At 45.5% G+C, this 144,179-nt stretch overlaps 2 protein-coding genes across 2 annotated transcripts; both read left to right on the forward strand.

Moving 5' to 3' along the window:
- Window positions 1–512: 512 nt before the first annotated feature.
- Window positions 513–75,956, forward strand: Trpm8 (transient receptor potential cation channel subfamily M member 8). Its single transcript, XM_036173395.1, has 26 exons — window positions 513–576; window positions 674–795; window positions 3,461–3,534; window positions 7,772–7,928; window positions 8,750–8,927; window positions 11,948–12,120; window positions 14,122–14,296; window positions 15,794–15,861; window positions 20,357–20,554; window positions 26,703–26,805; window positions 28,160–28,278; window positions 32,200–32,490; window positions 34,093–34,188; window positions 35,068–35,197; window positions 35,608–35,753; window positions 39,166–39,278; window positions 39,849–40,065; window positions 44,631–44,722; window positions 45,466–45,607; window positions 46,788–46,959; window positions 48,785–48,962; window positions 59,825–60,015; window positions 65,267–65,366; window positions 66,676–66,709; window positions 70,693–70,784; window positions 73,816–75,956. The coding sequence occupies exons 2-25, from the start codon at window positions 679–681 to the stop codon at window positions 70,741–70,743; spliced, it is 3,315 nt and encodes a 1,104-aa protein (XP_036029288.1). The 5' UTR covers window positions 513–576; window positions 674–678; the 3' UTR covers window positions 70,744–70,784; window positions 73,816–75,956.
- Window positions 75,957–92,642: 16,686 nt separating this feature from the next.
- Spp2 (secreted phosphoprotein 2) lies at window positions 92,643–113,948 on the forward strand. The gene is made up of 8 exons (XM_036172735.1): window positions 92,643–92,840; window positions 92,933–93,057; window positions 99,065–99,184; window positions 100,274–100,381; window positions 103,776–103,830; window positions 104,949–104,999; window positions 107,283–107,378; window positions 113,840–113,948. The coding sequence occupies exons 1-7, from the start codon at window positions 92,774–92,776 to the stop codon at window positions 107,366–107,368; spliced, it is 612 nt and encodes a 203-aa protein (XP_036028628.1). The 5' UTR covers window positions 92,643–92,773; the 3' UTR covers window positions 107,369–107,378; window positions 113,840–113,948.
- Window positions 113,949–144,179: the final 30,231 nt, after the last annotated feature.

The following is a 144,179-nucleotide window of genomic DNA, read 5'->3' on the forward strand; positions in this document are numbered from 1 at the left end:
AGTTTCAGGGAGACCTGGGGCGTGTGACCTACAGGCCTTGCTTGATTTGGATCAGACCCAAGATCCTGTCTCCACAGTGGCAATGAGCTGACTGATACATGATGCCAGCCAGAGGCCAGCGAGCTGGTTCAGCAAGTGAAATACTTGCCACACAAGCCTGAGGTCCCGAGTTCAGTTCTTGGAATGCATTGTGGAAGGGAAGAACCTACCTCCTTAAGTTGGCCTCTGACCTCCACATGTGCCCTGGAATGTGAATGCTTACGGGGCGGGGGGGGGGGGGGAGATATTTTTATACATTTTTTTAATGTTAGGCATTCCACATTCATCAACCAAGTAGACAATTAGTGCAAACGCAGTGGATGGTACTGTGGGGCGGGTCACCCAAGTTTGTCTCAGGAATGCTGTAGTCATAAAATGCCGTGCCTGTTGCTACCATGAGGTGGCAGCACTGAGGCATGAGGAATGGGAGAGGACACAGCGCTGAAGGGCAGAAATGCCTGCTGAGTCCCAGAGGATGAAATAGGTGCAGGGTAGACAATGCAGGTGAGCCAGATGGAACATAGACCACTGCCCACGGTAAGGAAAGGAGAGTGGCAGGAAGGGGCAGCAGGACACATGCTTCCAGGGAAGTCCTTTTACTGTGTGTAACCTGCTCGTTCTCCAATTTCCACAGGCAAGATGTCCTTCGAGGGAGCCAGGCTCAGCATGAGGAGCCGCAGGAACGGGACCCTGGGCAGCACCCGGACCCTGTACTCCAGTGTGTCTCGGAGCACCGACGTGTCCTACAGTGACAGTGTAAGTCCGCACTGAGGCCACTTGACGACGTTAGGGTTATTTAGTGACTGATTGGCCGTCTTTAAAAAGATAATCTCTTGTGTCCTAATTAGTATTTGTTTTATGAGTTATATTTTTGTAGAATGTAGAAGCATGTTCATTGCTGTATTGTATTTCAAGCATTTCTCTTTTAAGATGGCAATCATTTTAATAAGCCATTAGGAAAAATTTTAAACACCGTGTTTCTTAAATAATTTTTTATGGTAAAATTTGAGGATTTTATACAAGTTTATACATATTTATATCATCTCTGTTTGTTCCCTTTTCCCCTCCAACCTCTCCTGTGTACCCCCCCACAACACCTTATTGAATCCCTGACCTCTTCTTCTATATTGATGTGTGTGTGTGTGTGTCTGTGTGTGTGTGTGTGTGTGACACCTATTGAGTCTAATTAGTGTTGATACTTTATTTGCATGGATTGCCCTCCCCCCAGCAGCCATTGATGCCTGTAGCTCTTCATCTAGGGGTGAGGCTTTATGAAATTTTCCTTCATCTGTGGTGGCATGTTTATTAGTGTGGACTTTTCAGGTCTTGTGCAGGCAGCCACATTGTTGAGTTCATGGGAGCAACATCTCTGTCCTGTTCAGAAGACATCATCATGCAGATGACATCCTGGACTTCTGGTTCCTACAGAAAGTGTGTCTTCAGAGGGAGTTTTCTTTTAGCAATCAATTATTTTAAAAATTATTACCCTCTCTTCCAGGATCATTCCTTATTTCCTACAGCTATTGAGTTTCTGCCCTCTATGTTAGGAACACTCAAAATCATCTAAGTGGATAAATATTCTGTTGAGGAAAACTGGGCAGCACAGAGTTTCCAGTGCTTTTTATGCGGAGAAGCATAGGAACTGTGTGTATCCTAAGTTTTGTTGAGGAGTACACATAGAAGAAATGTAGCTTCCAAGCTTCCAGAAACCATCACCATGACTACCTGGGAGCCACCTCCAGCCTGAGAAGCAAAATGCTTCAAAGTGCCCATGTGACATCCCTCAATGCCCCTGCCAGGGGTGTCTTCTCTCCTGTCACAGGCCTGTCCTGAGTTGTGTGTTACCTGGTCCTTGTGTCATGTGTTGCTGGCTTTGTCCCTGTTTGAAACAAGTGTGCTTGTGCTCCACAAGTGTTCTTCTGTGAGCTTTTTAGTTTCTCACTAACACTACTCTTTAGGGGACAGCAGCTGTATCTGCTATGTGGAACTCCACTACAGGATTCTATTTACACAGTCTCAAATAGACTCATATTTGGGTTTCTGGCTTTGGATGTTGGAAGCTACGTTACCCAGTGCTCTTGGATGTGTATACTGGGTCTATCTGGGGGAAAAATGTCCTTTGTGTTGAGGACTGGTAGTTGAAGGTGGAATGTCTCCTTTAATAGGTCTGCGTTTAAACAAGGAGATTTATGGAGCCACTCATGTTCAAAGCATGAGAAAGGAGGCAAGGGTCCCCAGTGGCTGATACCAGAGAACTTGTCAGTGCAGGAGTTGGGGGTACATGGTGAACTCCATCCAGGAGAGGAACCCCAATTTTGTAGTACTTACCTGGTGCTGGCTGTGCTGTAGGAGACAAGAAGTTAGGACTGGCTTCAGAGCTAGCCTGTCTTGTGAGGCCACCAATGGGGGATGTGGTCTGAGGACTTCAGCTGCCAGCCCCTGATGACTTGCAATTGACTGGGGTTTCTGGGGAAGGGAACCCCCTAACAGCCCTGCTTCATCAGGGCTAGACATCTCTGAGGATGGAGCTCCATGAATTGAGAGAGTACAGGTGGCTCATGGGAAACCCTTCTCTCCACGGGTCTTCAGAGAAATGGCTTCATGTGCAATTGTCCTGAGTAGTACCACCTTCACCTTCCTCCTCATCTGCAGTGGCTGTCAATGGTCATTTTAAGTTTTGTTGATCTGGTGGATGTAAAGTGGCCTCTCCACATGGGTGAGCTTTTCATGTGTTTATGGCTTTCCTGTGGGCTCCTTTTTTTCATATCTGCTCTGTCTCTAGCTGTTTTCCCATTGGACCATCTGCTGTGCTTTTGTTGACTGACAGCCCTTTTGTATCTTGGTCACTATTTATCATACCTAACTATTGCCAGTTCTCTCATTGTGAGGAATGTGTTTTCAAATGTCTTGCTCTGCCAGTATAAGAGGCATCTTTGGCTTATAAAGGCTTGGGCTGGTTCTTAGGACTAGATCCCAGTTATGCTTAACCACCTTACCCACAGTAGAATAAAGACAAACGTAGGACATTTTGGAAAACATCTCCTTTTTAAAAACTAGCAGAAGAGGAATGGAAATATGCATCGATAGTTTTTTCTAATTCCAAACTATCATCCAACACTTCTGTTCCCTGGTAACTGTGAAGAGAGAAAAACATTGTGTGTGTGTTTGTGTGTGTGTGTGTGTGTGTGTTGCCATTTATACACAAGACAACTCTAAGTAACTACTTTTGGAAACATTTTCATTTAGTTAAACAGTTTAAATGTATGTGTCACTAAAAATAAACCCAGAGTACACTAAGGGAAACAAAAAGGATGCCATGATGACCTTTGAAGGCAGGCTAGGACATAGATAGTGTTCATTAATGCCAGCAGATAAGAGAACAGATAAGTAATATACTACTCCATATTGTTTTTCTTCACAGGATTTGGTGGATTTTATTCAGGCAAACTTTAAAAAACGAGAATGTGTCTTCTTTACCAGAGACTCCAAGGCCATGTAAGCTACAGATTTCTTCCAGATTTGCTTCTGTGTTTCAGAGTCCACTGTCGCTGACTGTTAGTACAGTGAGCAGACACCTAGGAGTTCATTACGGGAGGTGGTTGCATCTCAAATGTCCCCGATGGCGTGTGATTGAGATGGATTTGACATGCCTGTGGGATTTCCTGGTTTGGTCCTTCCCTGTCGTCCTTTAGCTTGGGCAATACTGCAGTTGGTGAAGTCACTGAGAGGGACTGTCACCCCCTCCAGTACTCCCATGAGCCTGGGGGTCCACCCCGGTTGTTGCTCAACACATTACAGGCAGTTCCACACACCTGCTCCTACACTATCTGAATGTCCCTTCTTCCCAACGGTGTCCTTGGGGCATCTCTTCTAAATGAGTGCTCCCCTGCTCTAATTCCCCTGTGTTTGGGGGATCAGCTGGCTACAAAAGAGGCCCACAAGCCCAACACAAAGAGGGTCTTTCATAACGTTAATGAGCAGGTGAGAAAATGAATGGGTTCTATCCTGTATGATATAAAATGAGAGACTCAAATGAAGTGGCAAGAAATCCTGATACCCCCATTTTGTTGTTACTTGATAAACTAGAGGACACAGGTCATAGATAACTGCTGTGACCCTGGGGTTGGCATGCATGCGCTAAGCCCAGGTGGATGTCTGTCTGAGTGGTCCCTGGAGGAGGAGGATGGAACTTCTCCTCTGCTGGGCATCTTTGAGACATTGTGTAGCCTAGCAGCTACTTACTAACACTCTTAAAGTGGGATTCCCACAGATCTGGTTTGTTCTCTTCGGCTCTTGCTTCCTTGTCCATGTTGAGTCCTGGTACTCTGTCTACAATCATAGCTCTGTGCAACAATACTGTCTTGGTATCAGTGCTGTCAACATGGCAGCGCCACATGACTACTGATCCTTTGAAATGTGGCTAGTGTCACGAAGGAATTCATTTACAAGCCTTAATTATTCTTAGTTAAACTACAAAATCAAATAACCACACATGGCTCATGGCCACAATAGAGATGAGTGTAACTCTGTGGGATTCAGAACTTTGGTTCTGAGGTTTAGAATTAGGACGCCAGAGTCCCCCCCAATCCTTTCCAGCTCTCCTCTCTGCTATCCCTACCCCTCCTCCACATGTCTATACTCCCAGTTCTTTTCTGGCAAGCCCTTTTCCCTGTTTCTAAACAATTCATGCATATTGGTTCTGGGAGGGCTCCAGCCCATAAAGGAGCCAGACAACTTTTTTTTTTTTTTTTTTTTTTTTTTTTTTTTTTTTTTGTCAAAAGGTCATTTAAGATGTACCCCTATCCCTAGCAGGGAAAAGGGCTCAGGAGTCTATCTTCAGCTGTAACAAGGACAAGTGGGACATATGCTATCCTACTGTGAGCTTGGGAGGCTGGAGACTTGTGCCAAAGGAGGCGGCAGTGACAGAGCAGAGACAGGAACATGGGAAGCAGCCTTGTCCCAGGAAGTCCCCCGGGACTTGGTAAGAGAAAGGCTTGCAGAAGTGGCTCAGCCCCAGCAGACGCCTTTTTCCTTGGCTAAGCTGGGTGAAGCTCCCTGGGGGCTGTGCAAACAGAGGCAAGATCCTGCCAGAGGGATGCAACAGGATCTAGTCTGTAGCTCCATCTTTATAATTAAAAAATATTTAATATTTTCACAGATACTTTGAATCAGGACAGTTCTCACACTCTGCAGTCATTAGGGGTTTCTGTTAAAGAATTCAATGAGTTGAACTGAAAAGAGGGGACTTGCTGTGAGGAGTCAGGAATGCCACCTAACAGTAGGCTGTGGCTGGGTCCCTCAAGCAGTTTGAAGCTGTGACTAGGTTTATGGGGACTCAGAAAGTCCTATCTGCCCCTTTTATCTCTACTCCTTCCTGCACCCACTTCCTCCTTCTTTCTTAGCACCCACAGGACTTCTGTGTGACCTGGGGAAGAGGAGGACAGATCTTCTGGTCCTAATTCTGATTTTGTTCCCAAATTTCCAAGAAAGTGACCCCAATGTCAAAAGTGTCCCTGGGCCTGTTGATTGTGAGCAGATGCTCAGGATTTTGGTGCATAAACAAGGTCACCTTGATGCAACTGTGCAGATGTGTTGGGGAGCAATAACAGTCTCTTCAGGACCTACATCAAGTGTGTGCTCCCCAGCAGGGGCCTGCAAGAGGAAGCAACAGCCATAGTTTCTGGATGACAGCAGGTGCTTGTGAGGATTCCCAATGAGATGCCTTTGCTCCTCATGATAGTCTCTCCCTTGGATGGCTTTGGTGGCTAGTCTGGCCTCAATACTTCACATGAAGTGATAATAACAGAGAAGCGCTGGGCCCCTGGAATGCAGCTGAGGTCACTGCTTCCTGGCAGTAGAAACAGGCGGTTTGGTTTGGCCACAGGTCATCTACTTCTGGAGTGGTCATGATGCTTGCCTACTGAGCTGTGAACTTCTGTTGACTGTTTAGGAGTCACAGAAACATATCTCAACCTCATCACCTCATAAATGAAAATATGACCGATCTACTGCCAGACAGCATTCTTGCCCTACATTTTGCTATATGCCAGACAAACTCAACAGTGATGAAGACCTTGAAACATAGAGCTTCCTCTGGTATATGACAGTTGTGTGTATGCATCCTTGTATCTTGGAAGGAAAACCAAAATATCTACTTTACACAAATCATTGAGAATGGTTGCAGACATAAATTATTTACAGTGAGACCAATCAATGTCATTCCTATTTGCTCATCCATTCACACAGTACTTGCTAGATGTCATTATATTTTTGGATAGAGAATATAAAGTATAGAATCCAGCCAGAAACAAGACATTCTCAATTGACTTATCTTTATCTGGCTCAGCCTGTTGTGGGAATCTTTGCTCCAGGATCACCTTGTATGGTGGACTGAGTGTGTAGGGCAAAAGGATGCTAGAAGTGTCCCCATACCCTGGAAATGGTCCACATTTGGGTCATATGCTCTATTGTGAGAGTGGAGACACTGGTGACATTGATCCTCTTAGCCTTGGGCAAAGGATCTAAAATAGGACATTGGACTTTTGGTCATCCATGATGATGCTGGATGACATTGTCCGGCTCCGTTGTTTCTTTGCTCTGCCCTGGACTGTTGGACTGGTCAAACATGGACTGTATTTGCAGCTGTTTTTGCCGCACCTTCCCTTCTTTTTGGTTGTCAGTCCTTCGTTGTTCCTTGACGTGCATGCACGCACCACCCTGAGCTGCAGGGCTCCTTGGCAGAGCATGTGCTGTGCACCAGGCTCACTTGATGCTTTGCACTGTTCTAGGCAGGAGAGGGAGTTCCTGGGTGAGGAGTTCCCCCAAAAGGAGGCATTTGGTTGGATCCTCCATGTTCTTTGCCAGATTTGTACTTAACCACTCCAGAGGACACAGAGCATCTTAAGGGCAGGGAATCACATCAGTTTCAGCTTGGGATGTTGCAGATGTTATTTTGCATAAGCAGTGCTTTCAGATGCTTGTTGAATGATTACGGAGTATTGTAGAAGGAGAAGATAGGCTTTACTACTTACTGTGTGTCTTTTTCTCCTCTTTCAGTTTCCTGTCATCCATATGTGTCACCTAGTAGACAGTTAATATTGAATTCTGTTGCGCTCCCAACGGGAAGAGCTAATGCTCACTGTGACAGTTTTCCTTGTCTAGGCCAAACTATTATTAGCCCAGAGTCATCTAAGCACTTCTTATCTGGTAGAGAAAGGTGGTTTCTAAGCTCTGGAGAACTTTGGGCCTGTGCCAGGAGACAATGTCTTCCCCATGAGTGCAGCTCATGGAAAGAAGTTACCTCTCCTCAGAAGAGCATGACTTGCTGGGCATCTGGTGAGGTTGGCACTAAAGCACTAATGCCTGCGTGTTCCTGGGCTCCACGTGAGAAGCAGAGTAAAGGGTTCCCAGATTCCTGAGTTCCACCTCTTACCAACTTCGTGGCTTCTCGCATGCCTAATGTGCTCCATGAGGGCAGGACTCTGCTTTCTGCGTCTCTGCTCCCAGCGCAGGGCAAGCCCATTGGCAAACAGATACTTAGCAATGGGAACAAAACACCAAACTAGTTTCTAGACAATCAACCGAGATGAGGGAACTGGTCTGGGAATATGAGACGGTGATAGAATTTCCTCTTGTGTTGGTTTAAGTTTATAGTGCATAGTTTATCCTAAGATGTGACAAGCCATTTAAGTAGATGGAAATCTGTTGCTTTCTCCAAACATGGCCGACTCAGGGAGAGCATATGCAAGTGTGGCTATGCCCAGAGCCAGCACATTGAAGGCACCCAGATCAACCAAAATGAGAAATGGAACTACAAGAAACATACCAAGGAGTTTCCGACAGACGCCTTTGGTGACATTCAGTTTGAGTCTCTGGGGAAGAAAGGCAAGGTAAGCAAGCACCTGCGTCCTGCTTTACTATATGTGCTAAGAGCTTGGGCTGCCTTAATTTCCTTGAGTTGTCCAGGAGCATGGGGGTGGGGGGATGGGTAATTACCAACAATCGTTGTAGGAGAAGGACAAGTTGTGAAAGTCAAAGGACAGTGACTAGATTGTGCTTGGTCAGAAAACTCAGTAGTTAACGATGATGTCCTGACTGGAGCTATAGTCTAGTCATGTCATGGGTCCCTGTGACATCTGCTGAGCCTAACTGTTAGAGGATCGGAGAATACTTTGGTGAGTAGTCCCTTTAGTTTGGGACATCGTTCCTGAGGGTATTCTGTAGCTCCAACTAAGGTGACAATTCTTCATATCCATGAGTTTTACAAGGATCTTTCCATTAGAAACTCATCTTCCCCAAGTGTTCCCATGCTGTTTCAGTGATAGCTTAGTCCATGGGCTGGATGACTGGACCTTGACCCATGAGTCCCCAAGCTATGTCCTCATGGTCCCTGGGCACACCTAGTTCCACCCACTGTCTGGGGCTCTGATTCATGCTGGTTCAGTGACTCTCCCCCACAGGCTGCCCATCTCTTTGGCTCATCCAGGTGTGCCAAGATGGCAGTTTGAGGACCCCTTCATTGTCTCTTGCTTACCCTACTTCCAATACCTCAAAGACCAGGTGGAGTTTCAGGATCTCCATCTGGTTTGTGGAAGAGGCCCTGGTAGCAGCCTTGCCTAGGACACCCTGTCCCATGCCCCAGGAGCAGGCAGCCACCCAACACCCCAGGGCAGAGCACACAGACCTGGTGCTTTTTATCTTGCCCCCACAGTATATCCGCTTATCCTGTGACACGGACTCCGAAACCCTGTATGAACTGCTGACCCAGCACTGGCACCTCAAAACACCCAACCTGGTCATTTCGGTGACTGGTGGTGCCAAAAACTTCGCTTTGAAGCCACGCATGCGCAAGATCTTCAGCCGGCTGATTTACATCGCACAATCTAAAGGTACGCAGGCACCGAGAGAATGTCCAGGGATCATTATTCCTAGTCTGCACTTCATCTTGGGTGCAAAGGACAAAGTTGTCACTTTCCTGCAGAATCCAGGTGCTCCTAGAACTATGTGCATCTCTGTGGGTATATGCACATGGGTGCAAGTACCTGCAGAGTCCAGAAGAGGGCGTTGGAGCTGTAGATACAGGCAGTTGTGAACTTCCCTTTGGGTACTGGGTATTGAACCCTGGTCCTCAATAAGAGCAATATGTATTCATAATGGCTGAGCCATCTCTCCAGCCTGGAGAAATATAGTTATTTTATTATTATAAATAAAATTCTCAGGTAGGTGGAAAGATAAGATGTTCTGGTTGGCAGATTTACAGAGTAACTCTCAGTTGGCGTTAAGGAGGTTACCTTGATTACAAAAAGAATATCTCCCAGTAGTTTTATTTCATTATTTACACATATAAAATTTTAGCCAGAATATTCTAGTAAATCAAAAAGGGCATTTTGATAAGATTTCTCTTTAATCTTGGAGACCACTGATGTACTTTTGGAGCAGAGGCTGCAGGATAGGTTGTAAGGATTGTGTAGTTGTATGACCCAGATAATAGTCGCTTTGACTTCATATATTCAACTTAGTATATTCTCTCTTTTTACTTTTTGTATTTTAAAAACTTTCAAGCATTACAGAAACGTTTCAAGAGTAATATGATAAACATAGGTGCATGCTTCTAGATTTACTGATGGCTGGAATTTTTACATTTGTCTTCTAATGTTTTATGAATATTCATGAACTAGGGTTTGGGGCAAAATGATTTGAGTAGACTGAGACATCATGGCTCTTAGCCCCAAATTCACTGCATGCATCTCCTAAGAGGAGGGACGTGCCCTTATGTAGACTCCAGTGCAATTTTCCAGCCTAGGGCAGGGACAGTTCACACTGACGGAGACTAATAGTCATTGTGCCCCTTAATGACCTTTCTGAGGAAGAAACTTTTTCTCCTTTTGGGTTCCAAAGTCCCGTAACCTTTCACCTTCCTGGGTTCTTGCATCAGCAATAGTTCTCAGCCTTTCGTCCGACACCATATGCTGATGAGCACACATCAATAGCTCTGCAGATCTCAGCTTAGGTTTGGCTGATGTCTTTCTCATTAAGTGAGTTCAGTTTGCCTGAACTTAGCATTTCTGAAACTTCTTTTGCAAATGGGGCATTGACGGACAGAACTGGGGAAACACACTTCATCTTAGATCTGAATTTCCCAGTGTACATCCAAGGTTGTTGTAGGCCCTGGGAATAACGTAGAAGAAAACACACGAAGGTCCCCGGCATTGGGACCAGCAAGATGGCTAAGCAGGTAAAGGTGCTTCCCATCAAGGCTGACAACCTGAGTCGATGCCTGGAACCCACAAGATGGGAGAGAACTGACTGAAAGCTGTACTCTGACCTACACACATGCTGTAGCAGATACTCAAGCACATGTGTACACACACATATGCATACACACATACATACACACATGTACACACATATACACACATAAACATATGTACACACACATACGCATACACATGTACATGCATGTTGACACACACATACACACACAGGTACACACATACATACATACCCCCTCCACACACACACACGTACACACAATGTGAACAGAATAAATGTCCTTGGCCTGGAAGACAGCTGATTTCTAACTAGCTTAGCAAGGTAGACTATCAGTCTAGCCAGAGCAAAGAAATGATACTCCAGAGTTCTTGGTGTTGGTCATGTCCAGTTACCTTGTTTTAAGAAGGAATGCTGAGAACTGGCTTAAGGAATCAGGTTTGAACCTTCTAAGGGCCACACTGTAAGTACTGTCAGGTCTTCGATGTGAGAGGTGACCGATGACCTAGGTCAAAGACGGCAAGGAAATCAGACAACGAGACAGGCAGCAAAGAAAGGTCTTCCTAACAACTAGAGAGGAGGGCTGCCTCGGGATTCGCTAGAGTCGGTAAAGAGTGACTTCTCAGGGTGGGGACTGCCCTAAGGATGGAGAGTGTCCTCCAAGTGTGGACTGCCCTAAGGATGGAGAGTGTCCTCCAAGTGGGGAGTGCCCTAAGGATGGAGAGTGTCCTCCAAGTGGGGAGTGCCCTAAGGATGGAGAGTGTCCTCCAAGTGGGGAGTACCCTAAGGATGGAGAGTGTCCTCCAAGTGGGGAGTGCCCTAAGGATGGAGAGTGTCCTCCAAGTGGGGAGTGCCCTAAGGATGGAGAGTGTCCTCCAAGTGGGGAGTGCCCTAAGGATGGAGAGTGTCCTCCAAGTGTGGACTGCCCTAAGGATGGAGAGTGTCCTCCAAGTGGGGACTGCCCTAAGGATGGAGAGTGTCTTCAAGATGGAGAGTGGGGGAGTCACACTATTGTCGTTTCCATTGTACCAAATATTCGTGTTGTTGTTTGGTGCTAGGGATTGAACCCATGGTCTGACATGTGCTCGTAAAACACTCTATCTCTGAGCTACAGCCCAAGCCTGTAGATCTTTTGTTTCTTTTATTTTGCACTCTGCAACATGCTTGGCATTGAGAAGATCATCGGATATATAAACCTTTAATAAAAATATGCAAAGTTGTGGGAAGCAGAGTTGCTGGGGCTAGGAAGGGCTGCTCTGTTCTGAGCAGCTTGAGGTCTGGAGAGAGAGCACATGGCCATCTTTGGATGCTCTGCCCAGCTCACTTACAGGCTCGGGCCAGGCATTCACTGTTCATGAAAGCATTCCCCTGGAGACTCATGAGTCCACCTTCTATACCGGTTAAGAATGCGTATCTAGAACGGGGCCCAGAACTTGTGCTTTCTGGTACGTGCCTCTCAGGAGCCCTTGATGAACTGGGACCCTCTTCTTGTTTGCCACGTGGTCCCATCCCATAGTCCAGCTCTCAGTGCAGACAGAATCTTAGAGTCATGGCAGGAAGGTTTCCTTAGGAGTCTGGAAACAGGAGGAAACCTTACTCAGTATCAGGTGATGTTCAGCTTCCCCGCCTTCATCCACAGGAGCCTGGATTCTCACAGGAGGCACTCATTACGGTCTGATGAAGTACATAGGAGAAGTGGTGAGAGACAACACCATCAGCAGGAATTCAGAAGAGAACATCGTGGCCATTGGCATAGCGGCATGGGGCATGGTCTCCAACAGGGACACCCTCATCAGAAACTGCAATGATGAGGTACTGGTGGGGCAGGAGGTCTGCAAGGTTCTGTGGGAGAGAGACCAGGGCAATGGCTATGGCCTGAGTGCTGGGGCTCTGTGATGGAGCCAGATCGTGGGAAAGCCTGTCTTAGAACAGCCTATGGACCTCAGCAGTCAAAAAAACAAGGGGGAGGGGGCATACTTAAAGGACTCAAGTGGAGGTATTTTGTCATTAACATCCATCCCCAGAAAGCTCATGTTAGATTTGGGCCTATTGTTTTTATAATTTATGATCCAAATCCATCTCAAAGGGGCTCACTTGTGGGTGCAATCCTGCACTGCTGTGCTAGATTCTTGAGAGTTCAAATCCACTATTGTTCTCTATCCTTAAGCCAGTAAGAAGAAGGTTGTGAGACCCACACCACCAAATGTTTCTTGAGAACTGATTGAGAAGGTAGCAGACCCCCTCCAATCATGTCCAGAATGCACTGTAGACATATGATATCATATGTGTCAAGCGTGATGATTTGGAAACAGTGAGAAACTCTCCAAGTCCTACTCAGATTTGGGCTAGATGTTCAGAAATTTAAATTTAATGCACACCTTATTCTATCTGTGGCTCACATACATTTAGATGGTAAATGTTAAGGGATATGGTTTTAAGAAAACATGTTTCACTTTCTTGTCTCTGTCACCATTTTTGAGGCTAAGAAGAGACACAGGAACCTAAGAGTCATATCTGTGTTCTTCCCAGAACACTGTTTAGACATGTACCAGGAGTATAAAAACGATTTATAGCAAAGTCCAACAATTACCTTAATAAATTTGTCCCTAGAGTACTTAATATTGGGGCAAAGATGTTCGTTAAAGTATTTCTATAATAATCAAGAATTGATATAAGTCTAGATATCTAGCAATATTTGTGACTAGATATTTATTATTAGATATTATAATCTAGTAATATTTATTGCTAAAGAGGGAAGTCCAGACAAATTACCACCCAAGTGAAGAATAACCCTAGAAGTAGGAAAATACTACTTCTGAAGATGTTTTGACAGCATGGAAATGCTTATAAGTATGAAATTATGAACCACACAGATATATGCATAGAAAATAACTAACTGCACATAAAATCTTGATGACAACAACCCGTGGCTCTTAGAATTAAGTATAATTTACATTTTCATTTATGTGCTACAGTCTTCATTTCTGTAGAAGACATAGTTTTTAGAGGCTTAAATTATACTGCTAGGGCTAGAGAGATGGCTCAGAGGTTAAGAGCACTGACTGCTCTTCCAGAGGTCCTGAGTTCAATTCTCAGCAACCACATTGTGGCTCACAACCATCTGTAATGAGATCTGGTGCCCTCCTCTGACCTGCAGACATACATGTAGGCAGAACACTGTATACATAATAAATAAATCTTTTTAAAAAATTATAATGCTAGTTTTTATTTGTTTTTTATTTGTGATGACAATTTTCAGTGACATCATGGTTTTGCCATAAACTCTTGTAATATTGTGGTTGGCTTCCTGGTTTCTCTATTATTTTCCTGGGTGCCAGTGTTTGGTCTTCTGTATGAAACAACGTGTTCATAATAATCGTGTTGGCCACATCTTCTGATACAGGCTCACAGGGTTCTCTATAGCTCTCATTGCTATGGGGTGGAACAGGATGGAGGCTCAGCCAACCTGAAAAGACAAGGCGACTGTTTGAAACACTTATTGCACTACATTTTAGATCTGCTTCAGAGAATGTTCTTAGCTTTCATCATCTGTTTTTTTTTTTAAATCTTTGATCAGTATTTTATTTTTGAGTCATGAGAGCATTATATGCGTATGAAAAAGATGCACAGCTCTCCTTCTCCGTTTTCAGTCCACCCTAAGCTGTTCATCACCATGTTTTCCCACTTAAACTAGTGTTCCTTGTCAGAACAGTTGCAAGAGGACACACATAATAAACACAAGTTCTCTAACTTTGGTAGGGTCGTGATAGTGTCACCCTGCATCTCAAAATCAAGTGTCCCTGTGCTTTGCAGGGCTATTTCTCGGCTCAATACATCATGGATGACTTCAAGAGAGACCCTCTATACATCCTAGACAACAACCACACTCACTTGCTGTTGGTGGACAATGGATGTCACGGACACCCCACGGTGGAAGCCAAGCTGCGGAATCAGCTGGAGAAGTACATCTCTGAGCGGACCAGTCAAGGTCAGCAGTTAGGAACCGGGAGGCCAGCCATGCATGGCTGTTGTGGTGACTGCTGGGGCTAGCCATCTTGATTCAGTGTCTTCTCTGCTAAAGAGGAGCTTATATTTCTCCTCTTTCTTCAGCAACCCTGGAGTGCCTCTCCCAGGGTCACTGACATGTCCTTCAGTGTGCTGAAGGCAGTGACAGATACCTTCTTGCATTCATTCATTTAGGAAGCCTGCTGGCTTTTTTCTATAGGCATCTGGAACAAGTGAAGCCCCTAATGGACAAATATGTGTTTAAGAAGCAATGCAGTTGTAGATGATTGAAAAACAAACAAACAAACAAACAAACAAACAAACAAACAAATAAATAAAAGGGAAGGAAACAGACATGACTGCTCCTAGGTATGGTGGAGGGGAAGTTTAGTATAGATATGTGGGAGAGTGTAGCCAGAGGCAGAGACATCTGGGAGAGTCCAAAGTGGACATGACCGACTGAGCTGGGCCCTGTGGGTAGAAGGGGAGGGGGGAGACAGAGGGAGAGAGAGAGGAACAGAGTGTAGCCATCAAGAGGGCAGAAGTACAAAGCGTGGAAGGTAACCAAATGTCTGGGTTATTTAGGGAGGAGCCTCTGGGGGAAGGGTAGCCCAGCACAGCCCCTGGGCTGGAGAGTTCAGGGTAAAGATCTGGGTATGCCAGCCATTCTCTGAAACAGGTAGGGACTGAGAGATGCTGGGAGAACATGGCAGCCAGTGTCAGTGTTGATATGTTAAATAGGCAGCTCAGCCATTTGACCTGGGTTTGAGACTCAACAGTAGGGTTGTTAAGAAGCCACCTAGTGTCACAACTGGATGGCTAGTTAATGTTTTAAGTTTGGCTCCTCCTATGCACTACCAGAATAGAATCACCTAAAACATTGGTTTTGCAGAAACTGGCTGTAAGACCTTATCTGCTAAGCTGCACAAGTCTTCCTTTCCTGTGGGCAGGATGCTGAGAGGTGTCCTGCTTTGGAGCAAGGTTGTCCTGTGGTGTAGTGATAGACTGCTTCCCAGGACATTGTTTTCTCAATTGTTTTCCCTTCAACTAAGATATAGCTTGGGAAGCTATTTATAGATGCACTAAGCTCCATTGAGAGAATGCCTCATTATGCAAATTTACCACCCGTTTAAGAAAACCTGGGATTATACAAATGAGGGAGAGAATAAGAGCCAACTTCAACCCAGTCTAATCAGACCCACAAATGTTGCTGAAGCACCGACTTTAGCATTTCAAAAAGCAGTGACAAATGGCAGTACTACCCATGCCACACTGCTGATGGTCTGGTGCATAGGGATTCCTTCCTTGTGATCTGTCAGCTCAGGGTCAGGGTCACACTGACCTGTTATTACCAAGCAGTTATTACCCATTCCTTGAGCTCTCCTATCAGATGCTCCTCCCATCTCCTGCCCCATCCCACTTCCTGCCACACCCACTCCTCAAGGCGGAATCCGGAACAGACTTTGCTCTTGTTTTACAGATTCCAACTATGGTGGTAAGATCCCCATCGTGTGTTTTGCTCAAGGAGGTGGAAGAGAGACTTTGAAAGTGAGTTCTGGCTTGGTTTTCTGAAAGGCTGGTCTACAGGCTTACCCAATAACTGCATTTCCCCCCACTCCCTGACACCTCCCCACCCCAATCTTTTGGGTTTGTCTAATCATTGGAAGCTACATTTCCAGTTAGTGTATAAAATGGGTCTCACGTGACCTGTTCACACATGGTTATCCTTGTACTTTCCTCATGTTTAGTAAACTGCCCCCTCCCCATTTCTTCAGTCTCTTCTTTGCTTCCCCACACAGTCCGCTCTCCCTTCGTGTGTGTGTGTGTGTGTGTGTGTGTGTGTGTGTGTGTGTGTGTGTGTGTGTGAAGTCTAGATTCTGCATACAAGAGGAAATACTATTTGTCTTTTCTTATTCAACACTATTATACACAGTTCCACCAATTTCTCTACAAATGATAAGGCTTCATTTTTTTTTTTTAAATGGATAACACTCCCCTGTGTACACATCCAATACTTTATCCCTCCATCTCTTGGGTGGCTTGTCTGGTTATATATCTTAGCTGTTGTGAACAGTACCCTAGAGATCATGGGCATGCTGATGTCTCTAGTGCCTGCTGACTTAGGTCTGTCCCTTTGGGTGTGTACTCATGAGAGCTACGCTAGATCATATGGTTGTCTGCTTTTGATTGTATTTTGAGGTCCTTCTGTATTTATTCCTGTAGTGACTTCACTAATTTAAATTCCTGTAGTGATTGCACTAATTTAAATTCCCACCGGAAGTGTGTAAGGATTGCTTTCCCTGGCACCTTCACTGGTGTTTGGTCGCTTCATTTCTTGATGCTGGTCAGTCTGATAGCACTGAGATGGACTCTCAAGGTGGTTCTCATTTGTGTTTTCCTAATGGCTAAGGATGTTAAACATACTTCCTTTCTTTTTTTTTTTTTGCCATTTGTATTTTTTCTTTTGAGGACCATCTGTTGAATTTGTTATGCCTAGGTGGCAAGACCCCCAAGCAAGACCACCACAGAGCTATTATCCAATGCAAGCACACAGAGGTTTTTATTAACAAAACAAGCAAGCTTGGTCCCCCACCCTACATCCAACACAGCCAGTGGAGGAGGATGATCCCGAGCACTCACTTTAAGGGGTTTATATAGGAAAAGTTTACATGCAGCTCAGGATTGCGAGGAGACTAGGGGTGAGGCAGTTCTTTGAAGTTACTGGTTGAACTACAAACATGAAGTCTAGATGGCTAACAGGATTCAGGGGATCTATAGAGACGTAAGTTTTTCACTCCCTATGTCTTGCTTTTGTTGAATACAGGATATACACATTCAGAGTTATTGTTCCAGTCCTACTCTCCTATAAGTTCAATTTGTTTTGACAAGTCCAGGATACATAGATTTATGGTCCCAGCCTTAAGTTCAACTTCTGGTCACTTCTAAAACTGCTGGTTAACAAATAACTTTGGAGGAGGGGAGGGGGAAGCATCTCTCAAGATGGCTACTGATTTTTCCCCTTCAGAATCCAGTTGCTCATTTGCTGATTGTACAATTTGGGGTTTTGGAGCTTAACTATTTGAGTTTATAGGTTCTAGATATTGCCTGGGTCTCAGAAAAGCACAGTTCTTTTGTTCTGAGCATGTCAGTTGTATAGATAGCAAGATTTTTCTCCCATTCAGTGAGCTGTCTCTTCACTTTGTTAACTTTCCTTTGCTATGGAGGAGTTGGTTAATTTCATGCAATTCTATTTCTCAACCCTTGCTGCTGTTTCCTGACCCACTGGAGTCCTTTCCAGCAGGGACTTGCCTATGTATATATCTCAAAGTGTTCTGCCCATGTTCTCCTGTGTCAGTTCAAAGTTCCAGGTCGGGTATTGAGGTCTTCGATCCATTTTGTTCTGATTTTGGTACCAGGGGAGAGAGAAACATCTCTCTAGCCCCCTTCTTCAGCTTTAAAAAGGTAACTTTTCCATGCATGCTAATCTTTTTGGCAGGTATTTTTTTTTAAACTTCCAGGGATTGAAGTTTGCCATTCCCAACTTTCCTGACTTGGGGTTTCTCCCAAGTCATTTGGTATCTCTCATGGGATTGCATTCGTGAGTTGGTGTCTTTCCCCATAACTTTAGATTCGCTTCTTCATGGCCTTTGCATTTCAGCTGTAATTTGTTGTGGCAAGATTTTTCCTGACAATATATATTTAGGGTTTAAAACACTTTTTGTGTTTGGATGTTCCTTCTTTTCCCTAGTTGGACTTTTTTGCTATTATTTCCTTGGATGGCTCTTCTGTGTTTTGAGTTTTAATCATAGATCCTTCTTCTCTCCCACAGAGTCATGGATTTGGTTCTTTTTGATGTCCCAAATTCTTGAAAGATATGTTCATGAGCTTTCTTGACTTTGTCCTCTATATATCCTAAGTTCTTTCCTGAAGTAAGTAGGAAATGTTTTCTCACCATGTGTTAGTGCTTTATGAGATACAGGATGTTCCTCAGCTGAGAAAGTTAGGGAGATGCATTCAGAAAGGCAAAGATAACTTCCGGGACCCTGGACTCCATGTTCAGGAATCTCGTGTCTAAGTGATGCTGCTGATGTGAGCTCCTGGATGACTCTGCACCTGTGACACTCACTATCTTGGCAGACTCCACTTTCCCACCCAGGTCATGGGTTCTGATGTTACTGTTGTACCTGCCCAATCCAGGCCTCTGGCTCTCTAGAAATGAACATCAGCGTGACTGCACTGTAGTTAGTGTTTAGATACGTGGCCTTCCAGAGGGCTTTGTTGTTGTTGTTGTTATAGGAATAAGATCTTTAAGAAAATAATGTCCAACTTCTCTCTTAATTATTTCCATGCCCCTTTCCTGGTTTTATTTTAAAACTGGGGTTAGAATAAGCAGACCTACACACAGTTACTGGCTCTAGCCCAGTGACCAGAGCACACTGGAGTTCCCAGTCCTTGATGGCAAAAATGTCCTGGGATTGTAGAGGAACACTCACTGTCTTTTTTCTTTTTAATGGTGTGGCTTTCAGTTTATTCATTCAACAGGTATTTATGAGATATTATGAGAGCTGCTGTTGAGATTGCTGTTGGAAAAAAAAAAAAAGCTATTCAAGAGTCTTTCCAAGAAAAAGGTTTTAAAAGAAATTTCAGGGAACAAGTAAAATTGGCCTTTTTTTTTTTTTCAGTGTGAAATGATCACCAGATAAATGTTGAAAAGCAGCCAAAGAAAGAGGAGGTGGAGAGAGGGGGTGTGAAAGAGATGTCCCCCTTAAGGCCAAGCATTCTGCAGTCTCTCATTCTCTGCACTTTGCCCAGGTGTGGGTGGGTCTCCGTGGGACTCATCATCCATCACAAAAAGAAGCTTCTTCAATAAAGGTTGATGGATCACTAACCTATGGGTATAGCAATATACCCATATATAGTCAAGGTTCTCCAATCCCAATGTTAGGATTCTGCTGCACTTCCGCACATGCGCAACTCATAGCCAGTCCTGGGAAGCAGGGCCAGGAGCCAGGCGGCTAACTAACATCGAACTAATGTTTCTTGGGTTCCTCAGTCCCACATCTTTTAGCTGTCACCCAGCACTTGCACTTACATCTTGAGTGTAGACTCTGAGGCACGCGGATGGACACCCAGCCTGCTACCTCAGAGTCATCATAGCTCCATGCTCTTGGCCCCATGGATTGTGTCTTCGCTAGGGAGAGCATTCAGCCTTAAAGAACGGGAGGTGTCCTTGTTGTGGACTATTTGTTTAACTATGTAGAGATATGTTGCATTTGCATTAATTAATAAAGGCGGGCTTAGCAACTGGTTGACAGGAAGTAGCAGGGAGGAGAGAGCACATAGATTGGGTGTGTTTTTTTTTTTTTTTAGTTGGGGCACTGTGGAAGGAGAGAGGCTTCTGGAGTCACCAACTGAGAAAGTTAGCCAGGTGTGATTGTAACTCTCTTCGCTCACAGGTTTTCACCCTAGCCTTTGCATCTCAAGTTCTTTTTTTATTTTTGTTTTTTCGAGACAGGGTTTCTCCGTAGCTTTGGTGCCTGTGCTGGAACTCACTTGGTAGCCCAGACTGGCCTTGAACTCACAGAGAGATCCACCTGCCTCTGCCTCCCGAGTGCTGGGATTACAGGCGTGCGATACTACCGCCTGGCTACATCTCGAGTTTTATTAGAACAATAGAGATTTAGTTAAAGCTTCCTATAGTGGCAGCAAGAGCCACTCATTGTCTTGGGGGAACAGAATTCCCCCCAGGCTCTGGCTGAGCAGCCAGTTAGTAGTTGAAAGCATCTGTGTTGGAGGTGCACTAGCATGCCCTTTGGGGAATTTGTCCTTTTCTCAGGATGTCAAACAACTGGCTCACTTACGCCATTCATGAAGCCACTGTGGTTGGTTTGATTTTGATTTGAAATAAAAGCCGCAGAGGGAAGGGCGGTAAGAGGCATCAAAGCATCTTATGGACTCCCTTGATTCAGAACCTTGGCCCTGAGCTGGATTGTGTTGCTCACTGCAGCCCCTTCCATGTGTCCAACTCTTTATCCCTCCCTAGGCCATCAACACCTCCATCAAAAGCAAGATCCCCTGTGTGGTGGTGGAAGGCTCAGGGCAGATTGCCGATGTGATTGCCAGCCTGGTGGAGGAGGAGGATGTTCTGACCTCTTCCATGGTCAAAGAGAAGCTGGTGCGATTTTTACCACGCACTGTGTCCCGGCTGCCTGAAGAAGAGATTGAGAGCTGGATCAGATGGGTGAGTCTGGGGAAGGTGATGGAGGCTGGGTGTGGGGAAGGCAGGATCCTGGGATGGGAGAATGTCTCACGTTCTCGAGTCAGCAACGGCGAGTGTTTGGTTTTTCTTCACAACTTTGAGGACATCTATTCTCTAGTCCCTACCAGGTGTCACTGGAAATTGAAATTCAGATAAGTTCTGTGACTCTCCAATTACCTGTTCTTAAGAGATTTGGCATGGGGTTTAAGTTCAAGCCCTTCACAAAGCTTGTCTTTCTCCTGTGCCACAGTGCCAACACATGTGCGTCTGGTTTGGTATGCATCACCAACAGGCAGGGAGGAAGTCCCTGGCAGTGATAGCTGAGAAATGCAGACTCTATCCAGAGTCTACACCTACTGATGTCATCAGTGTGGAAAAAGTGCGCTGCTACACTCTGACTATGGTTGTTTTGGAATTTCTCATCTTTCCTAGCAGTCTTGTGAGAAAAGCTGACATACAGTAACACTCAAGCTTCTGGTTGATAGTCTTATGAAAGCATTTGGGCATATTAATTTTGTGCATTCTTCCTTTTCTTTATTTCATGATTGCTGTTCCTTTGTAACAACTCTTTTTCCAGGCTGCTCAACACACGAGAAAGCTTCCATTCTTGTCAGCAGGTTTATGCCCACCAGTTCATTCAGAAATGGCCATATGTGTTTGGATATTTTTAGGCGCATATTCTGCCACTTAATTTTTTTTTTTCCTAGAGGAAATAACAGGCTTAGAGCACAAGGGTTATTTTCATCATGGAGTCAGTGGAAGGCTAGATTTAGTATAAAGAATAATAATAGGATTTTTAAAAATTAGATTACAGTTCTGGCAGTGTTTAGTATTTGTAGAGGCCCTCAAGATATCACATGCAGCAAACTTAGGTCTTCAGCATAAAAGACCATTTTTCTTTTTTGCTTACAATATTACTTACTGCAATCCTGGACAGGCCAAATACTGACTGTGAGCTGACACAAGTTAGCCCTGCTACCTGCGTTGCTGGGCACTCTTTACTAATTCCCACAGAGTGGGGCCTTAATGGCCTCCTTTCATTTTACCTGAGAGGGTGGCTGGCTCATAAGCCTGATGGAATGGTAGGATCCCAAATGGTCAGAAATCAAGTCGTTTCTAGATTAAGTCCCAGTGTCTAAAATTTGGAACCTAGAAATGTGGTTGACTTTCACCTCCACAGCTGAGAGACAGCACCTGTGTAGGCCAGGCCTTGACTAGTGATGGCTTGTGTGATCTCCCTACTGAGATACTGGAAATTTTAGATTTTTTACTCCAAAAGGTAAAACTGGTGGCTTTGTAGGCCCTTGCAGCATTTTTGTCTACATCATGTCCAAGTCTAGCTCAAGAATCAAGAGAATAGAAGTGAAGGTGGAAACATGTGGGAGGCGAAGGCAAAGTTGAACAAAGAGGCTGAGAGGCGTGCTGCCATTGGCATCCTTCCTTGGGCTGAATCCCAGAGTGCACTGGTTGAACCTACACATTACAGTCAGTATGTGACAAACTCTGGCCTCCTTACACTAGAGTATCACATTCTGTGAGCACCAGACACCAGTGAGAATAACCATCAATGGTCCGGCTAGGGAAGGTCAGACTCATTGACTACTGGGAGAAAGGGAAGTGGTAGAGAGTGACCAGGTGACTCAGCCCTTGGTATTATTTCCACATGGAAATGCACAGTGGAGGGTACTCACTCTCCAAAGTGGAAATATTGCATACCTGGATGGTTTTAGTTAATTCTAACAAGAACCAGACCAACCTTAGTCACAGGTGTTGCATACTTATCGACTCTTCATTTCCTGTGGAGGGTGGAAATAATTCAGTGGCCAATGCAAGGATACTCAGAGAGGAAGGAGTAGAGAACTATTAGTTTGTCTACCTAACACAGACCTGGGTCCATTCCAATGGATTTCCTTTTTTCTACTTCAAGAAAACTATCAGAGACAATTCATCTTAAGCTAAATGTCAGGCTAATTTTGCTGCCTTTGATTATATTATCATTTCTGTGATTCATATCTAATTCACATTCACATCTGATTAAATATATTTATTTCTAATCATGTCAACCAGAAGACATACATAAAAATAGAAATTACTCTGGCATTTTAGCTATGTATTCATATGGAGCTGTGAAATTGGTGCAGATTTCCCAAAGGAACAAAATTGAGGGTAGGATTATTAATTAATAAATATGTAAATCGCTGAAATATATAAGTAGCCTCCCAGTGTAGTCTTGAGTGACCTCGCTGGTCATGCAGATGGCTGACCACCAAAGCTAAACTCATCCTCTCTGCATCTCTCCAAAAAATCCCTCTCCTTCTGCCCTTGGGAGCTTGCCTTCTCCCCCAACAGCTCCCACACAGTGATGCCACACAGCTACTCCGAGCCCATCAAGATTCTGACTTTCCATAGTATCTGAATATTAGCCTTGCCATATACCATTCATTCAAACATCTAAAGCTACTCCATCTTCTGTTCATCAGGTTGGTTCTTATTATGTGTATGTCAAGTGCTAGATTTAGTTTGGTCACACCCAGAATTGTGTGTACATCAGAGATGGTCTATGGCCTCACATAGGGAACATAAGCTAAAAAATACTTCATGTGAAGTTATTATAGAAATCGCTCTATTATTTCAAACTGAAGCAGGTGTGCATTAGTTACTGTTCTTAGTGCTGTGCACAAATGCCTGGCAAGGAGTAACTTAAAAGAAGGAAGAGTCTAGTTTAGCTCATGGTTCTAGGGGCTGCAGTCCATCATGGTGGCAAGAGCATGGGGCAGCTGGTCGTTGTTGCCTCTTATGGATTGCCCAGAGTCCAGGGAATACACTATATCCCGTGTGGATATGTGAGGGGAAAAAAATCTACATACACTATGCTCTTATGTCTGTTAACTTTATTCCACTAAAACAAAATTCTATCTTTACAGCTATAGCTCTGTCAGGCATTCAGGGCAGGAATAAATCTAGATACACCAAGCTCTTTGTCCATCTACTTTTTCCTCTGGGATAGAATCCTATCTACACAGAATCCTATCTATCTGTACTCAAACCTAGCTCCTTTCTTGCCTGATTTGTCTCTACCTTTATCTGCTGTCCCCTCTAAGTTCTATCTTAATTCTCTCATAGTTCTGCCTCATCTAGGTCCTTATCATTTCATTCTTACCCTGCAGCCCGAATCTTAACAGGTCTTATTAATAAAATCAAACCTGATGCCAGTTATTGGGGTGAATGCTGGAAGATCAGAGAAGCAGAACGGTCTCCAGCTTCCTCACCTCCCAATTCCTCAACTAATCCTGTTTCCTCAGACTGGAAACTTCTGAGTCCTCATCCAAATGGATCTCAGCTGAACTGCTGCTCAAAAGCCTAAAATCTTAACGAAGGCTCTAGTTCCTGGTTTTCACATCTTATACACCTTTCTGCTCCTGCCATCACTTCCTGGGATTAAAGGCGTGAGTCACCATGCCTGGCTGTTTCCAGTGTAGCTTTGAACTCACAAAGATCTAGGGAGATTCTGCCTCTGGAATGCTAGGATTAAAGGCATGTGCTACCACTGCCTAACCTCTATGTTTAATATTGTGGCTGTTCTGTTCTCTGACCCCAGATATGTTTATTAGGGTATACAGTACTTTGGGGAACACAATATCACCACATTACCCATCTAGTACTTTTCCATCTGGCTCTTCCTCATCTTCCATCCTGACCTCCAGTTCTCTAGTCAAAAATCCTCTCCAGCCCAAATCCTCAATATCCTCTCTTCGTTCTCCTTAGACCTCAGTTCCCCCCAGTCTCTGAGGTGTTCAGTTATAAACCCAAGGCATAGCTATCCTCTGGCAGAGCAAGGTCACCAGGTTTGAATTCCTACCAAGGTCATAAAGGCGGATAAGAATTTCCCTTAGGCAGTGGCTGTCAGGCTTTCTTTTACAGCCCAAAATGGGAGTGGTAAAAGAGGAAGTCAACTGAGTGCTAATGATGGTTACTATATCAAAAAGGGATCTATGTGCTCAGTCTACATTCCTAGAAGTGGTTAGGTAAGAAATTAGGGGTCTATTAGTAAGGTTGTATGAGAAAGGAGGGTCTCACCCTAAACTTCAAAAGAAATAAAGCCATCTGCCTGACCTAGGAGACAGGTGTTGTTTGTTTGGCCTTGAATGTTTGATAGGTAATTTAGATAAATAGACTGTTAGGAGTTCTAGGAAGTGTGCATAGCATTACAAGAAAATCATTATAGAAACCAGCTTATATATATATATATATATATATATATACACACACAAAGCTAAAATATCATCAAGACTTCTTAAGCCATGGCTTGACCTTTGGAGAAGTCCTTGACTTTTCCAAGTAGTAGCTTTGTGATAGTAGCTGGATTCCATTACATTTTCCCCGCAGCTTGCTACAGCCTTGGTAATCAAAAGCAGAGAGAGAGATGAATGCCGATACTCAGCTCTATTCTCCTTTTTATCCAGCCCTGAACCTCAAGGAATGGTACCACCCACATTTAGGCTGGGTCTTCTCACCTCAACCCAGTCTAAACAGTTCCTTATAGACATGCCTGGAGTTTTGTTTTCTAGGTGGTTCCAGATTCATTCAAGCAGACAACCGTTATTAACCATCACAGGGTATTCTGGAGAAAGGCAGCATGTGTAGAGACAGGTGTGTTATGGTGTGGGGCTTTGTGGAAGGCTCACAGATGAAGTGATGTGGGAAGCAGTATCTGAATGATGGAGAGTGAAGGAGGTGAGGATGGGCATCGTGATGGCGGGAACAGCATGTACCAGGGTCCTGAGGTGAGAAGCTAATACAGTTGAAGAACTGAGTGATGGCAGAGGAGACACATTTGTGAGTGGAAGCTGAAGTGCTTCCGAGAGCCCATAACAGGTGGCTCTCTGAGCATTGTTTTCACGTTTGGGTCCTGATCAACTGTCATGGGATATCATTGAAAGCCCAGAAGCAGGGAGAAAATGAGGTCTGGTTTACATTCAGAAACTCTCACACTGGTTGTGGCCAGGCTCAGGATAGGAGGAGATAAGGTGTGTGGGAGGGAATACAGTTAGGAAGTCTTTGGAACCCTCTCTAGGTCTGTTGCTGTGCTCTGTATCCATGCTTTTCTTTTCTTCCCTTTTCATTACAAAACCAACGATGTCTTACCCCCATGGAGCTGCCCATAACCCTGGGCCCTAGAGCTGCCTCCTCACTGATCATTTCCCTCTGGACTCCTTTCCTTTGGCTTGAACAAAGTCTGCATGCATGGTGAAGGGTCTTTCCTGCTGTGCTCATCTGTTCCTCTCCCCCAAATTCTCATGGTTTATATTTTGTTGAAGCTCCTGTTCATCTCTCCCATCACCACTGGGTACATCTTCAGAACCCAGATCTACATCATCACTCTTCCCAAGGAACAGAGGCCTTAAAAGTTTTCCTCCTAATAGCCAGGCGCAAGAACTTTCTCCGTTCACATCTTTCGACCTTCCTGTAGCAAGGCCCCGAGACTCCTGGCTCTTTCCCAGCAGAGACACAGAAGGTCCAGGTCTAAATTTTGCTGGGGAAATCACTATCATCTAAAACTGAAGCTAACCAAAGCAGGCCTGATCCTCCCTTAGAAGGAGTTCTTTTGGGTAAAGGTTCATTCTTTCTAGTACCTGGAGCCTTGGAATTAGATACTTTTTCAAAGAACCTGTTTCACATTTGAACACAGAAAATCATAATGGATAACGTATTTGCCTCTCAAAAGGGATTAATGTAAGTTATTAATCTCTCTAGCACCAAGTCCTCCTGCTTCTTGTTTGTCATTAAACTATTCCTTTCTCCTGTTTCAGACTTTATGGCCAACCACACTTAGATTTCCACAGTCATCTGCTGCCTCTTCTTCATTCACCTACTTATAAGACAAGAGAAAGAGAGAGGCGGGGAAGGGAGATTTCAAAGTAGGAGAAGGGAGGCCTGTTGGGAAGAAGGAAGGGTTTAGAGGGAGGAGGAGAGAATAAGAGAGGGAGAGAAGGTAATAGGGGGATAGGATCAAAGTGTATTGTTTATACATGCATATATGAAATTGTGAAATAATACATACATTAAAGAGTTCATATTCATCATGCTCAAGATCAGTTGGCTGACAATATTCTTCCTGACATATCACCAGCTCAAAGAAATTCTTGAGTGTTCCCACCTACTCACAGTTATTAAGATGGAAGAGGCTGGAGACGAGATTGTGAGCAATGCCATTTCCTATGCGCTGTACAAAGGTGAGTGGAGTCAGTTTCCTAAGAGTACATCCTTGGAGGCTAGAATGACTGCTATAGAAGGTGAACTTCCTTAGATGGATGTATTTCATAGAATAAAAAATTTTAAGTCACTAAAATTCTGGTCAAGTGTAACCAAGGTACTCTGTAAAGCTGTTTCTAGCAGTGATTTAAAGTACTTTTGGAATCTCAGACCCCTTTAAAAATATTATAAAGACTTTGTACCTCCAGAAGTGTGTGCACACATGTTTCACATGCATGCATGCTCATGTACCACATACACACACCACACAAATAACTTAGCATTCAACTTCAGGGGTTCACACATCTCCTGAAGCTTATGACTGACCTCTAGGAAAAACAATTCTCTTTAGTCTTTGCTGTCTCTTAGAATTCCATCAAAGTGAGAGGGGCATGATGGCACATGCCTTTAATCCCAGCATCTGGAATGCAGAGGCAGGTAGATTTCTGTGAGTTTGTGGCCAGCATGGTCTACATAGGACCATAGGTCTGGCTTTCAGGAAAGCCAGAGCTACATAGTGAGATCCTATCTCAAAAAAGAATTCTACCAAAGTAGGATTACCTGTAGTAAATAGCAAAGCCTTGCCTTCTGGATTGAAATACCTAACCAACAAATGCAAAGTATACAGAGAGGATAGATAGATAGATAGATAGATAGATAGATAGATAGATAGACAGACAGACAGCAGACAGATAGATAGATAGATAGAGATAGAACATAGATAGGTAGATAGATAGATAGATAGATAGATAGATAGATAGATAGATAGATAGATAGGAAGAAAAAGAGTAGGGAGAGAAGGGGAAGAAAGAGATTGGGTTGGAAGTTGGGCCTCTAAGATATGCCTTCCTTGGACCCACTTCCTCAAGCTAAGCCCTGACTCCTAGAGGATCCACAGCCTCTCAGCACAGTTCCAGTAGCTAGAGACTAGACATTCAAGCACAGGAGCCAATGGGGGAATATTTTACACTCAAACCATAACAAATACATTGTTTTAACATGACTAATTATGTTGTAGATTTAGATATAGGATAAGTCAGATACAACTTTTGGAATATAATACTTATGGAGCCTCAATCTACAGAGAAATGTCAATATATCCTAGTTACACTGTATTTATATGTAACAGGAAGATATTATGATCTGGGTTGATCATTATAGACTTCAGGACATATGCAATGCATAAGAGTGAGTGACAACAGAGGGAGATGATAGTGTCCTCTGATTCCAAGAGACCTGCTTTGACAAGTGGCTCTGATATTTGGAGGATATTAATAGCCTGGCTTCCTTATGTGTGGCCTGTTGATCTATGGTTTTCTTCCTGCCCACTTCCAGCCTTCAGCACTAATGAGCAAGATAAGGACAATTGGAATGGGCAACTGAAACTTTTGCTGGAGTGGAACCAACTGGACCTTGCCAGTGATGAGATCTTCACCAATGACCGCCGATGGGAGGTAACAGAAGCCTCTGAGATTATTCCTGGGTTAGCCTGGACAATGGTCTCAACAGTAGGTGGTCGTATCCAACAACGTCATCAGTCTAGAATCTCGTGACTGATAGTTTAGTTCTAGCATGTTAGTGGTGTCCAGCCTCCTCCCTTTCCTTGATTGTAGGATGGGATAATGATGTTGACTTAGTAGGTTTCTTGCAAACAGATAATATAGCCAAAGACTCTGATGTAAGCTATCCTAAACATGAGAGATCATCTGGTATGGAGCTATGAGTCTGCTCTCAGGAGTGGATGGGTGGAGGTATGGGGAGTAGAGATGTGGGATTATTAATCTGGCTTGACTAAAAAGTTCAAAACAGCAGCATTATTTTGCCACCTCCCCACCCAGCCAAATTCTGCTAAAAGATTTGTCAGGGATGGGAGGTATGAGGGGAAGGTGGAATACTTTGCTGAAGACACCCCCACCAGTGTCTTAGAGTGAGGTACTATGGACTCCCTGGGCCAAATGATTGCCTCCAATATGGAAGTTGCATGTATAGTTAAAATCTTTATTTCCCAGCAGATCGTTTTTCTATATATTTTCAGTTTGGTAAATGTTTAAAGCCCCATTTATGGGAGACCACTTGCATGCATCTAAAGTTCAATCAGCCTTGTAGTCTCTGTTCAGAAGGAAGAATTAAACCATCAAACAGAGATTTACATGGGTGCATCCTTGTGGCCAGCTATTCTCCATTAATTGGAGTCGTTATGGGCAGTGAAGTTATATTTGATTTTATGTGTGTATGGATGTATTTGAAGGCTTATATAACTCAACTTCCATCTTCAGCAGCCAGCTTCAGAAAACACCGTCATACATACCACTGTATCATCAAAGACCAAGATTTGATTTACATTAACATATGATCAATTTTAATGAGAGTAGTGTATTGGCTCATGAATTTTTGAGTTATGCATCCCTTTAGCAAACAGTGCCTGTGTTTGGTCTTTGCACCATAATGAACCTATTACACATCACAAAGCTTTAGTGAATGGAAAGTGAGTAGAGCTGTAAGTGCGTTAATGAATTGACTCATAAGTGAATCCCTCTGTGTACATTGTTTAAATAAGGTCAGGTGGTAAACAAACAAACTCAGACGTGTATTCATGGTATACATTTAATTTTGTTAACTCAGCTGAAGGTGGTTAGGATGAAGTATATAGTGCTTAAGTCTGAGTGCTGGAGTAGCTGTCGGTGCGTCCTCGGCGAGTTTCTCAACTATGTGCTGGGTCAGTTCCCTTTTAGAGTGCCATGCTGGAGCCAACTCATCCTGGCTCACAAAAACTAGCTGCTAAATTTTTCAGAGATGGAGGGGGGTGTTGGTTGTTGAATATAGTCATTATTTAAAAATAAATCAAATTATGTAAATTTATAATTTCAATAAATCTTATGAAAATCAAAGGCAAGAAATAAAGTGAATGACTTTGTGGAGATAGCTCAGTGGGTCAGAACATTCACTCTGCGAGCATGAAGCCCTGAGTTCGAATCTCCAGCGGTCACATAAAAATCTGGGCATGGCTGTGTGTCTGTAATGCCTGCATGGAGGGATGGAGACTGGTGGATCACAAGAGCTCTCTGGCTAGGCAAACTAGCTGAAGAGACAGCTTCATGTTTAGAAAGAGGTCAAGACTCAGGACAATAAGGAAGCGAGGAATAGATGAAGAGATGTGATGTCTTGCTCTGATCCTTGCATGAGTACGAACAGGCACACATCTGCACACGTGCGCACGTATGCATGCGCGTACCCACATCCCACACGTGTACAACGCTCCCTCCCCATGACTTCCTAGTCACTTTACTGCACTTGGGAATTGGTTTTCTGGTTGCTTCTGTTGCTGCCATGTACTGTTATCTGGTGGTGTGACCCTCCTTGTCTGTTCCCAGTTCTGCATTCAGCAGTGTCGCAGTAGGAGCTGAAAAGTCACCATGGCAGAAGTATGTGCGTCGTGAAGATCAGCAGACACTATGTCAGGGTCTGTGTTCTCTCAGACAGCTATTGTTAAATTTCTGTCGGGCCCTCCCCAAAATGCAGGGAATTACTGGAGTACCTTCCTCGTGTGTTACACTGATTAAATCAGATGATGTTTCTAACAGACCCAGAACACTGGCTCCTTCTAAGCTCTAGACTAGTATCCACTTAAAATCTTGTCCCAATGCTTTGAACTAGAGAATGGTAGGATCAAGATTTGGAAACAGATGTGTGTCTGTCTGCAAAGCCTTTCTTTTCCCATATGCAAGTGGTTCTCAGTATGGTCCTAGGACTAGTGACAATATAACCCAGAAACTTGCTAGTGGTGTAAACTGCTGGAGTGTTTCTCTCTCTCTCTTCCTTCCTTCCTTCCTTCCTTCCTTCCTTCCTTCCTTCCTTTCTTCCTTCCTTCCTTCTTTCCTTTCTTTCTTTTCTTGAGACAGGGTTTCTTTGTATAACAGCCCTGGCTGTCCTGGAACTCACTTTGTAGCCCAGGCTGGCCTCGAACTCACAGAGATCTGCTTGCCTCTGCCTCCCAAGTGCTGGGATTAAAGGCATGCTGGAGTGTTTCTAACTCAAGCTTGCTGAGTTGGAAACAAGGTTGATGGCCAGCAGTCTGCAGTTTGTTATAGCAGGTCCCCATGTTTGAGAACCACTGCCCCGTGCTGTCCTGTGTGGGGCCAGTGGGAAGACACACACATGCTTAGAATGAAATGCAAGGTAGTAGGTCTGATGGACACATGCTTTGAGGACAGCAGAGAAGATGCCGTGCTCCCCAGGTGAGCTCTGCCCTGCTGATCCCAAAGAGATCTAAAGAGTTGGGGACCCAAGGAACCCTTAACAATTTCCCCTAGGCAAAATGTGAGTCCCCAAAAACAACATCAGGCAGACACAAAACCACCAACCAATGCTGCCATTAAAATGAGGGCCAGATAAGGAACTGAGGAGTGAAGTAGGCTGCTGTCAGGGTGGAGTCATGGAGTCTGGTCACCAGGGGACCTGGATTCCTGAGAATAGATGCCATAGGCTTCTGCTGGAGGTTTCCATGTTGTCAGACTCTGTACCTTCCCCTTTTAATGCTAGACATAGAATCTTGATGAGCCTTTGGATCTGTGAATGTTGGCAATGAAACTGACTTATAATAAATATCATGGCAATCCTATAAAACACCTAAGAGCTGACACAGTGTGCACCTACTGGATTGTGGCTGAAATGAGCATTGATCTTTCTTTAGACTTTTAGGAAGGCTAGGCATCATGGCTCCTGCCTGTCATCTCAGCATTTGGGAGGCTGATGCAGGAGGATTGCTATGAACCAAAGCCATCATGGATTATGTAGTGAGTTTTGGGTCAGCCTGGGCTGCCAAGTTAAGACCCTGTCTAAAAATAAATACGGGAGGGGGGAGGGGGGAGGGGGGAAGGGAGATTCTTGGAAAAGCTCTGTAGGATATTTTTTACCAGATGCTCAGAAAGTATTGACACAGACTCCAGTGACTCACTGCTGTGTCACACCCCAGACAGTTACTAGACAGAATGTGACTTGATGGGTTCCATTTTGGCAATAGCGTTTGAGAACTCTGGCACTGTAGAGAAGGTCAGAGTTCACCTAGAGAGGGCAGCAGGATCCACAGAGTGGGCGGGCAGCACTGGCACATGTTCACAGTCAGTGTCCACTGTAGACTCCTGATGTTGTCTTCTGCTCCCTGATGCTTTTAATGCCAAGTGCCAGTGTCAGCTCCTGGCCCATGTCATGCTAAGTGGGCATGCTCTCTCCGCATTCAAAGGCTCCGCCTTGCTGTTTTCCCACCAGGATGCTGAAAAGATGAATTTTATTGTCAAAGCAGGATGGAGAGGGAAGCTGGAGCCATTAGGACTTTATTGGTCTTATGGTACGCGCTCTCTCCCGCTCTTTCTCTTTAGTCGGCTGACCTTCAGGAAGTCATGTTCACGGCCCTCATAAAGGACAGGCCCAAGTTCGTCCGCCTCTTCCTGGAAAATGGCCTGAACCTGAAGAAGTTTCTCACCAACGATGTCCTCACGGAGCTCTTCTCCACCCACTTCAGTACCCTGGTGTACCGCAACCTGCAGATCGCCAAGAACTCCTACAACGACGCACTCCTCACCTTTGTCTGGAAGCTGGTGGCAAACTTCCGTAGAAGCTTCTGGAAGGCAGATAGAAGCAGCAGGGAGGACTTGGATGTAGAACTCCATGTACGTAACGGTGGAGCTGTCTGTCTGAATTCAGTTCCCTGCTCTCATATTTCTGTTCCCAGAATTCAGTTCTCTGCCTCCACCTTCCCTGTTCTCTTCCTGATTGCCATAAAGCAGCTAGAAGGGTGATATGCATTTTCTCTACCATCTTTCCTAAAGAATAAAGTCACTGGTAAGTTTTCTGATGTCTCGCTCTTGCCCCTGGTTCTGTTTAGTTACATCATTTCTAGATCACAAGACGCGTGTGACACACTTTCTAAGACTATTTGATGGAGAACAGGGACAAACAGATGGCTTCCTGCTTGTGTTTCAGCCTGTTTACAAAAATAGCTCACTGCTGCCCAGGTGAAAGAATGAAGGACTTCCAGTAGTTCTATGCATAAATGGAGTAGCGGATTATTTCCATCAGAGCAGATGTGAATGCCCTGCGGTTCCTTTTGAGTACAGGCAGGTCCAGTTCCACACAACAGCACCAGCAGCTATGACCAGCATTTGCTCTGATCAGAGTCCAGGGCTACTGAATACCCCAATGGCCCCTCATCTAAAGGAGATGATTCAGGGGCACAGTGAAGTGAGCTTCATGGCAGCCTGCTTGGTCATGTGCCTTCTATTGGTCTCTTTTCTGACTTCATTTCTTCAGTCTCTGAAACACCTTCCTTAAATTCTTATCTCAGGATTGCTGCTGGGGAAACCCCAATTAGATCATTATCATTTGTAACTCGGAGATTTTTAAGTGTGTGTGTGTGTGTGTGTGTGTGTGTGTGTGTGTGTGTGTGTTCAGTGTGTGTGAGTTCAGTGTGTGTGTGTTCTGTGTGTGTGTGTGTGAGTTCAGTGTGTGTGTGTGTGAGTTCAGTGTGTGTGTGTGTGTGTGTGTGTGTGAGAGAGAGAGAGAGAGAGAGAGAGAGAGAGAGAGAGAGAGAGAGAGAAAGAGTTCAGTGTGTGGTTGAATTGAAAGTGTAGATCTTCTGATTGACATTGACATTATGTTAAAATTTTTGGAACACAGCACATAACTGGGCCTCATATGTACAGTTTAGAGTTTAGTCAAGTCAACAGGGAAGCTGAAGGGGGACACATAGCCACTTTCCACCTGAAAACATTCCTTGGAAGATACAGAATCTTAAATATGAGCCAGACCTCCAATCTTCGAATGACAATCTGAAGAAATAAGCACATTTTATGCGGTGACAATTGGATGTAAGCCACAGGAAAGTTAGATTTAATCTGACCACGTTTTCCCTCTAGGTAAGGAACTGATCTATAGAATGGAGACGAATTGCTTTCTCCATGGCGTATCCAAAGTCATTTAGTCTTTAAATTGCTCTCAGCACATTTTCCCCTTCATACCTTCTCATACAGTTGCACTTTGTCTTTTCTGCTCCATGAAAGATTTTGTGTCCAGTCACACCACCTGCTGAGCTGCAGTGAACACTGAGAAGCACAGCACTGGGCTGCCAAAACAGCCTCAGCCCTAAGCCCCGGAGCCCTCCAAACAGAGGGCCTGTTTCTCATCTTTCTGACCATCCCATTTCATTGTTAGAATAGTGTACCTAAAGTGGGTTACATTTGCATGTGGTGACCCGATGTTCTGATCCCTCTCAGGATGCATCTCTCACCACCCGGCACCCCCTGCAAGCTCTCTTCATCTGGGCCATCCTTCAGAACAAAAAGGAACTCTCCAAGGTCATTTGGGAGCAGGTAAATGTCCAGGCCCACACTAAATCGGTGCCAAATTCATGCTGTATTATAGGGGGTCTGGTCTAACCTACACTCACATGCCTACTTTAGAATTTGGGGGTTCTGGGCACAGGTCCATGGCTATGCCTCTGGTTGCATGTCCTTGGAGGTGTGCCTAGGATGGGTGGTCCTCAAAAAGGAGTCAGGTGGGGGTCCTCCAGTACACTCCTGCTCCCCAGGTGACTGCATTTTTTCCAAGTATAAGAAACTTTGAAATTTAACTTAAGAAATTAATTTCTAAGCCCTTACCTCACGTGCACAAGGTTTGATCCTCAGTACTAAGTAATAATAAGATTAAAATAAAAACAATGATCTCTAGCTATATTCTGTTATGAACCAGGAGGTAGGACCTATAAAAATTGTGCTTTGAAGTAGTTATTGAGAATTTTTTTATGGTTTGGTACATCACTATTTCTATAAATATGGACACCTGTGCTTCTGTCTCTACTTCAGCCCTTGACTGCTGAATTCAGACACAGCCTTTGGTTACATGGCTCAGGTCTTCAATGTCCTCATTCCCTCTCTCTGTATCCTGGCTGTTACAGCAGGATAACATGGAGATGATGGGTTAACCAGGCTTCCTGCCATCAGAGACAATGCCTGTCAATATTTATCCAGGGATTTTCTTTTTATATGCTGATTCCACCTACAAGACTAGGAATAGTTTGCTGAGGTCCGAGTCTGTCCCAAGCACATTACAGACATGACTTTGAATCACAATGAGTAGTTGACTTTGCCATTTCCTGCTTGCCTGTACTTTTCAAAAATTAATGTCGATGTTACTGCTTCAAGAGATTATGAATGAACTAACATTTCCCCATCTCTGCCCCCCTCCAAAAGACCAAAGGCTGTACTCTGGCAGCCTTGGGGGCCAGCAAGCTTCTGAAGACCCTGGCTAAAGTCAAGAATGATATCAACGCTGCCGGAGAATCAGAGGAACTGGCCAATGAGTATGAGACCCGAGCAGTGGGTGAGTGTCCCATAGCGTTTGCCAAGAGATCTCCCTCAGAAGGCTTGGGAAGGGGAGGGGCTGTTTTAGATAAGGAGGGGTAGAGGGTCCTGAGTCCTTTCCCAGAGAGAAGGTCCTTCTGCCTGTGTCCAGACAGAATCCCATGAGAGAGGGCACTCTCTAGGTGTTGAAGGCATCTCAATTCCATAAGCATGTATCAATACCCTCTGCATTAAAGAGCCCTGACAACTATGTTGTGTCTAAGAAAGCATCTCTGTAGTAAAGGTCACATTTGGACAGCTTTCTCTATGCCTGGATCCTCAAGCCCCATCTGCTCAGGTTTTGACGGGGGTGGGGGTGGGGAGGGACAGTAGGCAGGCTAGGTTCCATGTCTACCAGCTGAGCCAGCCCTCCCCTCCATGATGATGCAGAGTTGTTCACTGAGTGTTACAGCAATGACGAAGACTTGGCAGAGCAGCTACTGGTCTACTCCTGTGAAGCCTGGGGTGGGAGCAACTGTCTGGAGCTGGCGGTGGAGGCTACAGACCAGCATTTCATCGCTCAGCCTGGGGTCCAGGTAAGCAAGACCCAGACCCTGAAAAGTGTACCCAGGAGTGGGACTGATGTCACACGCTACTAGTAGCATTAAGAAAATGACTTTGAAGCCGGGTGATGGCGGCATACGTTTTTTTAATCCTAGCACTTGGGAGGCAGAGGCAGGAGGATCTCTGTGAGTTCGAGGCCAGCCTGGGCTACAGAGTGAGTTCCAGGAAAGGTGCAAAGCTACACAGAGAAACCCTGTTTAGGAAAAAAAAAAAGAAAAGAAAAGAAAAGGAAATGACATTGATAGTCTGCTTTTTCTCAACCTGTGTAAAACCCATTGAGGGAGTGCCTGGATGACAATGAAGGATGATGACACATTTGCATTTGTGAAAAGCCTCACCTCAAAGATGGTACAGGCGTGTGTCAGTCAACTTTCCACCACTGTAGCAAAATGCCTGAGGTACTCGTCTTAAAAAGAGGAGAGGTTTGTTTTGGCTTACAGTGTCTAGAGGTTTTAGCTCATCGATGGTTGTGTCCATTGCTTCTCGGTGCATGATGAGGCAGGGCGTTATGGCCAGAGCACCTCATGACAGCTAGGAAGCAAAGGAGGGTGGGGGAGAGGAAGAACCAAAGTCCCTTTGAGGGTCCCCCAATGGCCTAAGATCTTCCCCTAGTCCCATCCTCTTAAAGACTGTACCACCTTCGCAAATGTCACACTGGAAACTATGCCTTTAGGGACGGACCTTCGGAGATATCTAAGACCCAAGCCACAGTGTGATGCCTAGATTTAACTGTCAACTTGACATACTGGAGAATCACCCAGAAAGAGTCTCAGGAAGGGATTGTCTAGATCAGGTTGGCCAGCCGTTGCCTTGATTGCTGGGCTGATGTGGGAAGACCTGGCCCACTATGGGTGGTACTATTCCCTAGGTTTGGATCCTGGACTGTAGAAGAGTAGAGAAGGCTAGCTGAATATGAAGTACACATTACTTTCTCTCTGCTTTTGATTGTGGATGTGATTGTGCCTCAAGCTCTTGCCTTAATATCCCTCAAATGATGGACTGTGAGCTAAGATAAAGCCTGTCTCTAAGATAAAAATGGTGGTTTTTGTTGTTGTTATTTTCAAGACAGGGTTTCTCTGTGTAGTTTTGGTGCCTGTCCTGAATCTTGTTTTGTAGACCAGGCTGACCTTGAACTCACAGAGATCCACCTGGCTCTGCCTCCTGAGTGCTGGGATTAAAGGTGTGTGCCACCACTGCCCGGCTTAAAAACAGTGGTTTTTTTTATTGTCAGGTGATTTCTATCACAGCCACAGAAATGAGACACATGGCAAGGAGAAAGAATTCTTCAGGCTTCCACAAAGCAAAATTACAATGATGAGCTGTCTCTGGGTCCCCCACCTAGGCCTTGGTCCGTTAAAGCAGATGTGAGATGATGGGCCTCAGTTTTTAATCTGTGAAATGGGCAGAGTTGTGTATATTAGGTATTTTTCTGTGACAAAGTAAATGGCAGAGGAGACTTAAACAAGAAGAGACCTGTCTGGCTCATAGTTTCAACCAATGCAGCAGAGTTCACGGTGGTGGCACTTTAGTCCCAGTGGACTGGAAAGCAAAGAGTGGGACTGGGACCCGGCTTAGGCTATAACTCTGCAAGGCCCACCCTCATTGGTCCACTTCCACCAGCCAGACCCAAGAATCTCCCCCAAACAGCATCACCAGCTGGGGACGAGGTGTTCAAGCCCATGAGCCTGTGGGGGATTTTCTTATTCAAAGAGCAGCGCTGTGGTTGCCAGAGAGTTACTATGGTGATGCCATGAAGTTCTGTGTGAAAGGAGAGGTCAGCTGTGTCGGCCGCTACCACCACCCTCACGATGAGTGATGGAGAAATCATGAGACGGACGAAGCTGGTCCTGAAGCGAGTTAATCAGGCGGCCGCTTAACTGTGCCCACAGTTGCACTAGGCTGTTGTAGATCTCATCAGATAGGGAGAGAGGGAAGGGCCATTGCTTGTTACATGTTTCATCTACGCCTTGCTTGCAGAGGTGGATGTAATTCGTTTTATTTTGATGATTCAGGGCTTGGAGAGGTTCTGGAATATTTCCCATGCTTGCTTGCTAGGAGGTAGTAGTGCTGGGATTTAATCCTCTGTGGATTGCCTCCTGCTTGCATTATACCAGGTGGTTGGCAAACAGACAGACCCCAGACAAGGCTTTTAGTGTAATCGGTTCACTCTGGAGGTGAGCTGGAAGTGATTAGCAGGCAGTGAGTTGGGGGAGGAAGAAGCAGACATGATGTGTTAAGAAGGAAGGTGGCCCTTGGAGCTCATGGGAGCCTCTGGGTCCCCTGTAGAGCCTGCTGCAGGTCCCAGGGTGTTTACAACTGCAATATGCTGCTTGCTGGGTGCTTTTTCTGGGGTCTAGCTTGCCCCTCCTCAGTCAAGCACATATCTATGGAGTAGCCCCAAGAGGACATGCAGGGCACACAAGAGAAGCACTTGTCCCCCACCCAATAGAAGAGCAGATGTGTGGCTAAGTCCACAGCTCACCAGTTCCAGCCCTCTTGGTGGCAATGAGTGGTTCCTGCTTTCCTTGTCCTGCCCTCTTACATGCCAAGCCTGGCCTGGCTCGCTTGCTTTGCTTTACAGCTGTGGGTTTCTTTGATGTGGTCAGGTCCCCTGTCCCTGTTTAGCTTTTGGTGGCAAAATGATGTTTCCAGTTTCCACCGTCAGGGAAGCCCTTCCTGCCCCCACCTTCCGGGGCTGGCACAGTGAATAAGGGGAGGGTCTCCATGCATTCCATCTCGACTTTATCAGCCACTCCTTTCCTGACTTCCTTTTAGCTTCAGAATGAAAACATCTGTCTGCTTCCACCCAGGAACCAACCCCTGGGGGCTGCACAGACTGCATTGGCCCTGCCTTTGAACTTAGCATCACTGAAGACCCATACTTGTTTAAGCTTACACAAATAAGAATTATTGTAGTTAAAAATGCATAGTTTAGTGAATTTTCGGTCATGTAACACCCCCCCACCCTTCTTTTAAGGTTTTTTTTTTTTTTTTTTTTTTGGTTTTTCGAGACAGGGTTTCTCTGTGTAGCTTTGCACCTTTCCTGGAACTCACTTGGTAGCCCAGGCTGGCCTCGAACTCACAAAGATCCTCCTGCCTCTGCCTCCCGAGTGCTGGGATTAAAGGCGTGTGCCACCACCGCCTGACGCAACTCCCCTTTGTAAAGATCGTTGAATTGAACTTAGAAAAAAGAGTTGAAAATCAAACAGGATTTCAAGTTGTTTTATCACGCCTTAGAATCCAGACAACATCTGAGAAATTAAAGACATTAATGCAGAGGTTAACTATTTCGGGAGTGTGCAGGGCTGGGAAGAACCACTGTGTCCTGTTCCTCATATACTTATATCAACAAGGACTGTGTTCTCTGTCTCTGTTTCCTTCTAGAATTTTCTTTCTAAGCAATGGTATGGAGAGATTTCCCGAGACACAAAGAACTGGAAGATCATCCTGTGTCTATTTGTCATCCCCCTGGTGGGCTGTGGCCTTGTATCATTTAGGTGTGGACTGGGGCATCTAATCATGTGTGTGAGCATCCGTGTGGTGTGTGTGTTTGAGCATCTATGTAATTGGTGGTAAGCCTAGAACTTAGAACATCCATTGTGGCGTCTGTGTGCTTGGTCCGGCATCTTCCTGGCTTTCTCTGGGTTGGATTTCAAGCAGGTGGGCCTGAGGCTGTCTTCAGTGCCTGAGGCTGAATTTGGATTCTCTGATTACAAAAAACAAAAACAAAAAACAAGGGTCGTGTCTTGGCTGGACCAGCCTTAGGATCTAGTTTTGCCCTGTCTATTCCTTGTCTGTGGTGGGAAGTAAGCCATAGCCCTTCCTGTATGTATGTGTGTGTGTGTGTGTGTGTGTGTGTGTGTGTGTGTGTGTGTGTGTCTGAGTTCGTGTGAGTGTGCATGTGTATCTGTGTATGTAAGTATGTGTGTTTGTGCATGTGTGAGTGATTGTGTGTGACAGTATCAGTGTGTATGAATGTATGAGTGTGTGTGTGATTGTGCTGGTGTGTATCAGTGTGTGTGAGTGTGTGTGGCTGGTGACTCTGGCTTGCCTCTGGCTTGCTCCAGGAAGAAGCCCATTGACAAGCACAAGAAGCTGCTCTGGTACTACGTGGCCTTCTTCACGTCGCCCTTCGTGGTCTTCTCCTGGAACGTGGTCTTCTACATCGCCTTCCTCCTGCTGTTTGCCTATGTGCTGCTCATGGACTTCCACTCGGTGCCGCACACCCCCGAGCTCATCCTCTATGCCCTGGTCTTCGTCCTCTTTTGTGATGAAGTGAGGCAGGTAGGCAAGAGACGCATTGCTCTTCCCCAGGAGAGTGAATAAATGTCTGTTCGCGCCAGACAGGACACTGACGACACACCAGAGAGATGACTCCACATGAGTCTAATATACGGAACCAGTGACCTTATGGGGGGGGGGGTAACTGACAAGAGAGTGGGGGACTTGAAGGCAGCTACATCATCAAAAGTCTACCCAGACATGTGACAGCTGCATCTCAGGAACTCAAAGCCTAATCTGGGGACAAATGGTTCCGCCAGAATCTCCTGCCCCAGCAACTGTAACTGTTTACATGTAACCTTGGGGAGGTGCCTGTGAGTCCTGTAACTTTCTGAGTCCTCTGAGCCTTGTTGCCACAGCCAAGAGAGAATGTTTCAATTTGGAGGAGAGGGTGTTTCCATTTGGAGGAAACAGTTACAACGCTGGGCACTTCCCCAAGGTGCCGGCAGTGGGTAGCAGCTTCCCGGCACCAAGAGCAATTGGAGCTGTTTCTGGAGTACAAACGCAGTCATTATGCCGCAAGTAGATTCCTGCCGGGTCTATGGACCTGAAGGTGATTTTCAAATTCTCAGCACCCCAGTGAGATCTCTTAGCATTAAATTCATGCCACGTTCCCTAACGAATGTTAACTGACAGGCATGGCTCAGCCAAGGAAGATGCTTTTCTTAGCTTTAATTGCCAGCTTGACACAGCCTGCAGGCATCAGAAGAGAACCTCAACTGAGGAGTCAGCTAGATAAGCTTGGCATGGGAATATGTCTGTGGGGGATTGTCTTGATAGCTAATTGATGGAGAGGACCCAGCCCACTGTGGGCAGCACCATCCCTAGGCAGGTGGTCCTGGGCTATATAAGAAAGCCAATTGGGCATGAGCTTGTGAGCAAGTGATGTTCCCCTGTGTTCCTGCTCCAGTTTCGCTCACCAATTCAGTGTGACCTGGAAGAAGTCAAACAAATCCTTTCTTCCCCAAGTTGCTTTTGGTTAGTGTTTGTATCAGAGCAACAGAAATCACCTAGGACAGAGGAAGAGTGTGGTTGAAAGACCTTGGACTGAACTCCTCCATCATCTGGAGCCTTCTGTATACCCACCTTCACCACCATCACTAGGGACAGCTTGCCACACGACGGGACCTGGGGGGCCTGTCCATCTAAAGCCCCCTAACTCCCAGCACATCAAGTCTTATAATAATCCCCATGGGTTCTTTCTGGTCCTTGTGTGCAGTTTCTTGGAATATGCAGGTTTGGGGATCCTTGCTCTGCCATTGAATGCACACTCTACCCCAGGCCTCATGGAGCAGGTACTTAGTGAGGTAGTAGATGTTGAAGAAATTCATGTGGATAGTGAAGATGGCACTGTCCTGACCCATGATGAAAATTGGTCTCAGGAAGTTCTTTCAGATTCTGCTGTCATCCTGTTTGTCTCTTCTGGACCTGAACCATAAAATACAGTTTACAAAGGCCTGGTGGTGGAAGAGATTGGAAAGGGCAGCAATGCTGCTCACACCCTTGTGGGCCCTGACTAGTCTAAGAACACTAAGTTGGCTTATGTTGTCATGACAGCTCTCGGATAGATCTTCATGTGCAGTCTTCAGGACTCCTGGGTCGCGAGGGATTCTGAGGACTTGTCTGTTCTCAGCACGGGCATGTCTTGATTGATTAGTGATTATGGATGTGGGGGATAGGGGGGTCCTGACACCGGTGCTCATATGTACCTGTCTTCTTGACTAGTAGGTAAGCGGTGTGGAAGGTGGTGGGGTGTCAGTAGAGGTGGAGGAAGAAAGCCCCAAGACAAAGGAGATGGCTTAATAATAGTAATAGTGGACTGCCTCTAGTTCTGGAGGGCTAAAGACCAAGATGAGGGTGTAGGTTGGGCTGGCCCCATTTAGTTCTATGAAGGAAACTATTTGGTTCTATCCCCTGGCTCCTGGAAGTTTTCTGGCCATCTTTGCCATTCTGTGCCCTGTAGATGCGACTTTGACCCCTGGCTTCAGATCCATATGGTGCCCTCCCTATGTGCAGGTGTGTCCTAATTTCTCCACTTCCTGGGGACAACAGTCATGTTGGATCAGGACTCCATCTTGACCTGTCCAGTTCCATCTGCAGTGACCTGATTTCCAAACAAGGTCACGTTCCCAGGTAGAGGGTTGAGGACTTCAGTCTGGAGGTATAACTCAGCCCACAGCACTTCCGTATAGCCTCTGTCTCTGCGGCCAGTCTTTACTCCCCAATTCTCTTTCTGGCTTATGATGAGTCACTAGCAGAGTGGGGCTGACATATTCTGTGTGATAATCAGAGTGAGGGGACACTCAGCATTCAGAGGAGAACCGCTTGGGTTCGAGGGTCAGTGGACTCAGAGCTGATAGGGGATTAAGTCATGAGGACTGGGTGGGGAGGGGAGGGAAGAGAGGAAAAACCCAGCTGGAGTTGCTAATAGGCAGTAAGTGATGTGTAGTAATTTGGTTTCTTCCCTTCCTTTGGGTGTATTTCCTACTGAAGAAACTCCTGAGAGAAGCAGAAACATAGATCGGGTTGTCTTCTCTTATACTGACCCCATCTGGGAGTTCTCTGAGCTCCCAGGTCCAGACACATGCTCTGGTGGTCCGCAGAACAGCATCACGCGAGGGAGATCTACTTCAGAGTTCCATTTGCTGTACATTATCTGAAGCTGAGAATGTTGTGTTAATACAGGAAGGGACAAGCTGGGTGCTCATAAGTCGCTCCTGAGGGTCACCATAGTCATGGCTACTGAAGCCAGAGATGAGAAGATAGACAGAGGGAACCTGTCCTCACTCCCTTTTGAGCAGAGAACCCAACCCTGGTGGCCTTTTCTTGGAATGAGCAAGTCTGCAGACTGCTGCTGTAAAGTTTTATCTTTCAGGAATCTGTCACTAGAGAGCGCCGTTTCCCTTCATTTCTGCGGAACCATCTCTAGATTACTAAACTGGGTTTAGTTTCTTTCAACGAAATGCTCAGCAGGCCTGTGCATTTTTACCAGACAAGATTCACAGTTGTTAGGGAAAAACTCCTAAACAGGACATTATCTGTTTTAAATTGTACCTGGGGCTCAGAAACCCAATGCTCTCTGGTGACAGGTGATGTCCCTTGCCCAGGGAAGGATCCTCACAGCTAATCGGGATTTCTAACCTAGACAGTCAACAATGCAAACCCATGTAACTCACTCCTAGCAGAGCTAAGCAGATTCAGTGAATGTCTGTTTAAAATGTGGTATGTTCCACCCTGCCTTCTCCAAAAGTTTCTTTAGTTCTGAGGCCATCACGGTGAAAGAAGATGATGAACACATCCTGGCATTTCATGAACACAGCTTAGCCTTGCACTTTCCCCCTTAGACAAGAGGCTTCTTTTCATTTAAGAACCGAAATCTTTTCCCCCTGTAGTGGTGTTCTAGTGGCCCAGGGATCATCTATTATTCCTGTAATAAGGTCGGGCGAGTCCTTCAGGTGAGAACAGCTGGGATAGTAATGATCGGTATGTATCAGACTCTCAGCAGGGAGGAAAGGAGAACAGGTGGGCAGGGCCTGTGCCAACCACTCTCATCTTAGCAGGCATGGAGTAGCAAATGGCTGTTGGTGCCCTGGGGATCAGCACTGCACAGATATATGGATGCGCCTGTGTCCTTCCCAGGGTCCTAACCTTTGAACCAGTGGGGAGCCACGGTGGAACATGGTCTGACCCAGGCTACCCAGACCTGGGGTGGGGCTTCACCATTCCATCATGATCTGGCAAAGGATGCTCTCCTCCTTTGCCCACTCACGCTTGATGCCCTACCTCCCTCTGCATTCCAGAGTGCAGAATATTGATGGACCTGAGAAGCCCACTACTCCCAGGACAGGCACCTTAGCCACCTTGTCTAGGCCTTGGGATCTGAAATAAAGTAGGAGAATAGGATATCCAAGTTCCAGATAGACTTGGGTGGGTGAGTTCATGGGAAGTCACAAAAATCCGTTTTTTATGGGAATCAGTACCACCCCTGTTTTGAGCTGTCCCAGGATCTGGCCCTCGGGCTCCCAGTAGCCAGATTCTGAACAGGTAGGCAAATGGAAGGACTGCACAGCTAGGCTGGAGTTCTTCAAACCTAGTTTGTGGAGTCCGGTTAATAATCTTTCCTCCCTGTACATACTTTAAAAGGGTTTCACTAATCAAGTTGTCCTACTGTGTGCACAAGCTCTCTCTCTCTATTTTTACAGTAGATACACAAATCTGTGGCGATGGCAGTCGGGACGACAGTTGGAAATTGTGCAGTGCACAGTCTACACTGCTGTCCATAGTTACCCGGCTGTTTCATGTTTTCTCACACAGATCACTCTCGTTCTCTGTGGCTTCATTTCGAGAGAACGGGAGAACACAACCCCTTCTCTCGACTCTGATAGTTGCACATGTGTAAGAGAGTGGCTCTCTTTCCGGTGCCCTTGGAACAATGGGATTCTGGTAGGGTTTGTGTCTCATGTGACACCAACAGTCTCGAAAGTGCCCTGGGAGGAGCTGAGTGGACATTTCCAAGTCTGCAGGACTGGTGTCCAAGCTGCCCATTCTTTGCCCCTTTCTTGTCACAGTGGTACATGAGTGGAGTGAATTATTTTACCGACCTGTGGAACGTTATGGACACACTGGGCATCTTCTACTTCATAGCGGGTATCGTTTTCCGGTAAGCAGCTCCTTCTACCTTCCTACCTTTGGGCATTTGGGCACAAAAAATGGAAAAAAAATCTTGAACATCTCAGGTCCATGGATGGGCCAATCACTTCATGCCCCACCAGAGGTGACCACAAGAGGCCATTGCCCCAGCCCTGTGCAGACACAACTTGGCCAATATAAATTACTCCTTCCTCCCCACCCTGGGTTCTTCACAATTTCCCTTTTTGTTTTTCAAATAGGCTTTGAGGGGCACAATTAGAATCCAAGGAGAAGGTTCTGGGGATGTTGAGTGTCTTCCAATGTTGATCCATTTTGGCCCACTTAATTTAAGGCGCATGTGACTTTGGCCAGCATCCTTCCCACCTCACAGCCAGAGTGTGTGAAAAGACAACCAAATTTCAAGTGATGACCAAAGGCCCAAAACTGAGCTGGGGAGATGGCTCAGTCAGAAAAGTGCCCACCATTCAAGTGTGAGGACTGTGTTCAGACCCACAGAACCCGTGTCAAAGCTGAGGATGACAGGACCCGTCTGAAACCTGAACCCAGGCTGGGGCAAGATAGGCAGGTGTGGGAGCTCATTGGCTGAATCGGTGAGCTCCGGGTTCAGTGTGACACCCCCCTGTCTCAAAAGTCGAGACAGAAAGCAATGGAGTGAGACACGGGGTGTGCACACCAGGATGCGCGCACACATACACACCATGGTAAACTGAAATGCTGTGTCGTGTCCCACACATCCTCTTTTCCTCTCCACAGGCTCCACTCTTCAAATACCAGCTCTCTGTACTCCGGGCGAGTCATTTTCTGTCTGGATTACATTATATTCATCCTAAGGCTCATCCACATTTTCACTGTTAGCCGCAACTTAGGACCCAAGATTATAATGCTACAGCGAATGGTAGGAGCCAGCAACACCAGCATGTGTCCTCTTCTTGCTCTGCTCAGAGTCCATGGCTGACGGGAGGATTTTGTTCATGGCATAGCTTGTGGGGTTTTTGTTTGTTTGGTTGTTTGGTTGGTTTGGTTTTACTGTTTTTACCAGAGGCCACTTCCAGGGGAGATTTTAGGAAAGGGGACTGTAAAGAACCAACAGTGCCAGCAAGTCACTGGGGTTTCCTGAGAGTTCACACTTTACAGCATCTCCCATTCCATTCGAGTCTGAAGAGCTCTCTCAGAGTATATGCAGGGAGGGGCTTTTGTGCCATTTTGAATAGATGGGCTTGCTCTAGTTCCAGGAGATGAACACGTTTCTCTCGAGACAAATGGTAAGCCAGATGCCTACAGATGATAGGATCCTAAATCCCACACCCTGTGATGCCAATGTGGGAGAAAGGCCCCACCAGGCTTGTGCTACATACACACCATGAGAACATGGCAGGCTGGGGCTGTTGCTCTCCGGGGCTGGTTCTGTCTGGAAATCAGATGGGTCACTGGATGAGCTCATGTGGACACCCCTTCCCAATGCTGAGGCAGAGTGTGTGGTTTTAACTCCAAGCACCTCTCAGGCATCCAGTCACCATGATGTCAAGCTGTGTGTGCAAAACACAGCAGAAAAAAAAAAATTGTTCTTGTCTCATAAGGGCTGCTTTGTTTTCCGAAAAAGTAATTCTGTAAAAATAATTTGGGGGTTGAAAAAAATGCAAGCGTTGCCGGGTGTGGCTGGAGCCAGCTCATCCCAGGCAGAGGCCCTCTGGTTTTTGAGCTGGGCCCTCACTCACAAAGCTGCTGTGTATGAGCTTTTGGGGCTCAGAAAGCAATAGTGCAGGGTTTGGGTTTCATTCAGGAGACATCTGCAAACCTAAAGGTGATATTCTATTTTTAAATTAGTGGCTGAGGGTTGGGAATGTAGCTCAGTGGTAGAGTACTTGCCTGGCATGCGCCAGGGTCTTAACCCTCACAGTTAAGTCAATCAATTGGTATGAGATAAATAAAGAAGTGGCCAGGCAGCTTGATGGCTTAAACTCTCCAGGTCCTTGAACTTCTCTCTGCCCGTCTCTGTGGCTGGCTGGGAATGGCCAGGCTTCGTAACCAGCCTCCTCAGGCATAGTTGTAACTGTTCTGATCTCCTCCCTCCACAGCTGATCGACGTGTTCTTCTTCCTGTTTCTCTTTGCTGTGTGGATGGTGGCCTTCGGTGTGGCCAGGCAGGGGATCCTTAGGCAGAACGAACAGCGCTGGAGGTGGATCTTCCGCTCTGTCATCTATGAGCCCTACCTAGCCATGTTTGGCCAGGTGCCCAGTGACGTGGATGGTAAGCCCGGCTCTGTGTGGGCAAAGGTAGAGCTGGCGGTGATGGTGCTGACATCCTGGACCCATCCCTGATCCTATCCCCTCTTTTCTTTGCTCCTTCTCAGTTCAGTCTTTACGTCTTTTTATTTCTTTATCAGTATTTTTGAGACAAGGTCTCTAGCCCAGGCTGGCCTTGAATTTCTTATGTAGTCAAGGATGACCTTGAATTCCTGATCCTCCCACTCCTGCTGAAAATATAGACATGTGTGCCACCATGCCTGGTTATTGTCATGCTGAGGGTTGAACCCAGGGCTTCATGCATGCTAGGCAAGCCACATGCTCAAGTTTTTAAAAATCATCACATTTCTCAGTTAGCAGGGTAGAGTGGGATAGTCTTTGCTGGTTCAGACAGGAATGTTGTCGACTGTACCTCCCTATACGTCACAATATCCAGGTTCCCATTTATCCCTCACAAGCATGTAGAAGATGGACGTTAGTGTCTTTGGTTGAAGTTTCTTCCATCATTTGCCAACTCTCCAGCAGGTTGTGGAGTAAGGCTGAGAGAGAGAGAGAGAACGAACTGCTGATGCTCAGCTCTTTGCCCTCCTTTTTATTCAGCCCAGGACCCCAGCCCATGGGAAGGAACTGCCCATACTGAGGGTTGAAATCTCTGGAAACACCTTCGTGGACATGCCCAGAGTCACATCTCCTAGGTGACTCCAAATCCCATCAAACTGTCAATCAAGATTAACTCCCAACACCTGCCTGACACTGCTCCTAGATGCTGGCTCAGTTGATTTTCACAACCCCACAGCAACCCCATGTAGAGAGTTCTTATTGCCAGTGCTCAGGCATCTACTCAAGCTCTCCTTGGGTCCTCTGGGTCTTTTAGCTGTGTGCTGCAGCCTTTGGTAAAGAATTGCTCTCTGTTATAGTCCTCTAACAGCGCCCATGGCTTCTGTTATGAGCACAGCGATCTGGCAATGCTGCGCTGCTCAGTTTCCTCTCCTAACCTCTGTCTTATGACCACAGGGCCTTGTAGTGTGCTGCCCCCACTGGTTTGGGTACCTGTCCCCTCCCATTTGCTCACGCAGCTGTCACTTATCCTTCTGTCCTTTCTGAGATGGTTTCTCTGTGGGAAGCTGTTTCTGGGTGATCCAATTCAAATTCTGGCCTCCTTGCATCTTGCCTACCTCCTTTTGGGGCTTTGTGCAGGCTGAACCTTCAGACTGACTGAGGATGCTTCTTGGAGCTCAGAACAAGGCCACACTCCCTTTTTTAGTTTCTGTTGCTATGGTAAGACATGCTGACCAAAGGCAACACTTTCAGCTCATAATTCATCACCGAGGGAAGTCAGGACAGTAGCTTGAGGCAGGAACCTGGAGGTAGGACCCACAGAGGAGTGCTGATTGCTAGCTGTTTGGCTGGATAATGCTTAGCTCGCCTTCTAATACATCCTATGTTGTACCTCTACCCTCCTTCCAGCTGCTTAGAGATGGCACTTCCCACAGTGGGCTGGGTCCTCCCACATCAATCATCAATTAAGACAATCTCATATAGACCTGGTCATACTGATCTAGGCAACCCCTCTATTGAGACTCCCTCAGATGACTCTAGGCCGTGCCAAGTTGACCACTGAGGCTAACTAGGACACCCTCTTCCTTTGATCTGGGTCTTAATGAAGTCTAGATTTTCCAGTGGCTGCTCAGTAAGCTTTCTGGTGGGCATGGGGTTCTGACGATTGTACCCAAGGCATCAAGTGATTCTCTGATCTCACATCCCCTGGCCTGCCATGGTCCTTGCTTCTCTACAGAGGCCTCACTGGCCTCCTGGTTTTGTGTCCACAGGTACTACATATGACTTTTCCCACTGCACCTTTTCGGGCAATGAGTCCAAGCCTCTGTGTGTGGAGCTGGATGAGAACAACCTGCCCCGCTTCCCTGAGTGGATCACCATCCCTCTGGTGTGCATCTACATGCTCTCCACCAACATCCTACTGGTCAACCTCCTGGTCGCCATGTTTGGGTATGTCTGTGTCACACATTCATGGGCTTCCACTCTGAGCTGTGCCTGCTTCAGGCAGGCAGGAAGAGTGTGAGCAGAGGTAACATCTACCTTGAGGAGCTGTGATTAGAGGCTGTTGGGAGCCCGATAGTCTTTGGTGGTTGGGGGCCTTAAAGGGACCATATTAAAAAAAAACAAAACAAAAAACAGGTGCTCTATAGGCCATTCTTTGGGTGATTTGACACCACAGACAAGCAATGTGACCAGTTCCATTAAATCCGGGCTATGCTTAACGTGGAGTCATAGTTCCCCAGAGAGCAACTGAACTGACTGTTTTTCTTATTGTTGTGGCAAAACACCTAACAAAGGCAGCAAGAGGAAGGATGGGTTTGTTTTGGCTCCTGGTTTGAGGGTACAGTCTATCATGGTGGGAAGTCGTGGGGGTGGAAGGCAGGTGGTCACAATGTGTCTGGGTTCAGGAAGCAGAGAGGTGAATGTTGCTGCTCATCTTCCTTTTTTCTCTTTCCCTTTTTTATTCAGCCAAATACCCCAACCCATGAAGAACTAGTGCTGCCCATGTTCAGAGTGGGTCTTCTTTCCCTGTTACATCTCTCACAGACACCCCAAGAGGTGTAGTGTAGGTGATTCCAAATCCAGGCACATTGCCTGTGTTAGCACAAAGACTGTAGTGCAAGTCACCTCCAAGGTTCCTTGTGTGTGTGTGTGTTTTTTTTTAATAAGACGAACTACAAAAACAACAACAACAAAACTATAAGCCAGGCGGTAGTCGCGCACACCTTTAATTTTAGCACTCAGAAGGCAGAGGCAGATGAATCTCTGTGAGTTTGAGGCCAGCCTGGGGTACAGAGTGAGTTCCAGGAAAGCCACAAAGCTATACAGAGAAACCCTGTTTTGAAAAACCAATAAATAAATAAGATAAACTTATATAAGACAATGCATAACATACACAACAACCCGTAATATCTCAGATGTATAATCCAAAAGTTAAAGGTCCCAGGGGTGTCATTCATCCTGAACTTGGAAGGCATAGATATCAGAGATTGTTTCTGGCACAGTTTGGTCTTGGCTTCTACTGGGAAACACTTGCCAAGCTGCTTATGAGGCCGCTCACACAGGCTTGCTTCCATGGGTTTGTGGAGCTTCATCGGGTCTAAGCCCCACATTGTTTATGTGTGGTAAGTTTCCCAGAAGTGAGAAAGTCCCTTGAAGTGGCATCTAGATCAAACAGAACTATCTTAGCTGTGAGGCGCCTCCTTGATGGTACCATTGTGCCTCAAGGATTAGTACATCATCTGCCTAACTGGTTCACAACTTACAGATTTGGTCACAACCCATATAGCTGTTGTAATTTAAAGTTTGCCTTAGAATGTTGATGAATGATGGGACAAATCCATAACATGCAAATTGCTGATCTGGTTCTGATGGCCAGTTATGGTGGAGTTTCCTTCTGAATGTTAGTTCTGAGGCTAGCTAGTTTTCAAGGGACACCAAGTATTCCTTGGCCACAACCTGAGTCAATTCATCTGTTTCAAGAATAACGTTCCTGATGGCTCTTTAGTGTAAGGACACCAGAGGTAGAATATTCAGAAGCTTCTAGAAGAGGCAGAGCTGTTTTCATGACCATTTTAATGCATGCCTTTGGATCATCTGAAAAGTGAGAAATGGCCAAGTAGCTATCTGCCAATGCTCCCAAATCATTGTGATATAGGAGACAGATAAATTAGGAACACTTAGCCCTACAGCATGTAACATAGTCGCAAATTTCTTGTGAAAAGTAAATCAGAGGTTAGAAGATGTTGAGGTAGTGTTGCCTAAGCAACCACATGCTAAAAATGACATCCGGAGCCAAGGAGCCAACAGTGAGTAAATGGCACCGCACTTGATAGTCAGTCTCAGAAACTAGCCTGTCCCCTGCAATGTTTCCAAGATTACACACACTGTGAGCATGGGCAGATGCCAGCAGAATACCAGACAGCTCAGGGGAAACTGACCAAGTAAATCTGCAGAAACTGTGGTTTAAATGTGAACTGTCCTCCACAAGCGCACGTTTGAACGCTCAGTCTCCAGATGGGGGTGCTGTTTTGGGAACCTGCGGAACGTTTAGTAAGGCCTGGCTAAAAGAAGCGAGTCCTTGGGGGCAGGTCTCAGCTCTGTTTCTGGTTCCAGTTCTTACTCTTCCTCCCTTTTATACTCATTCCCACCTTCCTCTTTTTGGTCCTCTGAGACGTGAGCAAGCCACCCGGCAGTTCCAGCTACTGGCTGCTCACACTGTCATGCCTTCCCTACCATGATGACCGGAACTGTGTTCCTTCAAACCACAAGTCAGAGTGAATCTTCCCTCCCTGAACTTGCTTCCTGTCCGATCACCGTGATTAGAACAGGGGCCACCAGCAGCCATTGCCACTGCGTGGGGTTGTCCGAGGTCTCAGAATCTTTGTGCTGTGAGCCGTCATAGCAGCTGCCTGCATGGAAGGACCTCATCCGAACCACCTGTCATCTGCCCTGTGGTTAGGAACCGAGGGAATCAGGGCTGTGCTGGAGCTTTCCTGTTAAAGAGATACAGGTAACGAAGAGCTGCACCTGTGTTGATGGAGGTGTGCAGTTCAGCTTATGTCAGTGTCTTCTGGAGGAGTCATTACACCCCCCCCCCACCTGTCACCTTTCTCAGGGCTTCAGTGTGATGGTTCTTATCACCTTCTCCTGAGGCACCCCTTCCAACATCCCTGGCTTAACCTCCTTTCAGTGATCCCTGGCTAGGAGTCTAAGAGCAGGGAGGCCCTATTGTGTTCTGTCCCTCACACCCCGTTTCTAATGAGTGCTAAGCTGTCTGGAGATTGATCCCTGAGCAGATGGCCTCAGGATGTCACTCCTGTGTGAGACCAGCCACATATTTAGTGAAAAGCTTATGCACCCACAATGGTGGCTTCATTAGCTGCATCGCAAATGTGTCCAGGGATGGTCTTAGAATACTGGGGACTGACTAGATGGGATTCCACAGAAAAGCAAGAGACACTAACCAATCCGTGATGAGTCTGCACTGAACTCAGCCCTCCGAGAGGCAGGAAGGGAATGACTCAGACATGTGCAGGTATCAGGCTCCAAGGATGGCAGGCAGCTCCGACAAGCACTCACTGACCATACCAATTTGTGTAGAGCCATCTTCTTACATCCTAGGAAAAAAATGCACATTTATTACCATATGTAGGAAAGTAGACAGAAAAGAGTAGCCCCATGGCACAAGATAAACGTTTGGTGTGATATCAGTGGTATGAGGGAAGCTATTGAAATGGAGTTTAAATTTAAAAAAATAATAGTTAACTGAACGATAATAACAAATATTTATGGAGTTTTCCCATTCAAGTGCCTTGTGGGGCCGTTGTGGGGGCCCAAGCTCCTGGTGACTTCACAATGAAGAGGCAAAGACAGATCAAATTCCTGCTGTGATTGTAAGAAATGACATGCCAATGTTTAGTATGGCAGCACATATTATAATAAAATAGTAAGTAACCACCAGACCTGGTGGTACAGTCCAGTGAGCCAGCCCATCTACTTGGGAGGCTGAGGCAGGACGATTTCAAGTTCAAGTCTTGTGTTTGGCTCAGTCTAGGCTGCATTACTCTATAGCAGCACCACATACTAAACTGAATTATTGATTCAAAGGCTGGTGAATGAAATCGCTGGCGCCTCTTCCATTGGTTGTTGGAGGTTCTATGCTTGCTCCTGCCCTCATCTCCCACAATCATGATAGTTGCATCATTATGTCATCAGTGGCATCCTTTGAGATCTTCTCTGATCTGTTTCAGAGCCCCATTCATTCTTTCCTGTCCCCCTTACAACACCTCTTCGTGTTGAAAACAGTGCAAATAGCTATCATTACTTTGTTTTCAGCTTACCATTCAGTTGCTTAATGGATGTTATTCTGGTCTGAACTGACACATAGCACTATGCCTGTTCATGCTTATGGTGTAATGTTGCAATGCACACATACATCGCATAATGATTGAACTGTAGGCTGCGTCTCCATCTCCTCAGATCATCATCTATTTGTGTTGGATGCTTTGGGCTCCTCTAGTTACTTTATTTTAAACAATGTGTATGTGTATATGTCTGGTGTGTGCGCGCGCGTGCGTGCGTGCGTGCGTGCGTGCGTGCGTGCGTGTGTGTGTGTGTGTGTGTGTGTGTGTGTGTGTGATTAGAGCTGGAGTTACAAGCAGTGTTATGGGCTACCCAATGTAGACAATGAGAAGCCATCGTTGACCTTCTCTAAAAGCAGTTTATGCTCCGAAGACTGAGCCCTCTCTTCATCCACATCTTCTAGTTGATTTGAAGCATATTGATGCTGTGATGAAAGGGGACTAGGAGACAGCAAATATGTCAAATGTACATGCTGGGCAGACACAGCTCAAGAGCCAAGGCTATCCCTAGGAACAGAAGCAGTTCTGGTTGGACATTACCAGTGCGCTTGGGAAGGAGGGGCCTTAGTCCTCTGTGACACGCTGAAGGGGCTACTTGTTGGGTAAAAACCTAGCTGAGGGACAGAGAGATGGCTCAGCACCAAAGTGTGCTTACTGCTCTTGCAAAGAACTAGGGTTCAGTTGCCATCTCCCACATGGTGCCTAGCACCCTCTTCTGGCCACTGTGGGCTTCTGCATACACATGTTTGCCATAAACTCATGTAGGCTCACACACATCCACTAGAAACAAAATAAATAAATCTTTGAGAAATCTATTTGGATTTTAACTTATTCTAAAACCTGCTGCTGTTTTCACATCTATTTTTTCTTTATAATTTTTTTTCAGACTGTGCATTCTGATTTGCTCACTCTTTCTATTTTGGTTTTTTACTACCAAATGGTTTTCATTGCTGAAGTTTGGTTTTGAAGTCTCTAGACGTCTGTTGTACAAGTCCCTCATTGCTCTTACTCAATACTCTCCTCGCTTTTCATGCTCTGATTGTACAAAGGAGCCCAGCACTCATCTTGGGAGTTTTTCCTTCTTTCTCCTTTTGGAAAAAAAAATCTTGTGACTCTTTGTGGAATTATTTAGGAGAAACTGGATTCCCGGGCTCCAGAAAGAGTGGCATGTTCACAGTGTTCAAGCATCTGTAGTTGTCAGTAAACTCCTGTGGTTCTTTTTGCATGGGGCTCATGCTCTTTTGTTTTGTTTTGTTTTTTATTTCTAGCTGTTTAGGGATGTGAGAAAATGTTGTGTTTTTTTTTTTTCTGTGATTTTTTTTTTTTTGATGACTACTTTTTTGCTGTACGGGAAGGCTTTGGAAGGTTCCCTCATTCACTGTGTGACAGGTCTCCTTTGTGAATTGGCTCCCTTCTTTTTATTACCCTGTGGAATGGTATCCTCTCTGCAATTTCTTCTCTGTCTTGCTTTCTAATCACAAGAAGACATTCTGTGTTCCAGAAGACTCTCCTGTAACTATTGAAGTATTTCCCTTTTGATCTAGAGTTGCGATGCATCACACAAACGATGGATTACAGCAATGTCATAAACATTCCACCATCCTTCTACTCTGTGGTCATGGCATGTTATCCCTTTAATGTACGTCTGGATTTCATCTGTGCACAAGGCTATCTGAATGCCAAACATCTGCTGAAGTCTAGCAACATCTCCGATCTCAGCAAGTTTCTCCCTCCAAGGGGCTTCTGCTTCTCTTCTCTCCTGTCATGCTCCACAGAGGGTACTCAGTTGGTCCTATGAGATGACCTTCACTGCCACTACCCACCTCCAGCCCATTGAGATATTGACAAGGACAATACCTTCCTAACAGGGACTTGCAGAGGTGGTGTGGAGGGGGCAGGTTTTAGGGTTTCTTGAGGAAGATGCAGATGGCCAGTGATCACCTGGAAGACATTGAACATTGTCTTGAGTTGGTGCGGGTGAGGCTAACCCCACGCCACTCTGATGCCTGTGTCACTGAGAGGCATTTTCACATATCAGTCATAGAAGGCCTTTCTTTGCAGAATCTAGCCTCTTCTCTACAGAAGTTAAAACCAACTTCTAAAGACTATAAAAAAAAATCAGAGAGCTGTGGTGGTTTGTCAAATGGTAAAGTGCCTGCTTTGCAAGCCTGAAGACCTGAGTTCAAGCTCCATAGCCTACATTAAAAGCCAGGCATGACAGCACACTTGTCAATCCCATGCAGGTCCTTGGGCTTGCTACTCAGTCAACCTTGTGAGCTGCAGGTCAGTCAAAGTAACTGTCTTAACAAAAGAAAAGGTTGACAGTACCCAAGGAACAACACCTGAGCGTGATCTATGTTTTACATACACACACACACACACACACACACACACACACACACACACACACACACTGATGAATACATCAATTATTTTGTAAATAATACAAAAATTATCTTGGAAAGCAATTTGATGCTTTATTATCAGCCTCCAAAGGAGGACTCCCATGTCTATTTGACTGACCCCGGAGCTGATGTAAAAGAAAAGGAAAAATCTGGAAACTGCTGTCATGGACCTTGGCCTTTAGGTGCTCCTGCAAGCCTCAGGGGGGGGGTGAACCCAGGTTTTCACCATTTCTCAGTGCGGATCCCAGGGGTCATCTTGCCCATGAGGTGCAGAGGAAATTGCTGTGCTGACAGGAAGGGCCTGGAAGTTTGGTTCTCCAGGAAGAAGTAAGACAGTGACCCATGGGCTCTTTTGAGGTGGAGAATGATAGCACAAAGGCAAGGCGGTGACTGGCAGGCCCTGCCTGTGTACCTCATGGGGAGGGATTGCAGGCTGTCTTCACAAGGGCCTCTGGCCGAATGGACACAAAAAGTGATGCTCCATGGCCTTGTCCTGGTCTGGCCTTCTCTGCTTTTCCTAGTCTTTCTCAGGGCTGTGCAGAAGCAAATGAAGGCTTGCAAATGTCCTCTGTCTGCCAGGTCCTGCCCTACATGATCTGGAAAACACAGAATGTGTCTTGTTGAGTCTGAATGGCCAGTTCAGCCAAGGCACAGACCTCATCCCCCATGGGGCTTTCATCAGAGTTCCCCTCTGAACTCCCAGGGTGAGGACAGGAGGGAGGCGCTCGTGCTACCTTACTAGCTGCAAGCATTGGATGTAACACTCCTCCCTCCATCCAGACAGCAATGACTCTTGTATAAAACATCCGGGAAACCACATTTGACACATCAAAGTGGATGCAGTTGCTTTTGTTTGGGGTTTGGAGTTTTGAGCAATCAGTGTCCATTTTGGAATAGGTGTGTGAAATTGTAAGACGCTCTTAGAATTAATGACTAGAGTGAAGATAGTTGTTCTGGCAGAAGGCAGAGAGCTGTGACTTCTGGAAGGTTCTTAGCCCGAGCGTCACTAAGCTGGGGTGTTTCTGTAGTTCTGAGCCGCTGCTGTGGCAGATGAGGTCCGTGTTCCTTGTAAATGGCAAACCCAGCTGAGGACAGGGAAGATGGTAATAATGCCAGGCGGAGCATTAGCCCCCCAGCAACCTGACCTATACCGGGAAGAAGTGCCAGACGAGCTATGAGATCCATTTTCTGGATCCACAGTCCTGTTTGCATTGTACCTAACAGTTGTACTGTGAAAAGTAGATGAAAGGATCAGTCGGGCAGCCACTGGCCTGCCTCACTGGAGCTTATGCGTGTGGGCCTTCAATAAGCTTGGGTTTCTCACCTTTAAAGACTTCAGTGTATTCCAAATGCACACTGCCCAAATTGCCAGATACTTTGTAGTTAACCCAAAATGATAAGTCATCTAGTTAAACTCCTTGGAAATGGAGTGGAACTCTCATAACACCACACATTTTACTCTACTAATGTGGGACGACCCAGGATAGATTGCTAGACCAAATCCCAGCTTTAACACTTCAATTTGCCTATCCTTTCTGTGCCTCAGTTTCCCAATCTGTTTATCATAGATGATAACAGGACTTATAGAGTTATTTGCATATTAAATTAATCAACATAAATAGGCTGCCTAGAATAGCATCCTGTAGGGACTAGGGATGCAGCCCAGATGGTCGAGTGTTTGTCTAGAATGTATGAAGCTCCATGTTGGATCTGAAGCACCACATAAGCCAGGTGTTTGTGGCTTCTGCCAGCAATCCATTCCTGAGAGATGGAGGCAGGAGAGTGAATAGTTTAAGGTCATCCTCAGCTACGTAGTGAGCTGGAGGTGCTTGGACTATAGAGGAGCCCAGATGAATGAAAAAATCAGTGCCTTGCATATTGAAAGTGTTTTCTATTTTATAGCTTCAGTGTTTTGGTAACTCAAAAGTCATTACCATAAAGAGTTATGGATATAACATAAAATAGACATTTTAGTAATTATGTGCAACACTCAGACCTCTTACGTGGTGCTTGGAAATTGGAAGGGCAGGAGAAGCAAGCCCAGCTGTAATGTTGGAGATGCCACTGCCAGTGACAGACCCACTTCTCCCTGGAGTCATGACTTATGTGGTGAGGCTGAGCTCAAAGTACGAGTTGGAGCTTCGTTATTTCCATTTAACATATCAATTTTTCCCAAAGTACAAAAATTATTTATAAACCTGATTTCAGTGGCTACATAATGAAATCACACTTATCATCCATTACAGAGGCCTGTTCTGTGTTGAATGTATAGATGGTTCATTTCACTTAGGTAAGGGACACAGATGTCTCTCATCTGCAGCATGTGAGGAGCCACGTGTGTACATCCATGTCTGTATAGTTTTATCACTCTCTCCTTATCCCTAGCTTGAACTCCCAGGAAAGAAGTCAGTGGATCAAAATGATGAACCTTTTTAAGGCTCCCTAAAAAAAACAAAAACAAACAGACAAAATGAAAAGTTGAGCTAAACATGTTCTAGGCAATTAATCAGTCGCCACATCCTCCCCGCCACCACTATACTGTTATTGCTGAATTCAATATGGGAAAAGAAGCAGAGATCAAAGGGAGTTTCTTGGGGCTCATCAAAATTCAAAGAAATGGCAAAATGTACTTCTGGCTAGAAAATTGAGAGCCCATGTCTCCATTAAGAGACAATTTTTCCTTGGAAATGTTTTCTTTTGCCTTTTAGAAACTATGCCTTTCAGATTCTTCCGGGCTGTGGTGTTGTATATTTCATGGTGCTCACAGTTCCTATAACTCTGTGGTGTCTGGCAGAGACTTCCATTCGGCTTATCAAGAGTTTGAAGAGGGGTGTGAGTTCTTGCCTGGTTAGTTTCCACAATGCAGCTGTTGAACACTGCCTCACCCAAAGTAATACATACTTACCCAAATGAAACATGATCTCTAGTTGGCTTGCTCAGATGAAACACTTGCATGAAATTTCTAAACTGTGGATGAACTCAAAAGCCGCCACCTCGTTCTCAGCTCCATTAACTCCAACTGTGGGGGAGAGAGCTGAGTGCCGCCAATAGAGTGGCTTGGCATCTTCACAGTCAATGAGACAGCGCTGTTCCTTGGGTGGAGAGAGACAGCTCTTTTTCATCTTGGTTTCCAGAAATTGTGCATCTGTTAATCTCCACATGTTTACTGAAAGGAAGTGTATCAGCTCAGGGCCCTCCAGACCAAATTCTCAGCACAAAGGAGATTTATTTGCCCCAGAGGGACAGAGGACAGGAGATGGAGGACAAGGGAGAAGGGGAAGGGAACAAGGGAAAGGGGGCAGGGGTATTTGTCCCAGGAGGACAAAGAGCTGATTCTGGATAGAGGGGGACAGATGTGACACACAGGCAAATGGTGGTTTATAAAGGTAATGGGGAAACTCTGTGTTAAGATGAGGTGTTTAATTTTTATTGGGCATGTTAAGTGAGCCAAAGGGGGATTTTGATTGCTGGACTTTGGTAGTGAGCCTCAGGAAGAGGGATTGGCCTAATAAGGGAATAGACCTTGCAGACTATAGTTTAGAAATTACTAGGAAAAATTGGGGGGGGGGACTGTATTTAGGAATATAAAGGCAGCAGGAATTGGGGAGAAGGGTGAGGCCTGCCAGAGTCATATGCTTGAGTGTCCTAGAGTCCCTTGAGTGTCCTAGAGTCCCTTGAGTATCCTAGGGTCCCTTGAGTGTCCTAGAGTCCCTTGAGTGTCCTAGGGTCCCTTGAGTATCCTAGGGTCCCTTGAGTGTCCTAGGGTCCCTTGAGTGTCCTAGGGTCCCTTGAGTGTCCTAGGGTCCCTTGAGTATCCTAGGGTCCCTTGAGTGTCCTAGGGTCCCTTGAGTGTTCTAGGGTCCCTTCATTTGCAGTTCACAAAAAGTCATATCTGCTCATCTTGACACACCATAGGACAATCCTCAACATTTCTTTCCAAATATAATTGTGTATGTCTGTAACTGGAATCAGTATAGCTCACAGATGACAGTCCTTTCCTAGAGTCCCTCTCCCCTTCTCCTGCTGAAGCTTGCTCCCCAGCCTTCCCTAACCATGAGGGGAAGGCATCCTAGGGGCAGCCATTTTGGCTTTTTGTCTGAGGCTCCTGAGAAATGCTAACCAACTGTCTCCAGACTGTTTCAATTAGACACACAAGGGGGATAAAATATTCCCGAGGGAGTCAGCATCCCTGGCACAGTAACAGATTGATGAGCAAAGGGGATCATTAAAAGGTTTGTAAATCAAGACCGTTTTGAAGTTCACTGGACATTTTTCTTGTGCAATCAGAAACAAAAAAAAAAAAGAAAGAAAGAAAGAAAAAAAAAAAGAAAGAAAGAAAGAAAAGAAAAGAGAACCAGATCGACACTGAGGCCAGCAGGTGGCTTGTGCCTCCTTGTCCTGGCTGTGGTATCAGCATGAATCCCTCTGATCTGCCTGGCCTAGGCCACCACATGGATGGCTGCCCAGCAGTGTTACCACCATGGGCAAATGGAGTGATGGAAAGTGCACGTCTCTAAGCCATGTCTCCCCTCTCCCCTGCCAGCTACACAGTGGGCACCGTGCAGGAGAACAACGATCAGGTCTGGAAGTTCCAGAGGTACTTCCTGGTCCAGGAGTACTGCAACCGCCTCAACATCCCCTTCCCCTTTGTCGTCTTTGCTTACTTCTACATGGTGGTGAAGAAGGGCTTCAAATGCTGCTGTAAGGAGAAGAACATGGAGTCTTCCGCCTGCTGTGAGTGGGGTGCCTGCCTGGGGCTCGGGTTCTGGAGCTGTGGTTCATGTCAAGGGATGTGTGGTCTGAGCCACTACAATCGGTTCACTGTGTGTCTCTGAAGACTGGGGTCAGGCCAGCCAGTGCACACCTCAGGAGACAGGGTAGGCTGGGGAGCACTCCAGGGCTGCTGGGCCTGCTTTGGGACAAACATAATAATAACAACATAAATAAGGTATTTCCCTAGTAGGATTCATGGATAGCGTGAAACCAGGACTTGGGTTTTAGGATTTTATTTTTGTCCCTACTACTTCTGTGAAGTTATTTTTTGGGGAGGTTTAGCCAGACTTTTAACAGGGTAAAAGACTCTTGGGTTGCTTTTATTAGTCAACTTTCTATCACTATAATGAAACACCTCAGGTAATTAACTTATAAAGAAGAGTGGTTCACTTGGCTCAGTGCTGGGGATCCCAGTTCAAGACTGGGTGGCTCCACTGCCTTGGGCCTGACAGAGAATGTGTGCCAGAGCAGATCACTTATATCACTAGCCAGGAATCAAGGGGTGACTCAGAAGTGGGTTTCAATATCACCTTTAAGGGCATGCTGGGCCCTTCCTCTTGAAGGTGCCACCACCCCACAGTGCCATCTTGGAGGGCAACCCTTTAACACATGGGGATTTGGGGGGAAACTGGTGTCGTCCTCCTTCTGGGCCCCAGATCCTCATGTCTGTCTCATAGTGCGAAACGCATCTATCTCATTTTTATGGTCCCTGGAGTCTTAGCCATTACTCCAGTATTGTGCAAGCATCAAGTCAAGGGCTCATCTAATAAGACTTCATGAAAACTCACACGTGAGCCTTTGCCAGTGTTAAAGTTACACACTTCTAAGGTCCAGTGATGGAGGCAGACCTAGATAAATATTTCTACCCCAGAAAGGATTTCAAATTTCAAATCCTAAAGCTCCATGCCTAGCATCTGGGGAACACCAAAGCAGAGAGTGACCCCCCAAAGGGCTGCCCTGCCCCTGTCATTTCACTGGTTACATACAGTCCATGGCGCAACTCCCCAGAGAAGGTTTCATTTGCTGCCTGTTGTCTACAGCACACTTTTGGCACCTCTGTATTCCTGGATCTCCATTACAGCACCTCTCTTCATGGCTCCATAACATCCTTTGACAATGGTCGACTGTGTGTGGTATTCTGGTCATTTGCCCCACGGTATGTGATGAAATGGATGTGAACTTCCACAACCAGATTTACATATCATGTTGGGCTGACCACTTCTCTTTGGTGTGATTCCAAACATTATGATTCAGGAGATTAAAATATCACTTTCCTAGATATGAAAATTGGTGGCAATATGACAAATTTTAAGGAGAATTAGCCATCATTTTTGTGGGATCCTTCACATCAAACTGGGGCAAAATCTTCATGGCTGACCTTCAGTCCCATTCCAAGACTTGACCTACAGCCTGGCTTTCAGAATATAAATGCACCCCCAGTTTTCAATCAGCCTGCAACAGGAAGGACCTTCATACTCAACTTTAACAGTGTCATCCCAAGACATTAAATGCCACTTCGGGGGTGTCATTAACCAGTACACATGTGTAATTGTCTCTATTGATGAAAATATTTTGACAACTTAGATAACTGGCTGTCTTTCTCCCCACTATTTTGCCTTGGAAAACAAATTGAGCCATTTCTGATAAAAGAGTGGAAGTCTTCATGTTCAGGATGGGAAATGCAAGAGCAGACCTAGAAATCTGAACGTCCTCAAAATCCACATCCAAAAAGCAGAGACATTTAGTGGCGTGCCCAGAGCTATATTTGATTCCTTCTTGATATCGTGGAGATGAGTGTCTCCAGGATCTGGGAGAAGACTGAGGGGCAAATCAATGCCTTAGGAAGGCTTACACATTTCCTTGTTTTTTGAACAATGAATAAAAGTCATAATCAGGAAGAGAACCTGGAGAGATGGCTCCATTGACAAAAACCTCACCTCTCAAGTACGAACACGTGGGTTCAAATCTCTGGCACACATGTAAAAGGCTAGACATGGTGGTGCATGCCTGTAATTCCAGCTTGCTTTCCAGCCACTCTAACCCATCAGTGGGGCCCGGGTTTACTGAGGGGCACAGCCCCAAAGAAAATGATAGACGGTGGTTGAGGAAAACACCCAATGCTTGCCCTTTGGTCTCTACACACATGTATACACAGGCTATGTACACATGAACATGTATACACACACACACACACACACACACATAACTTTTTTAGTGAGGATGGTTTTGACTCAGTATAAAGACAAAAGCAGAGTCTAACTAACAGTCAGTATTTTCTGGAACTGGAACGAATGTTCTAGAGAACCACCCATCACACTGACTCAGGCTGGGTATGGACTGATGGGGACTGGATGAGATAAAGGTCCATCCTCTCAGGATCTAATACATTCAGCCTGGCATCAGCAGAACCAGGGAACTGAGAGTCAGGAAGGCAGATCAGCTCCTGGCTTCAGGCTTGGCTTAAGGAAGAGGACAAAATGCATGTCATGGAGGCAAGATAAGAACATTAACTGGAAACAGAACCCTCTTGCCTAGCCAGCCAGGAGGAAGCAAACAGGTGTGTCAGAAATGTCTGTTAGTTATCCGGAGACACTGGGAGAGAGACGCTGTATGGACAGTTAGAAGAGGCAATGGCACCTGCCTTCTCCTAACAGATCTTACCCTCAGGAGGACACAAAGAAACAGAAGGCCAGGTCCTCTCTCCCCAGTGGTGGTGGTTGATAAAGAGGGAGCCAGAACCCAGTTCCCTCATAGGACACTCTCCAGCCAGCCCAGTCACTTCCTGCTCACTTGCCGCCTCTTGGAGCAGGCTCATTCTAGAAACCACAGCACTCTGCCTGGCCCAGGAACTCCAGCAGGAAGCTCATTCCCTAAGTGCATTTTGTGTTTGCCTCCAAATGGTGGGGAGGTTATTAACTTTGAAATTGCCCTTCTTTGGAGGAAAAACTACAAGATTTTTATTTTTATTTCAAATAATGCTCAGAAAGTCAGACTCCAAACTTCCTTCCTTCCTCCCCCACCTTATTTGGCAATATCTTCAAGTCAGAAGAAAGTATGCTACTTGGTAATTGAACTTTTAGAAACTGTGTTGTTTCTTTTCTGATTTGGAAGGCAATATATAGTCTTTATAGGACATTTGAAAAACACAAGTAAGGATACGCCCACTATCCAGAGGTAAATATCAACAACTGTCATTGACTTCTGTGGGAATATGTATTGCCTGGACTGTCGTATGCATATACATTTGAGAATAATTGGTTCATTTATATAGCTGATGATATACCGTAAACATGATTAATATCTATAAACAAATAATATGTATGCTAAGAATTTTAACTAGGAAATAGTCTAGTGTATGGGTGTACCATGACTAATTTAACCAAGCCCTTATTGTTAAACGTGTAGTTTGGCTAGGCTCTTATTTCTGACTTTTGATTATGTGTATGTGTGTGTGTCTCCATGTGCGCTTGTGTAGGTAAGTGCAGGTGCCTGCAGAAGGCAAGGCACTGGAATCCCCCTGGAGCTGGAGTGATAGGTGGTTGTGAGCTGCCCAACGTGGGTACTTGGAACTGAATTCAGGTCCTTTGGAAGAGAAGCTAACATTCACAACCACCAAGCCATCTCTTCAGCACCTGGTTTGATTCTTAGTAATATATGACATCATGATAAAAAGTGATATATGTGCATTTGAGCACATGAATCATCTTATTGTTAATTCTAGAAGAGAAATGTCTAGACAAAGAATATGCACTATCTCCAATTCTTTGGGTAATGTCTTCCACAACCTTCTCATCCTCTATTAAGTTGTAACAATGGATGGATTTTTCCTATAAGATGGGTGGGTGCTTCTACATATTTTTGCTGGCACATATATGTACTTTAGAGCCTGCTAATTTCTCAGCATAGTTGGTGAAAAGGCTAGGCTGCCATTTCAGCTAGCCTCTCCCTGGCTGTTAAGGAAGCAGGCCATTTTTCTTGGCTGTTTGTTGTTCTTGTTCTGGCTGCCTGTGTCCAGGAGTTTCAATCTTGTATTGTTGAGTTCTAAGATTTAGTCTGAAGGAAAGATATTGGAAACTACTCCAAAGTTCACTTGAAAGGAAATTGATTAGGAACTCTTTTGAAAAGTAATAACATCCATTTAAAGATAAAGGCATGTTTGCTGTATGGAATTTTCTCGAATCTGGTCACTCACATATTACTTTAATCCCAAATTAACTTTTTTCAGTCCAGTAAGGCATTAGAGTTTATAGACTCTAACATAAGAATGCACACATTTAAATGATAAAAGTAAAACCCACACAAATCACCAGGTATGGTGGCACATGCCTTTAATCCCAGCACTCAGGAGGCAGAGGCAGGTGGATCTCTGTGAGTTTGAGGCCAGCCTGGTCTACAAAGTGAGTTCCAGGGCAGTCAGGACTGTTATACTGAGAAACCCTGTCTTGAAAAAATAAAACAACAATCAAACAAACAAACAAACAAACAAACAAACCACAAATCCATTCCAAGTGGCCACCTACACAAACATCTCTTTCTTGTCCCTGTGAATTTCTGGGGTTTGTTGCCCATTGCAAACATCGATCATCTTAACGATGTGGTTTTTTGTTTGGCCTCCATCTGAAAGGCCAGACAGTGTAAGAAATTGAAGAGAGAATCTCCTGGAACAGGTCCTGGGCCAGTTTGTATAGTTTGCCCTGGCTTAGACGAAAGGGGAAGAATAACGGTAAGGCTTTCTTCATGACCCACTCCCAGACTGCCTGCTGCAGAGTAGAACCAATGTCGTCAGATTACTCTCCTCTAAAGACCTCCTGATTTTAGATTGAGAGCTGGAAACTGTAGTAAGTATCCAACTGAGTGGTTTAGTGTTTCCATGTCATCAGAACAGAGGGGTAGGACTCACCAAACCTGGGCACCCAAATGATTAGTGGAGTGATCGAAGTCTCAAAAGACAGACGAGGTTCAAATGGCTCTCTATTTAGAATAAAGATCACATTCTTAGTTCACACAGGCAGCTCCCACCCTCATTCTTACTGAGAAATCGGTATCCCATCTCTCTGCTTCTGTCCCTAGTAAGAAACAGTAGTTAGATCTGCTGCTGCAGACAAATATAATTGTCTCGATTCCAGAGTCTCTTGGATGCCTGGAAGGCATTGGTTTGAAAAATGGAGGCAGACGAGGCAACCTGAATAGTTTCCTTTTCTCATTACTTCAGGTTTCCGAAACGAGGACAACGAGACTTTGGCGTGGGAGGGCGTCATGAAGGAGAATTACCTTGTCAAGATCAACACGAAAGCCAACGACAGCTCAGAGGAGTATGTCAGTCACTCACTTCTGTGGCAGAGGCGCCCTTTGTATATGTAAACTGGAAGGACAGAGGCAGCTTATCTGAGCATGCTCAGTAACACATATTTTCATTGGAGAGCGAGGGTGCTTCAAAAATACTACTGAGGCAATTGTAGATGACAAATACTTAGACATATGAAACTCCCTCAACACAGGGAGAGGTCAGACCTCAGTTAATCTGATTGTTCCCCTGAAGAGCATGCGACAGAAAGGGGTGCTTGGAGGCTACATCTTTCTCTTGGGACAGTGAGGTGTCCTGTGTTCAAGGTGCTGAGATCTTGAATGTAGAAGGATAGACCTTTTTGGTTGTGAACCCAGCATTTAACAGCTGAGCAGGGTGGTGGTACATGCCTTTAATGACAGCACTCAGGAGGCAGAGGCAGGCAGATCTCTGAGTTCAAAGCTAGCCTGGTATACAGAGCGAGTTCTAAGACAGCCAAGGCTACACAGAGAAACCCTGTCTTCCAAACAAACAAAAAGATGATGAGGAGGAAGGGGGATAGATATTGGTATCCACAGAACCCAGAAACAGGAGCCACAGCTTCAGAAATGAGCCCAGAAAGACTCGGAGGTCATGGGTACCTGCATTATCTTGCAGGAGCCATTGGCATGTTTACCGTGCTGAACGACAGAGGCAGAGGAGGCTTGTTGCAAACCATCTCCAGGAAGCGCTGACTATCATTTTTAACTTGTGGGGGGCTTTTTATAAATTCCCATATGACCCCCAAGTCATTAAATTTCTTGAAGAAGTAGGGATGTCAGCCAAGTCTGCAGATGGTATATAAGTAGTGTATTAGGGAGTCTTTGAAAGCCTGCTCCTTCTATTGTGAAGGTTGACCTTCCTCAGTGACAGCTGTCCCTTTTCCTAAGTGCTTAAACCCACCTCAAAATGTACTCTAACCAGTAGGAGTAAATACGAGTACAACTAATTTCTTTGTTAAAATCAACCCAGTGACCGAGGGGTACAGGATGCTCTTTCTCTAGAGACAGCATGAATGTAGTTTGGATGTGGAGGAAGGTAGATCTTCTGAGTCAACTTTTACCACCATGTCATCAGACATAGCATGACTTTTCTGTCTTTCTAATTGGGGTGAGAAAGGAATTCTGCTTTGCTTGGGGATGAGGAAGAAAATCAGAGAGATCGATGCAGCTGACCCTGGCCTGGGCCCAAACTGAAGGCTGTACATAATCTGTCTTCTGTCCTTTGAAAGATGAAAACATGGCTGAAGAGCCTCACTCAGACTCTTTCTCTTAGTTTATTTTCTAATTTCCTTGCAGGATGAGGCATCGGTTTAGACAACTGGATACAAAGGTATGGTTTGGAGTTCCAGAATGATTTATCTGTGATGTCTTGGAGTGTTCAGCCACAGGCTGGTATATAGAGTCAGACAAGAAAAGAAGACATGCATTGTTAAAAAATTAGACATGGTTCTGTTCAGCTGTCTGCATGGTTCACCTAAGAGCTGGAGCCTGGAGCAGAATTACTTCTTAAACTCTCAGCCCTCGTGTAGAATAGCTCAGAAATGCCACTTCCAGTAGATTTAACTGTCAGCTTGACACAATCTAAAATCACCTTGGAATTGGGTCTCAATGACTATCTAGACCAGTTTGTCCTAGGGGCATGTCTGTAAGGGATTGTCTTAATTACATTAGTGGATGAAGGAAGCCCCTGCCCACTGTGGGTGGCACCATTCCCCTGGTTTGGGTTCTGGACTGTGTAAGAATAGAGAAAATGAGCTGAGTTTACATACTCAGGCACTCATTTCCCCCCTGCTCTTACTGTGGGTGTGATGTAATGAGCTCCGCCAAGCTTCTGCCACTGTGGATATATTTAAAGTATACAGTTGGACATCTTGACACATGTATACATCACAAAATGATTACCACAACCCAGTGTTGGAAGCCCTAGCCACACAGTGCAGGACCTCCCACATCCCATGAGCTGCCTCCACCTCCCTTTTTGTCTCCTTCTCTGTCCTCTTTCTTCCCATTCTGAACAACCCAAATTCCCTCCTTTCCATTCATAGAATTTTGGGGTTCGTGTTCTGAGCTTTTGTTTCTAGAGCAAGCATTTAGCATATTTTTGTTTTCCTTTTCAATTGACTTTATTTCTAAACAGCTCCATTGAGCTATCATTGACATAAATTCAATATATTTGAGGTATACAGGTGGATATTTTGATTCATGCATACATTGCAAAATTATCACCACATACTATTTACATACTTATTTAGTTACTATATGTATGTGTCCTAGGATTCAATTTGAGACCTGTGATCTCAGCACATCTCATGTATATAGACAAGATTAATATCTAGGTGGATATTAACACATGAACACAGTGTAATAGTAATCATTCTCACCTCAGTGTACAGTAGATCCATTGACATTCCTCCCTTCCCTAAACCTTTTGCCTCTTTTAGACTGTACATGTGAGTGAGATCAAATGGGAGGGGGTTACCTGTCTGTGCCTTGCTTATTTTACTCAACCCAGTGTCATCTTGACCATCTGTGTTCCTGCAGATGGTAGAATTTCCTTCCTTTTTTCAAGGTGAAATCGTTCTCCACTGTGTCCATGAACCACATTTTACGTGGGTTATTTCTGGGTCTGTGACTAGTGCTGCAGTGAACAGGACAGCATAGGATGAATGCCTCACCCTTCTGACATCAGCTCTTTAGCTGTGTACCAGGAGTGGGGTAGCTAGGTTCTTTTTAATGTTTTGAGGAACTTCTGTATTGTTTTCTGTAACAGAAATACCACTTTAACCAAATTCATTCCATTTTTTTTCCAGGAAAAGTTTTTGGTGGAGTCTTTGTTTTACAAGATACTATTTAATACCCTATGCAAACAGATCTAGATAGTTTTTATTTCCTTTTCTTACCTGATCACGTGGCTAGGGCTCCCAACATCATTTAGAGTAACAGTGGCGAGAGTGGGCGGTTTTGTCTTAGGATATTAGAGATGATGGAGTATTGAGCATGGTGATAGTATTCTTCCTTCATAGTCTTTACTGTGTCTACGTAAGTCCTTATTTTCTTGAGTTTCTATTGTGAAAGAAATCTGGAGTTTTATGCTGATTTTCTGCATCTGGTATATGGATCATGCTGCCTCTGTTTTCCATTTTATTCATTTAGTTTACTGCACCCATTGGTTTTCATATGCTCAACCATTCCTTCTGTTTGTTTGTATGTTTTTCAAGACAGGGTTTCTGTCTTGTGTAGCCCAGGCTGTCTGGGACTTACTCTGTAGACTAGACTGGCTTTGAACTCCTAGAGAGCCACCTGCCTTTGCCTCCTGAGTGCTGGGATTAAAGGCATATGCCACCACTGCCTGGCATGCAGAACCATCCTTATATCCCGGGATAAATCACACGTAGTTGTGGTATATGGTCATTTTCATGTTCTTGAATTGAGTTCCCTATTATTGATGTTTTTGCATCTTTATTCACTGGGATGTTGGTCTGTAGTCCTCTTTGCTGTCTTTATCAGTCTTTGGGACCAGGGTAATCTTGGCCTCATGCATGGAGCCTGGAAGCAGTCCCTCTTCTATTTTGTGGAAGGGTCTAAATAGGATGGGTGTTTGCTCACCCTTAAATGTTGGATGGTGTTCACTCATGAAGCCACCTCTCTGTTCCTGAGCTTTTCTCCATTAGGAACATTTGATGCTGATTCTTCTTATTTGCTACTAGTTTGTTTGAGCTTTGTATTCTTTAAAAATAGTTATTACATTTTCATTTTGTGTGTATGTGTGTGTATGAGTGTGTATGTATGTGTGTGTGCATGCCACACTATGGGTACAGAGGTCATAGAACAACTCTTACGATTTGGTTTGGTTCTTTCCTTCAACTGTGTAGGCCTGGGGGATCGAACTCAGGTCACCAGGCTTAGTGGCAGGTGCCTTTATCTGCTGAGCCATCTTGGAGGCCCTGGGCTTTGTATTCTCAATCAGTCTCCTTAGGCTGTATGTATTTAGAGAAGCCCTGGCTAAGTGAGTTTCCAGTACCATAGTGGCTAGCAACTTGCCCTCATGGGAAATGAGGAGAACTGGATGGAGGTGCTTATTTCATGGGACATCTGTTTTATCTGGCATGTGGTCTGTGACCTGTGACCAGCCTGTCCCTCGGGCCGGAGTTTTGTATGGACTTGCAGGTGCCTTTGTGGCCCTTGGCTAGCCAGGTACAGTTTATACCTGTCTGCCCATCACTCTAGTCACTGAAGTTCCGTGACTGAGTTCTGGAGAACTGTGTTCTTCTCACATCCGAGGAAAATCCAGGCCCAAGCAGCCCCTGGTTCTTTAAGTCGGCACACAGCTACAACAGAAACAGCTTTGATTGCAGTCTAGCTGAGGTTTGTTGGTTTTGTTTATCTTTTCACAGAACTAACTCTTGGTTTTGCTTATTTTCTTTCTGTTTCTCTGTGTCACTTACTTTACTGTGAGAGTCTTGTGCTCTCCTCGAAGTGGCTTATTAATACCATCTTACTAGTGACAAGATCCCCTGGGGGGAGCAAAAGCCTTTCCATCTCATTATAACTAAAAACAAAGTTAGTCACAGCTGACCTGAAGCCTAGAAGTGGCTTCTCCCTGTGCCGTTTTCACTGAGACCATCACGTGTTAGCCATCAGGGATTCTCTTGTTCTTTTATTTTAAATGAAAGGAAGAGGCTCTCACTGAAAACAGGCCCAACTTCAACACACATATCTGTCCCCACCTCCCACTCCAAGTAAGTCACCCAGCAAGCTAGCTGTTGGCTATACAGAAATCAGAACCTGTCCATTCACTTACATAAAGTATACCAAGCTGGCCTGTGACTTAAAATGAAGCCACAGACCTCATATGATATGCAGAATAATCTTATGAATCATTTAGGTAAATTATATTTTGTTATATTTTGGAGTTTACTGTGTGTGTGTGTGTGTGTGTGTGTGTGTGTGTGTGTGTGTGTTAGGAGGCATACAATCATATCTTACTAGTATCTTCATAATTTTTATTAGTGTTATACTTTTTGTATAGCAAAACTTTGTTAGTATCTTAATAGTAACATCTTGCATACATTTGCATACATTACTTCTGTGCTGTCATGATTTGCTGGGTCTAGGAGGAAAGAAACCCTTTTTGACTTGGATTTCATGGAGCCGATGTTGGTATTTTTGCTAACTGCTGACCATAAGTAAGCAGTAAGCAGGGCCTGCCCTGTCTTCCCTGTGTCACATTTCCTGGTTAGTGTGCTTGTCATTTAAAATAGAGTGTTGGAAATTCGTCCTAAGACCGAGTTCTGTTTCTCCCCTCTTGCCAAGCTTAATGATCTCAAAGGTCTTCTGAAAGAGATTGCTAATAAAATCAAATAAGGCGGGTGAACCCTCATGGAGAGAAACCTGATTACAGCAAGGTGAGTCTGCTAATGTCTTTTTCCTTTGCTCTGAAAATTCCAGTGTTTTAAGGATATTTTAAACCTGTAGTAGTCTTCCCACTTTATTTTCGTATGTTATCAGCTTTGACGATAAAACATCGTACAAACAAACCAAATAAGTAGCAGTCTAGAGGAAGGAGTGGCAGTTCCTTTCACGTCCCTCCCTGATGCGGCTCCAGAGCACAGTTACCTACGGGTCTGTGTAACATTACCAGCCTTACAGCCATTTTCACATATTGAAATGAGGGCATACTGACCTAATGTTTGCTATTTTTTCTTCCTTAATAATTTAGCATAGATGCTTTTGTGGAAACATGCCTAAAATGTCCCTTATTCTTATGGTTTCTTCTGTCTATTGCTGTGGGGTAGGTAGATGCATGCTGATCATCTGTTGACTGAAAAGGTTCCCGGAGGCACAGGGGAGTTTTAACAACAGCTCATTTGCACAATAATGTGTAATTCAATTAATTGGCAACATTGGACTCAAGGCTTGGCTCCAGATCTTGCCATTTGTTTCAGTCATGTTTTCCCAGAACCTGTCCAAATCCTGAGACCAAATGTTGAAAATTTTGGGAGCATGGGGGGTGGGGGGTGGGGAGAGGGGGGCACAGTTATGGGCATTCTATTGGTCCACAAGTAAACTGTAAGGAATAGAAACACAGTGAAGAATTTCCTTCTCCATTGGTCTTAGCAGTGTGGCAGAAGAGTTAGGACTGTGGGTGCTGGCCTCTTGCACTGATCTCTTCCCCTGGTCCCTATTGCTGACCCCTCACATCGATGTCAAGCACTGACCCCCTCATACTGACCCCTTGCACTGTCTCCCACTGGCACCTTGAGCGAATTCCTTGTGCTGTTCTTTGGCACTGGACTCCTGTGCTGCCCTTTGTGCTGATCCTTAACTGCAGGAAGTACCTGGACTGTAGAGTTTCCCTCTGCAGAGTGGTCATGCTGTAGGGAAACGCTGGGGTCTTTGGCCATTAGTCCATGTTCTCTGAGACTTGGCAGTCCCAGCTCGCATCTACAGACCTCCATGGAAGACTTACACCCGATAGAATCTGAAGCTGAGTGGCATCTCCTGAATGTGCTGAAGAATTCAGCTGTGAGCACTCAGGAGGAGCCCACTTCAACACCTTCACAATGATGCTTAATTTTAAAAATTAAAGTTTAAAATAAACCACACTTTGGATTTTGAAACAGTTTTTCTTAATGTATGAACTGGAAAAATAGGAAGGAACAGACAAAACAATTAAATGATAAAAATAAATCTACATGTGACTAAAGAGTTGAAATCATCCCAAAGGATTCAAATCCATACTAGTTCACCTGTCCAGAAAGCTCTGATCTCTTCCTTTCAGGTGTTTGACTGTGAGATGGACAAACAGCCTGGCCTCTGACCCACCCACCCTGCACTTAGCTTTGGCCTTTATTAATATGTGCAGAGTTAATGAAAGACTGAATAAAAATGACTTTCAGGGGTGTGACATTTACTCTTGCATGTGTGCACCATGTACTGTGTGTACACAGTGTGTGCACCATGTGTGTGCATGTGAAAAAGAAAGACAGCATGGAAAGACAATCTAGGAAAACAAGTATCAAAGCCAGGTGTGGCCGTGGCACTGGTGGAGGCATCTCCATCACCAGGGAGGCCGAGACAGGTGAATCTCTGTGTTTGCTGGCCGACCAAATCAGGGAGCTGTAGTGGGTGAGCTGTGAGAGACATTGTCTCCAAAGGTGGGCAGCGTCTGAGGAACTACACCGGAGGCTGGCCTCTAAGTTCCACATGCATAGGCACACACACACTAACACACACTAACATATACACTAACATACCTAACACATAGACTGGTACGCTAACATATATTAACACATACTAATACAGTAACATTCACTGACACATACACAGACATATACGCTGATACACCTACTGAGACACACCAACATACATGAACACACACACTAACACATACACTGATACACTAACATATACTAACACACAATAGCACACTAACATACACTGTGAAGCATACTAACACACAGACACATGTTAACATGCATTAACATGCACACTTACACAGAATAAAAACGCTAACACATACACTGACACACACACACAAGAAAACCTATGTCCCATGAATTTCACCCAGCAACATCTTTAGAGACAATGAGTTTTTCAAATGCAATCTTTGCATTCTTTTTGCTTCCGGGTAAGTTCTTTCTTGATGTTCATGCCCTTAAGAAAAAGCTTTGCTGGCCGCCAGCCCTAAGTGTCCCAGACTCTCGTCTCTCTTGTGCCGCTTTCCCAAGAGGACTGGGGTCATGACCTTTCCCGGGGATGGTATGACAGGCAGAGAAAGTCAGCCTGAGGACTGAGAGCTGGTACAGGGTTGGGCAGGCAGACGGGTGTCTAACACTTCTCCCATCTCCATCCCGGTGTCAGTCTTTGGTCCAATTCCTTGTGCCTGTTTTTTCTTTCTCCTACACTATGGCTGGAAGTCAGACTCCAGAGCAAGACTCGCCATTTGCTTTCTCTACTCTGCACCTCGGGAGTAGGCAGCCTCTCCCAGCACCACGGGCCAGGGAGGGGCGTGGGCATCCTTGGAGATGGCCTGTTTTCCAGAGAATGGGCTCCTGGCTGCATCGTTTCATTTTCTTTCTGACAAAGGAAGCTTTTGATGACCCTTCGAGAGTCGTTTGAAAACTGCATTTTGATCCATGTTTTGGTTTTCAACTTGGTTATTCTATATTTTTTATTTTATGGAGCAACCACTGAGCAAATAGAGTCCTTATAGGTTCCCTGAGACTTCACTTGGATGAGTTGGGGCTTGTTCAGTGAACCTCACAGGGCTCACACAGGCAGACTCCCCCACAGCCTCAGTTAGTGTAACAAGCTAACCTCTTGGTGGTGGGGGCATACTCAGACCTCTTCCCAGCATATTTTGAAACAAGCCTGGCTATCTGTGAGTGGAGGTGTGGAACTTACTCTGAGTTCGCCATTTTCTTCTTTTCACAGGTAAAATCAGCCATCTGGATTGCAAGGCTCATAGGACACTGATGGACAGTACACTCTTGACTTCTGAAGGAGAGTTTTCAGGTTCCTAAGCACAGAGCCAATGATTCGTAGTCACCCTCAAGGGCAGAAGTCAGGGAGCAAAGGATCTGGAGGACTTGGTCCATGAAGAGGGCTGTAAAGGATCCCATGTTCCTCCACAAGGGTCCCTGCGCTTTCTGCATCTTGGAGCCCTGTGCTGACGTTGAGTGTTCAAGTATTTGCACACCTTCTTTGTCCCTTGGACTTGGCTGCCTTTGTCCTGTGCATCTCCCGTGACAATGATCCTGACCCTCATTTTATACCTGTACTGTTATTTCCTATTTCACCCTTTTCTGCATTGTGTGATGAACTCATTGACGTACTGTTAAAAAGTTCTACCCCTGCCCCCTGTCAGGCCAGATTCTAAAACATCCTAGGACAACTTCTTTCTCACATGTCAAAGGAGGACCACCGAGGCAGTGCCTTTCTCTTGGGCTCCCAGGACTCCTGCTGAAGGGGGTCACCGTTCTTACCAGTGTGAAAAGTCACCCAAGAGGACCCTTGAGAGGCGTCCTCGCTCATTTTGTTTTCTCTGGGTGTGCCCCTTCTCTGCTCCCATTATCCCCCATTAAAAAGAGCAAATGGATATGGCGGGGAATTAGATAGTGTAAATGTACATAAACAATGCCCCGCCCCCTCATGTTATCATTGCTCACACTTCTATGTGTTTGCTCAAGTCTAGCTTTTTCTATGTATGATATGCTTCACTTTTAAAAATCTTACATAACGTCATCATCTTCATATATGGCTTTGTATAGCCCTTGGCACCAACTATTTTATCCAAGTTATTTTCTTCACAGTCTTCACAAACATTATCAGTAATTCAGTAGTATACAAGCCTGTAGCAATCTCCATAATGTAGGTCATTGATAGCTGACTCCACCTGGCCATCAAAATGAACATCTTTGAGCATGAGTTTTCTTTCTGCATTAAAAGCATCAAGAAACCTCTCTAGGATACTAGATTCTTTGGGATATCTCTTGATTACCAAACCACTTACAAGACCTTTCTCATCAGTGTATAGAAAAATAGGAATTACTGACATGGCATATGGCATAAGATATGTGGAGCTCTCTTTATTAAGACATGGTATTAGATTTAGCCTTTCCATTAGGAAGAAGCCAGTGTTCTTGTTTGGGCATTGCAGAGTGTGCAGGCATTGGTACAGACTTCCAGTGGTCATCTCTGCAAGCACTCCATTCCTTGAACGAGCAGCATCTCTGCTCGGAGGAGATGTGCTAGGGAAGCAGAAGGCACTTCAGCACTTGTAATTAGCTTTCAGCTTTTTCATCGACCGTACACTTAGCACTGAAGGAGGGACCCTCGGCGGGAGGCCGGTGAATGAATATTTAGAAGAATGACCAAAGCATTAAGCCAGATGTATTTCTTTTCATTTGGTCTGGCTGGCTATTACACCCTGCACAATGTTAGTTAGCGGAGACCAGAGGAATAAAGAATGCCTGTTACTTAGACCCACCCTGACCTCACAGGGCTCTCATCAGAGTTTCCACGAAGCAGAGAGTAGATGAGATGAATTTGCATAATGAAAATGGCCAATGGATGGAAAGTTGAGCATTTCTCTGTTAGCAAGAACATTCCACTTCCATTTCACCCTGATGACCAAGGTGCTTGCCATGGCTGAAACCACCAGGAGGAAGGGTCTGTCCTCTCCTTAGGGATTTGCAAAAACTAAAATCTATGACAGCACACAGACTGTGTGGACATTAAGTCCCAGGCCCCTTCCTTCAACTGAAGTAAGGAACCCGAATAAAAGAAGTAAATGAAATTTAAAATTCCCTGTAAGACCAAGTTAGTCTAGTCTGTCTGCCAGTCCACACTTAATGAATGTGTCCACGTGTTCATAGTTCCACTCTGTGTCTCAACTGGCTTAAGAAAACAGTCTTTGCACACATTATGCTCCTGTTGACCCTAAAGAATTAGACAATGCTCAGAGTTTTCTCTAGTTCAGTGTGGAACTATCAAGCTTTCCAAGTGCGATCTCCACGTGCTCACTCTGCAGGATGTGTGCTCATATGACATTATTTCTCCTGTATCTCATGAAAATATCACATATGTTTGGCTGTTTGTCTAATCAAAGGTGCTAGCTACATCCTTCAGTCTGGTACTAACCATCTGTAGACTTGTGCACAACTCCATAGAATCCTGCAACATGTCTTCAACCAGTGTGTGAGAGCATTAAACTATGAAGGAATTGTCCTGGTTATGTGTGTCATTCTAGTGAGAGTGGAGAATAAAAGTCACTCACCAAGTTACAGTTGCTCCTAAAGGGATTTGGTTCAGAGTTTCAGGGCGGATAACTGGACCACTCTGGGTGCGGGAGAAGCATCAAGAGATTTCGATCCTGTGGTGCATGTTCGGTAAATGTATTAACCACTTTTCCCTTTTCCATTGCTGTGCTGAAGCACCATGATCAACAGTAACTTGCTGTGGGCATGGTGACAGGAGCAGAAAGCCAAGAGCTCACATCTTAAACCTTACACACACACACACACACACACACACACACACACACACACACACACACACACAAACCAGAGAAGAGCAAGCTAGAAGTGGTAGAAGTGGCAAGGGCATTTTAATCTCAAAGCCGCCTGTAATTTCTCCGGCAGGACCACACCTCCTGAACCTCCCCAAACAACATCACCAGCTGCGAATCAACTGTTCAAAACCACCACAGCGGGTTTTGCTTAGGCACCTATCTGCAACCTAAGGGTCTCCAGCTACTGACCCAGAGGTACCCCATTGTGTTCCCTGTGCTTTGTGAGATTACAGGGGTCTAGATACAGGCTTCTCAGCAGGCTGGCAGATTACCCTGGCCTAACACAGAGTCTTTCATCTACAACCTCACTCCACAATAGAGCCACCTGTGCCCAGTGTGGGACGAGGGTTGCTTGGTATAGTTAAGTCCCTGCTAGTGTTCCTGAGTCCTTCCTCTCCAAAGGTACAAGTTTTTTATTTTCCACGAGGAATCAGGGAATTGCATCTTCCCCACCTGCTTCTTTGTGGTCTGCAGGAGACTGAGCATGTGGTTGTCATGGAGACCGGTTGCTGCCTACAGCCTCTGTCTTAAAAACAAGCTGCTCAGAAGTCAGGCCCTCGGTCTGTGCTGGAACTGGGCATCTTTCTTTACCCTTCTGCTCCAAGCATGAGGATATGGGACATTATTCTCCTGAAGACAAAAATTTCAGTGTTTGGCAGCCTACCCCATTTTTCTGATCAGACACCTCTGAAATTCAGGTAGTTGGGGTCCAGCTGGGCTATGTGAAAACATCCACACCAACTGTCAACACCAGTGCATTTGATCAGTTTGCATTTTTTCCTCCAGAAGTCTTGTCTGTCAAGTCCCCCTCGCTCAGCATACATGGATGTGTTTTAAGTCTCTCCCGTGAACACTTCATTGGGAAGAGAACAGCTTCAAATAATGGGAGGAATTGGCAGGCTCTGCTTTCTACTGTTTTATACAGCTTTGGGGTAGAAGAAGTGAGTCTGAGACAGAGTCAACACCAAAAGGTGGAATATTAACTAAATGCAGGGTGGGTTCGAACACAGAGAGACTGAGGCAAGGATGGGAGGATGGGTCTCTCAGGATGCAGCCTTGCTGTAGCAATGAGATTGGCTTCCTCTGAGCTCCCCTCAGGGAGACCATCTGGTCTTTGCACTTTGGAGTTTGCCTCAAGAAACAGGATGAGGTGGGGACAGGACATGCATGATGGATGATGGGTAGTCACTGCTAGGTATCAGGCAGTGGTGGGGCATTTGAATTCGTTGGGGAATCTTGTTTGTGAGTGCAGTGAGAAGAGAGAGCAGCTAAAAAGGAATGAGTTAGAGGAATGAGTTGAGGGGAGTATGTTTAGGACCCCTCAAATTTGTGCAACAGTACAAATCTTTTGTAGAAGATGTATACAGATCTGGGCTGACCTAAAACTCAAGATAGAGCATTTGTCCGATATGCATGAGGTCCTGGGTTTGACTCCTAGCATTGTGTTTATACATACATACATGTATGACACACACAATGTAGTCAATCAGTCACAGAGAATCTTCTAGAATATGGAGCACATTTTGTCTGGCTGTGAGGTCCCGTATCTCCATCATGGTGAGAGACGTATTCCTAGGATTCAGAGTGCAGCCTCCCTTCTCCTCTCTCAAGCAATCAGTGACTCCCCACTGACTGATCTGCCGAGTCCTAATACAGGGTGTTGGGGGACTCGGTAGCCCTGCCTTATCTCTGTAGGCTCATTGTGTGACATCCCACGGCTATCTCATGTCAAGGCAGCTCTCTGGGCATAAATGTCATGGTAGTTGCCCAAGAGCCCTCTTCCCTTGTGCTTAGCCTCATGTCTCCCCAGCAGGAGCTGAGCACTGGTCACTCAAGTATTCCATCCCCCAGGAAGGAGATCAAACTGCTAGTGTTGAGCTTACTACTCATGGATTTTTCCTCCTATGCTTCACACCTCAGTAGATCTTCTAGAAGAAACTGTAGAGACTCACCCAGTGATGGGACAAGGTGCCTTCACTGGAAGCTTCTGTGCCTGAGGAGATCATGCAAGCGCTATGTCTTGATAGAATGGCCTCCTTTCCTCAGAGGGGTGAGAGGATTTGATGAGGTAGCCGGGAGGTTCTGGGGTCTCGGCATGGCACTTTAACTCATGTTAGCATTCCTTACCTCTGCCATTCTCTACTGTTCCTCTTGCCCAAAGTCTCTTCACCATCTTGCCCTCCGGCAAACTCTTAGGCTTCTGTCAGAGCCCAACTTGAAGGTCGCAGCCTCCAGACAGCCTGCCTTGAGAGCCTCTGCTCACTGAGCAGCCTCTGGCATTTCTGTCCTGTGGAGCCCCTGCCCCCCAACTCCTCCACTCAGGTACCCACAGGTCATCATGTTAGATGAAAACTTTAGGGCCTTGGCAGACCTATAACCCATTCCTCATCTGCCATCCTTGTTGAGATTCTGTGGTTATTGGTCTCCAACATAGTCTCTTTAGAAGGCCCCCAGGTTGGGCTGTGAAGTGTTTGAGGGAGAGGCCTTGTCCCAGCTGGTTTGTCTGATTCATTCTGTATGGACACTGCAGGTGCCCAGAGGGCAGTGTGGTTGAATGGCACCGCTCCTCAGCATGCCCTGAGATGCCCTCCAGGCTCTTGTTCCTTCTCTTTTCTTGTCTGGTTGAAATATTTCCAGCCCTAGCTAAGCACCCCTATTTCCCCATGTTCCCAGCCCACCAGTTCTTCCTCACAGAAGGATGGAAGCCAGTCTATAGATTTAATGACAACCCTGGCAGCCTGTCTTGTGGTATTGTGGTTACTATGGCAAGGTTCTCTATAACCAATGGAAGGTGTCTTCAGAATGGGGTTTATCAGGATGCTAAGAAGTCCCACAATCCACCTTCTGTGGTGATTTACAGTTCCACTCCATGTCCTGTCTTATGAACCAGGACTAAGAGGGTTCAAGTCCAAGTCCAGGTGCCAGGAAAGGTGGGTGACACAGCTCACTAGTCAGGAAGTGCAACCTCTTCCCATTCCTGCTATGTCCAGGTCTTCTGGGGATGGATGATACCTTCCAACCCAGGGAAGGAAATCTCTCTACTGATTACAGCAATGCACACACTAATCCTATTCTGCAGTACACTCTAAGACACTCCCAAATACACCAATCAACTGGAAACAGAAAACTCACCATCCCAGGTCTCTTTCTCCACTGGATCAGGAGCTTTTACAAGATAAAGACCTGGACTTTTTCATTTATATATTAATCCATGCATTTGGTACATGAGTTGTTTGCATTATTGTGGTTGGATACAGCCCTGAATCCATAGTGAACGGCTGTCCATCACAGCTGTCATTCAGTCTTGAGCCATGGTGGGGGCTTTAGTAAAAGGGATGTGGAAGCAGAGAGGAGGCTCCCAACCAGCCCTGAGGAAGAAGGCAGGGAGACATCCAGGACCCTTGATGGGCAAAATGGAATTTACTGAAAAGGAAGGGTTGAAGAACACAGAACACAGTGTGGCCAGTGGTTGAGAAGTCAAGCTCTTATTGTCTCCCCTGGGCTCAAATGCCACCTCTGGCATGCTGTGTAGTCCACCCGTGTGCTGTACTGGCTATTGGGGCTTACAAGTCACTGGTAGCCTTTGCACTTTCTTGTTCAGGGCAAATGTTTCATGATGTGAGCCTGGGCAGTCAGCCTTTGCATGTCGAGTGGTTTTTCCAGGGGTAATAAAAGCAACTGCTCAAGGAACTGTATAGGGCATGAGGGTCCTACAGGACACAGAAAGAAGACTGTCCAATTGTGAGGTTATTGAAGCCCATCTTATAAGCCTCAGCCCGGAATACATTCTTCATGCAGCAGAAGGCTTCATTAGCATATTAGAAATAACAAAACTTCAGGCCTCTACATTAAGAAAGAGCCCAATAGCACTTTTAACTCAGGAGACCAGGAGTAGTGTGTGTAATGATTTTAGGTAAATAAAAGTAAAATTCCATGTGCTCTGGGTCTGCATTAGGTCCTCTGCATACATGCTGTGATTGTTTAGCTTGAGTTTTTGTGGGACCCCTAGAGGTGAGAGTCGGGGTGTCTGTGACTCCTTTGCCTGCTTTTGGGACCCTTTTCCTCCCACTGGGTTGCCTATCCGAGCCTTGACAGCAGGGTTTGTGTTTAGCTTATTGCATCTTGTTATCTTGTGTTTAGTTGGTGCTCCTGGTAGGCCTGTTCCTTTCTCAAGGGAAATGGAAGAGCAGTGGATCTGGGGTAGAGAGAAGGTGTGGGGAGAAATGGGGAGTGGAGGGAGGAGAGGCTGTAGTCCTAATGTACTGTATAAGAGAATAAAAAAGAGATTAAGAAGTTCCACATGCTCATTTGGCCACCTGCTTTCAAGTAAAATCTACCACTACTAATAACAACTACAACAATAATATTAATCAGTGTTTCCCAATCTCTTGTTCCTCAGGGATGAGATGTTCCTGTCCCTGTTGGCTGTGGTCCTCTCCCAGCCTTCCCTTTTCTCCTCCTCTCCTTTTACTTCAGTGCTGACCAATGCCTGTAATGCCTCACTAGTTTTTCTTACATGAGTGAAGAATAAAAGAGCAAACACCCTTTTTAGATGGATAGAGAAGGCTCATGTCTTCAGCCTTACTGCTTCCGCCCCTGAGATGTCTCCTTATAGAGACAAAACCACTGCCAAGTGCAATATCCCTGGGGCTTTCTTGATTTTGCTCTGTATGATGGCTGTTCTTGGTTGTCAACTTGACTATATCTGGAACTAACTAAAACCCAACACTGGCTGAGCACGCCTGTGAGGGATTTTCGCTTAATCATTTGAAGTGAGAAGACCCACTTCTAATGCAGGTCTTTGAGATGGGAAGACATACATTTAATTCAGATCATTTGAGCTGGGAAAACCCATCTCTAATGTGGGCCACACCTTCTGCTGAAAGCCTATATAAAGACACGAAAGAAGGAAGCTTTCTCTCTTTGCCTGCTTGCCCTTGCCTCACTAGCAAGTCCATTCCTTCACTGGCATTAAAGTCCACTTCTTCAGGATTCTGGTGTATACTAAAAACTAGCTGAGACATCCAAACTTGTGGCCTGAACAACTACTGGATTCTTGGTTTCTACTCATAGGCAGCCATTGTTGGATTAGCTGGACCACAGCTTGTAAATAATTGTGTTATTCTAATAAATCATATATATTCATTCTATAAGTTGTTACTCTAGAGAACCCTGACTCTGAGTCTGCAGTTCTCCAGTATCCTTTTGGAAATAGGAAATGCACATCACAGGCAGTCAGCTGTCAGCTTTCAGATGCATTAGGCAATGTCTACATGCTTTATTCTGAGATGAGCACCCTTGTTGACCTGGAAATGATGAGATTCTGGAGTTTGTGGCATGGGGAAAAGAGGGGAAGGGGACTTCAGTGTTCCCAGAAAGCCTACCCTAATGGAGAACCCTCAGGGCAGCAGTCCACAACAACAGCCCATGTTCTCTGCAGAGCCCTGCCCTTCACACACACACACACACACACACACACACACACACACACACACACACTGCCCAGGTCAAAGCCCAGATGAGCTCCTGGCTCTGACCCTTGCTGTTCTTTGGCATCTCTAGAGGCTGCAAAGCTCCAAGTGTGGACCATTTCCAGGTCAGGAAACAATTTCTCTCCTGCTCCTGAGAGTCTCTGCCTTGCAGCTCTGAAATCCTGGATTCATTCTTTTTTAGGTTTGTTCTTCTGATCCTTCTGTAATTAAGTGGCACAATTCCTCAGCCTATTAGAAGCCAGGAGGCTTTCATTACCAGAGCTGAAGTACACATGGCTTGAACTTGGAGAGGGAGGTGAGTTCATTTCCATCAGTTTGATCCAGCACCCACTGTGTGCCTGGGGCTTAGAAAGGTCCAGATTAATTCCCTGATATTTCATGGTCTCTGGGATGCAAGGTCCCTTCTGGTGGGTTGGATTGTGACACCTCCTGGGGTTTGAGCTGCCTCATTAGAAAAAGGAGGCCTTGAATGAAATAATCACTCAGGCTGTCCCTTCTCTGGGACACTAGTGTTTTATCTCTGGATAGAGGAAAAGGAGAAAGCCTTTGGTGAGAACATCCATCCTTTCTTCCTTCTTGGTTGTGAGTTTCTCTGAGTTATTTTTGTAAAGGAGGCAGACGTTAGATGAGAGAGACCAGGAATCCTCTTCCTACCTGTCCCCTGCTATGTGAGAGCAGGGGTCCTTGCTCTGCTATTCAGCCCTCTTTGGGGGTGGGGATGAAGGTGCTGCTGGTGGGAAAATGAGGGGATGTATAGATGTTGGAGGTCAGGTGGGCAGGGGGAAGGAGGCCTGGCTAGCTAGATCTGGAGTAGAATATGTGTTTGAGATGGGAGGAGGCATGGAAGGACCTGACCCCACTCTCTGTGTGTGCATGTGTTCTCAAATCCTGAACTCCAGCCTAGATTTCCACATGAACTCTGGGTGAGCTTACCCAGATGGTTGTCTGAACTATGTTTAGATTGTAATGCTTTGACCAACTGGCTAGCTTATGGAGACATCTTCACTGTTCTCTCTCTCTCTCTCTCTCTCTCTCTCTCTCTCTCTCTCTCTGTCTGTGTGTGTGTGTGTGTGTGTGTGTGTGTGTGTGTACCCCAGCCTGTACCTGACAATACTTTTAAAATCTAAGTGTGTTCACCTTGGATTGTTGCCTTGGCTTGAAGTGAGCAGCAGCACCTTCATCCCCACCCCAAAAGATGGATGAATAGCAGAACAAGGACCCCTGCTCTCACACAGCAGGGAGGAGAAGGGGTCCCAGTCCCTCTCATCAGATGCCTGCCTTGTTTACAAAAGTAACACAGAGTCTCAGGTAGCAGCCTCTGGTTCTTATTCCTGGCCCCTCTCACATCTCTATAGTTAAGGCCAATCAAAATCTGACTGGACAGTGTTCATGTTTAAGACCCTTTAATAGCTTCCTGTTGCCATGAGATGGATGCATGGTCAGGGATGTTGTCAAGATTCAGTGTGGCTTGGCATATCCCTATTCACTTTCCCAGCTTTATCTGATGCAGGACTCTGTGCCTCACCCTGAACTCTGAGTCTCTCAGTTTCTCATGAGATACTGATAAGAGAGCTTGGGATGCTATTAAGGATTACTCTATAAAAACAGATATCCGTCGGACTTATCTTAGGCAAGCCATGTGGCTCAGGAAGCTATTCCTGATTACACTAAACTGCAGAGGCTCTCACTCTTCCTAATGCTGTGATGCCTCAATGCAGTTTCTCATGTTGTGGTGGCCCCCAACCATAGCATTACTTTTGTTGCTACTTCATAACTGTACTTTTGCTAGTGTTATGAATCATAATGCAAATAGCTGTGTTTTCCAATGGTCTTGGATGACCCCTGTGAAAGGGTTGTTTGTCCTCCAAAGAAGTTTTGAGGTGGAGAACTGTCGTACCAGAGCAACAGATACACAGCAGAATTGCCTCAGGTAAACTGTGTGACTCTATCTAGGGCTCAGGATGCTATTAAGGATTACTCTGGAGTGATACAGAGGAACCACCTTGGGCAAGCTGTGTGACTCTGCCTCTGGGGTGACATGCTTGTTCCTGCCCCGGAACTCTACTGCCTCTAGTCTGTCTGTCTGGGACTCTCTTGCCCTGCTTTTCTCTCTCATCCATTCTGAATCATCCTTTATGTATCAATCCTATATCAGTTCATATATCAACACTTGCTTCTCCAAGGAGCCTTTCCTAACTATCTCGAGTTATATATCTCAAGTCCACCCTTGTTATACCTTTCTAGAATCTTCTATGAAACATCCCTTTAGTGTGACTGACTAGCTCTTGGGCGTCTTCATTGCTGCTGTCATTTTCCCTGCACTTATGAAAGTCACAGGTCAATAATCACTCCCCTCTGTTACAGGTGCTCAGCAGTCAGGAGCTATGGTGGGCCTTGCTCACATGTGTCTCCAGCACATTGGTGCCTGAGTCAACAAGAATGACCTCCATCACCGGGAGATGGTTATTCATTGGTTCCCAATGCCATGTTCCTGTCTAACTAATCAAGGATTTTTGTGTAATGAATATAGCTTTGGAAGACAGGAATGATACCCCTTCAGAACAAGGGAATAGCACGCTTGCTTTCCCATTTAATGATAACCCATTCTGGAGGGAGAAAGGCCAGTGTGCTAGATAAATGCTTTGGGCTCTGAGGTCAGTGTTCTGTGACACAGTTGGCTGCAGACATGGATAGGATGTGGAACTTTGCATGTTATTCATGTCTATGGCAAAACCTGCAGAAACTCCAGCTGTGAGGGATGAGCTGTTCTTCACCTTGGATTGTGTATCTTCCAGCATCCATGTCACAGGCATGAGAGGCCTCAAACCTGTCTTGGGTCTTGACATGAATTAATTGGTTTTGACTATTCTGTATTGTTTGGAGTTCAGTAGCAAGGTGCACGGAAGTGAACTATGTGGGTACTTTAGGCGCAGGCCCCTGATGCTCTTCATTCCAGACAAGAGCCCCATTCCTGGACCACTTGTGTTAACCTAGAGCAAGAAACAGTCCCCACACTCTTCCCTCCCTTTCTCCCTCTCTCTCTTATCTCATGTGGGTTAGGCTGGCCTCACATACACTAGATAGCTAAATATCACAAAACCTCATCCTTCTGTCTCCACCTCCTGAGTCCTGGGCTCACAGGAGTATTCCATCAAGACTGGTTGATGTGGTGCTGGGAAGTGGACCCAGGGTTTTCTGAGTGCTAGGCAAACCCTCTACCAAATGAGCTACATCCGCACTGTGGCCATCTCTCTTTATTGTCTCTCTGCTCTCTCTGTCTCTGTGTGTCTCTCTGTACATGTGTGTTCTCTTTTCTCTATTTCTAATTTTAACATTTGTCTTCCTCTGTCTTTATATTCTATTCCTTGTAAGATGTCTGCACTAATTTCTCCCATGATGTTAGCTGGCTTTTACAGGGGACACATTTTAAAATGGAACTACCCCTAAGGCTTAGAAAAGTATTGTAGAAAAAGAGACTTAATGTTTAGATGAGTACCAGTGCATCTCATATGATATGAAGCATGTCGGGAGACTCCAGTTCCATTATCTGAATTCATTTATTCATTCATCCAAAATTAATTTACTTAATTACTGGTAATAAGTCATGTCTCTGCTGCCTCCCAAGGACTCACAGTCTGAGGAGGATGACAATTCAAGATTCTGACAGAGTGAGCAAATCATGACAGCAGAGGTTGTCACTGAGGCTGTCAGGCCTGTGGGGCAGGCAGAGGAGCAGGGGAGGGTCAGACCATTGTGCAGAGGATCTGGAGTTGGAGATGAGTGGAGCCAGAGGCAGCGAGCTGGCCTGAAGAAGGCAAGGTAAGAAGTTTTAGTGAACACAAGCTCTTTGTGGCTTCTGTTGAGGTTTTCCTCGCCTTTGCTCACATAACAGGCTCTACTTCCATGCTCGGGTCTCCTATATCTGGAATGGTGGTCTTGGGGAGAGTCTCTACCAATAATTCTCACACTAGGAGTAGACAATGTAACAGTTGACAAGAGGAGCCAGGCACCTGCCTCTCTGAGAAGCCTCCTTGTTGGCCCCAAGGAGACATGCCATGGCTGTTCTATGGGGCAACTGGGATGATGGGAGCGTTCAGTACAGTCCTTGGCCCATGGGAGCCATGTGGCTGCATTTAGACTAAGGGGATAAGGCTGGATTCAGTGATAACAGCTGTAAGTCCAGCATTTGGGAAGCAGAGAAAGGAGGATTATGAGTCTGAGGCTAACATTGGATATACAGTAAGTTCCAGAATGAGTCCCCTGATTGGTATTAATACAAAATGGTCAGTTCTGGAACCACATGTACACAGACAGCAAAAATGGACTCAGCAGGTTGCACTTATGTCTTTGTGCATACAAACACATTATGTAACAATAATAACCAAAGGAAAAGGCCATCAGTTTGAGAGTGGAGGGGTTATGGGAGGATCTGGAGGTAGAAAGGGAAGGGGGAAGTGAGATAATTATATTTTAATTAAAAAATGTATATGAAACAATTTAAGCTAAAAAAAAATGTAGCTTTCTGGAACCTCACTACTCACATTTGGTCTCTGATGGAGTGGTTCAACAACATGAATTTGGCAAAAACCCCAAAATAAAATAAGGAGCTGACTTCGATGCCCCCCCCCCCCCCCCCCCCGCTATTGAAGACTGAATACCATCGCTACGGAGAGCTAGACTGTTTCGGATCAAAGCCATATTATCCTGGACTGTCTTCAGCCTCTGATTGTCACTGATTTCCCACCTCTGTGTCCCACCGGACATCCTTGCAACTGTCGGGTAAGCCATTTTAGGATGTTAGCAGATGGCCAGTTCCCACCAATCCAAGAGCTAAGTATCTCCTCAAACAGCATCTGAGGCCCAGGGCAGGTTGCTTTGTTTCACTGTAACCTTGTCAACCTGACGTCTCCACTAAGGTATTTTAAAAGTCCTTTGATTTATGTCTTTCTTCTATTCTGTAACTTAACCTTCATGAGGCGTTTCCATGTCGGAGTGGTTACTTGGGCAACAGGAATCAGTGTTCCTGGGAACTAGCCATTTGTGTTTGTCTCCAGAATAAACTGTTTACTCCCTTTGAGATGAGAGCTGTGTTCTGCATCAAGCCATGTGACCTCATGGTGCACCACACCGAGGGGTTGACCTGTTAACAGATACAGTTACTGCAGGCATCAAGGCTGCAGAGCATCTTCAGATGGAGGTCATTGCATTCCTCATTTCCCTCTCCCTGACATCACATGTTGCCATGCTTGCTGACAGTGAAGGCGGAACCAGACACAGGACTTAACTCTAGGCCTTCTGTCTGCAGCTCCGTGAAAGGTCATAGAATGGAAGGGTTGGCTGGCCATCTCACCGAGTACTCTCCTTTTCTCCCCCAGGTACTGGAAGCAGATGGAGGGAAGGCTAGATTCCATAATGGAGGCTGGAGTCAGCACATACACATTAATAGCTCAGCACCAATACTGCTCATGGTGTGTTGGTTTTGAGTCAACCCTTCTCCATCCCAGATGCCCCTGGAGGAGTACAAATTGATATCAGCGTCCATTAACTAGACTCAGTAGTTTGGGAAGGGCCTGAGCCCAGGCACCCAGAGAATGAGGAAGGAGTGAAAGGGATGATAATGACAGCTGGACATCACAAGTCTCAGAGACATAACTCGATCAGAGGGCCAAGAGCGAGCAAGCTTCAGGATGCCTGACTGCCTCTGTTTCTCCGGCCTCCTGAGTCTCCCTACATAATCTGCTGGCTGATGAGCTAGAAGGCAGGATTTTTTTAGGGTGTTAATCCACTGATTTCTCAGATTGCCAGGTCTCTAAATAAAACACAGCTGAAAGATTGAGTTTCTGTCTCTGCTCATTGGCGTTTGTGGTGGTAGAGCTACCTGATTCAGCATGCCAGTTGCAGGCTGACACATGGTACTGATAGGCATTTTAAAGAGGTGAGACCATCTATATTAAGTACTTGGGGTATTTCTCCCAGTCTTGAGACATCCAGCTTATTTTTTCTTTTTCACAGCTATATTTGAGGTGGTCTCATGAGAAGCCAGAGATTATTATCACGTGTTCATGACTGCCTTTCTTGTACATGTCTCTCACACTCTCTTAATGCTCAGGCTTAAATTCTATATTTAAGACAAACTTCTATTTCATAAAAGAAATAATATTCAACCTATTTTAGAGGACGAAGAACATGGGGTTGTTTCTTTCTTTTCTTTTTTCTTTTCCTTCTTCCTTCCTTCTTCCTTCCTTCCTTCCTTCCTTCCTTCCTTCCTTCCTTCCTTCCTTCCTTCCCTTCTTTTTGTTTTTTTTTTTTTAAAGACAGAGTTACTCTGTGTAGCCCTGGCTGTCTTGAAACTTGCTCTGTAGACCAGGCTGGCCTCTAACTCAGAGATTCACCTCCTCTACCTCCCAAGTGCTGGGATTAAAGACATGTATTCCCACCATCTGGTGAATATGGGGCTTAATAAAAAGTAGTAATCCTTGCCTACCACATGTTAAGTTAACAGAGAGCTGAAGACATCATTCATGACTTTGAGGGGAAAAAAAACAACTTTTTTGCTTACTTTTCCCCCTGCTCTTTATTTTCATATTTCAAAATGGTAGGCTTCTCTTGCTCTTTCTTGAATCTTCAGATCTTTGGTGCCTGGATGTAGAGAGTGGATTCTTGGCTCTTTTCTGTCCCAACCCCAGCCTCACCTTTGTACAATTAAATTTATCCAACTCTTTGTTCTCCCAGGAAAACTACATTATGGCTTTTCTCAAGTGCCCCACAGCCACAGAGGTGTGGTCTGTTTGTGATCCTGACTACACTGTCCACGGACTAGCACAACCTTCCGCTAGTGCTCTGTGACTCACATTTGCTTCTGTCTTAGTCAGTGTTCTATGGCTGTGAAGAGACACATGGCCACAGCAACTCTTATAAAGGAAGCATTTAACTGGGTCTTGCTTACAGTTTCAGAGGTTTAGTCCATTTTCAACATGGTGGGGAGCATGGCTGCACCCAGTTCTAGGCAGATATGGTACAAGAAAAGTACTTGAGAGTTCTACATCTGACTCCACAGGCAGCAGGAAGAGAGAGAGACATTGGGACTGCCTTGGGCTTTTAAAAACCACAAAGTCCACCCCATCCCCAGTGACACACTTCCTCCAACAAGGCCACACTTCCTCCAACAAGGTCACACCTCCTAATTCTTCTCAAGTAGTGCCACTCTCCAATGATCAAGCATTCAAAGGCATGAGCCTATGAGGGACATTCTCATTTAAACTACCACATCTACCATCAGAGTACAAGATGGGCCATGCTTTCCTGATGACTTCAAAACTGGAGTTAGTCTGAGCCACGTGGCCAGCTCTAGCCAATGAATTAAAGGCAAGAGAGTTTCTTTATGTGTATCAGTCCTCCAGAGCTTTCTCTGTCTGGCCTTGCTCACCTTTGAGCACAAGATGATCGAGAGTGGTACTACACAACAGGACAGTAGGCCTCAGATTCTTCTTCCCACAAAGTAGGCACTAATTTAACATCACGGGGCAGTATCAGCACAAAACCCGTGGCTTTCATCTTTAAAGGAACAAGAGATAGTTTACTCTGGAGCCATTTTGAGTAACTATGGCCCAGGAACACAGACTTAGGCTACCCTAAATTCCATGTATTGGAAGCAGTTTAATGAAGCTTTTCTAGTTTTTACAAAACAAAGAAAGTCATAAATCGAGGGAAGTTTAAAATGCATTGGTGGGTACATCAGAGAGGTGGTTACAGCAAGATGGGGAAGCTTTTCCATAGGTCTAAGATGCTACCTGATGACATTTTTAGCTTCAGCATTAGTGGAAGCTAAGTCAAGAGATTTCAGAAAGTTTCTATTTATTAGTCACAAGATGTTAGTTCAGATGCAGCAGTGGGCAAGGAATGGCCATTCCAGGACTTAAAGCTAGCTCAAGATAAAGTCATTAGCTTCAAGACCTATAATATTTTAATCTCTCCAAGGTACTGAACTCCTAACCAGTCACCCTGTCTCTGCAGACACAACTTTTTTTCAGCTTCCATCCCCAGTGAGTTCTTTGCACAAGAATGTCCAGAGCTAGTGACAGAGTCTGGCCCTTCAGTAGGGAAGTTGTAGGACGTCCTGTCCCCTATGCAGCATTGAACAAAGAGATAGAGGAGAGACCCACTGGCCAGCTTCCACCTGGAGATTCACAGAAGGAAAGTCCAGTACACGCTGTGGCTGCTTGAGTGGCTGATAGGGGGAATTCAGGGTTTTGCTCACCTCGGGGTACTGATGGAACCAACCCCTCTCTAAATGCTCAAATTGAGAGTTCAAGGAACCAGAAAAAAAAATCATGTCCCAAGTCATCTGAAGGAATGAAAAGACCAGGGTAGACGTAAACGAAAACAGAGACTAAGAGCAGCTTGATAAGCCTCTAGCTGGCCGACCTAGAGGGTTCAAATGAATCCAGCCAGGAGATGTATGGATGCTTGATGGGAATGTGAAAAGATGCCTGACCACCAATCACGAGGAAAATGCAATTGAAGGCAGAGTGAAGCTTCACTTGACATTTGTTGGGATGGCCATTATCCAGAGAAGAGAAAATAACTAGTGTTGGTTAAGATTTGTGGACACTAGACCCTCAGAACACGGTTAACAGGGAGGTAAGAAGGATTGAGCTGCTGCGTAAACAGACAGCAGGCAGTTTTCTCAAATTCTTAATTTTCTTAACTGAATTGCCTATGGTCCCTCAGAACATTGTGACAGGGGGCTGTGGAGGCACAAAGCTGCCCCTGTCAAGGGAGCTGGAAGTTGAGAGAGCTGAAGAGACAGAGGAAGAAAGTGTTCCTTGGGGCCACCTGTGAGGCACTTCCTTTGTGTAGGCTCCACCTCCTGAATCCAATAACACCACCAGCAGAGGTAGCCTGTAACACAAGGACCTGTGTGTGTGGGGGGGTCATCTTCAAGTCCTAACACTCACATGGGCAAAGTCCCCCAACTGAGAATCTCTGTTCTGTATTAGTTTTTCTCAGACGAGTGTGGATCTGAATCAAACAGGGGGAGGGAGTTTCTACAGGGTGGTGGTGGGGTTTCTGTCAAATAAAAGTGGCTGGTCCTGTATCTGGAGTCTCTGCTAACTGCTTCTGGATGGGTCTGAAAGATATTCATTTTCAGCAAAATCCTAGGTGGTTCTGAAGCTGTGAGCTTTGCTGCTGCAGCGTGACATCATCCTAACGACACCATTGACATTTCCAGAACACAGAAATACTGAGAGAGGCCAGCAAGCAGACTCCTGGCCATGGAGCTTGGTTTAGAAATCATGATGCCATAAGAAATTAGAAGGCAGCTGTGAAGTTCGTGGTTTGGGGATCAGTTGAAGATTCCATTTTTACATTTGTTCTAAATTTAGTGATCTGCTCGCCCGCCCCTCCCTGTGCAAATAATATGACAGCAGAGATGAGATAAAGGAAGTGACCTTGGGGGAAAATGTACCTTTGTTTATGATGCAGCCACCATCCACTGGTCCTAGCTCAGTGTATTTCCAGGTTCTCCTGTTAAATGGTCTGTCATGCTCTTTATAAGATTATCCGGGGACTGTGCAAAAAGCTGTACAATGCTTCACTTACTGCCACCTAATTCTGAATATCTTCAACCAAGCATCTTAGGTTCAAATAGCAGAAAATTGCCGGGGTGAGTGTGGCACACATTTCTGCACACTGGAGGAAGAGCAAGAAATCACCATAGCATGAGCGTGTCTGGATGGCTTACATTTAATCTTCTGGGTTTACAAGACATGATGGAATTCTGCAGGGGCATTTTAAAAACCACCTCTTTTTAGCTCTCCTCAGAGCCCACCCTGCACGCTTGGTGCTAACGCTTAATTATAGCCAAGAGAATCTGAGCAATCCAGCACTCCTGGCTCATGCCAGCAAGCGTCAAGCAAAATCAATAGCCCAGCGCTGGCAGCACGACACTGTCGTCGTTGTGGCCTCCTCCATCCCCGCCGCTCGTCAGCAATTGCTTTTATTACTGCAGTTCATTTAACGAGACCAGAGTGTTTGGAGCCAGATGGTGATGTTACTTCAATCTGGAAGATTCTAATGGAATTGAGTTCAAACCAGGTTAAAATTAATGAAATTACACATTTTAGTGGTCATTTTCTCTTAGCAGCACACTCTGGGTACTTGTTATACAGCAGAAGTTAGTGCCAGCCTCAAATAAAGGACCTGAAAGACAATTCAGTGAGACCTGGTATATTCATCCACTCCCTCATTCAACACATACTTCATTATGCTTTGTGTCACAGAGATGGCTGTTGTGGTTTCGGAATCATGGTCCCTGTCATGCGCTGGGGTGGCAGGCCGAGCTAAGCAGGCAGGCAAAATCACTCTGCATGTGTGCAGTCTCAAGGGAGAGAGGAAACTGGCATCTAGAGACAAGGGTGCGGGAATTTGAGGACCAGGTAAGGAATAAATACACATCTGCTTTAAATTCACCATCTTGTTGGGTCTACAGTTCTATCCCCTCCCCCAAAGAATGAAATGCAAAGAGAGAAAATAGAGACTGTGCATGGAGACCTGAGCTTCTCTGGATGTCTCCTGCTGTGGGCTAAAGTCCCACGGAAAGGTCCAAACTTCAAAAGTGGCCTCAGCCTGGACCTTTTCCATAGGAAAAGTCAGCAGTAAATATTGACACCAGAATCAATCATCACTGCTGAAGTTCCGGACTGCTCCAGCCAGCCAGGGCAGCCAGGTCGCAGGTGACAAGGATAAGACAGCCGCCCTCAGAAAGAACTGTCATCCTGAAGCTGTAGAGAGGCCGTCTCCCTGGCTCTGGGTCACAGTTCTCAGGATGGAGTGGGCAATGCTGCAGACGCTCGTTATGTTGGTGCTGGGAATGCACTACCAGCGTGCCTTAGGTAGAGGACACACTTAACCACCTGCTCTAGGGGATCGGAGCCCTCTCCAGGTTTCATCGCCTCTCACTGTGGCCTGTGTTCTTGCTGTCCAGGTTTCCCTGTGTACGACTTCGACCCTTCCTCCCTTCAGGAAGCCCTCAAGGCCTCAGTGGCAAAGGTGAACTCCCAATCCCTGAGTCCTTACCTGTTTCAGGAGACTCGAAGCTCCCTGAAAAAAGTAAGTGAATGGGGACCCCTTCCCCCGCCTTCTTTAGCATCTCTGCCGTGTCCTTGCTTACTTTCTTGAATAGATCATTTTTATTTTTCTGTTTACAAAGATCACAGCCGGTCCTTTCTCATGCTGACAGTTTCAGAGAAGAGATTTTAATTATAGTTTTTGCCCCGAGGTTCTCCAAGCTTCTCGGGACATCTGATTCTTCCTTCTGTGTTTTGCCTCTGACCTTGGCTTCTCTCTGTGCGTGTCCTGGTTTGGGGTGAAGTGTTCTGAAGCCCTCCTGGCTCCTTGGATTCCGTTGGATTGGTAGGAGCTGTTCTAACGAGGAGCCTCTCTTCCCACTCAGCGTTGGGCTCCAGTGTTCCCAGTGTTTGTAGGAAAGAAACGCTGGCTTTGGAACCAAAGAAACACCCCTCTTTGTCAACCTCATAGTGCCAGTTTCCTGATCACCCTGAGAACTGAGGAAAGTGACTTTATCTTGGGCTTGCTGTGTCTTGGTGTAGCAAAAATGAGGGGGACATGGAGCAGTATCATAGAGGAGCATCTCTCCTTCCTGCCCCCTGAGGATTTCACTGTCTTCTTATTGGCTTAATGGGGCTCAGAGGAAGTTAGGGACAGAAATGCTCTCCATGTAGTTGATGTTTATGCCAAAGATAAGGAAGAAATAGAGCAGCCAGGCTCTTAGAGACAAGAGTGGAGCCATGTGGCCACATGGCCAGGCAGCCACTACCACCACGGAGAGGCCATTGTCTCTACGGCTTTCTTTCTTCTCCATCCTATTCTAGACCCATGACTTCTTACACTCAGCTGTTCCTCTGCTACTCCACAGAGTACACACAGCACTTTTCCAGCTTGCCTTCATGTAAGACAAGACCCTTTGGCCTCTCTTTTCAGACACTGGTTCCATGTTCTCTTTTCCGAATGCAAAGCAAATTCATTGACCAGCTTCAGCTGCCTTTTATAGCTGGGTGTGGTTATGAAGATATGGGCTGAGCTATAATGAGGCACCAGTCCCCAGACCTGACTTTCAAGGTTGGCACTGAACACTATTGTGGGGAGGCACTTGAAGGTAGGTATAGGCAGCCCCTAGCCAAAGGCCACACTGCTTCTGAAAGAAAGCTACACCAAATGAAGTTGCCTCTTTCTCCAACCCTGCTTTTGCTGGCATCCAGGCCGTGTTCCATTGGCACCGGATGCAATTCTTTTAGAGTGTTGTAGAACCCACATCCTCTTGCCAAATTTGCAGATCAACAGTTTAAATTCACTTATAGTTTAGCTATTGCTCACTACAGAACAAGGCAATTCATTAAATAGAAACACAGGGACAGATCCAGAGAGAACTAACCTGGGACACCATGGACAGGTTAGCTAGTGAAACATGGCTAACCCAGAAAATTCGGGCACGTGGCCATCTTGGTATAGTCAGGTAGGCCTGACTCCAGTCCCATGTACCTAAAGATAAGTCACTGACAGATGACTTATGTGATCCTAATAGATACTTAGTGAGATACTTGCTGTCTCAGGGTGTTGCTCCCTCACCTTGTGCTTTTCTGCCTGTTCCTGCTCCTCCTTCGCTCTCTCCCATCATTTGAGTGTATTGGTCAAGCAGTGTTCTCCATGATCATTCCTTGAGCTCAGCATTCCACAAGTCTCAGGAAGTGCACACAGGGCCACCCAAGTTTCTGCAAAATGACAGAGCCGAGATGGCCTTTACACTACTCGTCAGTATTGTGTTCTTCCTCTGTGAGGGAGACTTACCCAGGCTTCCTCACTAGCCAGAGGGCCTTGCCTCTCTGCTCCCCCTTACAACCCCATCAGGAAACGTCTGCCGGAAGGGACAGTGTGTGCGGCACAGTGCTCAAGGCCACTTTCGGCCGCTTGCAGCCCAATGGGAGGGGAGCTAATTAGTGTAAAGATAGAGTTTGGAATTCCAAGAGAAGCCGAACACAAGGTCCTGGAAACCCAGCCTTCTAACCTGTGTTTGAGAGAGAACCGTAAGGGCATGACCAGTGGACGTTGGCAGCAGAAATTACCGTGGGTGGACAGAGAAGCCTGGGCTGCCTCTGTACTCTGTAGAGACTTCCCATGGCTGACAAGACTACAGTTTGTCTGACATTGCCCATCTCTCCCACATTGCAGGAAGTTGATTCTCCTCTTTACACTGGGCTGGTAGCACGGGTCAGCCTTTGTCCTAGGACACTGGGCTCTGCTCTTTCCTCAGACAACACGGCCTATCCTTAGAGTCTCTGCTTACATTTTCCCTTTTCTGGAAGGTTCTTCTGGGTCTTTTTCTTTTTTTTTTCTTAATAACACAGCTACTTCCTCCCTTCTCCGCCATTATCACACGCTTACTTGCTGTCGTTCTTCAGTACGAACTTCCAGAATGGTCTTGCTTTTTTGTTGTTGTTTGTTTGCAATCATTTGTGAGGTGGTACCCACTCTGGAATCACAGCTGCCTGACATCTTTACAGGGAGGGGCTTGGTATGTCATAACATCCCCTGTTCTCAGACCACCCAGGTTCTTCAGAAAAGAATTAGGCCGGGCAGTGGTGGCGCACGCCTTTAATCCCAGCACTCGGGAGGCAGAGCCAGGTGGATCTCTGTGAGTTCGAGGCCAGCCTGGGCTACCAGAGTGAGTTCCAGGAAAGGCACAAAACTGCTCAGAGAAACCCTGTCTCGAAAAACCAAAAAAAAAAAAAAAATTAGAAAACGATGTAGATTTAGTCATAGGTCAAAAGGGGGCTCAACGAGAAGATGGCCTGGGGCTTGTTTACTTATTTTAGGAATTGGTGGACATGTATGGTGCCTCCATTAAGAAAATGTCACTTCAAGTCCATGCAATCTATTCTTGCTGTTTTCTAGACTGAACTGGCAAACACTAGGCTCCTCAGAGAGATCAAGAGTGGGGTTCCCAAGAGCTTTGGGGCACAAGACTTTCATTGACACATTCAATATGTGGCCTTATTTTTGTGGGTTTTATTTATTTATTTATTTTTTTAGCTTATTGGTACCTAGTACAATATACATTGTAGATTCATTAGCATTGAACTCAGTGCGCAGTAATCTAGGATTTCCACCCAAAGAACTCTTACTGAATGCATGTGTTTTCTACATAAGGCACATCACAGTCTCCTACTTTTGATGCCAGACAGACTCTAGCACTATTCTGGGGACCAAGACGACCCAAAGAAAGCACCCAAATGCCAATTACAAGTTTCCCAACAGAACTCAAGCACTGTATTCACAGTGCACAGGCTGGGAAAAAAAAAAAAAGGCAGACCACTTCACCTGCTCCTTCCCTTTAGTTGAGGACTTGTACATTGGGTAACTCAAAGCTTTTCCACTTTGCAAGTTTCCAGGAACAATGGCAAAATCTAAATGACTAATTTAGAAGCTACAAATAATATTTGGTGACTAGGTGAGTTCATACGTATGGACTCCGAGGAGAAGGGATTGCCAATGTAAATCTTTAGAAGCAATGTTGGCTTTGGTGTGAAGGCATACATTCTGTATCATCCCTCCCTCCCTCCCGCCCTCCCTCCCTCCCTCCCTCCCTCCCTCCCTCCTTCCTTTCCTTCTTCCCTTCCATTTACTATTGTTTTGGGACACAATCTCTCTATACAGGCTAGGTTGGCCTCAGCTTGGAACTTCCTGCCTCTGCCCTCTGAGCACTGAGATCTGAGGGGTGCCCGCTACACTCAGCTGTGGTTCCACATTTGTCAATGTTGCATGGCTTTTCTCTATGGGCTTCAATGTGAGTGCATGCCACTATATGGATGCTAAAATGACAAACACATAGCTTTTCCAGTGAGTAGGTGATTCTGTCAACATTTTCTTTTTTTTTTCTTTTATGCCACCTAGTATTTATTGAGCAACTATTTCACACCAGATACTCTCTTGAACACATCTGTCTTCTAGGTTTGTTCCTGACACAAGCAACTGTTATTCTGTTGTATAAACAGAAGAGGGGTTGGGGGAGGCTAAGTACTTAAGGTCGTTCAGTAAGTAGATTTGAACAGAGAGCTGACCAATGTTAAGTGTTCAGGACCCTGAGTTTGACAAGCATGACTTTGACTGTAGCCCGTAGATTTTAAAACTCAAACTTCATAGTGTTTTCTTTTGCATGTATAGATGTATGTGTATATATATATATATTATATATATATATTATATATATATATTATATATATATGTATGTATATTTTGCTTACATGTATGTATGTGGACCATGTGTGAGCCCGTGGAGATCAGTAGAGGTATCAGATCCCCTGGACCAGGAGTTACAGCTGCCATGTGGGTGCCAGAAACCAAACCTGGATCCTCTGCAAGAGCACCCATTGCTCTTAACCACTGAATATCTCTCTAACACTCCTAATGTTTTCTTCTTAATTGCTGGTCATAGGTTTTATTTATTGTTTTTCAAATGTATCTCTTGAGATCCCAAATTTTCCTAAATGTATGGCTGGAGGTTGTCATAGTGCAAAATATTGTGTTGTTTTATATATATTATATATATTATTATGTGTTTTAAATTTTATGCATCAGCCATGGGTTCCCCTGTCCTCCCCCTCCCACCCCTACCCTCCTCCATCCCCTCCCCTCCATTCCCATGTCCTCCAGGATCAAGGCACCCCTGGGGATTCATTTAAACCTGGTGGATTCAGTACAGGCGGGTCCTGTCACCTCCTTCCAGACTGAGCAAAGTGTCCCTGTGTAAGCCCAAGGTTTCAAACAGCCAGCTCATACACTAAGGACAGATCCTGGTCCCATAGACTGGGTACCTCCCAAACAGATCAAGCTATTCAATTGTCTCACTTATCCAGAAGGCCTGATCCAGCTGGGGGCTCCACAGCCTTTGGTTCATAATTCATGTGATTCCATTCGTCTGGCTATTTGTCCCTGTGCTTTTTGCAATCTTGGATTCAACAATTCACACTTTTGCAGACCTTCCTCTTTCTCGACAGCTGAACACCTGGAGCTCCACCCGGGGCCTGGCTGAGGATCTCTGCATCCACTTCCATCAGTTATTGGACGAGAGTTCCAGCATGACAGTTAGGGTGTTTGGCCATCTGATCACCAGACTAGGTCAGATCAGGCTTTCTCTCAACCATTGCCAGTAGTCTACAGAGGATGTATCATTGTAGATTTTTGGGGACCTCTCCAGCACTCTGCCTATTCCTGTTCTCATGTAGTCTTCATTTATCATGGTCTGTTATTCCTTGTTCTCCCTTTCTGTTCTTGATCCAGCTGGGATCTCCTGCTCCCCTAAGCTCTCTTTCCCTCAAACCTTGCCCTTCATTACCCCCACTCAATCCAGGTTGTTCATGTAGATCTCATCCATTTCTCTGTCATTGGGTGATTCTTGGGTCTTTCCCAGGGTCCCATTTTCTAGGTAGCCTCCCTGGAGTTGTGTAGCAGTCTAGTCATCTTTGTTTTATAACTAGTATCCTCCTATGAGTGAGTACATACCATGTTTGTCCTTCTGAGTCTGGGTTACCTCACTCAGGATGATTTTTTCTAGATCCATCCATTTGCCTGCAAGCCTCATGATGTCATTGTTTTTCTCTGCTGAGTAGTACTCCATTGTGTATATGTACCATATTTTCTTTATCCATTCTTCAGTTGAAAGGCATCTAGGTTGTTACCAGGTTCTGGCTATTACAAACAAAGCTGATACAAACATAGCCGAGCAAATGCCCTTATGGTATGATTGAGCATTCCTTGGGTATATGCCCAAGAGTGCTATACCTGGGTCTTGGGGGAGATGGATTCCCAATTTTCTAAGGAAGTGCCATATTGATTTCCAAAGTGGCTGTACAAGCTTGCATTCCCACCAGCAGTGGAGGAAAGTTCCCCTTGCTCCACATCCTCTCCAGCATAAGCTGTCTTCTGTGCTTTTGATCTTAGCCACTCTGTCTGTGAACATTTTCTTTGTTGGGCAGAAAGTCATACCAGCACCGTGAATCTCAGAAACATGTCTATTGCAAATCCATGTTTTGCTTTTGTGAAGGTCAATGTCCTGGATGAAGACACCTTGGTCATGAACTTGGAGTTCAGTGTTCAGGAAACAACATGCCTGAGAGACTCTGGTGATCCCTCCTCCTGTACATTCCGAAGGGGCTACTATGTGGTAAGTGGTCCAGAAAGTAATGCAAGGGAGACCCTCACTACTTCCATGGCCAGGAGTGGGTCAGGGGCCACCAAAGCAGCTTGGCCACTGCCTGTCTGGCACTCAGCTCCACACTAGGTCACTGCAGCATTTCCTGCCATGAACTGTGTGTTCTGTGCTTAAGGGAGTGAGCTCTTGAGCTTGCAATCTGCTGTCTTTGGTGATACTGGTCAGTTCTTTAACTTAATGCCCCAGTGTCTTGTTCTCTAAAGTACAGATGAGCGTTCCAGTATATGTTCTATCAGTCTCACAAGGTGGGGATGGTTTGTATCAGGCACAGTAGATGCAAAGAGGCCCACAGCAAAGAGAAGTCCCAGCACATTTGAAACTCTGCCCAACATGAGTGTGAAACTGTGAGCCTCACTTTGGTACACTGTCCATGACTGAGTGTTGCCCACAGAGTGTCTCCCCTTCTCATTCCCATCACATGGCCTATTTGTTTCTGCATTCCCTGTGACCGGAATAGTCAGCCATTGTGGGGTGGGACCCTCTCTGATCAGAAGGAAACCACCAGTCCAGATCCAAAATGTTCCCAGCCAACTGAGTGACTTCCCGAGGTCTCATTAGAAAGGGGAAAATGTATCTCATAAACTTCATCGGGATTCTGTCTTTCAGAGGACTGTCACAGGCATGCGCTTCTAATTAAATCTTAGGACCGAGTGGCTTATCCATATCCACATATATGGAATATACACATATTAACACAGAGATGCATACATGTGTGTATATGTATGTATGTGTGTGCCATATAGTCAAATGTATGGTATCTCTCCCACTTGTTTCTGTTCAAGCAAGTCTAGGTTTCAGACAGCCCATTGTACTCATGAGGGAAGGCGGGCTTTTCTCAGAGACTGGTATTAAACTCATGGAGATATTTAAACATTCTTTTTATTGCTGCTTAGTTCTGCAGTGTTCGCTTTCGAACCACCTCTGTGAATTTCCCCGTTCTGCCTCATTGTGCAAACGCTGCATTACTGCCCAGTTTGTTGTGCAGGGGCTAGCCCCTCCCACAGGATGCTGAAGAAGCAACTCACCACTCTGTCTTTGCAGCCGACAGCTGCTTGCAGGAGCACTGTGCAGATGTCCCAGGGACAGGTGCAGGATGTGTGGGCTCACTGCCGCTGGGCCTCTGCATCTGATTCCAACAGCAGTGAGGAGGTATGATGGGGGCCTGTCTCCTTCCAGCTGGGTCTGGGGATGGTCTCAAAGCTGAGCTGTTTGGTAGGATGGCTGGATCATCATTGGGATGCCAGGAGACAGAGTTCTGCGCACACGGCTGGATCCTCCCTTGAACAACCCCTGGCTCATTTTCCATAATCCTTACTTCTTCCTGCCTCACTCCCCCAACACAAAACACGGCATCACAGCTCTTACCGCAAAGGGAATAAGAAGCAGTTCATTTGGGAGCTAAATATAAGCGATCATGGCCCGGGAGCACAGATTCAGTGGACCCCAAATGCTATGTCCCAGCTTGGTAGTTTGCTTTTTTTATTTCATGTTTTATAGGCAGGGAACAATTAAAATACAAATCAAGGGATTCTCAAAAACATTTGTACAGGTGCGTTACAGCAAAGAGGGAACTGTTAGGGGCCTCGGATGCATCTGATGTCACTTTCAGCTTTGGGTTGCTGGGAACTAGGGCTCTGTACATTCCCAAAAGGATTTGGCTTGATGATCACAAGGATGTTAGGCCATAAATAGAGGTGGGCAATGAAAGGCTATTGGGGGCTAAGATAGCCCAACGGAATCTGATCTAAACCAGAAACTTTCTAGCTGTCCACAGTCACCAAAACATAACCAGTCAGCATATTTGTCAGGGTTCTCCAGAGGAACAGGACTGGTAGAATCTCTGTCTGTCTGTCTGTCTGTCTGTCCCTCCTGTTCTCTTTCTCTCCCCCCTCTGTCCCTCCCTCTTCTTCCTTTTTCTTCTAACCTTCTCATTCTCTCCTTCTCCCCCTTTCTCACTTTCCCTCCCTGAGATTCAGGACTTGGTTTCAGAGCATCACTTACCAGATTTCAAAGTTTGACACCCAAGTCTGTAGCTCAGTGGAGAGCACAGGGGCGTTTCTGCTGGACCAGTGTTCAAAACTGTTAGATCTGCAGCTCTAGGTCAGGATTCTTAGCCTTCTTTGAACCTCCATGATCTTCAGCTTCTTCACCTATTAAATGCTGAACAATAAAGACACCAGCTGTCACCAGAGTTTTTAGGACACAGGCCTGGACTGCAGTCCCAGCAGCTGTGGTGGGGCAACCATTCCAATAAACCAGTGAAGGAAATAGTGAAAAGCAGAGAGGGATTTGTTTAATGGGCCACAGTGGGAAGAGCAATGGACCAAAGGGTCCAGTGACCCCCACGTCCATCTTTGAAGTCTAGACATGAGTCTGGAGTCTAGGTTTAGAGAAAAAAGAACGGAGCAGAAGGTAAGAGGCATATGCATGACTAAGCAATTCTTAGCAAGATGTGGTGCCCCCATCACTGACCCATCATTATTTCAGCCCCAATCTGTTCTGCAATCCAATAGTAAGTTGATAAACTATTAATCACTTTCTTTGCTGGAGGGAACCAGCCGAGTTCCTACATGTGATGACTTCTGTTCCAGGGTGCAGCCTCGCCTTCAGGATAATTGCTCTGCACGGTAGGCTGAGGGCATCCTTCAAAGTTTTGATCCTCCTGCAATGGAAAACGACCTCAGGGTTAGGATATTGACTTGCCTCTGAGCCTTCAGCCTTGAAAGGGAATCAGATAGGTTAGATAAACACTTCCGGGGTGGTTGACATGCTAATCCGTAGTGTTGAGACACCTTAGAGCCCATCTTCGTCCTCCCTGTGAGCCCAACTGCGGCGTCAATGGGTGTGCAACACCAGCTCCAGAGTCTGCTGGATCACAGATGTTGAGCCAGTGGCAGAAGCAGTCTTTTTGTCCGTAATTGGCATGGACAATGTGTCAGTGACAAAATCAACTTAGGGGAGGGTTCCTTTGGGCTTGCAGTTTGAAGGAACAGCCCCCCATGGCAGGCAAAGCATGGCCGCAAGGACAGCTTTAGCTGTAGTGGCAGGGCTGGGAGGTGCTGGTCACACTGTGCCTGAAGTCAGGAAGCAGAGAGGTGTGGGGGTGCTGGTCCTCAGCTGGCTTTCTTCTTTCCCCCTTTTTTATTCATCCTAGGACCCTAGGCCATGGCATGGCACTACTTGCGTTTAGTGTGGGACTTCTCACTTAAACCATAGACTCTACAAGAGGCGTATCTCCTAGGTAATTCCAAATCCCATCAAATTAACAGCCAACATTAGCCATGACAAAGTAGTTTGCATTATTACTATGAAATCAATGACACACATTTGTGACTTGTCCTCACATTACGTCCTTGACAACTTTCCCTACTAGACTGCATCTCCTGAGGCTGGGGGTGCTAGTTTTCATCTGCCTCATTTGTACTTGATACCAGATAGGTGCTCAGTAAATACGTGTTGAAAGAATACAAGAATGCTGGGGAAGAAATGGTCAGGAATATGGCACAAAATAAGAACCTTCCAGATTCCAATGGTGTGATTAACACCACAGTTACATCATTTGCTCATTTGTAGTGGGGTAATATTCTTAACTATTTTTTAAATCTTTCTACTACTGTGCAGCTGTATAATAAGTTTCTCTACATCTTCTATTTTTATTCAGTTTGCCAAGATAGAGCTCTATTATGAACATTATATTAAAAAATGTATAAAACTCTAACTTCAAGAGTTGTAGCTGGACAATGGTGGCACATGCCTTTAATCCCAGCACTTTGGAGGCAGAGCCAGGCAGATCTCTGTGAGTTTGAGGCCAGCCTGGTCTACAGAGCAAGATCCAGGACAGGCACCAAAGCTACCCAGAGAAACCCTGTCTCCAAAAACAAAAACAATTGTATATGATCATTAATGCCCTCTATGGGTATGGAGTCCACATACCCATTCCTTGGCTGTTTCATAATGAAGTGTGTGGATTGTGGAGTTTTCTCCAAATTACTATTGATCATGAGTGTAAATTGGAATTCTCACAGAGACATTTCCTCTAAAGCTCTACATTTTGACCTGAACTTGGTCTAATTATAAAGTTCCATTTCTGCTCTGCAGCATTTGGAAGCACAGTGAAAGCTTTGGCTTCGACTGAAATTTCATGGAACTTGCCCTTCTCCATGGGATTTCCTGCCCTCTCCCTCCCTCCCTCTTGCCTTCCTTCCTGGCTTCTGTCATTTCTTTTCTTTGTAGGAAGAGCAAGGTCTCACTTTACAGCCCAGGCTTGTCTTGAACTTACGATCTTCTTGTCTCTTCCATTTGACTGCTTGGATTCAGGCATGCATCATCCCACCTGTTTTTCCTGAGTTATCTTCCTCTGAAATTGTCTTAATTAATTAACTAACCACTGGGCCATCTTTCCAGCATCTTACTGTGCTCTCTTCGATATACACAGTAGATACCATAGAGACCTACCCTTGTTTCACAGAATGCATTATACACCGGAGTCCTCTATGTATCATTTACAGTTTTCTCTTTCATCCTGATATCTAAACTTCTTTAGATGACTTTTGGGGACATGGCAAGATCCTATAGGCGGAGAAATGATTATCTGCTTGGTAAGTTGAGAACTATGACCTTTAAATATAATTTGGTTTTTTTTTTTTTCTCTGTTTATACAACTTCAAGTCACAGTTCTCTGGGAAGCATTTCAAGCTAGACATGTCTAGATTTTCTACTGATAACCTTTGAACAACTGAAGTCATTACAACAAGCAAGCACTTGGTTTTACTTCTGCCCTTTCTTATCTCACTGGGTAATGATGCAACCATTTGCTTAAGTATTTCTTCAGAGTTCTCCATACAGGATTGCATTCAGTGCTCCCAGCTATGGGCCAGCAGGGCAAATGGCAATTTCCCCTTGTTCTAGTCCTGTCTCTGTTGCTGGGATAGAATACCACAACCAAAAGCAGCTTGGGGGAGGAAAGGGCTTATTTGGCTTACACATCTCAGTCATGGTCCATCATGAAGGGAACTCGAGGCAGGAACCTGGAGACAGGAACTGAAACGGAGGCCACGGAGGAGCGCTGCTTACTGGCTTGCTCTCTATAGCTTGCTCAGCCTGGTTTCTAATACAACCCAGGACCCAGGGGTAGCACTGCCCACAGTGGGCTGAGCCTTCCCACATCAGTCATCAATTGAAAAATGCCCACCCTCCATAGACTTGCATACAGGTCAATCTGGGAGGGGCATTCCTCAGCAGAGGTTTTCTCAGATGACGTAGTTTATGTCAGCTGACAAAGAAACTAACCAGCATGTGCATGAAGAGGGCCTCACACTTGGACATGCTTATTCCCCCTTTATGCACCATCCACGCTGTAGGGTCTAGTGTGTGGCCATGTGCCTATCAGGGTAGACTCAGCCATCTCCAGTCATGTGACTGGCACTCATGTCACTGTCTCTCAAGGTGTTTTGTGTGGATGATACAAGGCTCTTCACTTCCCCCTCCCTGTGCAATGTTTAGTTATAAATGGCATCAGGTTCACGCTCTGCCATTTAGAAGCCAATTTTTATGTTTCTGATGAGTTTTCCTATTGGCGTTAATGTCAATAAAATTCTCTGCTGTCATATGCGGCTCCTCTATCTAAGGAGCATATTTGCAGGTTCAGCTCCAGGATTACAGCACTCTCTGGAAGTGGGTGGGGAGGTCTGGCCTAATCGTTGTTAATGTGTTACAGGTTTTCTTTCTGATGAGTCCAGAAGTGAACGATTCCCAGACCGGTCCCTGGGTAAGTGGTCTGTTTCCTCCTGGGAGCTGCTCCTAGAGCCTTTGCTCATCAGCAGAGCCCACACTGAAGCTGTCGCACAAAGGACAGACCCTGAAGTAGGAAATCACTTCAACAAACGAGAACATTAATGTATAAGCTTTCTTTGTAAACCATGAGAAGGGAACATTGAGGCACTGGCTGACATAGAAGCCTCCAGAAATCAAATATTAAGTCAACTTGGAAAGTCATCACTGGCCTTTCCTCTTGTCCCACCTGGGGCGTTTTTTGGGCCACCTTCTCTCTGACTGTCTCCCTCCTTTACCAGACTTGATCAGACTTCTCAGTAAACAAAGAAACTGGAACTTTACTCCATCCTTGTATGGTCAGTTTCCTTATTCCAGTCTTCTGGGTGGCTCTGTCAGCCCTGTGGTCACCACTTATACCCAGAAGAGCTCAGTACTGAAAACACTTGGTGTTAATTGACAGACCCAGAGGACATACCCCGCGTTTGCGGCTTACCAGGGCTTCTCCCTCTGACTCTTACACCCAGGCTGTGGCTGCACTGTGTTCTCACCCTCCTTAGAGGCTTTTGTAAGGTACTTCTATTTCTACAGATGTTTTTCCATTCAATGGTCCCAACATCTCTGCAGGCAGGAAAGGCAAAGGTTCCCCTTAAGAGGGTCTCATACTTGTACACACTCATTCCCCCTGCGTACGTTCTCTGAGTTATAGGGTCCAGTGTGTGTCAATGTTCCCCTTGAAGGGTCAGGACCCAACTTCATCTATGTAGTCAGGGTGGACTCTGTTGTCCCCAGTCACGTGAGGAGCACAGAGGCCAGGACTTTGAACCAGGCCTGTGCATTCTCCACACTTGTTTCTAGCATTGTGAAATCCACCCTGTGTCCAGAGCCCTGTTAGAATAAGTGACACTGGTAGCCATACATTAGAGAGCCCCATGTCTCATCTTCACATTCCAATTGATCCTGAGTGCTAGAAACTAAACCTGAAACTTCAGTTTTTAAATCCCCGAAAGGTTTGTCTCTTTGGGAGAACATGCACACACACACACACACACACACACACACACACACACACACACACACACAGAGAGAGAGAGAGAGAGAGAGAGAGAGAGAGAGAGAGAGAGAGAGAGAGAGTTGACATAGCCATGACCAGAGCTCAAGTATTCTTTTCGACATTTCTTACAGAACTGCCTTCAGAATCTACAGCCTAGTCCTTGAATGTCTGCTACAGTAGAAACTACTAGCTCTTGGGATTTGATTCTGGAAATGGTCAAAAACAGGAAATAAATCTGATGAGTCAGACTATTAATCTACATGGGAGCTTTACTACCAATTGCTACACACCAACATATTCCCAAATTCAATACCTCTGACAGCAAGCCATCATTTTCTTGTAGTTTCTGGGATGAAGAACATAGGAACAGCTTAGTTGGGTATCTCTGCATCAGAGACTATATGAAGAGGTAGATAGGCTATTGATGGGCCCTTTCAACTGACGTTGACTGGGGCCAAAGGACTGGTATTCAGGCTCCTGACTTGGTTGTTGGAAGGTCTCAGGTCCCCATGGGATTTGTACTGAAAATTAGTTTCTTACTACATAGATATCTTGGCAGGGATGTGTGAGTGTCCATAAATCATGTTAGATTTCCCCAGTGATGAGAAAGAGGAAGAGAGAGCTAGAGGGCAAAAAGACAAAGAACATTGGAGAAACTAAAAAGAGACAGAGACATGATCAGAAGGAAACAAGGAAACACACATACACACACATACACACGCACACACACACACACACAAAGTGGGGGGGGGGTGTAGAGAGAGAACAAGGGATGAAAAATATAGCACAGATGTAAATTCATGTGACCAGTCCTCTTGTGTGTGTCAGAAGGCATCTCCAAGCCAACACTTAAGCACATTTGGGCCTTGGAGCGTCGTTAATGCAGATGTACAGCTGTCTCAGAGATGCCTTTGAACATAATGATTTAATTTCATTCTACAAATGTGTCTGACAAGCTTGGGGGGCTTCCACGGAGGACTGAAAGAGAAATGTGTCAGTTCCTGCCCTTGAGGGCCTGCAGTTGAGGCTGAGGGTGTCACGTGGGCTAAAGAGTGAGAAGTCAGCTCTGGGTGCCACTGTGACATGAGAGGGCTGGAGGCTTGTTGAGGAAGACAAGAGATGGTGGTGCCTTGGGTGTTCTGTGTGCAGTGAGGGGTCTGTCTGTGCTTGACTTGTTCTCAATAATTTATGCCTGACAAAGTCTCTGCTTCTCTTTTCCATCTTTAGAGATGGTGAGGAGGGGACATCCTCTCGCATATAGAAGATTCCAGAACCTCCATCACAGAGCAAGAATAAATTCTGGCTTCGAGTGACATCCTGGAGGTAAGAGACAGCACTTGCATTAAGATCATTTAGAAGCACAAGGAACCTGGAGTAAATGCTGTCCGTGGCTTTGGAGGGCTCTGGCTCTCTTTCCCATGCTCCTTAGTGCTCATTCTGGCTTTCCATTGCCTCCTGCCTCCTCCAACCAGTTCTTCCATCTCATGGACCCTGTCTTTCCCCGGTGGCATCTGCTGCTACTGACATGATCAAGTTTCTCCACTTTACAAACCACAAAGAGAATAGCCCCTACTTTACCCAGCCTCTATACCCCAACCTTCCCTTCCCTCCATTCTTCCTTCCCAGGAGGCGCCATAATGTTTCTCATGGAATCCTTTTTGGCTTCTCTTTTTGTCATTTCAACACTGCAGGCCATGTGTAATCTCTCAGACCCGTTCTTTCTCTCTCTATAGATCATGCTGCCATCTCTTCATCTCACTTGTCCATCACTGTCAGTGATGGGTAGGCTATCTTCAAATGGGTCACGCTGTCCCAAGATCGGGGTCCTTAAGTCAGCTGCCTGTGGGAGGCAGTGGCCATGGGTCTACTGTGAGATCCAGAAGTTCCTCCTTTCTTTGGATGCCATTGCTACCCACCTGATTTTCCCAACTTAAACATCTGGGGAACATCACCAAACATTCTTCTTTGGCCTTCCTCATCTCCTGGTGTCTGTGGGATGCCAGGTTGGTTGTTGTATAGGCCATTTATCTGACTGCGGTCTGCCCTTTCTTCCTCACTACTGACAACTGACTGCATCCCGGCCCCAGGGCCCCATCCCACACTGGCTGCCTTGCCTGCTGTCCTTGAGTTTGTGCTGAAAGATGAGGAGACCTTGACCTTCCTCTGCTGCTCTCTGCTGCTGACTTCACTTGCAGGGTAAAGCAGAGGTGTGCAAAATCCAGACCCTGAGAAAAACAGAACAATGGCTTTTATGCTTTCCCTGGTGCTTTGGGGGAACTGTAGGCTGAGGCCGGTCTACTAAACTGTCACTCAGCATGGTGGAGTCTCACCGCTATACACATTCTCAATCACCAGGCATGAGGGCAAGGAGATAAATATTCTGAAAACTCACAAGCATCAAAGGGATTCCATGAAGGATACAGTTAAAAGGAAGCTTACAATCCAGTTGCACAGGCTGGACAGTTGGCTCTGTGGTTAAGAGTGCTTGCTGCTCCTGCAGAGGACTTGAGTTTCATTTCCTGAACCTACATGGTGGTTCACAACCATGTGTAACTCCAGTTCCAGGAGACCCCAGCCCCCTCTTCTGACCTCTGTGGACACCAGGCACAGACACGGCACACATACATGCATGTAGGCATTCATACACATAAAATAAGTAAATCTTAAAAAAATTACAAAGTAAATAAAAAGTTGGAATTACAGGTGTGGATTCAAGGGCAGCGATGTTTACAGGAAGACACACAAATTACCAACAAAATTACTAACGAAGCCTTAGCATTCATGTACTTTACCTTTTTAAAGAAAACATTTATTCATTTTATGTGGATGGGTGCTTGCCTGCATGTATGTATACGTACCATGTGTGTGCCTAGTGCCTTCAAGTACTGGGAACTGAACCTAGATTTCCTGCAAGAGCAGGTCTTAACCGCTAGGATACCTCAGCAGCCCTTTGCTCATTTTATAGTGTGTACAACACCGCGTGCTTTCAGACATGATCTGAATGCCCCAAAGGCTCACAGCAACCTTACTGCTTCAGCCTTGCACACACCCCTAGCTTTGTCCTTCCCCTCCCCCACCCTGAGCTCCCATGATGCCCACGTTCGGTTCCCAGCACTGGAATGGTAGTTCACAACCACCTGTGACTCCAGCTCCAGGGGATCCAATACCCTTTTCTGGTCTCTGAGGGCACCAGGCACACACATGGTGCACATACATACATGCAGGCAAATACTCTCATTGCTGAGTTCAAGGAGCTTCCTGAGCATTCATCACAGGACTCTGTAATCGGTCCACGACAGTGGGCACATCTATGCTCAGTCAGTGTCTTTTGAGCGGGTGCTGGGATCTTTCACATTGGGTTCTTGAGAGGCTTCTGCCTGAAAGACAGCTAAGCATGGCATAATTAATTTTAACGACTTAAAATTTGAAAGAAGTCAACTGACATTTTACTAAAATAGAGAGAAAATTCACTATGGATGAAAGATGCAAGAGGCAGATTTTCTTTTTAATCTAAAAATAAAAACCAGCTTCTTACTGAGATCAAGAAACTATTCATTATGAAGAAAGAGACTCATCATATTCTTCACATACATGCAAAAACTGTCCCAGTAGAACATCTGGAGCGAGGGCAGGGTGTGGGGAAATAATTTTCAGTGGGTTGGCTGTGCTTTGTGTATTGATGATATGATTACCTCGAGTGTGCATGCATGCATGTGTCACAATAGAGTTGCATCATCTAACATCTGCAGAGAAATGAATCACCCCACACACATGTCTTCAAATGCAGCATAGACTGAAAGCCAAATGCAGCAGCTTTGGCCTGCACATTGATTTTTGCTAGTGTCTCAGTTACGTCTCTGCCCTCATGTGACCTTTAGCAGGGCAGGTTTTGAAACAGTCCACCATGTTGCAGAGAGTCACAAAATAAAGCTAATCATGGTCACACAGTGAGTCTAGTGAGGAGGCAGCCGCAGTGTGCTCTGGGCTCAGCTGGTCTCTTTCTAAACCTGCACAGTGGCCTCTGACAGGCATCCAGCCCTGAGAGCAGGGCTCAGTACCTCCAAGGCTGCATGTCAGGCTTGATTTTTTTCCTTTTTTAAAATTTATTATATTTGTGTTTTAATTTTATACATCAGCCATGGGTTTCCCTGTCCTCCCCCTCCCGCCCCCACCTTCCCCCCATCCCCTTCCCTCCATTCCCATCTCCTCCAGGGCCAAGACTCCCCTGGGGATTCATTTAAACCTGGTGGATTCAGTACAGGCAGGTCCTGTTCCCTCCTTCCAGGCTGAACAAAGTGTCCCTGTGTAAGCCCAAGGTTCCAAACAGCCAGCTCATGCACTAAGGACAGGTCCCGGTCCCACTGCCTGGATGCCTCCCAAACAGTTCAAGCTATCCAATTGTCTCACTTATCCAGAAGGTCTGATCCAGCTGGGGGCCTCCACAACCCCTGGCTCATAATTCATGTGCTTCCATTTGCAGGCTTGATTTTTTTTCTTCCCATTAGATGGTGAACTCTTTGCAGGTGCCTTACCTAGCCATCCTTATTATTTCAGTTCAATGATTAGTGGAGCTATCCCTAGTGTCTATATAAAATTATTTATGAAAATATCCTTTATTAATTTTATTAAATAACCAGGATAGAATGAATGGGTGATTGACCATTAGTGAAATTACTATTTTTAAACTGTGAATCACATTTTTCTACTTTATCATGAGCCTGCCCCAGTCCCTGGATTAAAATAGAAGCTGAAGAAATGTGTCTATAATTTAATAAATACTGTTCTAGGCTTCTTAAGGTTGCCACAAACGATTTAATACACAAGTAGAGAGTGAAATGTACTATTTAATAAAGTAGCCATGGCATTGTTAGTGGGACTCTAAAATAGGAAGTTTGGAAAACCAGGGTGCAATTCTCATGTTGAGAAGGATCTGCTTGAGAGTTCTACACTTTCTTAATCTTTGTAGCGGGGACGGTTTTGTTTGTCAACTGTGGAGTGGTCAGAAGGGTGTTTTCTTTATTCTGCCCTGTCGCTGTCCATAGGGTTGTTAACTTGTACTCAAGAGCAGTGGCAGAGGGAGGTGTAGACAAAACATTTCAGCACAATTAAAATATCACCACAGGCAGGTCTGATGGTTTTGCTCTATAAGCCAACAGTGAAAAGATCAGTTCCATTGTTTTCCCACTCATTTCTTCAGCCACTGTTGATCAAATGTCCTCTCTCGGCCTAGCCACCACACACCATCATTCACAAGTATGTTTAGTCCCTTCACACACATTGCCTTATGTCAATTCTATAGCAATCATCTGTTTCTTAGAGAAGGGGGGGTGCTCAGAGAGGTCCTGCTTGCACAGATGCTGTTGGGATTGTTGTTTACCTGCTCATCTCTGCTTCCTACACCTCTGTTTTTTTTCTTGTGATACATCTCTACATGAAACTTCAATGTTTGAGATCCATTTATGCTATGTGTTCTTGATAACTAGCCATAACTTTGCAACTGTGAGCAGCGTACCTACCACCACCAGCCAGGTGGGGGCACTGTTCCCTAACACCTGAGGCACCTTGGCCTCTTGGGGAGGGATTTCATTGTTCATGTTTCAGACTCATTAGTGAGAATTTCTTATAATCTCCAGAACATACTCACCTACCGAAGGGATCCAGAACCCACAAGAAAAGAGGTGGGGAACCCCATTAGGGCCCAAGAGGCAAGAGCCCGATCACTCTCCACTTTCCCCTGGCTTTCGTTCCTGCACCCTGCAGCTCTTAACAACTGTTTCACCAGGTCCGGTGAGTTCCTGAGATCTGCATTCATTATGGTCTACGTGAGAACATGGGCTTACTAAGCCTCTGCATCTATGAGAAACATAAGATTAGGTGTCTCGGATCTGTGTTCTTGACATTTCCCTTAATAGAGTACTATGCAACATTGTTTTGTGTGTTTCTGATTAATGCCGAAACATAAGATTAGGTGTCTCGGATCTGTGTTCTTGACATTTCCCTTAATAGAGTACTATGCAACATTGTTTTGTGTGTTTCTGATTAATGCCTTATTGAATGTATTTTGTTGATTCTTCTTTAAAAAAAAAAAAACAAAACATTAAATGCATGCCCAATGTGTTGTAACTCTGGCTAGAGAAGAGCACATCCAAGCTGAGCCTGGTGGTGCAGGACAGAAATCCCAGCTACACAAGAGGCTGAGGCAGGAAGATCACAAGTTCAAGACCTTCCAGGGTTACAGAGAGAATTCAAAGCCAGCCTAAGCAACTTAGAGGGACCTTTTCTCAGAATGAAAAACAACTATCAGAAAGGCAATGGCTGTAGCTCAGTGGCAGGGTACTTGTGTAGCATTTGGGAGACCAGGATTCTGTCACCAACACACAATACATGAGAGAGAGAGAGAGGAGAGAGAGAGAGAGAGAGAGAGAGAGGAGAGGAGAGAGAGGAGAGAGAGAGAGAGACAGAGAGAGAGAGAGGAGAGAGAGAAAACCATATAACATAGAGGTTTGCCCATAAAGTCTGCCCCAGCCTTCTTGGACTTAGGTATACTACACAACACTGCACTGGCAAGAAATTTTAAACAGTAACCCATTAACACGAAGCTAAAACATGAGAAAAAAAAAAAACACAATTGCAAATAAACTTTACAAAGGACTCTTGTTTTGAACACGAGAATTGAAACAAACAACCAAAAAAAAAAAAAAAATAGAATGTTTCCTCACTGGACCTCAATGGGGAACACATGGACAGGATGTCTCAAGGTTTGGGTCACTCTAAGCTTGACCACAACTGAACAAGAGACCATGAGAACTGACTTGGAGGTACAAGCAAATACGAGTGAGCAGATGAACCCACAAACAAAAGCTGAGACTGTGGACTGACTGTACCATGGTATATGCACTCTGTAGCTGGTGTACCCTCAGTTCCTCTCTAGCATCTCTGGCTCTATGTCTCATCCTATCCTCTTGAAATGCAGTCACGTTGTCTGAGTTCTGAAGAGCCCTCCTAAACTGAAGGGTGTGTCTGAGCTCCTGAGCACTATGGCACATGGACCATGACCCCAGTAGTGTGGTCCCTGTCTGCGCCCCTTGTTGGTGCCCTGGTTTCCTGCCTCACACAGCCGTCTCACACAGTAGGCAGTTCTTACTAGACTCTGGGTTTCAACGCCATCCCCGGGTCCTGTCCAGCTTACCTAAGGGCATTTCACTCACTGCCCTCTCAGGAGCTGATTGCCTTGGGTGTCTGTAGTCAGACATCTGAAACCTCAGAGACATCCATCTTCTCCACTACTTTATGACTTAAAATACTTTGGGATGTCAATACTGTGTCTTTTTTTAAAAAAAATCTCTACAGTCCTCAATCCATGTTTCATGCGTTCTTGCTTACTGATGGATGAATGAATGGGTGGATTTGTGAAACTTTCTTCTCCAGTCCCATCTCCTCAGATTACCACCACGTCTGGCCAGCCACTGCTTTCCTGGCCTCCTCCACCCCCCATTCGCAGGCCAGCACCTGGCTAGAGCCTCTGCAAGGAGTCTCTCTGGTCCTTCCTGTTTTGAGAAATGAGCTCCCTTTGTGAGGCTGTGTCTTCGTCCCCTGACCAGGCTACCTCATCTTCCTGTGGTGTCTTAAGTGGGTCTGATTCGTGTAGCTGTTCAGGTCTCCTGTGGCATTTGGATCACTTTTGGAGCAATTACCAGGAATCCCAGGCCAGGCCGGGCCTCCACTGCAGGGATGCTGATGCACACCAAGGTGGTCTAACCTGCCTTTCCTTCTCTCTTGAATAGAATCCGTGACAGGAAGAAAAGCAGAAGCAGCCATGAAGAAAGGCGTGTGGCAAATTGTGTAATTTTCTCTTTGATGAGCTCCACTCTGCAATAAATGTCTTTCTCTTCCCAAAAGACTCTCTCATTGTCTGGTTTGGAAAAGAGTATCATTAACTATCCAATTTCAGATGAGAAACTAATGTCACAAGGAGGGTGTTAGTGATGGAGGCTCACAAAGCAGCTGTGTGTTTCATGTGTCTTTGGCCAATGCACAATGGTTTGTTAACGCCTTGGTATTCAAAGCAAGGGGGCTCAAGCAGCTTGTTCTCTTTCCTTTTAAGTCATTGTGGTGATTTTCAGGGCAGGGAAACTATCCCATGTGATACTGCCAAGGTGGCACATGACACCATCTGCTCTTTAAGTACCAGAGAACAGAGGAAGCCACAAACACCCGTGCAGTTGGGTGTGGTCGACAATAACACAGCACCTGGGTCACCAGGAGGCGCAAGTGCTGTCAGCAACCCAAGCAACTAGCGACAGAGAACATCCTTTGGTGTGAGAACAGGTTCCTTGGTGCCCTGTGTTTCTGCAGGCCTAAAACTGCTCAAAGAATAAAGCTTAGTGGGCTGTGGATGGCTCATTGGGTAAGACTGCCCGATGCCTAAGCATAGGAACCTGAATTTGAATCCCCAGATCCCATCTATTAAAAAAAAAAAAAAAAAGGGCTGGGTATGGCCATGCATGCCTGTAATCTGTGTTGATGGGCAGAGACAGGCACATCCTCGGCACTCATCAGTCAGCCACACTTGCTGAAATGGGGAGCTTTGGGTTCAATGAGAGATGTTGTCTCAAGGAAGGCAGAGGGTGAGGGAGCTGGACACATGGCATCCTCCTGTGGCTTAGGCACACATATATTTTTAACAAATAAAAAATTTGTCCAGTGGCTAAGGAGTAAGAAGTACTGTAGGCCATGACTATCCCTAAGGAACCCCCCCCCACACACACACACACATACTACTGCTTTTCCTTTGGATTTCTTATCTAATAAATCAGCTGCAGAATGAATTATCTTTCAAAGCAGGTATTCCCAAGACACTCCCCACTACAGGTAATAGGGATATACGCTCAAAGCCACGTGTTTCGATACCATTCACAGTTTGGTGTGTATGTGTTATATTTATATATATGTTTATAACTATATATATATATATATTTGTAATCATGAGATGGCATCCATTCTACCATTAAGAGTTTAGCATGCAGGGCACAGTAGTGCTTGCCTATGATGCTTAAGAAGCTGAAACAAGAGAATCATAAATTTGGAACCAGCTTAGGCCTCATGGTGAGACCTTGTCTCAAACAAAGATGGAGTTGCTTGTGCCAGCCTTCCAAAAGCAACCAAAGGTCAAGACATCACAGAGGAATGGTTCTTGTGCTCGGCTACTTGGCACAAATAGAACACACTCTAACCTCGGCCCCCCTCGGATTCTGTTCATGGCGTATGTTTAGACACAGACATGTGTGCTTCAAGACTGAAGAATTAGAACGAGGAGTTGTGGCACTGAGCTGGCCTGGCAGGGATGAAGGTATCCCCTTCCCTTTGGCTAACAAACTGTGAGACAAGGCGCTCCGGGGAAGTGGAGTTTCTTCTAGGAATCAGTCTAACACCAGGAAAGGGGAAAGGCTGAAGTCGGGAAGCAACAAAGAAGTTACTTTCTGGAAACAGATTCCACCTTTGCATTCTTGGAACCCCCCATCAGTTGGTCAGGCTTCGTGTTGATTTGTTGATAAGGTTCCATCATCTTCCCAGGAATGCTGGACTTACTCCTGTTTTCAAAATTATAACTTTAAAAATAAAATTTCCTGCATCCACATTGTATTCCCATCTTTTTCTCCTTCCTCTCTTCAACTCTTCCCAAGTCCTCCCTACTCCCCCTCAAGGTCATGACCTCTTCCTCTGTAATTATTATTGTTATAGAAACCATTTAGCGTTGTTCCTATATGTATGTGCTTAGGGCTGACCTATCAGGGGGCTCATCCCAAGAGAAGACTAATTCTCTGTCCCTCTGTCCGCCTGTCTATCTGTCTCCTTTTGCAGCCCATTAATTGCCTATATTTCTTCCTCTGAGGAGGGTGCCCTGTTAGATTTCTGCTCTCCACACTGACACATTGTGCAGGTCTTATTTAGGTGACCATATTGTTAAGGCGTCCCGGCTACAGCTTCTCTGTTCAGTGACACTATCTCACTGCAGACATCCTGCTCCTCTGGCTCTCAGTACCATTGCCACAGCCCTCTTCAGCCATTTTCCCGAGCCTCAGGTGTAGGGTCGGTGGTCCATGTGTCAACAGCGGCTGGCACGCCATAGTTTGTTGTTCTTGGCATTTTGCTCATTTACGGCTCTCGGTGATAGCCTCCATGTGCTACAAACGAAGCTTCTTTGATGGAGGGAGGAAGCTACACAACTGTATGCATGGGGATGAGTTTTGGGATGGAGGTGGAGGTTATAAACGTGTTCACTTAGAATGCTTACCCCAACATTCATCAATCATAAACTCTCTTCTGCCTTTACGGCCGAACCCAATCACTCCCTCTGCCTCAGTAAACTGCTGCACTCCGGACCCTCCAAACTCCTGTGCAGGGAATCAGGGACTTCCTTTACGGTCAAAGTAGGATAAAAGCTATGCACAATTTAGTTATTCATGTCCATATTTTTGTGATTTGCAATCTTTAAATTCACTAAATATGTCTTCCACATCCCTGCAGAGAAGACAGCAATAAATACATATAGGTGTGAAATGGCTGGTCCTTGCTCAGCAATTGTCATTGGTCCTGGAGAAAGCCGGGGGTGGGTGTGAGGAATATCTGTAGGCAGAACTGTTTGACCCCATGAGTCTGTGCCTTGGGTGAGTAAGAGCCAACACCCACACTGAGCACGCCTAAATGCACAGCCGAGGATCCCAGGCCTTCTTAAAGGGTAGCCTTTTCTTCGAGCACTTGCCAGCTAGCTAAAATATGAACATAGTCAGTGGAGACAGTGGCTTCGGTGGCTGCTGCCAACAACGGAGACATCAGGAAGATGAACCGAGCAGGTGAGATCCATAGACTCAGAACGCTCAGCCCAGGCTGTTTTTACGACTTGACGCATGTGATCATTCCCCTTCAGACCAGCATGATGTGAGGCATTTTCAGTAAAACACACCAGCCTTTTAGCTGCTCTTGGGGGAGGTTGAGGAATGTGGTCCGTGCTAGGATTCTCTCTTGGCTCTGCCCACAGTGCAGGACAAAGTGACAAGCCTCTCCACAAAAATGTCATTGTGCCACCATAAGGCTTTCCGCAGAGAAACTCTGGCTTCTCCCTAGAGGCAAGTGTGATGGGAGTCACCTGCCAAAAGTGACTGTTTTTTTTAAACCACAGGATCAACAGTCACATCAGGCGTGACCCTGTTGCATTCTTTGGAGGCCCTGGGAATACACACACAGCTTTGTAGATGGTGTTTACCCTCTTGTCATCTCACAGCTGGGAGTTAAAAGTTGCCCAGAGTTCAAATGTTTAATGCTCCCCTTGTGTTCTATCCCCAGTGGATCTCATGTGTTCTACTCCCAGAGTGTCTCAGTGTGGCCTGCAGACAACATGTTATGTCCCTTCATCACCTGGTTCCTCCTGTGGGATAAACTGGCTAGTTGGCACCCATCCTTCTGAGGGCTTCCTCAGCCTGGATATCAGTCAAGGTCTTAAGTCTGGAGAGAACTTCCTCAGACTTCCTGTTGTATGTTATCTTCCTTCCCAGATTTGCAATAAGAGATGCAATTCTGATCCTGAGAATAATTTGTTCACATCTTATAATAAGGGGTCTCATTTCTTCAGTGGTTATGAGCTGTTGGTAGCTGTAGAATATGAGCACTGAGCACGCCTAAATGCACAGCCGAGGATCCCAGGCCTTCTTAAAGGGTAGCCTTTTCTTTGAGCACTTGTTCAAAATGTGAGCCGGGCGGTGGTGGCGCACGCCTTTAATCCCAGCACTCGGGAGGCAGAGCCAGGGGGATCTCTGTGAGTTCGAGGCCAGCCTGGTCTGCAGAGCGAGTTCCAGGACAGGCACCAAAACTACACAGAGAATCTCTGTCTCTAAAAACGAGAGAGAGAGAGAGAGAGAGAGAGAGAGAGAGAGAGAGAGAGAGAGAGAGAGAAATGTGAAAGTCTTAGGGTCCGAATTATTCTTTGGGGTGTCCCCTGCGGCAGATGGGGTCCAGTTTCAGTCTAGCCCTTTAAAGTGAAGCTGGGGTGAAATTAGAATAGGTTGATTGATTCTGAGTTTTCAAGACTACTTCTGTCTTCCCCTCCTCTAGCCTCCCCTCCCGTCTCCTTCTTCCCCTGTTTTTCCCAACATGCCTGTTACATGCGATGCTTTAGAAGAGGGAGGAGAATCTGAGTGAGGACGTGACGTTTCTACACATTGAACAGAGCCCACTGACCTTTGAAGTCTAAGCGAAGCCTGCAAGAGGTGCAGTGTGGTCAAGGGCCCAGCTGTGGTTGCTATGGTAACAGGCACAGCCACCAGTCCAAGTAGCACATGATCTCTTGTTGGAGCGCATCCCAGGGGCTTATAGAATGACTTAGGAATCGGGGAGAGCCAGAAATATCTTAGTCTGTCTGGGCTGCTATAACCAGATACCACAGACTTAAGTAACAGAGATTTATTTTTTGTGAGTCTGGCTCTGGGAAGTCCAAGATCATGATGCCATCAGTTCCTAGTGAGTGTGCTCTCTCTTCAGGGCTTACAGATAGTGGACAGCAAGCCCTGCTTTTGCATCTCCTCCTTAGAAGGACACCAGTCCTGCCCTCGGGACCTCATTTGAGACTGCTCACCTTCCAAACACCATCGTACAGGGAATTAGCGGGTGCATGGAAGGGATACAAATATTCATTTCTAAACAGACAGTCATGGGGCGAGAGAGATGGCTCAGTGGCGAAGAGCACTGGCTGCTCTTTGAGAAGACTCAGGTTCAATTCCCAGCACCTGCCGGTGGTTCACAACCTTCCATAACTGTAGTTCCAAGGCATCTAATGCCCTCTTCTGGCCTCTGCGGCACAAGGCACATTGTGGTGCATAGCCATTCATGTGGGTAAACACCCCCACACACACACAATGTAAAAAATAGGACAAATTAAAAACAAAAACAAAAACATGAAACAAACAGACAAACAAAACCAACAAAAACCAAGCCATCAAGAGGCATCAGTCACCACCTACTCTGCCCCAGTCCCTGCCCTGTGCCGTCCCACCCCACGAGAGGGGACACAAGGCAGTTACATTTCTGGTTCCCAGTCTTGACTCCACTCCTCAGCCCACCCTGCCAAGAAATGGGTCCCTCCTGTACTCTTGGAGACACAAAGGAAGAGAAGGGATTCGAACCAACTCATTCTGGCTGACTCCCCTGTGACCTACACGGAACAGTGGGACAGTGAAAGACACCGCCATTCTGGGATTCCCGGACTTCTCAAACGCACATACGTGGGCTGCGTATTCACCACAAACCCACGTCTGTCCTTGTCCCTTCTTCCAACCCCACTTTCATCTCCTCCCTGCACACCTGGCATCTCGACGCCACCCCTGAGTGTGCCCCTAACAGCTGACTTCCCCTTTTCTCTGTCCTAATGCCCTCCCCGCATGGAATGTGGTGTGGGTCCTGATGTCTGTTTGGGTTTTCATGCTTTACTTCCTCCATAGCATTGTCCTCTAATGAGTCAAATCCTGCCAAGCCCTAGAGAGTTAAGTCAGTGTTGATGCACCCTGCTTCCCCCCCGCCACTGTTCTGTTCTGTTCTGCTAGTCTATCTCACGCTCCCACTCATTTCTAAAATAGCATCTGAGTGTGGCCATCACAGCACAGACAGTGGTCAGCTATGCAGCCAAGATCTGGTTGCTGGTGGGTCTGTGCAGGCAAGGAGGAAATGCCATCTGGTTCAGCATGAAAGGAAGTGTCTTAGAAAATCCTATCCTGTCCCTAGAAAACAATGAAAATGTAAACAGACCACCAAATCAACAATTCCCCTTAGAATTGTATCACAAGAGCCCACAGAACAAATGGATGCCTCTGAAATTGGAGAAACAGACAGATACGAGAATCCCAATTTAACCAGATAGAAATCCAGGAAGAAACCATTTTGAGGTAGAAAAACCTGAACTATAATCAGCAGATTTCTAGAGGATTGAAGTTGACAAGTCTGAGAATCCAAAACTCCATGAGGACCCATCCTAGACACAGGCACACTTTAAACACCTCCTCTGTGGACCTTCCACAAGGTCTACACAGGCACACTTGAAATACCTCCTCTGGAGACCTTCTACAAGGCCCACACCATGAATACACCTCCACCAATACTATGTTTAACTCACAACATGATTTATAAAGTATGAGAGAGAGAGAGAGAGAGAGAGAGAGAGAGAGAGAGAGAGAGAGAGAGATACACAGAGACAGCAGACAGGCAGATAGACAGAACACACACACACACATACACACACACACACACACACACACACACACACACACACACACACACACACACACACACACACACAGAGAGAGAGAGAGAGAGAGAGAGAGAGAGAGAGAGAGAGAGAGAGTTTGAAGAGACCAAATGAATATCTAAGCCACAGTCAAATATGGCAGGAATGTGTGAATTGTCACATTTATGTCTGGGTGTCTTAGTTTTCCGTTTCCTAACAGAATGTCCCAGACTGGATAAAGTATGAGGGATAGAGTCTGCATTGGTTCATGTTTCCGGAAGCCCAGCAGTCTAAGATTACAAGGCTGCCTCTGCCAAGCGTCCTCTCACTACCGTGTAACACAATGGATGGCCTCTCACTGCAAGGAGGCACAGGGAAGTGAGAAGGAGCTCATAACAACGAACCCCCATGCGAAGTGATTTGTTCCCGTGACTGTGGTCCTATCCCATCCTATTCCACTCCTGAGGGTTGTGTTTCTATGACCTGATTGTGGACACCATCAAAACAACAAATTTTGACCTGAGTTCGGATGGGCCATTCAAACTACAGCAACCATGGATTTCAAAGCTAGACATATCATTAATATGCCAAAGCCTCTAACAGAAAAAATAGACAACATGCAAGATCAGACAGACGATGTAACCAGAGATAAGGAAACTCTAAGGAAAGAAAAAAGTAATGTTAGAAATAAAAAAAAAAAATTGAAATTGGAATGAAGAATGTGTCTGTTGGTCTCCACATTCCTGTTGACAGAGTCCCTGAGCCTGAAGTTGAATGAATGCATGTTTCTTCTTTTCTTTCTTTCTCCACCCCCTGACCCCCCACAGAATTTCTCTGTGTAGCCTTGGCTGTCCTGGAGTCTGTAGATCAAGCTGAACTTGAACTCAGAGATTCGCCTGCCTCTGCCTCCCAAGTGCTGGGATTAAAGCTGTGCACCACCACCTCATAGGTGTTTCTAAAGCAAGGAGCAAACACAAGAGAGCAGAAAATCTGATAATTGTAGGCCAACTATAAAAAGGGGCAACCTGTGTGTGAAAAGAAAGCTAGAAAGAAAAAAAAAGCGTGAGAGACTGAACTGACTGATCGTCACCCCAAGATAACAGCAGACCTCAAGCCACAGAGCCAGGAAGGAAGAACACCAAAATCAAACACAGGGATGCACATGATACTCAGATTCAGGAGGTGGGTCTCCGTACAGTTTAGATCTGATCCCCTCCCCCAGACTCTATGTTGACATCTTCGTTCTCAATCTGTGCCACTACTGGAAGTGGTAGGGGGCGGGACACTTGAAGAGTGGGGCCTTGTGGGAAAGTTAAGCTCATTGGAAGGAAGCCAAGTGGCAAGTGGGACCCTAGACACTTCCTCTTCCTCTTTTGCCTCACAGCCAGGAAGCCAATGGCTTTGCTCTGCCCAGAGTTCCAGCCACAGTGTGCTGTCTCACAGAGGCCCAGAGCAGTGGGATCAGCACACCGTGGATGGAAACCTCCATTCGACAGAAGGTGGGGTGGGAGGGAGTCATTTTCCTGAGAGAAGAACAGAGGTCAGAACTGTATTTGACTTTTCCTCAGAAAACACGCAGGGAATTAGGGGAGAAAATCTACGTTAACCTAAACTCTACATCCCATGAAATTAGTCTTCAAAATTCAAACAGAAATAAAGGCTTTCTTTAACAAAAATCCATGGGATTTTCTTCTGGCAGACCTGCCTTGCTAGAATGGTAAAAGACATTCTTCAGGGAGAAAGGGACGGCAGCGCCCTGCAGCTTGGCTCTGTGGCAGGAATTGAAGATCGCTGGAGAAGGAGCGCGTGAAAATGAAGTAAAAACCTTACATTTTCCTCACTCTTAGTTGCTTTAAATCGTAACAGTGTGTTAAAAATAATTAACAATGGCCAGGCGGTGGTGGTGCACACCTTTAATCCCAGCACTCAGGAGGCAGAGCCAGGTGGATCTCTGTGAGTTCGAGGCCAGCCTGGTCTACAGTGCGAGATCCAGGACAGGCACCAAAGCTTCAGAGAAACCCTGTCTCAAAACAACAACAACAAAAAAGTAATAATAACAATGATGTATGTTTTTTTTTTAAAGATTTCCTTTTGTTTTTATTTCTGTGTGACTATGCCACATGTGTGTAGGTGCCCATGTAGGCCAGCAGAGGGCGGTGGATCCCCTCCAACTGGACTTAGAGGCTGTGGTGAGCACATAGCTGCAGGGCAGAGAAGAGAGTCACTGAGAGTCATTGTCTCCCTGATCACATGGTTCCAGGGATCAAATTCAGGCTGTCAGGCTTGGCAGCAAGTACCCTAAATTTATTTTTAATTATTTTTAAAACAGGTCCTAAACCAGTGTGGTAGATGGTATGACTGCACCAGAGGATTTATATTTGTGAATGTATAATTGTATCAGTTTTCTGTTGCTGCTAACTAATGCAGATAGTATTGTATTGTATTGGCTAACACAAACTTATCTGCTTACACTTCTGGATAATAGAGGTCTGAAATGTAACTTGCTGCATGACAATCTCAGTGCTAACAGTGCAGTTTCTACATGGAATGTTCCAGGGGAGACTCGGGGCCCTGGTCCTTGCAGTGTCTCCCAGGTACCTGCATTCAGGAGGCCCTGAGCCTTCCGCCACCTACACAATGCCCACTCCAACCTCTGCCTCTGCCCTCCTCCCCCCCTCCACGCAGCCTCCTCTCTCTCCCTAACCATCTCCTCTTCCTGTTATGAGAACCTCGGTATTCCATCAGGTCACCTGAACAATCCAGAGTGATTCGGCCTTGAGATCTTTAACAACCGCAAATCCTGTTGATCATATAAGGCAACGATCATGGACTGAATTGTATTCCTACATGCTGCCAAGAGGGTAGGTCTTCAATGCAGAAGGACCAGTGTCCTCAAAAGAGAAGGAAGTCAAGGCACGGGCACACAAAAAGGACTGTGTGAAGATGCAGGACAAGGCAGCTTCCCGCATGCCAAGAAGAGGATCTGGAAACACCTGAGCCTGCCAGCACCCGGCCCTGGACTTCCAGTCTTCAGCTCTATAATAAAACAGGTTGCTGTTGTTGGAGCCCCATGGTCTATAGTGTTCTGTTCTGACAGTCCTGAAGGATGAACGCAGGGATGTGTTTGCGGGGTCAGGGCTGAGCACATGGACATCTTGGAGGGTTGGGAGACAGTTGTTTAGCCTACCAAAACAACTACAGTGAGCCCACTTAGACAGCTCAGTGTGTTAAAAGCTCCAGGCCATAGGAGCACTTGATAGGTATTAAAGCAGGACATTCTTTTTTTTTTTTTTTTTTTTTCTTTCCTTTGTGAGACAGAGCCTCATGTAGCATATGCTGGCTTCTGATTCACTATGTAGCCAAACCTGGTCCTGGATTCCTGACTCCCTCACCTCACTCCTGTAGCTAAAAGTTTTCCTGTGCCTGCCCGGCTCCCATGGCCTTGTGGTCCCACAGCCACTCAGACCCAAATGAACATACAGAGGCTTTTATTAATTATAACTGCATGGCCATTAGCTCAGGACTACCACTGACTAGCTCTTACATTTAAACTCAGCCCATTTCTTTTCATCTATATGTTGCCACATGCTCTGTGGCTTTACCTGTGTGCTGTTACATGCTGCTCCCTGGATGGCAGGCTGGCGTATTCTGACTCAGCCTTCCTATTCCCAGAATTCTTCTTGTCTGTTTACCTCACCTAGCCTTCCTGCCTGGCCAATCAGCTTTTTATTTATCAACCGATCAGAGCAACACCCATTCACAGCATACAGAATGGCATCACCATCACACTCCTGCATGTTAGAATTTTGAGCACGTACCACCACCAGGCATGGTTTATGCAGAGCTAGGGAATCTCATATGCTAGGTGTCTTTGCTGCATTTCTATTGCTGTGAAGAGACACCGTGATCAAGACAACTGAGCAGGAAACATTTAATTGGGGACTTGCTTACAGTTTTAGAGGGTGAGTATATGACCACCATGTCAGGGAGCATGCCAGCAGGCAGGCAGGCATGGTGCTGGAGCAGTAGCTAAGAACTTCTATCCTGATGCACAAGTTGAAGGCAGAGAGAGGGACACAGGGCCTGGCAAGGTCTTTTGAAATGCAAATGCACCCTCCATGATGCATCTCCTCTAACAGGGCCACACCTCCTAATCCTTCCCAAAGAGTCCACACTGGGGACCAGACATTCAAACATGAGCCTTGGGGACCATTCTCTTTCAAACCACCACACTGAGCAACCACTATACCCGCTGATCGATATCCTCAGCCATATCATTTTATTATTAAAATAACCATGTGGGACCGCAAGCATTCCCAGTGAGGACGTCTTAGAGAAACACTTGTCTTTCACTACAGTGAGAGGGTAAACCAGGGACCATGCCTCAGGTATCTACATTATGTCTTCCTTTTTCTCACTCAGCGCTTAAGGGCATTCTGCTCTGGCAGAGGCTGGTTCCCAGGACCCATGTCAGGCGGCTCACAACTGCCCCTAACTCCAGCTCTAGGGGATCTGTCACCCTTTTTTGGCCCCTGCAGGTCCTGTACTCCAATGTGAACATCCCCACACAGACACACAGATATATACACATAATTAAAACAAAAAATAAATACTAAAAATAGCCACTACAGGTGGCAGTGGAACGTGCCTTTCACTCCAGCACTCGGGAGGCAGAGGCAGGCGGATCTCTGTGAGTTCGAGGCCAGCCTGGTCTACAGAGCGAGATCCAGGACAGGCACCAAAACTACACAGAGAAACCCTGTCTCGAAAAAAACCAAAAACCAAAAACAAACAAACAAACACAAAACAAAGCCACAACAGTGAGCAGTGGGATTGCTGTCCTCTGATAAACATGAAGAAAATGAGTCTAGAGCCTCTTTGAGGACTAGCTAGACCTCTGTGGCCACCGGGTATTCCTGCGTCCTCCTCTTCAAAGCCCTTGCAGGCCCACTGGAGCATCCTACACACCCCTCCAGTGCATGTGTGTCGAGAGGCTTCCTAAGTCAACCCAGCCACCTTGGCCCTCTGTGGTCACCATAGGGGTGTCCTGCAGGAGGGGTGGGGGGTCCAGGGCCCAAAAGACCCTGTTAAACCTCCCAGCTTTGTCTGCTTTCAGTGGGAAGGCCTGTGGTTTTCAGCCTCTAACATTAGACACGGAGTCAGGAGACCTCCAGATTTTTCTCTGCCCATGGTCCTGGCATTCTTTCTTTTGCTATGCAAACAGACACTCCCTTGGCCCTCACTCAGCAAAGAACTGGCACCCCAGAGGCCAAATAGTCTCGTCTCTGAAGAGCAAACAAAACTAAGACAGGTAGGAAACCTGAGCCTTGTTTGTGTCTGAACAGGGTGCTATGAGGGTAAGAGCCCTGTGAGTCACCTGGAAAAGGGGGACACAAGGCCGATGCCTCAAGGCTGCCTCCTGACCACCCTGGGGCCTGCTGAGCCTAGGGCTCTAGGTGGCAGAATTTGCTGCCTGGGCTGTGAGGCGATGGAGAGTAGGGCTTGGTGTTTACAGTTGATTCTGTTAACTAGGCCACGTTAAGTGTGTGTGGTTCTGCGGACAAAAGCGTAGGGGCTGACAATCTCTCTAAGCATAGCTCTCCCAGCAAGCCGCACCCCCAGATCCATTCTCACTGTTTTACGCCACTCAGGTTGGGGGTGATTTGTTACAACAGGAAGCTAATAACTCTAATTATGTCATAACCATTTTCCCTCACAGCAGCATATTACTGTGTGGTATAAAGAAGCCAGCCAACCTTCTCTCATAAAGTATTTAATGTTTGCAAATGGAACTACAATAAATATGAATTAAATCCACTTAAGCACACATTTTGAGAGTCTGTTCTGAGACTGGAATTCCTGGAACAAAGACCACACCCTTCACTTCGGTGCATACCTCTCTTGCATGAAGCCTAGCACTCAAAAGCCTGTAATTTCTGTAAATATTATTTTATTCTAGTTGGTACAAGGCATAATAACTCTGTGACTCATTCATGTAACAGTGATGACAACGCCTTCCTTGTGAGTGTAAAAATGGCCTTCCATAAGCCAGGTACAACCTGGTACTTTGGCCGTCTGGCTTACCCTTCCTATATATGTTAGTCACGGTGAGCTCACATCTGTCACATCTGGATTGGGTGCCTGGTGTGGACTTAAAACATGCTTCTTTGTGATTTTTCTTTTATTATCCAAGCTCTGAAGGCAAATATCAAAACACAGAAAACAACTCCTAAAAATCTTGGGACAGGGGTGCTGTGGTGACCTCAACCTCAGCTTTTAACAACTTGGTAAAGCAATGGTTCTCAACTTTGGGTTGTGATGCATGAGGTCAAATGACCCTTTTGCGTGGGATATCAAATATCCTGCATATTCAATATTTAAGTTGCAATTCACAACAGTAGCAACATTACAGTTATGAAGTAGCATCAAAAATAACTATGGTTGGGGGTCACCAGAACGTGAAGAACTGTATTAAAGGGTCACAGTGTTAGGAAGGTTGAGAACCACTGTGGTAAGGTAAAAAGATCTCTGCTGGCCATTCTGAAAGCCTACACAGACTTCCAGCATGTCTATCCTAAAGAAATCAGCAAGAAAGACCAGGAAACTGTCAGTACAGGCTCAACTTTGTGTGTCAACTTGACACAAGCTAGAGTCATCAGAGAAGAAGGAGCCTCAGTTGAGGAAATGCCTCCTTGAGATCCAGCTATAAGGTGTTTCTTAATTAGTGATCAATGGGGGAGGGCCCAGCCCACCGTGGGTGGTGCTATCCCTGGCCTGGTGGTCCTGGGCTCTATAAGAAGGTGGGCTGAGCAAGCCAGTAAGCAGCTCCCCTCCATGGCCTCTGCATCCATTCCTGCCTCCAGGTTCCTGCCCTGTTTGAGTTCCTGTCCTGACTTCCTTCAGTGATGAACAGCAATGCTGAAGTATAAGCTGAATAAACCCTTTCCTCACCAAGTTGCTTTTTGGTCATGGCGTTTCACTGCAGCAATAGAAACCCTGACTAAGACAAATTGGTACCAGTGTAGTGGGGTATTGCTGTGACAGACCTGACCATGTTTTGGGGGAGGATTGTGGAAGGACTTTGGAACTTTGAGCTAGAAGAGCCATTGAGTATTAAGAGCTCTGTGGGGGTGTTCTCTGGGAGCTTGGAAGATATGACTGTTGAGATCAGTGCAGAAAATGGAGGCCTGGCTTGTGAAGTTTCAGGGGGAAGTTTGAAGACTCTGTCAGGACCATTTGTTATTTTGAACTAAGATCCTGTGGTTCTGGTGAGCTGGGGCTGAAGAGCCAGCTGTAATTAAGAAGACACCAGAACCACTGAAGTGAAACTGGGAAGCTAAGAAATTAGCTGAAACCAGCATCACCGAGGTGGAATCTTCGGGGAAGTATTTCCTGAGAAGCTGTGTTCTAGAGGTGGCCATGGTTGTACCTCATGTCGGCAGTGGGACTTGGTAATGTGTGAATGTCACCTGGGTGGTACTGGTTTTGAAGGCATGAAGGAGCCATGGAGAGCATGGCACTGTGAGGGGCCAGGAGAGGCCACTGGTGAAGGTGCAGCCTTTGTAGCAGTTGAAGGCCCAGGATTGAAGGAATCATGCAAAGAAGTTGAGGCTTGATACCATGAGGAGAGCCTGTGAGAGGCTATTGGTGAAAGTGCAGCCCAAAGATTTAGAGATGCCAGGACCATGGGGTGACCACCAAGAACAGCAGCAGCAGTGGAGTGGAGCCAGAGCCTAGAAGACAAGCTGTGTGCTGCAGAGGAGGAGCTGGAGAAGAGACCCAAGCCCTTGGGAGGAGTCTGGAAGATGGGGAGTGGATCCCAGACATCAGACAGTTGGAATTTTGATTGGGAAGTCAATCCTAGGTAATTAGATGAAGGTATTTAACTTAACTTTAAATTTTAAAGGAGCCCACAGATGAAAGACTTGAGCTTTTAAAAGAGATTGGCTATTTTAAGGAGACTGAAATTTTAATGTTTGAATTTGTAAAGACTGTGGGACTTTTAAAATTATTTGGGGAGGTTTATTTTGTAGGGTAACTTACAAATGAAGGGGTAGGTTGCAGGGTCTGGCAAAGGTATAGCACAGTCTGGCGGTGTTCTCTGGAGAACTCTGCTCAGTCTACCTCCTGCGTCCAGCGTCCCCGAACCAAGAGACCCACCTCCTCTTGATCCTCGGTCTTCCGCTCCCTCCTCTGCCCCGCCTTGTGGGCGTGATCATTACCGAAGCCTCAATGGGGGTTGGAACTTCCAGGCCAATGCTGGGATGGCTATCCACTACATGTGAGATCTTGGGGATGAATAATAAAGTTTGTTTGTGAGTGTCACTTAAGCTTGCTGGCATATTGTGGGCAATGACAGAGTGCTAAACAGAGTCTAAGCATTTCTCAATCTGCTGCTCATTCGTGCTGATGGTCAAAGGGCCCCTTTGAAGGCATGTGTATGTCTCCTTCTAGAACCTTGTCAATGTGCCTCAACTGCATCATTGGACAGGCCTTTCTAACTACTGTACTCCAAGGTGGCATCTGGAGTCAAGGTTTTACCAAAGAACAATCCAAAGACCATGATTATATAAAACACACGCAATTGTTTCAAGGGCAATTATTTTTGTTTTTCTCACATGTATAAAAGTTTTGAGTGATGGGTTAGAAAGGTGGCTCAGTGTGTAAAGTGCTTGCCACCCAAGTGTGAGGACCTGAGTTCAGATTCCCCAGGATAATAAAAATCCAGGTGTGGCGTGGTGACACATCTGTAATTCCAGCACGGGGTAGATCCCTATAACTAATTGGCTGGCCTAGCAAATCAGTGAGCTCCAGTTTCAATAAGAGATCTTGTCTCAAAAGAGAAGGTGAGGTGGAGAAGAGAGGAAGACACCCAGTGGAGACCTCTGATCTCCCCATACATACATGTGCACATATACATACATATACACCCCCTCTCCACAAATCACTTTTGGTTGTTACATGAACTATCATCTTAATGCATAAGATTATAATTGGCAACAGTAAATAAAATAATAGAATTCATACTGAAGTAGTTATTGAACAGAAGTGTAAACTTTGAATGGATAGTCCATAAAACTTCCAGGGCCACTCATAAACTTATAAAGCTTTTTCAAGTATGTATGAGAACATGTCACCCAGACACCTAGGAGATTAAGGATAACACTGAAGATCACTGACCTCCATTTATTAACAGTAGCATGCCAGCTAAGCATTTTCAATTTCATAATCCTACTCAAGCTGGAGTAGTACCTACTTCTCAGGAGTGGCTCTGTGCAACATTTTTTGGCCTCCTGAAATTAATTTAGCCCCCTTTGAAGATACCTTAAAATTTGTAAGCCTGAATGTAGCCATTATGAGACCATTAGTTCTGCTCCTTGTGAGCTGCCTGTTTTTCCTTTATGGTTCTTAGTTGTTCTCTTGCAGAGCTGCCAGCTTAAGTCATGCTGGGATCAAGAATAATGGGCCTCGGCAGTTTGTGTTCCTGGAGTTGTGTCCATGCCAGTGGATGCCCACAAGCTCCAGAAGAGAATTTGACATCGCTGCTGCCGTTGTTGCTGTTATAACAGTGATGACCACTGCTACTACTGTTTCTGGGATTACCATTTCATAATTGGTTACTACAGCTAGCACAGTGGAGATCCTGGCAGCAAAAGTAGCTACCATAGTTAGTTAATCTTTCATTCTATTGGGCATGACAAATTCAAATCAATAGTTATATACATTTCGATTGGCTTTGAAAGTTATAAATTTACAGACTCAAGTTCCATTTGCTTTTGGGATACCATCTTACAAGGACTCCAATTTGCAATAAGGCTCAGTTGCCTTTAGCCTACTGGCTATGGGTGGGTTAAGACTTCTGTTGGTCTTCTCTGTGTCGAACACACAGATTGCAAGCCCAGCGCCACCTAGAGATCTTTGGCAACAGTGAACTCTGTAGCTCTCACACAATTGAGCCTGTATGATAATGAGTATTCAGAGATGGGTAATACCTGGAGGGGGGCGCTCACCAACCTAAGACAGAATGCCTGTGTGGCCTGGGCAGGTGTCTCCATGACAGGTAAGGTGACCTGCTGATGTCCCATGCAACCTAAGTAAGAAGCTAATTTTTTAGTAAAAGGGGGGTACCTGTAGGGCCCTGGCCCCCATTTTGGGTAACTGTTGCCTTGCTTGCCGACCTTGACCTTGATATCCTCTCTATGCTAATTCCCTGTGGGGTTCCACAATCCTGAATGCTTAAGGGAAGTTCCTTGTCTGTGTATCCTGCATATGGGGCGTTAACAGCTCAGATGCAAGATTGTAAAACATCGGAAGCAAACTTCTGCCCTCTGGGGTTCACCCATTGTGCTGTAAACCTGTATTTAAGACCTTCCCTCTCCTTCAATAAACAGCATTCAGCATTCAAAAAAATAAATAAGTAAATAAAGAGTTTTCAATTTTGATATCGAGTCTAAAAACGACTTAGGAAGAAGTGATTAGCATTATGATAGTGGAGGTTCACTGTTATTTGGATCAACAATTATGGAATAATGCTCTGGTTGTATAAAAGGAATGTAAACATACATGCACAAAACACATGTGTACATGCACATATATGCACATACAGGGTACACGGGGCCTACACATGCTCACAGGTATGCACAGACATGCACATGCACACACATGCGCACACATTGACAAGCATGAGGCAGACATAGATGAGCACTCCACCTTCCCTCTCTGCATTTCCATATGCCTATGCCTCTTCTTTGGGAAGAGGTAACATTTTTTTTCCTAGAGCAAGTCTTTACTTGTCAGAATAAAAACAGCATAGGTGTGGATGACCATTTGTATGTAACATCCTTTAAACATTTACAGAGATTAAGTGACTCACAGATACTTTAGCTGAATTATATTTTATTTTTCTTTAAATGCCTTTAGTGTGATGTCTTTCATTTTTTGAGTTTTAATTTATTTTTTTCATAAAATCTGTTGGCTCATTAGAGTTAGGTAAAGCTTTAGAGAAGCCTTGCAGTGAGCGTGGAGTCTCTCCAGCCTCCTCACCTCTCTCACAGTTGAATCAATGGTGGGAAGACCAGCTTCTTCTACCAGCTTGGAAATAGATACCTGGACCCCCACCCCACCCTATGACTGGGATCAGTAAGGAGGAGTTTGCTTGAGGCCACTGCATTATCCCACACCCCATGGCTTTCATGGAATCTCCTTCCTGGCAAAGGTGAAAATGGAGTTGATTTGTGGTAGAGGGCAGAACTAAGAGGACCGGACTGTGTGAGCCCTGGACTCAGTTTGTCCTGAAGTTTGGCATCTGTACTTCATGGCCACTGTGTTCTTTATCCTTTCCATCATTTAGGGCTGGCTGCTGCTCATGTCACAGTATCATCTCATGCCTAACATGCCTCATTTTATACAAAACAAAAGACAACAAAAAACAGAGTCCAGTGAGCCAAAGCAAAGTAGAAATAACTCACCTAAGACTCTGGGGTTTGGGGAACAAGATCAGGAGCCAGGGCTCTGCCTCCTGGGGATCAGTGTGTGGTTCTTTCTACCTCATAGTCCTTGTGAGCACGGGTGGGTGCTCCCCAATGTCTTCCAAACTGTGCTGTGCCCTTGGTCTCTTCTGAGCATCTTGAATGTTCGGAGAAAGTCAGGAAATCAATGAAGCAGTGTTTGTTCGAATGACCGTATCTTATGATCTCTCTTATCAAGCTCCCTTTTGATGCTTAAGAAGCCCCATGGTGCTGGCCTGGTCAGTAACATTTGAAGAAGTTGATATTAACAGTTGGGGTGAGCTGTGATTTCTGTTCTCAAATCAGTTAACTTTTGAGCTGAATGATTTTGTTCACTGCAGTGGCATGCTTAGAAAGGACTTCTGATTCATGAGGACCCCTTACACACCCCTTCCTGCTCTAGCTGTGCCTCTCAGGGAGAATCATGGAGGCAGGGGGATGTTCGAGACCTTTCCTGCAGACTTGAACCATTTTTAGGTACCATAATCCACTTTTTGTTTCCATGTCTTCCCCTTGTGGCCTTTATTATCCTTCCTCTGACCCTCCCCTGAGTTTTAGTTTCATCTCCATTATTCTAGTAAAATACTCTGACCAAAAGCAACATAGGTGAGCAAAAGGAATTATGTAGCTTAGATTTCCAGGTCAGAGTCCATCACTGAAGGAAATAATGACAGGAACCCAGGCAGGAACCATGAAGAAGCATTGCTTATTGTCTCATCCACAGGCTCACTCATACTCAGCTAGCTTCCTTATGCAGCCCAAGACCGTCTGCCCAGGGGATGGTGCCTCCCACAGTGAGCTGGTCCCTCCTCTATCATTTAACAATCAGAGCCATCCCCCACAGACATGCCCACAGACAATCTGATCTGGACAATCCGTCAACTGAGACTCCCTCCTAAGCTGACTCTAGCCTGTGCCAACTTCACAGTTAAAGCTGATTACAACCATCCATTAGCACAATTTTATTGTTTCTTTTTCTGGGTAGTATATAAAGGCATACGGTACTAGATCACAAGCCAGAGGACTCATTTTAGCACCTTGAAATAGCCTTGAACAGAACAATGGGATGTGCCCAGGCTCTGCTCACTTAATGTGAATCTGAAGCTCCAGCCTCTTCTTCCCCCACAATGCATTCCTTGCCAGGGCTGTTCTGTACCCCAAACTTGTTCTGCAGTCAGTCCCCCAGCACAGGTTGGGTGGCCTCTATGTAGAATACATGTTACCAGGGAGGAAATCTAAATGTAAGGTCCCATTAGTGTCATTAAAATACTCAACTGAAAACTACAGAAGCATTGTATTTCTTTCTAGACTCCTTGTCAGCTCTCACACTCATAAAATCCCCAGATCTTCTATTATCACATTAGCAATAGAGACAAAATGTCATCTCTCATGCTCTGCCACTGCCCTCCCTCTGCCACTGAGCAATAACCATGCCAACCAGAAACATCGCAAGATCGTCTGGCTGTTGCTTTTTCTCTGCAGTTGTGCACCATTGGGTTTGGAGGGTACCAAATAGATGGTACAGCGACAGACATCTCTGCCACTTCTCAGTTCCCATTTTATATTTAATCAGTCGCACACAGACCAGAAATAGTACAAACCTGGGAACTTCCCCTGAAAACGTTATGATAAAAAAAAAAAAACAACATAATAAAGCTTGAACTGGAGAGTTGCTTAAGCAGCTAAGATTGAGTACAACTCTTGCAGAGAATGGGAGTTCAGTTCTCAAGACTGATGTCAGGCAGCTCACAGCCAACTCTAACTCCACTCCAGGGTATCTGACACCCCTCTGGTCTCCTCAGGCCCCAATACACATTCACCATAGGCTCAAATAAACACACACACACACACACACACACACACACACACACACACACACGCACACACACACATACACACACACAGAGTTAAAATATCTTTGCTTTATGTCATGCATTATGTTATGGGTTGAGATTTTTATTTTTTATTTTATCACTTTCTCACAAAAGACATGTAAGACTATACCACCAAGTTCTCCAGAAGGCAGTTTTGTTTCAAGGTAGGGTCACTATTAATGTGTTTAGTTAATTGACAATACCCCACACTGGTACAGAACAGGGCCCCAATTCTATAGGACTGTTCTCAGATAAGATGAACTGTGAGGACAGACACACAGGCTGAACCAGTGTCACAGCAGAGGCAGAGATGAGAGTCCCACAGCTGACAGCCTAGCATGCCGAGGACTAAGGCAATGAATAAGAAAGTCAAGAGAAGGAAGGCAGGATTCTTTGCAAGGTTTCAGGGCAAGCATGGACTGTCTACAGCGACTTTGGACTTTTAGTCTTCACAACTGTGAGGTAGTGTCTTTCTAAATCACCTGTGGACACCATGGTATGACCCTGATGATCCTGTGGCCCTGATGAGTGTTTATGCCCAGGGAAGCAGCATGGATAGCATCTGTGTGGTCTGTGGGTGGGAACTGGGGCCTGGGTGGAGAGAGATGGAGAGACAGAGGGAAGCAGTCAGGCAAATAAGGGAAAAAGAGACAGGGTGAGGTCTTGCCTGAGATATTCCCCATTTACCTTCCAGGGGAGCAGGGGGCACGCTTGGAGAAAGTAAGTAGCTCTTGTAGCTTTGGCTTGGTTCATCATTAGGGATATATCATAGCCTGTCCTTGGCCACAGACCAGGAGATCCTGAGTTAAATATGACTGCTATCTAAGAGCCTTGTTGTGGGTATGAAATGTCCCCCATAGGTTCATGTGTTTGAATATTTGGCCCCCAGTTGGGGCACTGTTGGGGGAAGTAGAGGCTTGCTGGAGGAAGCAGATTACAGGGTGCACAAGTGTATGGAGACCAGAGGTCAGCCTTGGGTGTTGTTCCTCAGGTACTACCCAGCTTGCTTTTTACCCTTACTTTTTTATTGATTTTTTTTTTTTTTTTGTATAAGAGATGTTTTTATGTGCATGGGTGTATGGTGTGCATGCATACACATGTCACAGTGTGTGTGTGGAGTTCAGAGGACAACCTTTGGGCATCTGTTCTCTCTTCTCTTTCTTTCCACTGTGTGGGTCCTGGAGATTGGACAGGTTATAAGACTTGCTTGTCCCATCTTTTTTAGAGACAAGGTCTTTAACTAGGACCTGGGCTTTACAGATTCAACTAGACTGACTTGACAGTGAACTCCAGGAATCTTTCTGGTCTCCCCAGAGTTGGAATTACAGGTGTGTGCCACCATGTCCAACTTTTTAACGTGGTTACTTGGGATTGAACTCAGCTCCTTGTGATTGCATAGTAAGCAAAAATACTGGCTGATCTATGTCCCCACATATTGCTTTTGCATGGAATCTGTATTGTTTCTTTCTTGATTAATACTTCTTTGTTAAAACATTATTCTCTTGGGAAAACTATATCAAGGTCTTGGTGGTTGGTCCATGGCCCAAGACTGTGGATGGAAGTTTTCCTCAGTGTCCCGCAGGTTTCCTGGTGACTCCTGGTAACACATCTGGAGGTAGGAGCCCTTGCTTGGTTTCTGTTTCAGGTTGCCTGTATCCAGTAGTTAGCAGCAGGCAGCAGCTACAGGGGCAGCCTCGGTCTTCAAGCACTCCTTGGTCCCCTTACTGGCCAAGTTCCACATGCATGCTTGTCCCTGTAGACTGATTCAATGCCTGGCCACCAGGCTGGGTTTGGAGGTCAGCTTGCCATGCTGCGTATTTGTGTCCACAGTTCTAAACAGAAACCTGTAGTCTTGCCTTTGACTAACTGAAGAGAAAGTGGAGACAGGGTATGGAGAGTAAGTCTAACCCCTCAGTGGGGACAGAGTGGGGAGAGGAAGGTTAACACACATACATGAGCACACACACACACACACACACACACACACACACACACACACACACGTGATATGTAAACAACCAGGAAAAGGGTAAAGCAGATGAGGAAGTTCCATGCGCAGATTACTGTCAATCTCACAGCTTTATGATCCAACCTATTGCTAAGAATTAAAAAGAATCTTCATGAAGGAATGGAGGGCTTTATAAAAAAATAAGTTATTTATAAAAGCAAAACTGGCTGATAAGTGCCCGGGAATGACAAGGAAAGAGAAAGGAATAAGACGAAGCGTGAGCAGGGAGATGTCATGGAAGGCATGGATGAGAAACAAGCCTGTACAGACGAGAAGACGGAGCCAGAAGCAGCACACGGGGCAGAGCTGTCATGAAAGGTCAGCGATGCTGTAGGCATCAGGACTGAGAATGACCTGAGAAATGAAATGGGCAAGGCAAAGAAATGGAGAGAAACAGGCAAGGCGGACAGCGGCGCTCAGGTGCACAGAAGGATTCCCCCAAGGAAGTCAAGGGGAGAAGAAACCACGATTAACAGCAGAGATGAGGAGGAGGCTGGAGCAAAGAGTATAAAATTTCAGTTGGATGAGTGAACTCGAGATCTTATAGAACATGGTAGCAATGGTTAACAATGTGTTATGTTCTTGAGAAATGCTTTGAGTCTGTGTAAAGGCTTCTTACCACACGTATTAACCCTATAATATAATGCATGCTAAATAGTCATCCTGTGGTATATATTAAATACGTATTTAAAATAACATTGTGCATAGAAAGCTCCTGCAATAGTGCCAATTTTAAAATTTTGACATTTCAGGCGATGGAGCTAACTCAGTTGGTAAAGTGCTTGCCCCACAAGCATGAAGACCTGAGTTCAATCTCCAGAACCCATGTAAAAGACATGGGCACAGCAGCATTTGTTTGTAACTCCAATGATGGGACAGCAGAGACCCATGAGTACCTGGAGCTCACTAGCCAGCTAAACTACCCTGCATGGCGAGATCCACGCTAAGGAGAGATCCTGCCCCCCAAAAGAAGGCAGTTGGCTCCTGAGGATCAATACCTGAGGGTGACCTCTGAACTCCACATGCATGTGCATGTACGCCCTCTCTCACACACATTATCTCTCTCTTAAACACACAAACACTCTCACACACTCTCACTCACACACCCTTACACACACTCTCTCATACACCCTCTCACACACACTCTTACACAGATATACTCTTCTTTCCATAAGCACTCACATACATATTCTCTCTCTCTCTCTCTCTCTCTCTCTCTCTCTCTCTCTCTCTCCACACACACACACACACACACACACACACACACACACACACACACACACAGCATTCTTACAAAGCATAAACAGGATGTAAAGGTGTTTTCAAATTCTGTGTCCCCAAAGTAAACATCATGGGTGTGCCTACCCTGTCACAGCTGGACGACACTCTAGCAGCAGGCATTCTGAGCCCAAGTTCACTCCTTCAGGAACAGAGTAGATCTGCCCCTTCTAAGAACTATGTGGGAGATGAATAGGATCAAAATGCATTGTATGAAATTCTCAAAGAATACGTAAAAATTATTTGAAATGAAGAAAAGAAGAACCACTTGGGAGCTTCCCAGTGTCCTGCTGCGGGGCCACTTGAGTGCCAGAGAAATCAGAGCCTGCTGAAGCGACAGTCAAGTACCACATTACTTCGAGTGACTGCAAGGTGCGTGGAGTGTGAGACACAATGGTCCCGCTTTCTCTGGGCTGGCCTGCAGCAGGAATGTACATCACAGACCGCCTTCCACAGAACATCAGCCCCTACAAATTCACAGCTTCAGTTAGGGTTTATTGTTTTATCGCTTTGAGACAAAGTCTCATGCTACCTACACTGTCTTCAAACTCCCTAATTTCTGTGAATGACCTTTAACTCCTCATCCTCTGGCTTCTGCTCCTGGAGTCCTGGCATTGCAGGTGTATACTACTAATTCCTAGCCATAGTCAAGGGTTTTTAATAGATCTTCTGTAGGTAAAAAAGTTTCCATAGCCAAATATCTTGGGGGAAACCCTGGATTTTTTTAAAGTCTGATTTTTCCTCTTTCCATATCCATTGACACTTCTTACTCTTCTTCTCGGGAAAGAGTCTTGTGGAATTTACCCCATCCACATTGGCATATTACCTGGCATTGCTGTTAAGGAGGTCTCTTTCAGGCAACCATATATTGTTGACAATTCATAGGTATGTTTTCCCTGTCATGTCTAGGGGACACTCTCTAGTAACAGGCATCTGGCCCTCTGGCCCTTAAAATCCATCTGCACCCTTTTTAAGATTTCATGAACACACTAAATGGACTCAGGTTGTATAGGTTTATGCATAAACGTATATATGTAACTATAATAATTAAAGAAGAGGTCATGAATGTGGGAAGTGGGGGAGGAATTGGAAGGAGGAGGTAGGGATGGGAGGATGTAGATGTAATGCTCATGTATGACATTTCCAAAAAAATCATATGAATAAAGAAATAAGCCTAGCATCACCTCTACTGTAGAGTTTCTAGGAGAATTAATAAAGCAATAAGAATTGGAAATGACTAAAGCGGAGAGTTTGCTGTCACTCCTACATTAACTTCATCAGAGACTCCCTCAGACCTCTTTTATGACACTTTCTGGGGGTGACTTGGGACATGCTTACCCACAGTTAGACTTTAGAAGGACCACTCCAGGTGCCCGATCTGATTTCTGGATTCAGGGAAGATGTGTTCCTGGTACTTCATCTTAAAATTCAGAACACTTCATCTGCAGAACAAGGCAGACAGATGTGTTGGAAACACGATCATTAGAGCCGCCATTTGCTTTCATGTGGGCTAAAACAAGAGATTGTGGACTAGTCTGGAAACCAAACTACAAGAAGTTAGCACTCGGAATGGCATCCTGCTCTCGTGCAGAACTCAGTCTGGGCTTAGCTGATGATCTGACTTGGTTAGAATTCTTGAAGCAAAGATCTTTTTTCCCCCGTCTTGGGATATGTGTCTACTTTTTGAATGAGTAAAGCTATTGTGAATGGTTTTTACCTGTTACCGACTCTGAGACAGCTTCTTCCATGTTGAACTTTACTTCAGGATATGAAAAAAAAAATCCTGAAATATACGTCTTACAGTTATAATCGGCATCTATTATGCGTTGCTATGGAGCCTTGCTTGGTTACAAATTCCTCATGTGTTGCTTCTAATCCTGCTCAAGTTTCAGCCACTCCGGGGCTGCTCTGGCTCTAATGAGAGATAATACATCAATTTTTAAATAGTTTTAGTCTTTCCGCCAGCAGTAGTGATTCAAGGAGTGCCAGGAAAACCCAACAAAACAGGAGGGAGTGATAACTCACAGGCATGCCAACACGGCCCTAAAGAGGAAAGAGTTGTCTGTTTCCCTTTTCCAGGATGGAAGTTTTGTCGTAACAGCTTGAGGCAAGAAACTCACTTCTTTCTTTATTTTTTTGTCAAAAGATTCCTCTCAAGGCTCAAGCTGTTCACTGGGAAGCAGGCTCCTGCTGACAAATTTGATGCTCCTTGGTTCTTTTTTCCCTGGAGGGGAAAGTAAAGAGATCTTAGAATTTGTCAGAATGCCTCGGATGATCTCAGTCTCCATTTGAGGGAGAAAAACAGACCCCAGTGCCAGGTCAAGTCAGGGGGGTCAAGGAAAACATCCTAAGAAGGAAGATAATGCATCGAGTGAGGGTAAACTGAGGCATGGTGGTGTGTGCCTTTGTTCTTTCAGCTTACAGCCACACCCCGTATGATGACTGTGCCCCTGTTGTCCCAAGCTTCTCAGTGAACGGTCCTGTCCTTCAGAAAGGACCTGTGGGATTACATTGGTTAGGTTTTTGGTGGGTTTGTTGTGGTTGTTGTTGTCATTGTTTTTTTTTATCAATGTGACACCAGCTAGAGTTACCTGGGAAGAGGAACCTCAATTGAGAAAACACCCCCACTAGATTGGCCGATAGGCAAGTCTGTGTTGCATTTTCATGATTGGTGGTTGATGTAGGAGGGCCCAGCTCACCTAGGGTGGCACCATCCCTGGACTGGTGGTCCTCAGTTATAAGGAAATAGGCTGAACAAGCCATGGGGTGCAAGCTAGTGAGCAGTACTCCTTCCCAGCCTCTGCTTCAGTTCCTGCCTCTGGGTTCCTGTCTTGAGTTCCTGCCCTGATTGCCCTTCACGATGGATGTAAGCTGTAAGATGAAATAAGCCCTTTTCTCCCCTCCAGACACGCTGTTTCTTAGAGCAATAGGAAATAAATGAAGTGGGGGGAACTTTTAGGGGCAAAGTGATGGCAAAGTCTGTGTTTTTGGAAATTTATTTCCTAGTATATATTAATAAATCTGTGGCATATGGTATGTTGGGTTTTGCAAAGAAAATGTCTTTCAGATGTATCATATTTTTTATCAGATTCACCTATCCTATCCTCTGCTGCCTCCTCCTCCCTGCCCTCTCTCCAAATAGTCCTCTTTCTCCCTGAGCCCTCCTTCCACACATGTAAATGTGTTTGTGTATCTGTGAAAATAATGCAGGCTACACAGATTAGACTGAGCATATTGTCTTTCCAAGTTTGGCTTTTTTCATTTAATATGATGATTTCCAGTTGTGTCCATTTTCTAACAAATGACATAATTCCATTCTTTCATAGTGACAGAACAGAATGCCATGATAGACAAATAACACATTTTCTTTATCCATTCATCCACTGATGCACACTTAGGCTGATCCTATGACTTAGCTGTTGTAAATGGTTCTGTGTCTGTGATACGGTGACTTAGTTTCTCAAACAGTGACTGTGTCGATGTTTATTTTATTGTTCTTTCAATTTTCTTTGTTTGATCATCTCCATATAAATAATAGGTTTTAGCAATGAGTATGGTTTCATATTCTCAATCCAACCATCTGAAAGCCATGTTTCAGCAAAAGAATTTTTGAAGTGAAATTAGACAGTATATTCACTCACTGCCCCTTTAAATGTGTCTTGCATGTGCCCATTATTAAATATAAACAAGCAGACTGTATCTTCTTATTTGAAGATTTATATGAGTGGTGTGAGTGTGTGTGTGTGTGTGTGCGTGTGCGCATGCATGGACTCTTTCCATGTAGATTAGACAATTGGGTGTTTTCCCATGGCCACTAGTACTCCGGCTACGCCGTTACTATTTTTGTTGCATTTCTGTTTGAATAGTTTGCCTTACTTGTGGGTGCAGCCTCTGATCCCTTCTGCATGTCTAAGGGATTGTCGGCCTCATCTAGTGCTTTAAGTTTTCTGTTTTGTCTTCATCTCTGGGTGTCCTACTTGGGCCGTTGCACCTGCTACACTTTGCACCTCATCATGATCATGTTCCCTACACCTGCCTGAGACAGTTTATAACAACTACTATCATCCTTTCCTCTAGTTCAATCCTTTCTATCATGTGAGCAATTTGCCTCCCACCTCTGGCTGGTGAGTCCTGTTGGACATGGGATTCTATGGCCCTCATTCTCTAGGACGCTATACTTTTTCAGATTCTTTGAATTTTGTTTTATCACTTACTGAAGTCACATGGAATCCAGTCAATATTTTTGAGGCTCCTGTTAAAGATTTTCTAGGGCTGGCCCAGTATAGCTCTGAGTCTAGGGAAATGCCTAGACAGCTACTCCCTTGCCTCCATCAGACCAATTCTTTTCTGGGGGGGGGGGTGTTACCCACTATTTCATTATCAAAGGCTCTTTCGGCTTGGTGGTGGGAAGAGTCCAATGTCAATTCAGAGAACTGGTCTAGATTCCACCTTCTGGAGTGTCTGTTCCTGAACCCAGTCGCTTCTCACACACTCAGATCAACACAAGCCAGAACGTTTGGAGGCTTCTTTCTGGCTTTCACTAGAACCATCCTTCTGTGTAGCCCTTCTCTCCCCGTACTTTGCTCTGGATTCTTGCCACATCTGTCTTCTTGAATTTGGTCTCTTTATCCTCAGGAGCTGGGACTCTGTTGGACCTCCTTCCTACAGCACATCATCACAACTGCTTCCTGACTTGGTTTGTCTGTTCATTTGTTTGGTTTTTCCAGACAGGGTTTCTCTGTGCAACAACCCCGGCTGTCCTGGAACTTGCTTTGTAGACCAGGCTGGCCTCAAACTCACAGAGATCCACCTGCCTGTCTCCCCAGTGTGAGCCATGCTTCCAGACTTTAAACTGAGGTGGTGCGGACATCATCCTGCCTCTAAGTGAGTCTCTGCTTTGGGCTGTCCACTTTCTAGGAAACAGCATCTCATATTCTCGACATTCTTTGCTTATTGAAAGCATGTAGCACGCTGAGACTCCACCTTGGTCTTTTAATACTGGGAACTTCACACCTCAGGAAGAAGAGATGCAACTGAAATGGGAACAGGCTTAGAACTACTCCCTCCTAGTATAACTTTAACACACAGCAGTGGATGTATAAAATCCTCTTGGGGTAATTACATTAACAAACCATTAGTCTTTCACGGTTTTGGGGGACACGTTTTATGCACAGCAGTAAGTTGCCAGGTCCTGTGAACTTGGTTACAATTTCTGCTTCATAGGAATCAGTGTCAGGATGCTGGCCCCAGGTCTCTTTCCCTCCGGGCTACATAAAAGTATCTTGTAGGCAAATTGGAATAGAAAATAAGCCTCCTGCCCTCATGGTAGGGAGTGGTCTGGTCAACCAAAAATCTAAGAGTGCTGGCCACCCAGTAACTTTCCTTTGAATTTTGACTGTATATAATGAGCAGTCAAAATTCTTCAGTTACATAGTGACAGAAAAGTAATTGTGAGCTTGAAGTACATTGAATACGTGGAATTGAATTTTGCAATCAATCTTTAAAATTGTCACTTATATTTGATTTCTTTATACTGCATATAATGGCTTCTCCAATGAAATACGGGTGCTTTCAATTTTTCATTTTTCTGTAATAGCTCCTTTAAAAATTAAAATCTAGTTTTGTGGTACTCACAGGTTGGCACAGTGTACTGATTTTATACGCAGCTGCGTCACAGCTTGGGATGGTTCTCTGTGTGGCCAGCCGTTCACTGCTGCCCTTGCTTCTCACCAACACCCTCACAGTGAGCCTGGCCACCTCACCCTTTTGTTTTGGTTGTAAACGGTCCGAAGGCATTGAGCCTGACATGTTCACATCTTCTGTTTACACTGAAAAGAATTACTGCTGTGTAGTTGACAAATTTAGGAGAGATTTTATTTCTACAAAATTGAGGGTCACGGTATTTTCCTTTTTTAGTTTTTTTTGGGGGGTGCGGGGTATATGTATGGTGTGTGTATGTGGTATTCATGTGGGTACATGCGTACATACATGTGTGCAGGAAGATAGCTGCATTAGATGTCTTCCTCAGCTGCTTCTCAGCCATAGCTTTTGAGACAGGGCCTCACACTGGAGCTGGAGCTCACGGGTTTGACGAGGCTGCTGGACTGGAAAGATCCAGGGATCCTGTTGTCTGCCTCTGCAGAGCTGGGGTTATAGGCACATACTGCTGCATCAGGCTTTCTAACGTGGGTCCTGGGGTCTGAGCTCAGGTTCCCCGGCTTGTGGGCGGTGGACACCGAGTCCTCTGCACGGCATTTAACACTGCGTACCTTAAAGCAGTTGAGACAGAAACTAGACAAATGCCTTGACCGATGAAGACATGGGTTCAGAAAATTGAGACTTGTGCCAAAGACCTTGACTGGCTTCCCAGTCAAGGTTACAGTCTCTCTGTAGTGCTCCTATTTCCCCATGGGGTCTGTTCTGTGTGGTGACCCTGACCTGGGATCTCAGGTTGTGAGTCAGGGGAAAGCAGGCTATGATTGAGGATGGAACCGCAAGAATCACACAAGACCTGTTGAATGGGATGCACGGCAGTAGATTGGGCAAGTTTACAGGGCCAGGGTCAAGGATGAGTGGAAGCAGGCTCAGTGCAGGGTACTAGGGACTCCTGGACAGACACTAGACCCTTCAGGAGAGAACTGTTGAGACATTTCCAAGCCAACAAAGTAGGCAGCACAACAGTTCCTGGTGGCTGGGGAGGCTGGGGAGGCTGGGGGTTTATGCTAGTGAGGGCATATGGAGGGGCAAGGAAAAGTCTTTGTCTTCATCCAAGAAAGTCATCACCAGGTAGCAGTCAGTGGACTGCTGGATACGGTGTGTGACATAAGCATACAAACAAACAATAAATAAATAAACAAACAAATAAATAAATAAATAAATAACCAATCAGAAATGAGATGCTGATAGACTAGGTGGGAAGTAATTTGCGAACACATTTTTTTTTTCCTGCTGCTCAGAATGGAAATAGCTTTTCTGGGAGAGGGCCTGGATGTCTCCCTCACGTTTCCAATTACTAATGCTAATTATGCATTTCCTTTGCATGCCATCACTAGGCAGGAGCTGGTGAGGGCCCAAGCTGTGGAGTGTCTGCTGTTTGGGGGATGGGGGGTGCTTGTTCATTTAAAAATGAAGAGAGTGCTGCAGAGGTTAAACGTTTGCAGACACATCAGAGAATACTGGGGCAGAGTT

Source organism: Onychomys torridus, chromosome 23, assembly GCF_903995425.1.
Source record: "Onychomys torridus chromosome 23, mOncTor1.1, whole genome shotgun sequence".
Lineage (NCBI taxonomy): Eukaryota > Metazoa > Chordata > Mammalia > Rodentia > Cricetidae > Onychomys > Onychomys torridus.

Excerpts from the sequence above, each read along its gene's own strand:
- Spp2 (XM_036172735.1), top strand. The coding sequence starts at position 92,774 with ATGGAGTGGGCAATGCTGCAGACGCTCGTTATGTTGGTGCTGGGAATG. Across the intron at positions 93,058-99,064 it reads CTCGAAGCTCCCTGAAAAAA|GTCAATGTCCTGGATGAAGA; the intron begins GTAAGTGAATGG and ends GCTTTTGTGAAG. Across the intron at positions 105,000-107,282 it reads ATTCCCAGACCGGTCCCTGG|AGATGGTGAGGAGGGGACAT; the intron begins GTAAGTGGTCTG and ends TTCCATCTTTAG.
- Trpm8 (XM_036173395.1), top strand. The coding sequence starts at position 679 with ATGTCCTTCGAGGGAGCCAGGCTCAGCATGAGGAGCCGCAGGAACGGG. Across the intron at positions 796-3,460 it reads ACGTGTCCTACAGTGACAGT|GATTTGGTGGATTTTATTCA; the intron begins GTAAGTCCGCAC and ends TTTTCTTCACAG. Across the intron at positions 34,189-35,067 it reads CCAAGGTCATTTGGGAGCAG|ACCAAAGGCTGTACTCTGGC; the intron begins GTAAATGTCCAG and ends CCCCTCCAAAAG.